This window comes from Neovison vison, chromosome 1 (genome assembly GCF_020171115.1).
Source record: "Neovison vison isolate M4711 chromosome 1, ASM_NN_V1, whole genome shotgun sequence".
In the NCBI taxonomy this organism is placed as follows: Eukaryota; Metazoa; Chordata; class Mammalia; order Carnivora; family Mustelidae; genus Neogale; species Neogale vison.
In genome coordinates this window covers 252576652-252717118 of record NC_058091.1, presented here as the reverse complement: position 1 = coordinate 252717118, position 140467 = coordinate 252576652, and the positions used below count along the sequence as shown (strand labels likewise).

At 49.1% G+C, this 140467-nt stretch overlaps 1 protein-coding gene across 2 annotated transcripts; it reads left to right on the top strand.

Moving 5' to 3' along the window:
- The first annotated feature begins 20055 nt into the window (after positions 1 to 20055).
- Positions 20056 to 101825, top strand: CPLX2 (complexin 2). 2 transcript variants are annotated; one of them, XM_044229239.1, is made up of 5 exons: positions 20056 to 20285; positions 31863 to 31940; positions 96357 to 96476; positions 96620 to 96795; positions 97559 to 101825. In XM_044229239.1, exons 3-5 carry the CDS (start codon positions 96446 to 96448, stop codon positions 97754 to 97756), a joined length of 405 nt encoding a protein of 134 aa, XP_044085174.1. In that variant the 5' UTR covers positions 20056 to 20285; positions 31863 to 31940; positions 96357 to 96445; the 3' UTR covers positions 97757 to 101825. The 2 variants fall into 2 exon arrangements, with proteins under 2 accessions (XP_044085174.1, XP_044085167.1); XM_044229232.1 differs by lacking the exons at positions 20056 to 20285; positions 31863 to 31940 and adding an exon at positions 89091 to 89226.
- The last annotated feature ends 38642 nt before the right edge of the window (positions 101826 to 140467 follow it).

Sequence of the window (140467 nt, the reverse complement as noted above, 5' to 3'; positions counted from 1 at the left end):
AGCCACCCCCACCCCCCATTCGCCCCGAGTGTCTCTGAGGATGTCTGCTTTACACGTGGGAGGCCCAGGAACAAGGCTCCTCCTGTTCCAAATCCAGAAAACCTTGTTTATCTCAGGAGCTGGTAGGAGTTTTGCAGGTCTGCGGGTTTCTGTTCACAAGGAAAAGCTCCTCCCTAAGAGAATAGCTGGGCTTGGGAAGAACAGCCTCGGGGACCAGCACTCCGTGGGTTTCCCCCACACAGAAAAGAGCACTGAGGTATGGTCCACAATCCCAGCTCTGGGATGTCCCTGGGCCGCGTCTCCTCTGAGCCCCAGTGGACGGACTGCTAGTGCTTCTGTGTTCTGGTGTGGAGCAGCCATGACGTCACCTAGCTAAGCTGCAGGTCATCACCAGTCCCCATGGCACCTGCCTGCTTCACCTCCTCACATTTTCCTCTGCATTGGCTCTGGCCATCTCTGCGCCCACTGTCAACCACTTTTCTCCTCCTCTGGCAAATTAGGAAATCGGAGCCCAGAGCGCTTAAGAAGGCTTTCAGGGGTCACGCAGCAGGACAGAAGCACGGCTGGACTCAAACCCTGGGAAATCTCAGCCCCTTCCCAGCCCCTGCGTCCCCTGTGCCTGGTCCCGTCCCCATCCCCTACCACACTGCCCCAGGCTCCAGCTTTGTTGTGGGAGCTGTAGGCAGTTATTTAGTTCCTTCCGTTATTTATGCACAGCACGTTTGGAACAGGGCCCTTGGTGATTAAAGCGCCTGGGGACAGAAAAGCGGAGCTGAAACATCGTGAAAATACAGAAAGGAAAACAAAGCAACAGCATCAACAGGGACATCCAGGCGGGAGCGCAGGAGTGCCGCTGAGGACACAAACTCATCCCAGTGCCCAGGCGGTGACTACTTCCTCATGGGCCCTGCTGTATTCCGCGTACCCCGGGACTAGCCCATTCGCCGTGGTTATCAACAGTAGAAGCATCATCCCTAGAGTTTGGGGGTCAAGCGCACCTGGTTTACATGCCTGCGCTGTGAGTTCTGGCTATGTGACCTTGGGCAGGTAACTAGCCTCTCTGGGCTGCCGTGTGCTGGGCACTGGTTTCCTGGGCAGCTGGGGAATATATGGAATGATGTGTGTGAAGCCACAGCGGGAGACCTGGCACCTTATAGTCCTAATAAGCAATAGATTTCTGTTCTTCCATAACATTCTACAAAGCCTTTCTATACACATTTTATGGTCGGGGTGAGCGTTCGGAGTCTGGAGCAGACTGTTGGCAACACAGCCCAGCTCTAACCGTGACTACCTGTGATTGGGGAGAGAGTTATAGTACATCCTAAAGCCTCACTTCCACATCTTTCAGAGGGGGCTAAACATAATTCCAACCCCTAGGTGGGCATGAAGTTTAAATGGGGTATTACATGCAGGGACCTATCACAGTAACTAACACAGGACGAGTGCTCCCTAACTGTCATTATTAATATTTGTCATCTTCCCAACAATGCCTCCTTGGTAGTTAGGATATGTGTCATTGTCTGGTTGTACAGATGCTGGAAGTGAGTCTCAGGAGGTAAAATGGCTTGATCAAGGTCACTCAGCCAAGCAATGGCAGGGCTGGGACCTCTGTGCCGGGCTCCTGACTCAGGACTTTTTTCATCCCAAGAGTCCTAAGGTTGTTCATTCAACAGGACCCTGTGGTCTTGGTAGCTCTGCCCCAAAAGAAGGGACTGGAGGACTTCTCGTGAAAAAGCTTCGGGCTGATCTGGTTTCCAATCCAACCCTCTTCCTAGCTGTGTGACCTTGGCTGGAATTCAGCCTCTCTGGGCTTCAGTTTCTCATACATAACCTGGCAGCACATCACTGGCTTCCTGCTCCAGATCATCGCAAGCAGGAAATGAGGATGGGTGTGAAAGTGCCCAGCACCGAGCCCAAAACACGGCAAGTGCTCAGAAAATGCCACCGTTCCCTCCCCTGCCCAGTCAGTGCATCTGTCATTGCCTCCCCTAGGGATCCTGGCACCAGCTTCCTTCCCAGCCAGAGAGAGCTGAGTGACTGATGGCCCCTGACATTCTGGCTGACAGAGCAGCTTTGTCTCCATCAGCCTGCCCCAGCCTCCCAGGCACCTGACACTGAGAGCTAATAAGGCCACCAGAGGGTGGGACAGGCCCAGGCCACTCCCGCCAGTTCCTGCCTTTGTTCCTCGCTCTCCCCCAACCTTCTTCCAACTTTGCCTCCTACTCTCTCCTTCCCCTCGTCACCCCTGGCACTTTCAAGGAAGCAACCCCAAGGCCTCTGACCATGATCTGAAAAGTACCAACATCAGAAAAGTACAAGAACTCCTCGTGCATTCTTATACACAGTTGAACAAGATGTGGTCCTGCCCTGGAGGCTCTCCAAGGGATAATGAGGCATCAACAGAAATGTACCAAATAAAGGATGTTTCATAGTAAATAAGAATGACAACAGCTGCCATTTATTTGTTAGGCACTTTACATGTGCTCCTGTTGAAGGTCATAGCTCAGGTTCAGAGAGGTCATGCGTCTTGCCCAAGGTCACACAGTCAAAACAGGAGATAGCAGGGTGCCTGGGTGACTCAGTGGGTTAAAGCCTCTGCCTTCAGCACAGGTCGTGGTCCCAGGGTCCTGGGATCGAGCCCCACGTCGGGCTCTCTGCTAAGCGGGGAGCCTGCTTCCCTTCCTCTCTCTCTCTGCCTGCCTCTCTGACTACTTGTGATCTCTGTCTGTCAAATAAATAAATAAAGAGGGAAAAAAAAACAGGAGATAGCTGAGCTTCAAACCCAAGGCTGTCTGGTCTCAACACTTGGGCTCCTTCTATTTCATCAAGTTTATCTCTATTGGGAAAGTCCAAAACTTAAAAAAAAAAAAAATTTACTACACAATGTGAAAAGTGAAATAAAAAACACAAATAAATGATAGAGTGAATGACTTTGCCTGTGGAAGGGGCGGAAAAATTTCACAGAGAATTCTCATGAGCAGGATAGGGAAGGATAGTGATTATGTATGTAGTGACCCATACCTATACTTCTACTTCTCACTCTGTCTCTGCATACCTATGTCTGTGACCTTCTCTTGGTCTCCCCACTCCCAGACTCCCCAAACAAAACTGTCGCCCACTCTGCACTATGTACGGTGATTATAATGGAATGCATACTGTTGGGGTTGACAGTTAATCAAAAAAGTCAGGGGGCACCTGGTGGCTCAGTCGGTTAAGTGTCTGCCTTCAGCTCAGGTTATGACCCCAGAATCCTGGGATTGAGCCCGGCATCAGGCTCCCTGCTCAGTGGGACATCTGCTTCTCCCTCTCCCTCTGCAGCTCCACACCACTTGTGCTCTCGCTCTCTCTCTCTCAAATAAATAAATAAAATCTTAAAAAAAAAAAAAAGTCAGTTAAAGTAGGAAGTGATTTCAATAATGAAATTTATACAGGCTGTCTTAGTCCATCCGGGCTACTAAAACAAAATACCACAGACTGGGTAGCTTATAAAGAACAGAAATTTATTCATTACAGTCTGGATGCTGGAAAGTCCAAGATCAGGGTGCCAGTGAGGTCAGCTCCACGAGGCCCTCCCCGTGAGGGCCCACTTCCTGATTCAGAGCCAGTGCCCTTTTTCCTGTGTCCTCATGGTGGAAGGGGGCAAAGGAGCTCTCCAGATCTCTCTCTTTTTTTAAAAAGCATTTTTTATTTATTAATTTGTTAGACAGAGATCACAAGTAGGCAGAGAGGCAGGCAGAGAGAGAGGGAGAAGCAGGCTCCCCACTGAACAGAGAGCCCGATGTGGGGCTTGATCCCAGGACCCTGGAATCATGACCTGAGCCGAAGGCACGGGCTTTAACCCACTGAGCCACCCAGGCGCTACTCAGATCTCTTTTATAAGAACACAGGTCCCATTCACGAAGACTCACTTCCATGCACTAACATTCCCCCAAATGCCCCATCTTCTAACACCATCACCTTGGGTATGAGGATTTGGTGGGGACACAGATGTTCAGAACATAGCATTGCCTAAACATTGTACTCTAACATAAAGCACATAAAGGTTCATGTATCTGATTAATATTTAGACGGAGGCCTCCAAGGCCTTTAAGAATGGGTCTGTTGATGGAATTCTGCCTTCTCTTTTTTCTATAAACCATAGCCCTAAGATGTCTAACATTTACACTTCAGGCATCCTCAAAGTAGAGCAAGAAAATGCAGCCAGAGTGCAGAATCCTTCTGGATTTTTATGCTAATTTTCCTAATACTTCACAGGTCTTTTATCCACACATAATTGGACAGAATTTTTTAACATTGACCTTTATGGAGTGTCTTCAAAGCATTCAACTCGGTTCTTATAGAAACAGAACTTTCTTTCCTGTATGTCACTTGTATTGAACTCATTGTAATTACATTATTTAGTTAAATACAACGTGAACTGTTGAAACACGGGCATTAAAAAAAGAGAAGGTGGGTTTTTCTGCTGAAAGCTCAGTTGAGTTCTTTGGAAATATTCCATACAAAGGAGTTCTTGCAAGGTAACAAACATAACAAACATAACTGACAGCTGTCAACCGCAGCCCAGGTGACAGGACTCAACCAGAGAGTTACCTGCCAGCCATTGTCTTCCACTGGCTCCCAGCAGCAGGAAATATCAGGACAGGAAGGTAAGTGGAGGCCACACAGAGACAATCTAATCCTTCTGAGCCCCCTCCCACAGTGTGCATGAGGGGTGGGGACCTGTCCATGTTCTAGCCCCTTCTTGTTCTCCCTAAAAGCAGGAAGGAATTAGCAAGATCCTAGGACACCAAACAGCCTGTTTTTACTAGTGGGCAGTGTCGCTGTGCCAGAAAGGGACAGCTCGTTTTCACAGCCCCTGGCTCTCTTCTCTTGTGTCCAGTGCTCTGAGCTCTTGTCTCGTATCTCATACCGGTGGCAGGAGGTTGTAAGAACATTCGCTATGAGCGAATGGCAAGAGAGGAGAGCCCCATAGGCGATGTGGCTGGGCAGGCGTCAGTGTGTGAAGATCCTGGGCACCGGGCTATGGCAATCAGACTTTATCCTACAGGCAAGGAGGAGAGGTTGAAGTTGGATCTGTGCTACGGAAAGCTCACTCGGACAGCTGACATCAAGAACAGATGCAGGGAGACCACAGAGAGGCTGCTGCGGTCACCTGCGCACCAAGGTGGGGAGGGGGTGAGGACCAGACCTCACAGTGGAGTAGACACGAAGAGGGAGGAAGAAGGGGTCTTTCATGACGCTTAGTTTCCAGGGAAGACTGGAGTGCGAGCAGGCTGGAGGCCAGGAAGCTGATGTCCTCGGTGCTGGCCATTTGAGTTTGTCATCTGAGAGGCAGCCAGAAGGAGAATTCCAGGAGCCCAGAGACATTCAGACCTACGCAGGGAATGGCATCTTGGAAACGGAGCTGTTCCCACTGCTTGGATCAGGTGAAAGGCACCCTCTGCCCTGAGGATGTGAGGTGGCTCTTGATCGATTCAAGAACTGGCAGCAGAACAGGTCGAGTGGAAAAAGCCAGGGCTTTGAGATCATCCCAGTCTGGGCAGAAATTCCTAACTCTGCTGGGATGCGTTCTGTGTGGCTCTGGATGTGTGACTTAACGTCTGAGAGCCTCTGTTTCTTTACCCGTGAAGTGGAAATACATAAAAACACATTCCTCGTGCACTACACCAAGAATCCAAAGAGACAGGTGCCCGGCACATAGTAGGTGCTCAGTAAACAGTACTAACCAGAAGGAGCCGTGGTGTCTGCTGTGTAATTTATATAATACCAGATAGTATTTTATTAATCCTACAGAAATCAAAGAATTATAATTCGAGAGTGGAAAGCTCTTGTGATCTGAGAGACAGATAGTTCCTGATCTCACATCGACAAGAGCGTTCTGGGCTCTCCTGGGTGCCCAGGCCTGTGACAAGTGCTGGGAATTTAGAAGGAGCTACCACTTTGCCATCCTTTTCCCCTCCCCAACCTCAAGCAGAGAGTCACGATCACCAAGTGGGGGTGGTTCCCCCCAATTGCGTAGGAACTCTGAAGAGCCGACTTAAACAGACATTCCACGCTGGGCTCTGGGCACATAGGGAAAAGTCGCGCCAACTCTGCACCCTGGGGGCTTAGAGCCCAGTGCTGAGCATCAGTGAGTCTTGAATGAGCTTTTGCTCCAGGAACCAGTGTCCACCCCCGCCTCAGGCTCCCTGCCCAGGCCCAAGGCTGCCAGCCCATCTGTGTCCTTGAGAACATGCTGGGCTCCTGACCCAGGCAGCAGCTGGTCCACTACCCGCTACCCCCAAACCGGCACCTGTCCAACTGTGGGGCAGGGAGGACAGAGAGAATCTGAGAGCTGGGAAGGAACGTGGCCCTCAGCCAGGACATGGAATGTGCAACTCGCTGAACCTGGAGCCAGAGCAAGGTTTGATTTTCCGCGAGCTTGGCCCTCCGCCAGCTGTCCGTGTTGCAGCCGCTTTTCCCTCTGAACCTCAGTTTCCTGATGTGTACAACCTCGACACTTAATGTCTGCTTCAAGGGTTTATTGTAAGGATCCAGTAGGAGATACATGATTAGGACCCTTTGGATTGAAAATGACAGACATTCTCTGAATGCCAGCTTAATGGGAAAAAATTTAGGGGCCATTTATTGGTTCAAGGTGTGACTGAAAAGTTATGAGTGGACCTACCTTCAGAAACCAGGGGCTCAAACATTGTCAGAAATCTGCCCCCCTTCCTTCTCCCTCTCCCGCTGTCCCACTCTCTTCCGCTGTCTTCCAAAATTGCTTGATTTTCAGGTAAACCTTTCTCCGAAGCAGCCCTCAGTTTATGTTCTACCTCTGCAGAAAGAGAAGCCTTCTTTACCAATGGTCTGCCTCAAACACTGCCTCGAAGTGGCCTTTGCTTGGCCCCCTTTAAGTTAAACGTCCGCTCCTCAGCCAGTCACTACGGTCAGGGAGATACCGCATTCCACTGGCCAAGCTGGACTACGTGTCCGTGTTTAGAATCCTGTGATTCCAGTTGGCTCACCCCCACCCAGATAACAAGGACTGACTGGGGAGAAAGAAGTATCCAAAGGAAAACACAGATGCTAGTACAGATAAAAAGGGGCATGGGTACCGGGCATGTCGAAACAATACCCAGAGCACTATCCACACCACTGTCATGGCCGTCATCCTCACAGGCAAGGAATAAATTTCACCTGTGTGTTCCTGTGAGTCATGGTTCCCGTGTGGCCCCTTCTACAACCACTGTTGGCACTCAGATGGGGTCTCCAAGAGCCTGAGGCTCCCCTGCTTACCTGCCCCCAGAAATTGTCCAGCCCCTGCCTTCATCCTCTCCCTGTGTCGCAAAATGAACCTCCCCCAGTCATGGTCTCTACTCTCACCCAGCATCAGACCCAGCCTTGACTCTCCTCATCCTTCAGAGTTGAGACGCCCTGACCAGCACTCTCTGGACCCAACTCTGCACCCACTCTGGACAAAATCAGGAAATCTGAAACAACTCTAGACCCATTCTTTAAAGCCCATCATAAAGTACAAAGCTTCTGCCCCCAAACTTAAGGACCTGTTTTCATCTCTGGAATTTATCCATGGCCCTAGAGCCTGAGTTCCTAGCTGGCTTTCTGCATTGGATGAGTAGATCAGCAAACTTTGGGTTGCAAATAACACAGAACATCACTCAAACTGACTTTTAAAAACAAAAGAAATGTATTGGCTGATGGATGCAGAAAAAAAAAGAAGAAGAAGTATTTCAGCTTCAGGCAAAGCTAGATCTAGCAGCTCAATGACATCTCCAAGGATCTGGTTTCTTCCCCGTCAACTCTGTCTTCTCAATGTTGACCTCATCCCAAGGCTGTTTCCCTAGTGTCCCCAAGATAGATCCAAGTAGCTCCCAGGCTATATGTTTCCACTTCTATAGCCAGCAGGAAAGACTAGCTCCTTGTCCCAGAATTCCTAGCATAATTCTAACAGATTAATTCTGATTGAACCAGCTTAAGTTTTGGAGTGGTCTATTATGAACCAAAAGTAACTGGAACACCATGCAAATGGATGCAAAGGCACTTCAAAAGAGAATGATTTTGATATCAAAGTATTAAGATATACCCTTGGGGAAAATTTTTTAATCCATGGATATTTGTTCAAAAGAAGCCTCTTGATAAATGTACTGCAAAAGTCAAATGAAAAATAACAAATGTTGTAATGAGCTGTCCAATTTTACTGGGGAAAAAATATACCCTTAAAGAATTAAATACTTCATTCAATTCCTGTTTGTCCTTAAAATCAGTACATAGTTTCAATTATGACCTATGTTTTGTTAAATATAGGTTATCAACTTTATTTCATTTTAAAACTCTGGACAAAGTCCAAATCAAAGCTATTAACTTGTATTTATGACAAAATTATAGTCCCTCCTTGAAGTGGTTCATATCGAGTGGGTTTCTTTTTTTTCCTGATCCCCAATTAGTCTTAGGAAACTAAGATTCTCTTCTGTATGTCTGAACCATAACATGTCAACGTTGTATCCTTTGGCTGCCTGTATGGCTTTTTCTTCAGCACCAGAAGAAAGAATGTTCCCCAACCTTGGAGAATCTCCCCCCACCCCATTCTGCCCCTCCTACAGTAAATTCCCATCGTCTCCCTGCACCCACTGAGAAAGGGCATCAAGGGCCACTGCCTCTTTCCACTGCCCCAGCAGGCCTGGACCACCTCATTCTCCCTCCAACTGTGCTTTTCCAGTCTCTCCACCTCCTCGCTTTTCATCTTTATCTTCTTCCCTTTGCTGTCCTCAGCTCTCCTCTTCTTTCCAGATGAATACTTGGATTATCTCAGCCTCTTCTGGGAAATAACCCAAACCAATTCTTTTTTTTTTTAATATTTTATTTATTTATTTGATAGAGAGAGAGAGAGAGCACAAACAGAGGGAGAAGCAGGCACCCCCACTAAGCAAGGGACCTCGATGCAGGGCTCAATCCCAGAACCCTGAGACCATGATCTGAGCCGAAGACAGATGCTTAATGACTGAGCCACCCAGGCGCCCCTCCCAGACCAATTCTATTCAGTCCCCGACACCAGCTCATAATGCTGACATTTCTGCCAGACTGGCCTCATTTGTCACCAAGAGAACGAAGCAGCAGCTAACCATCCATCTCAAAGAAAACTGAGACTGGCAAACTTCACATGGCTTTGGGGCGGCATCTCAGGGAAGAAAGCTTGGGGATGGGATTTCACATCAGGAAATTTCAAATCCAACCTTTTTTTCATCAAACTTTGGGCCTTAGAAACCACTCTATAGTGGTTAGAATTCCTTATGCTGAAAGTATCAGAACATAACTCAAACCGGTTTAAGCACTAAAGGGAATTTGTTACCTCACATAACTGAAAAGGGCAGAGGCAGGCCTCGCTTCAGGTAAATTTTGGTCCAGACACTCAACGATGCCACCAAGAATCCAATTTCATTCCATCCCCCTCTCTGTCTACCTCTCCTCATTCTAAAGCTGGCTCCTCTCTTGGTCTCAGGACATCTGTCAGAATCTCCAAACGTTACTGGAGCCCCCTCACCAACAGCTCAATGTAAGTCTCATCAATGAGTCATTATCATTATATTGGTCTTGTCAGAGGAACCATGATCCTTCCCCTAATACTCTCTGCTCCCCTGCCCTGGCCCCCAGCATAAGTGCACACATTCCCTGAAAAGCAAAATATAAGCATTTGTCCCACCCTTCAGACAATCCTGACATATTGGTATGTTTTTTCAGTCGTTTAAACAAGAATCTACCTGTGTATATCTATATGTGCTAGATCTGGAGAAAGACTGATTATATGTATATATGTTTATACGTAAAGACGTCATTTGTAGTTTATACTTTTATAATTGAAGTATAGTTGGCACACAATGTTACATTAGTTTCGAGTGTATACATAGTTTGCACTTGACAAAATGGTGACCACACACACTCTCTTTGAACTTTTCCCCATATGAATTAACATTCTTTTACAATATAATTTCTAATGGTAGCATGGAAGAACAACCTAAGACTACATCAGCATTTCTTTATAGGCTTCCCAAACGCCAGTGTTTTTATTTAAAATTCCTAGCCAACACTTCAGTCTGCTATTGTCAAAAAAAAAAAACTTTATAAAATTATTATTAATTTAATAAGTTGTAATAATGGCATTATGGTTTTATTTAAAAGGAAGAAAAAGCCCTTATTGGTTAAGATGTACTTACTGACAAGTCAAATGTGAAGATATTTGGGACTTGCTTTAAAATATTCAAGGAATGGGGCGCCTGGGTGGCTCAGTCAGTGAAGTGTCTGCCTGGAGCTCAGTCATGACCCAAGGGTCCTGGATCGAGCCCCACATCGGGCTCCCTGCTCAGCAGAGAGCCTTACTTCTCCCTCTACCCTCTACTTACTTCTCCCCCTGCTCATGCTCTCTCTATCTCTGTCAAATAAATAAGTAAAAATAAATCTAAAAATTTTAAATAAAATATTCCAGGAATAAATAAAAGTAGGGAGCCGGGGGGGGGGGGGTGAATGCTGAACAAGAAAAACAAAAAAAAATTGAGTCTAGGGGTGGCGCCCGGCTGGCTCAGTTGGTGAAGTGTGCGACTCCTGATCTCGGGGCTGTGAATTCAAGCCCCAGGTCACATTGTGGAGATTACTTAAAAATAAAATAGCTTAAAAAAAACCAAAAAACCAACAACTGAGTCTAATTGGCCCTGATTAGCTGGCTTGGATTGCATCATTGACTGAGCCTCATGTAATCTCTGTGGCGGGAGAAATGAGAGACACTATCTGGTTTAAGCTAGTAGGGCCCACTCTTAGGGGTTGAGGTCAGTGTCAACTAAGACACACAGAGGAGAAATGCAAGCACCTTAGGAAGGCAGACATGGATGTTGAAAGTCTAAAAATTAACTCATAAGTCCCACATCTGTGGTGGATGGAGGGCATGCTGAAGTACTTAATTGTCCCCAAGCCGGCAATAATATTATGTACCTGCACAGCTTTTCACAATCTGCCAAGTTCCTTTCCATCCATTACCTCTTTCAAGCCTCATATTTTCTCTGAAAGATAAATACTAGTAACCCTGATGTTCAGATAAGCAAACTGAGATTCAGGCCAAGAACACGTGACTGGTCAGTGGCAGAGATGTGACTTGAACTCCTAAACTCTGTATTTCTTCATAATAATGCCACTGACTTCTTGAGTGATGATTTCCTAGAATACCACATTCAAAGATGCACCCAAATGACAAAACATGGTTTGAGCCCCAGCTCTTGATCCCCGGCTCAGTACACAAATAGGCTCACCAGGACAGCCTGTTTTATGATGTTCCTGGTTGTGGAAATCCGGAATTCCACCATCTGTGAGCCTAAGGGATGACACACTCCACCCTCGGGCCCTGTGACGGCACTACTGTTTCCCATAGGGCAGAGTCCCGGGTTGTAGCCAAGCCACTTCCATGGGACTCAAAGTCCTTTCCTCTTGGACTCTCTTCATCCGATATGTATCAAATATCTACTAAAGCCCAAAGTCCTCACCATAGCAGTCAAGCTTCCCTACCTATTTCTCTGACCTCCCCCTCTAACCACTCTCCCCTCCCTCACTCTGCCTCCTTCAAATATCTGCTTAAATATCACCTTATTCTGAGGTCTTTGCTGACCCTTCAGAAAAAAATATCAGCGTCCCCAGCACTTGTCAGTTCCATCTCTGCTTCAGCTGTTTCCATAATAAGTATCACAACAAATGTCTTACACATTTACATCTGTATCATGTGTCTCCCTTTCCACGAGAAGGTGAGCGCCTCACTTAACTGGTTTTGTTCACTGATGAATTCTGAGTATCTGGTACTGTTCTTGGCACATAGCAGGTGTTCAGTAAATCTTCGCGACATAAGGAATGCTAGCAACGCAGCCAACTAGCCATACTCTCTTGCCTTTAGTGTTTTCCAAACATGGGTAACACCAGCGTAAATGCCCCCCAATATCAGAAGACTCAGATGAGGTTTTCCAGGGGAATGTCCTCGGAGCCCTTTTCATTCTTAAAGTGTTCCTCTCCCCCGACCCACCATGACAGTGGGATGCTGGGTGATGACCAGAACACCAGGAACTTCAAAGAAATTCTCTCCCCTTCTCTTTAACTTTGACCACTTAGGCCCTCAGGGCTAGCCAAACTTACTTCAAAATTGATTAGTATATCCTTCATGGATGGAATGGAGCCTCACTTGGCACCCATATTTGATTTCTGGCTTCTGTGACCGTAGCCGACACTGAGATAGAAACGATCCATTTGAACACTCGGCTACACATAGGTCATATCACTGAGTGCTCACCATGCCCTTGCAACACAGATGTCTTTATCTCCATCGTGCAGATAGGGAAACTAAGTCTCAGAGAGTCCTTCCTCTCCGGCCTCTGAGACTGGAGAAAGGCTCATGGAGTACTTGTCTCTCAGGTGCCCCAGAGAGCTATGGGTATTGCTGTTCTCTGCCCTCAGAAGCCACCCCTAGGTACCGAGTCAGGGTCCAGTCATCTGGTGTTTGCTCTGTAGGACTCTGCTTCCCACCCAGTTGTTAGAACACACTCTACTGGCAACCAGGCGGCGCCCGGAGAAGCTGCTGACCCTGATCAGCCCGACCTCTGGTCTCCCGCTGTGATAAGCAGCTTGGTGGGGAGATAAATGGACATGATGATTAGCCTCAAATGAGGTTTAGGGATTATCTGTGGATTTTCTCTATCCTTGTGGCAGACACAATGGAGAAGGGAGGGGCTATGGTTTCAGAACCCGGGGAAAGGAACCAAGCACATCCGTGACTTGCATGGCACCAAATCTAAAAAGAGTCAAATGGGTTCCGGTTTGCATCTATGCTCTGTGACCTTAGACAAGTCACTTCACCTCTCTGAACCTGTTACTGCTCTCTGTACAAGGAACTGGACACATGCTAAGAATGTTCTTCCACTTCAAAAGAGGATCACTCTCCAAAGTTCTGGTTTGAAGGATTCTACGTACAACTGCAAGGCTCTAAGTCAATTCCCTCTAAGCACCTTATCTCCTGTTGCATCTCCTCAGCAACGTCTTAAAGGAGCAAACTGAATTGCCGTCTGAAACAACACGGATCCTAGCCACCAACATTTGCCGAGCTTCTTCTCTGCAAGCACTTCAATGGCATGGGATGATTTAATCCTCTTGAGAATCCCAAAAAATAGGTCCTACTTCCTTCTCACTTTCCAGATGAGTGAATTGGGCCTCATGCGGCTTGCCCCGTGTCACAAAGTCGGTGAGGGCTAAGACCTGGCCCAGAACCCAAGTTCTATTCCCCAAAGCCAGTACAAACCCTCACTAAATGCCTCAATTGCATGTGCCGAGATTTCTGCAGACTCTTCTGCTAGAGGCTCGAACTGGCTTCATGAGAGTGATATTTCTGCAATGTTTGAACCACTTGGATGAACCCATACCATCCTTGCCTCTCTGCATTCCTGTTTTTTCACCTGTAACCTGGGGATGATAACACTCCCTTCAAAAGGCTGTTTTGAGGCTTGAATGAGATATCATGAAAGTTCAAGAACTATCAGTTTTCCTTCTCTTCCCCTCCAAAATTAATATAAATCGATTTTTGCTGAAATAATGACAGCTGGGATTTGAAGAATATCAAAAAAATAAAAACAGGAAAATAACTCAGGTATGAAATTGATAGTGCTGGAGTTATGTACCTACCTATCCAGCATGTCACCTAATGCTGCAAGTCTTGAGATAATGTGCACATGGATGCGAGAGCTGGATGACACAGAAAACAGGGTGGAGGTGTCATTTTCGCTGATTCCCTTCCTTTTCTCAGCCCTGCCATTTCAGAGAAAAACACAGTCGACATAGTCCTTGCTTTCATGGAGATTACATTCTGGTGAGAGAAGCAGAGAATAAGAAGTAAATAAGATGTTTTGAAGAGCACCGGGGTTATCAGAAATAAAGCAAAGTAATCGTGTAGAGTGCAACTTGGGAAGAGAAGGGGCCAAATTGGCCTTCTGTGAGAACACGTTTGCACAAAAGCCTGAAAGCACAGAGCTAAGACTTGTGCTTTCATTTAAGGAATGAAAAGAAACTTTGTGGCTGGTGTGGAAGGAGCAAAAAGTTAAGTGGTAGAATAAGACCATCAGATGGATAGGTGGGGGGCAGCCCAGGCAAAACTTTAAGGAAATTTGACTTTTTTTCTGAATTCTGTGGAAAAGATGCCATGATTGATAAATTGATCTATTTTATACTTTGACAAGTCGAATTGGACCCAAATAGGGACACTTGGTTTATAACAAAAATAGCGTGCAGAACAGTGCAGGGGGTGGGGGAGATGGCTTTTCTTTCAATAAATGATGCTGTGTCCATATGGCCAAAAATTATTTAATTTTAACCCCTGTTTCACACCATACGCTGAAATCAATTCTATGTGGAATGTAAGTCTAAATATAAAAGGCAAAACAATACAGATTCTGAGAGATAACAAGAAGGATGTTTTCTTGAACTTGGATGGACACACATTTCTCAAACAGAGCACAAAAGCATTAACTGTAAAGGAAAAAAAATGGTAAATTGAACGATGATAAAATCAGCAACTTTTGTCCATCAAATGACACTAACAACAAAGGAAAAGGGCAAGCCCAGGCTGGGGAAGATATTTACAACATATATGGTTACACGGGGCCTGCGTGGTTCAGTCAGCTAAGTGTCTGACTTTTGTTTTCACCTCAGTTCATGATCTCAGGGTCGTGGAATCAAGCCCCACACACTGGGCTCCCCACTTAGCAAGGAGTTTGCTTGAGATTCTCTCCCTCTCTCCCTCCCCATGCTTGGCCACCTGTGCACACTTTCTCTCTATATATAGAAGATATCTATCTATCTATCTATCTATCTAGGCACCTGCATGGCTCAGTCGTTAGGCATCTGCCTTCGGCTCAGGTCATGATCCCAGGGTCCTGGAATCAAGCCCCGCATCAGGCTCCCTGCTTGGCAGGAAGCCTGCTTCTCCCTCTCCTACCCTCCCTGGTTGTGTTCGTCTCTCACTGTCTCTCCCTCTGTCAAATAAATAAATAAAATCTTAAAATATATATATTATATGCATATGTTATATGCATATATAACATATAAGGGATGTTATATATAAGGGATATATAAGGGATTCCTACTTAGAATATATAAAGAACTCCCACAAATCAATAAGAAGGTAACAGTCATCAAAATAAAAAAATTGATAAAATGCATCAACAGACACTTCACAAAAGAAGTTTTCCAAATAGTCATTAGACCTGTGGAAAAGTATTTCATTAGCCATCAGTTAAAACCAGTATATACTCATTACATATGTAGAGTGGCTAGAAGTAAAAACTGACAATACCAAGTGTTGATGAGGCCATAGAGCAACGAGAACTCTCATACCCAGCTGATGAGTTTGCAAACTGAAGAATTGATTGAAAGTGTCTCCTAAAGCTGGATGTATGCCCACCTTGCCCATTTATTCCACTCCCAGGAATGCACCCAACACAAATCCTTATATATATGTACCAAAAGATCGATACAAAATTTAGAAACAACCCCAAAACCCATCAGTAAATTGAGGGATAGTCATAGAGTAGAATACTAGACAGTGATGAAAAGTAAGACACCACAAACACCGGCAATAGCATGACTGAATCTCACCAACATGATATCAAGCAAAAGAAGCTAAACACAAAAGAATATACCATATGATTTCATAAGTCAGTAGCATTTCTCTATAGTGGCTGAAGTCAGAGCCGCATTTGCCTTTGGGGAGCAGTAAGGGGCTAAAAACTGGGATGCCATGGGAACTCATAACGTTCCGTTTCACTATCTGGGTGCTGATTGCATAGTCGTGCTCACTTTGTGATCATTAATTGAACTGTTTACATGATTTGTGTTCTTTTCTGTGTAAGATACATATTTTAAAAATCACCTTGGAGAGCAAGAATGGAAGCAAAGAGATCTTTTAAGAAATTGTAGTAGTTCAGATAGGAGATAATGATGGCATGGAGGAGAGGGATGTGGTGAAGAGGGAGAGAAGTAGACTAAATTGGCATGTATTTTGGTGGAAGAGCTTAAATGATTTGTTGATGTATTGGATGCAGAAAGAAAGGAAGAATTCTACACTGGCCCCTAGGTTTGTGGCCCAAGCATCTGGGCAGATGTAGAACCACTGGTCCAGATGAGGAAGACCAGGAAAAGAAGCAACACCAGATAGACACATTCACATGTGACCCCATCTATTTCCCCCAGCAACATTCCTGGGTAGCTATTTTTATCTCATTTTACAGAAAAAGAAACAGAGGCTCTCAGAGATTAAGTTATTTCTCCAGGCTTACACAGGTCTGAGAGGAAACAGAATGGGAAGATTTTATCCAGGTGGTAGTCAGGGATAGTACTGGAGCCTGCAGCCTCAAGTTGAACAGTCAAGGTTTAAACCTGCCTCTGTCAGCATGCAACCTTGGGCAAGTCTCTTCTTTTGTCTTTATTTGTAAAGCAGGGATAAGAGTCATACCCTCTTCATAAAGTTAATATATATCAAGAGCTTTAAAAGAGCCTGATGCAAGTCAGGCATCTGTAAGTTATCCATATCAGGGTCCATGTGGACTTCCCAGAGGGGTGGAGAAACAGAAGGTGGATTTTGGTTCTTGAGCCAAGACTGAGTTTCATTAACATGGTGATTGCCCCCTAAAAACACTGAAACAAATGATGGCATATAATGTTATTGCCACATAATAGAGACCATTGGGACAAAAATCCAGGAGCCAAAAGACATGAAGTGCATACAACAGAGGAAAGCTTGGCTTGGCTGGGTGTTGGCCACCTGGGTGCCAAAATGCTTTCCTGTATGTTAGAGAGAAAAATTGTTGCAATTTTTCAGGACCATTTTGGAGGGCTAAAATCCAGCTTCCCCAAGGTGCTCCAACATAGAGGGCCATAGGTATTGACTTTCCAGAGTCAGGAGTCAAAGAATTCTGCACTCTTGGCTTCAGTGATGCTTCTCATCACTTCTCTCTTATTTGAATTATTGAAGCAGGCTTTAAACCAAGCTCTAAACTCCTCCAACTTGTCCCCCAACAACAAATACTTACTGAGCACCCACATTGTTCCAGGGCCATTACTAGGTGCTAGGGAACAATACCAATGAGCACACAGGTATGATGCCCTCATGAAGTTTTGGGTCCACATGACTCCAGAATGATACTTCTGTGAGTAGAAAGCACTTTACAAATTGTAAAGAACTGATCCAATGGTGCTACTGGAGGAAGATCAAGATAATGATGGCAAGTTTGATGCATAGCTCTAGCCTGTCGATGTGGCTCTCTGCTGCCTACAGGATAAAGGCATAAGCCAAGGCCAGCCTGGATTCCAGCCTCTCTTCCCAGGCCCTCTCCCTTCTATCAGCCTTAAACTCCATCCACATCCAAAACACTAGCATTCCCCTTATTTCCACAACCCAAAGCCCTTGAATATTCCTCTGTCTGAAACATTCTTCACCTACTGTCTGCCTGGAAACTCCCACTTTCTCCTTCAAGAGCCAATCTCGACTTCCCATAACTCTACCCCACAGGTAGGTTCATCCCTCCCTCATCTCCTTTTGCAGCATTCTCTATATGGTTGTTTCTCAGTAGGCCTTAAGATGTAACTGAATAGCCTAAGAATCATCTTTGAATCTTGGGCCAACCCTGTTCACCAGTCATGGCGATTCAGCATGTCTGGTGTGCATAATTGCTAAGAACTCAGGGCTCAAGTCAAGCAAACTCAGGTTAAGTCCAAGCTTCACTCTTTACCCACCTCATGACCTTGGCCATGTTACTTAAGCTTCTTAAGGTTTTGTTAACTGCATAAAGCTAGATAGAAATAGGCAGGAATGATCCATTGTGACAAAGTACATAAAACAGTACAGTACCTGGCACCTAGGCAGTGTTGAACAAATTGTAATGGTCATTGAAAGAATTTTGGTTCATTCTGCCCCAGGAAACAAACCCATTTCTTCCCCATCCCCACCCCCATCTCTGAGTTGGAGAATCAAATTGTATTATGAAGCATTGTTTATGGGCCTGTGTCTCTCACTAATGTGAAACCCTGGAAGGCAGGAGGCATGTCTTAGTTTAGATGCTCTGCACATTGCACAGTTCTGGGAAAAGCATCATCATTTGCAATCTGTGCGGTCTTGGTCAAGTCTGTCTGCCTCATGCGGCCTCAGATTTTCAGTGTTGGGGAGAATAGTTCTTACCAGACAAGGCTGTTATGAATACCAAATGAGATTATGGATATGAAAGTGTTCTGTGTGCTGTGAGCGGAGTTGTCATTACAGTTATGTCATCCAGGACAAGAAGGGGCTCTCATCTCACAGTAAAAGTGTCTGTGGCCCTCCATTTCCTCTTCTTTTTCATCCCGTAGAATATCAGTGTGATCCTTTCTCCTGAAACATTCTAACTCAATTTATACTGAACAACGACCTGCACAGTAGCTCCAGTCTTTCCAAGGAGAGAGGGACTATGGATCCCCTGGTGGGAGGTGAGTTCCTCCCAGAGTGCCAGCCACTGAGAACACTGCAGCAAGCCGGACGGATGTGATCCTTACCCCAGTAGAGTTCTAATGCTAGTTGAGGGAAAGCTGATGATAAACAAGTAAATCTATAAATAAAAATCATTTCAGAGAATAATAATTACTAAGAAAAATGAAATAGAAATTGTTATAGAGCATTTGGGGGAGTGAACACTGTATGAAGTGGCCGAAGGTCTTTTGCAGAGGTGATATTTGAGCCCAAATCCCAAAGACAAGAAGGATTCAGTCATGTGAAGATCAAGATTAAACGAGTTCCAAGCAGAGAAACAGAAAAAAAAAATGTTTAAAGCAACTTGGTACAAAATGGAGGTTACTATAGGTGGAATTATTGAGTTAGGAGAGAGTTGGTGGTGTGAGGCAGGAGGGGTAGAAAGGGAAGCCACCATGTGAGGCTTTACAGGCTGTGATTAAACGAGAGAGAGAATGACAGAAATGATCAAGGGAAAGAAGTTACTTTGAATTGTACTTCTCATATGTGCATACATTCAGCAGACACAATTCAACAGTTCTTGTGAGGAGACACCTGGGTGGCTCAGTAGGTCAAATGCCTGCCTTCAGCTCTGGTCATGATCCCAGGATCCCAGAGTCTGGCATCAGGCTCTTTGCTCAGTAGGGAAACGTGCTTCTCCCTCTGCCTGCTGCTTTCCCTACTTGTGCACTCTCTCTTGCTCTCTCTAGCTTTCTCTGCAAATAAATAAATAAAAGCTTAAAAAACAAACAAAAAAAAACCTCTTGTGTGTCAGTCATTGTGCTATGAGATGGAGATACAAAGAAAAATAAAATATGGAACCAGTTTTTATAAGCTTGGTAACTGAGAATATAGATGCATAAGCAATTATAATACAATATGAGAAAAAGTCTAGAGGGATGTAAAGGCTGAGGGAGCTTAAGGAGGGAGTGATTGACTGTGCCTTAGGGATCAGGAAGTTCTCACTGAGAATGAGGACACTTTAACTTGCAAATAAAGTGTAAATAGTAAAGGGAAAGAATGTTCCAGCCAAAGGGAGCAGCAGATGCTAAGGCACTGGGGTGAACTTGTTCAGAATGAGTGGTTATCTATTCCCGTGGGAACACACCCAGAAAGGAGACCCTGAGTCTTGCTGGTGAAGGACCTTCAGTGCCACACACAAGAGTTTGCATTTTATTATGGATACACTGTATATATGGAAGGGTTGGAAAGCTCTCTTTAGGGCATAGTAGATAATAGACTTGAATGAGATTTTAGAGGCACTCAACAGTGCAAGTCAAAGACCTGCATGTAGTTGTTGGTCATGGAATTGAGGGTTAGGGTGAGAGAGTAGACTTCCAAGGCAGGCTGCCCTTTGTCCTCTAAGTAACAGGACACTGTGTTCCCAAACTTCAGGGCAGAACTGACTCTACGGATAGCTCCCCCCTTGTCTCCTCTTGGTTTCACTGCTGGCGCCCTCTCCCGTCCCCGTTGCCAGCCCCCGCCTCCTATCTCAGGAAGCTTGGGTCTCCCTGGGAGCGGGTCTGCCCTTGGGGGAGGCCTCTCAGCTTTGTGCCCTGGAGCTTGGCTGACACTCGGGGCGGACCAAAGAGGGGCTAGGCGCCCCCTGCGCGCACGTGTGCTAGCCCAGGCAGGAGGGAGCGCCTCCGCGGAGGAGCGCAGAAAGGGGGAAGGAGACGCGCGCCAGAATCTCGGTCCCGGGCGCCCTGGTCGGCCGCGGAGGAGCTGCAGCCTCCAACAGGTTCGTAGAACGCACGCTCGCTCGCTGTTGCTGAGCCGCCACCTCCTCCGCTGGAGCAGGTTCGCCGGAGAGACCCTAGCCATAGGCCCCGCGCCGCCGAGCTCCCCGAGGGTGGCTTCCTCCGGCCCTCCTTCCTTCTCCCGGTAGCTCTCGGCCGCCACCGGCTCTTCCGGGGAGAGGCGGAGGGCGGCACGGGCTCCTGCTCTCTTCAGCACCACCTCGGGGACAGCTCCCGCGCCCGGCAGGCTCCTCTCTCCCGGTCAGCACTGCACTGGCAGACAGCGGCCGTCCGCTGGCTCCTCTCCTCGTTGGGTCCGGGTTCAGTGCCACGGCCTCCGAGGACAGTCCCTCGTCCCCGCGGACTCCGCTCCCGGCGTCAACACCGCGGCGGCAGGCAGCTGTTGCCTGCCGCCTGCTTTCTGGCGAGCCGCGAACAAAGCCGAGGGGCTGGGGCCTCCCGCGTTCTTCGGGGGTGGGTGGTTGCATCGATCGGGAATTTCGGCTTCCCCAGAGCAGTGTCTGGGGCGAGCTGGGGAGGGGAGCCCAGTCACAGTCGCGCGTCTCTGGCTTGGGTCTGCAGTTTACCAAGGCCTGGCCATGCAATGGCGGGTCCCAGCTGGAAGTCAGAAAGAGAAAGGAAGGGGAGACAGGCACAGAAGGGTCTTGGAGTCCAGTGGGGCGGGCTGGGCCTAGGCTAGAAGGGAAGAGTGCTCTGCCCCCTCTTCCCTCCAGGCCCCCACTTCCACCCCAGCTCAGGACCACGGACTTCCTTCGGAGAGCCTAACACAGATGCCCGAGGCTGACAGCTGCAATCACTGACTCAGGCTGTCCCTGGAACATCCCTAGAAAGTGTGAGGCTGAGTTTCCGTGGGGGGAGGGGGCCGAGAAATCGCCGGGAAGCCTCAGGAACCGGGCAGCTACTTGCTTTCCCCTCCCTCCCGCCCAGGGTTCCGCCCCCACCTCCGGAGCGTTGCCGGAGAGGAAGGAAGGAGGAAGGGAGGAACCCCGGCAGCAGGTTGTGAAAGGCGACTTGGCTGGGGAGGCTGCAATTAGTAAGAAAAGAGGTTGAAGGAGCATGAGAAGCTGGGAGGTTCCCAAATTGGGAAGCCAGCTCCGCGGCAGAAAACCAAATGTGTAAGAGGAAGCCTTTTCTCTTCCAGAGCCAAAGCTGGGAGGGCCCTTGCCTCACGTGACCCTCTCAATCACTGGTAGTCTCTACCCGGGAGTTGGCATAGGGGGCAGAGATGATTTGCCCAAGGTCACTCAGCAATTTAGTAGCAGAAACGGTCCTGAAGCTCAGGCACCCCAAAGCCTGGGCCTGTTACGGTATTCACAGAGAAGTGTTTTAAAACCCCAGATGCAGGGAGAATAGCAGAGTTGTTTCCATTCTGAAGCCAAATCTCAGTTCTGTCACTTACTAGCATGTAACCTTGGGAGAGTGATGAGAAGACAGGTTAATAGTACCCACTTGTGGTGAGGATTTAATGAAATGCCTATATAATGAGCTTAGGGCAGGGTCTGGCACACAATAAGTGCTCAAAACAACGAGCTATCATTTCTGCTATTATTCCCTCTGTAAACATGCACTGAAGATCTCTTATGTGCACTGGCTGTGCACTGGGGAGACAGAGAAGTGTCCTGGGGAGGGCACAGGCCAGCAGAGGAAGCAGAAAAGAGATCGTTGTGATACGATGTGATAAGTGCTATAATCAAGGTGAGTACACAAGGTGATGGGACCGCAGAGGCAGGAGTGGTGAGCCGTGGGGGAAGAAGGGGAAAGGTACCTCAAACAGATGGAGCTGTGTGAAAAGGCCAAAAAGTGTGAGATCAGAGCCACCAGGGTGATGTCACTATGCTGGAGAGTCTGCAAGATGCGGGCTGTGAAATGAGAGTAGAGGGAAAAGCTGGAGCCAGTCTCCAAAGGGCCTTCTATGATGAAATATTTCAACCCTATTTAAAAAAAAAATAGAAAGAATAGTATAATAAACCCCCCACATACCCATCATCAAGCTTCAACAGTTGGCCAATTTTGTTTCATCTATACCCACACCCACTCTCCTCACTCTCTCTCTCACACACACACACACACACACACACACACACACACAGACTTATTTTGAAGCAAACCCAAGGCATCATATCATTTAGTGCAGAAAGATTTTAACATCAACAACAACACCCTGCCATTCAAATGCTGTTCTACCTTAGAAGTCTTTAACTCAAACTATGACTTTCCTTCCACAATCTGTTCTGAACATTCCTGTCCTTAGCGGAAAGTTTTGAGAGAGTTTGACTCTATGGTGATGAGCCATGTGCATTATTAGAGAATCGGGAAAAATGGAGGATACATCAGCCTCAACAGATTTTATCAAGCCAGAATTGTTTATCTCCACAACCTACACTGTGGCCAGAGGCCAGTAACTATTTGCAAGGCTGACCAAAACACAAATTGAGCCCTCATGAAGAAAAAGACAAAAGTAAGAGCTTCCCTTTCAAACTAATCTGAACCATTAGCTTATACAGTCAGAAGGCTTGAAGTCATGGAAATCCTTGAACTGGAAATCGCCAAACCCAACAGCCACATTTTACAGATGAGGAAGAGAAAGGTCAGAACAGAGGAATTTACACAGAGTGCCACAGTGCTGAGACCAGAGCCATGACCTTTGAACTCATAATCAAGAGTTCTTGTCAGTTCACCATTCTGCCTGATAGATTAGATCTCAGAGTTTCTCAGCCCATAAACTTGGGATGTCATTTCCTTCCCAAACTCAAAGAGCTAGAAGGAGAGGGGGGAAAGTAGGGCAAGAAATGTCCTTTCTGGTTCTCAAGAGGATGACAATGTATAGTAGTTGGTCTTTGAGATACCTTGACACATTTCCCTTCCATTTCATTCTGAAGAAAGTCTATGATGTGGGGTACCTATATTCTGACCACTGTGTGTATCTCCTGCCTTGTCCCTTGGTTCTCATTAGCAAATATCTGTGATCAAACACCCAGACCTCATTTTGGCCACTTTTGCCCTCTCTGTTCATCTTAACCAGATGCATGTGAAGCCTCGCTTTTTCCATTTGCTCCAAATTGGACTGCACATCCCTCTCGGCTACGGACTGCCATTCCTCAGAGATACGAGCTGTGTCTGGCCCAGGTCCTGGAAGGACTCAGAGCTCTTGTCCCTTTCTGGAGCATGAAGTCTCTCCCATTAACTGATGAAATGCGATGTATGTAATGGGTATGTGTGCTCCCATTAGGCTCTAGGCACTTCACAAGTCAGCATTTTGCTTTTCAAGAACATCCCTGCTGCAACATAGGGAAGGCAGAATCTCACAAGTTTCCCTGAGTCTTGGGTGGACAAATTAAAGCATGTGTCAGGGGTTCTAGGCATCACTGGTAAAGAGAAGTCAGCAGAGAATGGTTAATAAAATTGCCTCACTTCTGGGAGTATGACTGCAGGCGAGACATAGAAGGATGATAAAGATAGTGAATTCCAGCTTTCATTCCAGTGAAATCATCCCAGCTTTTATCCTGAGATGAGACCAATTCAGATATATTATAATACATATATTACATTATTATATTATATTTTATTATGATGATACAGGTTTTCCCCACTATATAAAAGTTTGCTTTTTGTCACATCACTTTTACGGAAGACCTACATTAGTAGGTCATTCCACTAACCAAAAGAAATTTTAAGAGGATTTCACTTTTACCAAATGGTAATTGCTTCTTTGCTTTGCACCATCTTGGTTTACAAAAGGTTTCACAAGAACACTCTACTTTTAGAGATAAGGGGAAAGCTGTATTATGTTATACTACCCAGGCTTTAGTTGAATTGCAATAGGTAGGACTGAATCTGAAGGGACCTTGGTGAGCTTTTATTCTTCCTCCAACATTTACTCACTGAGTGGCCATTCTGTGTCAGGTATGTTCCCAGCTACAGAATTAAGAAATCTCAGATTCCTGATCCCTGCTCCCTGCTTACATACTTGCAGGAGACACAGTCATTAATAACAACTAAAAAGTAAATACGAAAACATGTAGGCAGACAGACAGACAGACAGACAAATAAGGGGAGTCTGTCTGAAATGGCAACGTGACACTCAGACCCCAATAACAAGAAGTCAGTCGTGGGAGGATGTGGGGTCACACGTTCCAGACAAAGGAAAAAGCTCGGGAGAAGGCCCTAAATGTGAGCCTGGTCTCTTTGGGGATAGACAGGAGGCCGGTGTGGCTGGAGCAGGGATCAAAGGGAAAAGTAGCAGCAGAGGAGGGTGGAGAGGGTGCAGGGACCAGTTCCTCACGCAGAGCCTTCTAAGCCACAGTCAAGATTTGGGATTTTATTCTAAATGCAATAGATTGTCACTGGATGATTTTAAGCAGGAGAGTGATACAAACTGATTTTGCTTTAAAAACATGCCTCTGGTCGTTGCATGGAGAATGGATTCTAGGAACACACTGGACCGGGTACAGAGCAGAAAGAGAAGGCCCCTGCATCCAGTAGAGGTGACAGGACATGAAACTGTGGGAAGAGCTGCCATGGGGAGGGATGTGCAAGGCATTGTGGGGACACAGAGCTAAGAAGAACCCATTCAGCCTGGGAGGCATCAGGGAGGGTTTTGTGAAAGTGGGCAACGGCTGTTGGAGTGCACCTAGGGAAGGAGAGAGTAGGACTGGTGGTGAGGACAGAGGAAGGTCACCTAGCAGCAGTGGAGTGCACGAGCTGGGAGCCAGGCTGCCCGGGTTCCAATCCCAGCCACACCATTTAGTAGCTCTGTGGACACACTCAACTTAACTACTCTGTGTCCCGGGGTCCTCATCTTGAAAATGGCGATGGCAAAAATCACAAAGGAGTTCTGTGAGGATAGAGCAAGTTGAATGCTGTGAAGCGTTTAGACAGTGCCTGCAAAGCACCTAGAAAGTGACATATGAGTGTTGGTTAAATAAAAACAGAGCAAATGGAAGCTGGCGAGCGGGAGCCTGTGCTGGAAAAGGTCAAGTAGAGCCCAGCTCTCAGGGACCTTGAAGGCTGGGCCAGAGATGCCCACCTTCTCTGTAAGCAACAGGGGACCATCAGAAGCCTTTAAGCAGGGGTCCAGCGGGGAGAGAAAGCTAAACCCAATGGTCTTGAGAGGGAGAGAGACCTATCCACAGTCACACAGCCAGTTACGGGCCAGACACTGCCTTTGGTCTCCCCTGCCTACGGTCTCAGTACCGTAGAAGGGTAAGGGCAGTATATATTTTGTCCCCCTGTTGCACGCTCAGGGTGAGAAGGATACCTAGGAAACTCAGTAAGGATTTGTGGAAAATGCTGCTAAATCAACAGCCAAATCACGCAGAGAAAGTCAGAATCCTTGAATCCTCAAGAAGGTCAGTGCATTTCCAACACTGGAGAAACTGCTCTCGGGAAAATCGACCAAACTCCTAGAGATGTTGACTGGGGGCCTTGAGCCCTCTAAACCCCAGCTCCTCCTATGACAGAAGACACTGCCACCCGCACTGTCCCAGACACCCACTCAAGTTGCAACAAGCATTGCTGCATAGGTTCAGAAGTTAATCTTGGTGAAGTGCCTGGAAGATGAAAAACGTTCCCCAGACATCCAGTATTGTAATTGCCAATGCAGAGAAAATGTATCTCCACATTTGCAAGAGGCAGGCCTTTGTGTTCCGCAAGAAAACAGCCATTAGAATTCCTGTCTCTGACTCTTCAGGAAGCTGTGACAGCCTGGCCGGCAAGGCGGGTCTTGCAGTTCAAGCAGCAGATGGCAAGAGACTCTGAGGAACTCAGATCCAGCCATCCCGTTTCTGAATGCCTGCTCCAGGTGGGGCTTGCGGCCAGGCGCTTCTCCAAACTGGAGAGAGCCCCAGCCCACGCATTTCCTGGCCAGTGATTTGGGACAAGTCCCATCTTTCTCTGAGCTTCAAGTTCATCAGCTAAACAACAGGGATAGTATCACTGGCCCCAAACTGGGTCATTTTGCTTTTGATCCTGACCAGGGGGGTTCGGGTTAGCATCCCATTTCTCAAGTGTGGAAACTCCAGCCCAGGGTATGGCTCACCGAACACCTACAACAAGCCAATAACTGTTTGAGATCTGGAAAGACAATGAAGAATAAGACAGACAAGACAAGGTCCATGCTCTCCCGGAGCTCACATTCTAGTGGGGAAAAAGCAAGTAAACACTAAAATAATTTCACCAAGTTATGTAAGTGTTAGCAACGAAATAAAAGAAGGGTGTGTCAAGGAGGTTGGGGCTGTTTGTGTAAGACAGGTAGGACTTAAAGGAACAGGCACTGAAGCTGACATCTGGACTGGGAGAAGCAGCTGGCCATGGGACAAGTATGCAGGTAGAAAGTGCAAAGGTCCTGAGGAAGAAACCTGACAAAGTTGCATGACAAGAGCTGCAGCGAAGGAAGCAGGGAAGGAGGGAGAGAATGGTAGAGATAAGGACAGACTGGTTAACAGGAGCCAGAGCAGGCAAGGCCTTGAATACTGGGTGAAGCAGACAGATGGCATAATTTAAATTGCAGTAAAGTCCCTTCTCTCCCTCTCCTCACTGGTAAGGACAAAGCCCACATCAGAGTGATCACCCAGGCCCACAGTTCCTGCTGCCATCGCTAGAGCAGGTCAGCCAAAAGGCAAGCCAAGTGATGGATTCCCCTGCTGGGAAATAAATGCATTGGCTGGCCGGCTGCTGGGTGGGCACCGCAGTGCCTTGCAGGCACCATCCTAATGCCATGAGGCAGGAGGGGCAGAAGACATAGGGCTGGGCCAAGACTGGGGCAAGGTGAGGGCAAGAAGCACCCTTCTCAGGTGCAAAATGTAAAGGGAGGCTAAAAATCTCAGGCATCAAAGTCAATAACATGTTGTGCAATATTTTAAAAAAACAAAATTAGTGTCCCCAAGATCCATGATGAATAAGGACAGGATTCCAAAAGAGCCAGGCCAAGGGTAGGACCAATAGGTGAGTCACACATATGCAGGATCTCATCCTGAGCCTGATATGTCCACTCAATGGCAAAGACACACCCTGGGCCAGGGCCCTGTTCCCACTGGAAGGCAGCACCCAAAACTGGTCTACTTGCGACAAACTGAAAATAAGAAACGGGTCCTAGTAGGCACCTCAGGGACTCTCTGCCTTGGCTGAGGAGACAGAAGCCCAAGCAGGGACCACACAACCAGGAAGTAGGGCTTGGCACATAACCCCTGGCACTGCATACTCCCAGGCAGACCGAAGTTCAAAGTCATCCCTTATATGCGCTGGGACCCTGAGTTAGGTACATTGCATCCCGAGCCTCAGTTGCCCCATCTGTGACTCTGGGCTAAAAAGACTTAGTCCCCAGGATTCAAGAAGATAATATTTGAAATCCTCTAGCACCTGGCTACTCACAGTGTGGTCTCTGGGCCAGCAACATCAGCATCTCCTAGGAATACATTAGAAATGTCCAGTCTCAAATGCATCTCAGACCCACAGAATCAGAATCTGCATTTTAATGAGACATGTCCCATTCCCCCCCACAACACTTCCGCACCATCTCCCTGCAAGGGACTGACATGCAGGGAAAAGCCCGAGAAGCTGGTCAATTCTTGGCACTTTGAAGAGATGCTCAATAAATGAGAGAGCTGCCCCTTTGCCCACCAAACCCTGAGTGAGAGCCTGACTTTGGGCAAGAGGAAAAACCTGAGACACAGAGAGGAGATCTGAGGAGGCCACCTCATTAAATTTTAAACGGTCAAGTTTTAAAGCCAGGGAATCTGGCTGAGCTCCTTCTATACAAAAGCATATCGGCCCTCCTTTGTTCATCTGGAAAATGGGAATAATTGTAGCAAATACCTTACGTGGTTGCGGTGAAAATAAAATAACGTGAGTAAAACCTCAGTACAATGCTTGGCACATAGTAAGTGTTCAATAAAGGTTTGCTGCTGCTGTTTCTGGTGAGAAGGGAAGAGCACATTCAGTAAATGGTTACTGAGCACAGCCCCTGTGATGAAATAGGTTACGCTCACATAGCTCTTTGCCACTTATAAAGCACTTTCATGTATACCATTTCAACTGACTGTTCTCATACTCCCTGGGTGAGATGGCATGAAATACATTCATTTTACAAAGAGGAAAAAAAAAACCCTAGGCTCTGAGAGGTAGAGTGATTTGGCCAAGCAAAGCAGGACTTTTTAAAATTAATTTGAGAGAGAGAGAGAAAACATGAGTGGGAGTAGGGAGGAGCAGAAGGAGAGGGAGAGAGGGGGAGTGAAGCAGACTTCCCATTGAGCGCAGAGCCCCATGCAAAGCTCGATCTCATGACCCTGAGATCACGACCTGAGCAGAAACCAAGAGTTTCTTGGATGCTTACCTGACTTACCCAGGCGCCCTGCAAACTAGGATTTAAATTCCTAGAGTCTGACACTAAAATCCATACCAGCAACAGAGCATCCAACCAATAACCACGGGAAAAGGTCAAAAATTGGAATAAGGTAATATTAGACTCCAGAGATGGTGTTGTGCAACCTCCCTATTTTACAAAAGGGAAGACCTGAGGCCCAGGGAGGGGAAGAGACTTGTCCAAGGTCACTCAGACAAAGCCTCAGCCCTGGGTCAGAACCCAGCTCACAAGGCTGCGAGTCCAGACTCCTGTCCTGCATCCAGACCCATGTTCTGCATCTGATTGGCCAGACTCCACCTGATGAACCCAGGGCTGCAGGCTGCGGGTGGCCCAGGCTGGTTCTCTGAGCAGGTCTAGTAGACAGGAGGCATTCTAGCTCCACCTTCTTTTCCAGCCCAATCAGGAAGAGAGTGCAGAAGCTGGCGTTGCCAAGGTGAGGGCTGTGAGGTTGCTAGGACACAGTTTGGGAGCAGCCAGGTGGCAGAGGAGGGCTTTGCTGGGGCTGGAGCTGGGGCAGAGACTAGGACCTGCCACAGTGATCTTCTTGGCTGGGGGAGAACTCCAGCTCCACAGGGTGGCTCAGCCAATGGCTGAGCTGACCCTCAGGGACTCTCCATCGCCACGCATCACCCAGGTCAGGAGGCAGAGTCCGAATATCCCTCTACCCCCAACCTCATCAAGCACAGGTCCTGCTACCTAGCCTCCCACTTACCCCAGTCCTGCCCCTGCCCCTGGAAGGAGCTCAAAGCCAAGCCCTGCAATGGCTCTCCGTCATCCTCCAGCCTCAATGAAGCTCCTTATAACTGGCCCCAACAACCTCCCAGCTTCATCTTTCTGGTCAAGGGTCTGGCCCAACCACATTCCTCCAAGTGGGATCACGCTCCGTCCACAGCTTTGCAGATGCTGCTCCCTCTGCCTGCATAGCCCTTCCTTCTCCTCTGTCCTCTAAGCCTCAGCTCAAGGCTCATCTTCTCAGGGAAGCCCTCCCTGATGCCTCCGGGCAGAGAGGCATCTCTGACAAACATGCATTTCTGGGGGTGTCACACTGGATTTTAATTATCCTCTTTACTGTTGGGGTTCCCATTCGACTATGAGCTTTGTACATCTCACTCCTAGAGAGAGACTTAGTTTCCAACTGTGCAAAATCAAGCCTCCTCTGAGCATCCGTGCTGTCCTGTGTGTGATGGGGATGGTGACGCTGGCCTTGCCAGGCAGTGTGGACATGAGGGGCCCAGCACATCACAGATACCCCGGAAGTGCTGCTGTTGCCCCATAGCTTATATGAATGCCGCTGGTGCCCAGCCTAGCATACTCACTAACACGTGTGTGTGCGGTGTCCTCACGGCATGGGGGGAATAGTAACAGCCATGTAAGTGGGCTCCGAGTACTGTGGAGCCCCATTCAAGTGCATGTCATAATAATTCTGAGAGTTAGCACTCTGGAGTCCCGCCAGCCCCTAGACCTGAGTCATCCCAACACACTTGGCCCACCCATTGAACAAATGGCTTCCTTCACTGAACAAAAGTTTAAGTATCCGCTCCGTGCCGGGCAGCGTGCTAGCTGTGGACCCAGCAGTAGGTAGACGTTAAATACATAATTGCACCGGTGTTCTTCCCTGGCCTTCTTAAAGGTCAGCTTCCCCACTTGGGGCACAGATGGCCCTGCCTAAGGCCAGAGAGGCCACCTTTGGCTCCAAGGTACTCCCCGGGCAGTCAGCGGGCTTGCCAACTCTCCATCCCCACTTCCCCACGTAGACTGTCAGGGAACGGTAACATCTGCCCTCTTTCCAATCCAGTTGTTGGTTTTAAATTCAAATACTGTCAGCTCCCTGAGAGCTGGAGCAGGCTTGCCCTCTTCCCTGCGGCGTCCCCAGCATTTAGAACACGGCCGACACAGTTATTCAGCCACTGTTTACTTGTTCATTCACTCACCCAACAGAGATACTTATCAAGTCTTGCTAAGTGCCAGGCTCTGGGGAATTGGCCTATGCCTCGCTCAGCTCCGAGTCCAGTGGCAGGCCTGGGGTGGGAGGAGGTTGCAGGAGGAGTTAAGAGTGCCTTGGAGGCTCAGAGGCTGAGGGGTGAGGTGCCGTGATCCCAGGATGGTCCCAGAAGACTGCCAGTCCTAGGAAGGCGCTTAAGTCAGCAGATCGATTGGAAACGGTGTCTATCATCCAGGGCACTTCCTCCGTTCTCATCTCTGGAAAGGGGACACCAGAATGTCCCCTTCCTTGAGTGACAGCAGGACGGTGGTTACAGGGAAGAAAAACATGGAAGAGGTGGCACCAGCTTGGACGCGGGCGTGTGAGGTTGTGGGGCTTTGGTGTCCAGCCAGGAGAGGCCCTGACTACAGGGCTGGGGGGGGGGAGGCAGAGTGGGGACTGTGGGTTTTCATCTGGTTCACACTTGCCCCTGTGGGAAGCAGAGCAAATGACCTACCCTGTCTGCACCTGTGCTCTCCTCTGTTAAATGGGAGAAAATCAACCTCACTAACCCTAACTTTGTGAAGGCAAACCCAACAAACTTGTGGAGCATTGTTTAGTCAATAGAGGTTTACTGGGCAGCCACTTTCTTTCAGGACTTGTGCATGGCTCCAGAGACAAAGTCATAGAATGAGCCCTTGCCTTTTCAGGAATGCCTTGCACTTGCTAGGAGAAAGCAGGAGAAGGTAACTAAAATTTGAGGGGCCACAAGATAATAGACATCATCACAAATAGTCAACACAAACAACAACGGTTATAACAAGGCTTGTTATCATTAATCAGGGCTGAGATCGGGGCTGTTAGTAGCCTCATGTTACACATAAGGAAACTGAGGCTTGGGGAGACGACATGGATTTTCCCAAAGTCAGAATTCAAATCCAGGTATGAGTGACAGTAAACCATGCCCATCGATATGGGTCAGAAATCACATTTAAGCCAGAAAGCAGTATGGTCAGTGGTACCACACGAGCTTTGCCCACGCCAGCGGCCAAGAAGGTAGCTGGTATCAGGGGAGTGGGTGAGGTGGGGCTAGGGGTTGGGTCTGATGCAGGTAGGGTCCCTTGCTGCCCAGTCCCTTGCTAGAACCCCGAGGATCTGTGGTGGCCTCAGGAGAAGCAAGGGCATGTCCTCAGGTCCAGTGCCCTTTCAGGCCACTCCACTGAACTACCCCAGAAGTTGTCTCTCCTCACCTCCTGAACACCCTGTCTCCTCCTCCAGGAAGCTGTACATCCCTGGCGTACCTGCTCTGCTCATTGACTGAAGCTCCCTACATCTCAGCTCAGCCAAGAAGCAAAGGTAAGGGTACTGCCCAGGGTCATTCCCATGGGTGATGTTCTAGGCCCCCTCTGTTGGGGCCCTGTTGAAGGGGGTCATGAGGACAATCCCCCTCCGTGGGTCCCCAGAACACTCCTAAGTGGAGAGGAGGTGGATCAACTGGGCAATGTGGTGGAGTAGGTCCAGCTTGCATTGTCGGAGCCATTTACAGCAGAGAATCACTTTCTTGTGCATTAAACCTTAGGGGGTATTATGCCCAGTTTACAGATAAGGAAGCTGAAGCACAGAGTTGGGGAAGCACTTATAGCTGGCAGGTGGCTACGCCTGAATTCCAACCTACATTTTCTTGTCTATATCCCCATGTGGCTTGTGCATATTGTCTGTGCTTGGTACATACTTGATGAATGAATGTGTGAATTAATGAACTGTCCAAGATCAATGGCAGGGCAGAGCAGGGCTGGAACCCGGCTCTCCTGTCACCCCAGTTCCTATGTTCTTTCTGCTAACTGTGGTTTCCTGCACCGATGAGCTCAAGAGTACCCCCTCCCTGTAGCCCGACCCCAGGATCTCAAGCATCTCATGTGTGGTGTCCATTACCCCTCCTGCTGCAGACAGAAGGCTGAAGGTGGAGTGGTCGGCCTCAGTGGCCCACAAGCTTGGATCACACCCAGCGTCCCTTCATCCACATCGCCTTTTCCCCACCACCCACTACCAGTAATCCAATGTGCATAGTTGTAAACTTGTTTCTTTAAATAAACAGTCTCGAGTTTCATACCAAATAGTCTTTTAAGAGGAGGAACGTCTCCAGGCCACCTCGTATTTAGCATACAGTGAGCCACATATTTGCACAGAGAGAGTGTGTGTGGATATAGAGATCGCTCGATCGCTATAGATATCGTTGCTCATCCAGATGGGAGCTATTTATGACGCTGAGTCACTCGCAATGAATGCCACTGAGGGATTCCAGGCTGGGCTCTGCGCCCCGGCATCACAGACCTCATGGCTCTCTGCCTCATCCTCACTGTGCACAAATAAGAGAGACAGAAGGAGAGTGGTCCCCCATCTCAGTACAGGCACAGAAGGAGACATTTTGGCCACAGGAAATAGAGACTTTCTCATAATCAGGTTCTATTTGAAATCCTTATCCACCATCCAGAACACCACACCCTTACAAGACATCTAGTCCAATGCTTTCCTTGTACAGGAGGGAAAACTGGGACCCAGAGAGGGAAGGACCTTGCCCAGTGTCACACAGCAAATGAGTAACAGATGGGTCCTAGAGCTCAGATCTTTTGCTTGCTGCTTGGGGCTCTTTCCCCTTTCCTGGCCACTCTCTTCTGGTTTATCTCCAATGTCTTTGCATTTCGGCCCCTCCAGAGCTGCCTGTCCTCTGAGAACTTGGAGGTGTCGCTGAGCACTTCTTTCTCTGGGCTTCTCCAGGAGGGGAGCTGAGTCTGGTTTGGGTGTGTAATACCCCCTGTACTTACTGCAGGAAATGCACACATTGGACACTCAATGCTTGTGCCTTGGGTGTTACATAAGACCAAACTCAGCACCAATTCCTGGGGAACCCTAGTTCTTCATTTGAAAAAGCACCCATTTATCCCTACCCTCTCTTTTTTGTCTCTAAGCCAGTTCTCTATCCATGCAAAAATAGACTCCCTCCCACTCACCACCCACCTCTGCCCAATTCTATAATGAACCAATTTTATTAATAGGCTTTGGGATGGAAATTTGACAAAGACTTTTTGTGAAAGTCACCCTTTATCTCCCTATATAGTTCACTTCTCAAGAATTCTAATAAACTGGTCAGGTGAGATTTTGCTTTACATAAAATATTCATTAATCCACTCTTTCCTTCCATATGGAATGTATTTGTTTAAATATCCTTTATTATGGATTCTATCCAATTGTTCTAAGAGACAGTGGGATAAGATGGAAAGAACATGGGCTTTGGAATTAGGGTTGGGTTAAATTTTAACTGACCAGGTACTGGTTCTGTATCCCCACTGGTTGCTGGGGAAATTAAATGAGGTAATGTCTGTAAAGTGTCTAGCACATAGTAAGTGCTCAGTGCAAGTCTGTGAATACATGAATGACTCAGGACCCATATGAATCATATCCTAAAGGGTAAGGGACCAACTGACTTTGCATTCTGCAGTCTTAAAGTCATACAATCCCAGGAAGGCAGTTTAAGAAGTCTAGGGGAGTGGACCCCAGAAATTACACTGCTGGTTGGAATGTCTCCAGGCCAGAAAAGGAAGCTCTTTTCTCTAAGAGAAAGAGGTGGCTTTTTCTCCAAGAGAAAACTCCTTGAGAGTAAACATTATGTCTTATTAACTGTTGGATTCCCTCTCTCCTAGAACTAGAGCCTAGGTCAGGGTAAGCAAAAAGATACACAAGAAGTATGGATTGAGTTGAAATGAGTTGAGTTAAGCTGAGTAGAGTTGAGCTGAGTTGACTTGACTTGAGTTGACTCATTTTGAGTTTGCTAATAGACCCAGTTCTAGGACCTACCAAGGGAGAAGCTTCCGAGAACTCAAGGGGTTCTTGGGGAACCCCCAAGAGTGATATTCTGGAGACACTCAGATCAGTGATGTTCTGGAGAACTCAGTGCACTCCAAAGATGGGGGCATCTTGGAGAGAACCAAGGCTGTAGCCAGGGCTGAGGAAAAAGGGTAGAAATCTTGGCTTTTTTTGCGGGGGGGGGGTGGTACATCACAAGGTTGAATGTCTTTTAGAAATCTTTAAAACTTATTGGAACTCTCACAGGATCTTCCCATAATTTCAGAGTGACATATTTCTTCTCTTCATGGCAGAGAGGCTCCTTTTGGTGTACCCATTTCAGTGGGAGATCTCTAGGTTGGGGCAGGGGGCAGCCATAGGCAGCCTTGAGGGGGAGAAGGCAGGCTGAGGTCAGGAGCCAGTCAGAGGTCCATACTGCAGGTGGCAGCACAACTGTAAATTGGTCCTCCCGTTGGAGTGAGGGTTGGGAGGTCTCAGTAAGGTATGATTCCAAGTCCAGACTTAAATCAGACATTGGTTTTTGAAGGGAACAGTGACCCAGGAACCACAGTGGGGAGTCAGAGAAGACCTCTGTCACCCCTGGGGTCCCTTCACTGGTTCCATCTCAGGAGTTGCTCCATACAGGATGCAACCAGCCACCTAAAAGAGGCAGGAACTGAGGCGACAATGAGACTCGGGTGAACAGGGGCTCCTCCCACACTTACTGTATTTGGCTGTGTCTATCTGTCTTCCACACGGGCTTGGGAAGCCATCAAAGATACTACATCTATTCCTCTTGTGTCATCAAAAAATCTGGGTACAGGTTAGACATCAGTGTTTGATGAATGAATAATTAGGTCAGAGGAAGGCTTACAATGCCAGTGGAAGATTTCAAGATAGTAAGATGGAAAATTTCAAGATTTCAAAATGGCAAAGGTCCAAGGTAGAGATGCCCAGCCAGGAAAGATAACATAGACCCAGATGTTGCCCCTCAGGAGTTTGGCTCATGGGGAAAATGGAACTAAATGAACTTGAGAGATAGGGTCATTCAGATTAACATTCCTCAGAGTCCTGGGCTTCTGAGACAGGTTCTCAGGGGCCATCGTAGGATAGCTTGGGGCAAGAGAAGTTTCAAAAAAAAAATAAAAATAAAAGAACCTCTGCACCCAACAATCTCATTTAAATAATTTGTAAAAGCTCCAACTTTATCTGCTTTTTATATTGGATTTCCAAACACATATTCATTTTTAACAAATTCTTTGGATTTAAAAAAAAATCCATTTGGAAAGCACTAGTGTTGAAAGCCTTGGCATTTGGAGTTAGACTGTCTGGATTCAAATCTCGGCCCCAAGCCTTTCCGCCTGTGGGACTTCAGGAACGGAATCCTTTGAGCCTCCACGTTCTTACCTATAAACCATCCTCCCAGAAATGTGTGAGAATTAACTAAGGAGTTACAGTATCTCCCAAGGGCTGGTACATGGGTGATTGATGGTGTGCGCAGGATGATTTTAGGTGGTAGATGGATGAACACGTATTACTTTAATACCTCACAATCGATGCATGATAGAAAAATGTAACTGGCACACCAAACTCTCTGATTTATGGAGAAAATATGGCATTTCCTTTTAAAATAAAATGCTGAGCTTTTTAAAAGACAAATCAATTTGAAGAAAACTGCAAGGTAAATGAATAGCACTGATATGGCAGAAATCATGAAGGTGGTAGATGAATGACTAAAATGTGGGGAAAACTCAGATAATCTGAGTAAAATACCTATCATGTCTGTCACTTAAGAAGGGCTCTAAGGACTTCATTCTTGTATTCTCTCAATTCCCTGAGATGGCTGGACCTAGAACCAAGCTCATCCACCGGGACAAGCTAGGCCCCCAGGCCTGGTCAGCCTGGAATACGGTGAGGTCCGTACAAGTGGGGAGCCGTGGTCAAGGGCAAGTGGGCAGCCAGGTCAAGTCAGGACAGGCAGCTAGCCACAGGATCTGGAAACAGGTCAAGGCTACGGAAGCAATGCTTTCCCCAGAGTGGGCACCAACCATCACTAGTCCATGAGGCCATGTTAAGAATAATGCAGGCACAAGTTAAGTAGAACTGGGAGAGAGTTACCTCTTTTCCTGTTGATTATATTAAGGAAGAATTCTCAACTGGAAGTCAGCATCTTCTTAACGCCTCTGTAACACTTTCTGATCTTCCTTTTGGACAAAGAGCTTTCCAGCAACAGTATCTAGTTGAAATTAAATAACAATGTTGTATTTTCCATGTCCTTATTTTTACCATTACTTTCATTTATAGAATACGATGCAGGTTTCTTGCTTATGGGAATGATCTCATGTTCCCTTTAGAAATATACATATTAAAGATTAAAAAGTGAGTGTGTTCTTTTTGTTTGGTGTAAAGTACTGAGGAATAGTACAGGAGGATATATGCATGGGAAAAGATAAAGGTGGTCTTTACTGAGAGAAAAGCCAGTCTGGCAGAAGTACCACAAGGACTGCCACGCCCCAAAGCCCGTGCTGGGCCCACAGGCAAGATGTCTCCAAACTCATCCACAGCTTAGGTCAAGTCTCATCCTGGGGAGGCAAAGGAGTCCCCAACCTAAGGAGCCAGACTACTTGGACAGGTGACCCCAAGCCTCCAGGCTAAGCGAGGAGTCCAGGGATCACGACTGGCCCAGCAGCAGTCGGGATGGTCAAGGCTACCCCCAGAGGGTGTGTCTGGAAGAAATTCCAGTGCTCTGGTTTCTGGCGACGCTGGAACTGCAAAGGGTGACCCAGTGGCTCCAGAAGAGGGGAAGGAAGGAACTGAGGGTGAGGAAAAGGCAAAGCCTGTCTCTGCTGCCCGTGCAAGCTTGGCTCGGCATTCAGAGAAATCCAGTGTGAACCCAAATAGTTCACACCTCCCTTTGAGGAGGGCTGTGTATGGGTGTAGGTAGCAAACAACAGAAACCAAATCTGCCCCAATCAAACAGAAACAGAAGTTACTGAGAGGTTACCAGCCCCTAGAAGCCAAAGGAAGGCTGATGATCAAGCCCAGGAAAGGGCAAGAGCCACAACAGACCAGGGGACTGGTAGCAGAAACTGAGGGCAATTTTTCCAAGATCCCCCTGTGGGATGTATCAGCCACAACGTCTGTTCCTCCTTGTATCACTCTGCTTATGACCCACAGCCCCAGGAGGGGCATCAGCTGGCCTGGCTTGGGGCCTGTGTCCTCCTCTCAGCCAGCAGAGAGCATGAAGCTTCATCAGACTACCTCCAAGATTTGAATACTGAGGAAGGGGTGATTCTCAAAAAGAAAATCAAGGGACTGTTGCTAAAGCCAGGAGAAGTGGATTCTGGGCAACCAAAAGCAGTGAATGTCTACCACAAGGAGCCAAGGCAGGAGCAGGCAACATGGTCTGCTGGGGGACCTGGGGACCATGTCATCCCTGGGGCTTCCTTTCTCCCATACTGGCTGGACCAGAGTCACTGTCCTGATATAGGGACAGTAGTCAGCCATAGTCAAGACAGGAGGCCCTCAGACTTCCAGCAAGGGGCTCCCAGATTCTCTAATGAGCTGAGGGAGGGAGAAAGCTGGATAAGCCTGTTCCTTGGCCCCATATCTGAAAAGGATCTCTGGGTGGAGGAAGTCTACTAAGGATTACTCACTCAAGGGCTGCAAATCCCAACTGTCTGCAGGGCTGGCCAGAATCAAGCCCACAAAAGGGACTATGGTGATCTGTTTAAGGGAGCAGCCACTGCCGGCTCCAGACCATTGTTGCTACACAGACTCATGGTCTCAGTGTTTGTTGATCAATATCCTGATATTTTTTTTTTTAAGTAAATCCCCACATCCAGATTTTTTGTGAGACTCCTCCATTTTAAGTATGGTTAACTACCAGAAAAACAGTTCAGATATTCTGTTGACCAAATAATACAAACCACCAGTTTGTGACCCCTGAACTAACTTCTCTTCATCCACCACAACCCAGCAAAGAAATCACCTCCTCTGAGAAGCCTTCTGTGACTTGTCCCTCCTTCTGCCTTGCCACCCTTTCTTTGGATTCCCACAGACCCTCTCTTTCCTCCCATCATAGCACTGACACTCTGCATTATAAAAACTCAGCTGTTTCCATCTGCTCTTTAACTGTGCTTCCTAGAGGGTAAGGGTGCCCACCACGCCTTCCACCAATGCCCCGCCTAGAGCCTGACACATTCAAGGCACCCTGGCATCGATGGAAGGGGAGCTTAGGGGCTGCTGTTGTCAAGATGGCCAGGAATTAATCCAGAAACCTCTGACTTAATACAACAAAGGGGTGTGCCTCCCTCCCATGACATCTGCTGCGAAGCCAAGCAGTTCTTCTGGTAGCTTCCTTCCAAGTGGTGACTCAGAGACCCAGGTTGGCTGCACCATTAGGTGGCCAGGGAGGAGAGCGAGCAGAGGCCCCAACCACTCCAACACTTCAGCCTACACGTGGCATTTGTCAAGTCCCTTCACAGTGCCTTGGTCAGACCTGGTCCCGCGAGCTGTCTTCCTATAAGAGGCTAGAAACCTAGCTGGGGCCTATGGGAATCCCTGAGTCCATGTCTCTGCAGCACAGACCCTGGGCTGCAGCTAGTCGTACAGAGGAGCCCCGGGGTCCAAAAGATAGATAGACTCCAGCTGCTGGAGGAAGAAGCAGACAGGGCCCATCATTCATGGGAAGCCATGGGACTCTCCATGGTCAGCGCATGGAATCACCTCTTAATTTGTACATTTAACTCAAGACATCTGGGAAAATGGGAAGGGAGTGAGGAGAGATTTCCATTCACTTGAGCTTTCCACCTCTCCTTATTTTTCCAATCAGTAAACATTAGGAAATGAAAATCAAGTTGATGGAAAATAGAGGTCAAATGCCAATGAGCAAACCATTTAGAGTGAAATCGCCACCTGGCCTTTTAGCATCTCATCTGAGGTCCGTGATGACCTGGGAGGGACTGCAGCTGTTCACAGGGCCTGTCTCTTCTGTGATCAAATGCCAGTGCACTCAGAGATCCTGACCCTTGCTGTCAGGCTGGCCCAGAGCCTCAGCCAATGGCACATCCACGGTCCCCCACCCAAACCCTAATGCCTGGGCTGGGGGTGGGGGTGGCTCTGGGGCATTTGCCAGGACTTCATCATGAGTCCATGTTGCATGTTGCCATGCAACAGCAGATGTTCCCTCGGAATGGAATCACAGAATCTTAGAGATGCTCTAGAAAGAGCGCCATCTTGGAAGCCAGGAAGACCTGGGTTCAATTTTCTGTTCTTTCCTACTAACTCAAATTCCTAGCCAGACCCTTCACTCCTCTGAGCCTCAGTGTCCTCATCTCTAAAATAGACACAATGATAACACCTTCCTCCCAGACTGTGCAAAGTCTAGGAGATTACATATGTAAAGGGCCTGGTAACCTTTACATATGAGCCAGAACCTCAGCTGATGTCCTTTTCCTTCTTTTTCCCCATTGGGCTGGAAGGAGTAAGTCTAAACTCCCACCAGCAGCACCTCCAACTGTAGTCAGCCAGTTTCCACTTGCATGCTTCTGGTGACAAGAATCTCACCACTGCACACTCACCCCCCCAGCCCCAAGCATCCCACTCCACTTTCAGACCACTCCCATGGTGTTTGTGGTGAGAGGATCTGACATCCCCAGGGTCTAAGGTTTGAGGGAAAACTGCCTGGCCCACTTCTTCCCTCTGGCTGAGCAGTCACTGCCTTGGCCCCCAGGAGTTGTCTGGGGAACTGTGTGCAGTAAGAATGAAGAAATGAGGCATTCAGGGTAAGAGAAAATGTGTCCAGTTCTGGTTCTCAGAGAGAAGACAGAGAAACCCATCCCAGGGGAGATAGGATCACAACTGGAGACATTTATCCTGGAGAAGAGAAATCTCTGAGAGACTGTCACAAAACAGTGATGGAGGTCCAGCCTGATTAAATGAGGGGAGCACCAGAGAGGCACATAAGACCCCCAAGTGAGAATGTCTGTCCCTTCATTCATTCAGCAAACATTCAGTTTGTCTCCATGCCAGGCCCCATGCTGAGCACTGGGCACAGAGGGATTAATGAGCCACAGGCCCTCATCTTGCAGGAGTGGGGATGTAGGTCCATCTTTAGGGGATACTGTCAAATTTTTTTCCCCAAAATGGGAGTCCTGATTCACACTCTCTCTGGTACTATATGAAAGTTCTAGTACTTCCTTAGCCTCACCAATATTTGGCATTTTCTGTCCTTTCCACATTAGCCATTCTGGTGAGTACATACTGGTAAGAGTTATAATCTGCATTTCCCTGATGCCTAGTGAGGTTGCCCACGTTTTCATATGTTTACTGGAAATTTGGGCATCCTCTTTCCTAAAGTGCTTGTTCATGTCCCTGGAATTTGAGGAACAAGGTCTATGCTTCATTTTAGAAAGTCATCTTAGGCAGCCATATAAGGTGCTGGGGAGTATAGAAGCAGATTTTCTGGAACCCCTGGCTAACACCGATGGCAGCTCACTTAGGCACTGAGCTTTAGCTACTTTCTCTTTAAATTCTTACAGCCTCCTTGAGAGGTCACAATTGTTATCAACATCTCAAAGATGAGGTGATCAGGCTGAGAGGGGGAAATGACTTGCCCAAGGTCTCATAGTTAGAACAAATTGTAGAGCCCTAGCATGGAGCTATGTTCATTTCCTCAACAATCTTGGGCAGGAGCAGGAAGCCTAGTCCTGGAAAGGAAGAAAAGAGAAAGGAACAGATAGAAAGGTAGAGGGGTGCCTTGGTGGCTCAGTTGGTTAAGTGTCTGACTCTTGACTTGGGCTCAGGTCATGATCTCAGGGATTGAACCCCATGTCAGTCTCCACACTCAGTGCAGAATCTGCTCGAGATTCTCTCTCCTTCCCCTCCCTCTTCCTCTGCCCTGCCCATATTCTATCTTTCTCTCTCAAGTAAAATAAATCTTTAGAAAGAAAGAAAGGGAGGGAGGAAGAAATAGGGCGCCTGGGAGGCTCAGTTGGTTAAGCAATTGCCTTCAGCTCAGGTCATGATCCCAGAGTCCCTGGATCAAGTTCCACATGGGGTTCCCAGCTCGGCAGGGAGTCTGCTTCTCCCTCTGACGTTCTTACTTGAGCTTCTCTCAAATAAATAAATAAAATCTTAAAAAAAAAAAGGAATAGTTATAAGGACATCTATCTCACTATTTTACACAAGAGGAAACTTCCCCTCCCTTTCCTCTCTTCCTCCCTCCTCTTTCCCCTTTCCCTGCATCTCACCAAAAGCCTCAGCGGAGGTGAGCAGCCATCAGAAGCCTAGTGACCCCCAATTCCATTACCGTGTTGGATGCCCAATGATGTGAAGGGAGGAATTGGGCCAACCTGAGTTGCCTGACCTTGCCACCACTCACTCTGTGGCCCAGTAACAGTCACTTTACCTCCCTGGCCCTCGGCCTCTTCATCTGCCTCAACAGCCCCCTCCTCAGAGCCTTATGGAGAAAAGCCCACGAGCCAGCCTGGTGCCTGGCCCAAAGCCGCCCCTCGTGCAGTGAGCACGTGCTCCTTCCTTCCCTGGCTGCTTCCAGGACGGCTGCAGCTCCACATCCTGCCCCCAGCCCGGTACTTAGACTCTCGTCTCCCTGAGTGGCCTTCTGTCTCATGCAGCTACAGCAGCACCCCCTCCCCCTGCCCCATGGTCTCCTCCCCACCAGAGAGCAGGTGTGGCAGGGGCAGGAAGAGCCCCCTCCCCGGGGACCTCCCCGAAGCTGCCTGCGTGCTGGTAGCAAGCCAGGCAATTAGCCCCAGAAGGGCCTTTCTCTTCTCAAGAGCTCTCATCTCAGAGCCCAGACGCCTTTATTTTGGGAGCCTTGCCTGGTAAAGTGCTTTGTCAAGGCTACCTCCAAGCAACAGCCCCACCCCCACCGCACACACACCCCCCCTCCACTGCCATCCTGCCCGTTCTTCCATTCACTAATCCCTACAGCCTTTGGTGAGCCTTCCAGCAACCCTGCTAGGTGCCAGAAGACCCACAAGGTCCCTGTCCTCTTGGTGATCCCCATGAAGGGGGAGAGATGGATGAGAAGAAAGCAGATGGATAGAACACATCAGATCACTTCTGGGTGAGGCTCAGGACCATGGATGGTGAAGGCCAGAGCTGTGAGGGAGAGAGGGGCAGCTGGAGGACCACCCAGTCCCAAAACAGAGTGGAGCAACTCACAGGCCTGCTGCCTATAGGGCTGGGTCCAGAGAAGGACTCAGTCCTGACTTTGGGGTCCAAAGTCAGCTCCTGGAAGGAAGAGTCACAGCATGGCCACCACTGGTGGGGAGGTCCCAGGAGGTGGTATGAGAAGGTTCTAGGTGCCCCTGACCCCCAGCTAGCTTGTCCCCTCCCCCCCCCATTGTGGAACCCTGTCAGCTCCTTCAGGTCCAGCAGCTCTCACAACTGGCTTGTCTCTCCCACCTCCTGTGGCAAGGCGAGGGGTCACAGGGACTCATCCTTGACTCACCAGCGACTCTCCACCCATCCCATAGGGTTTATCCCTCCAACCCTCCCGGAATCTGGGCCAACCAAGTCCTTTCCAGATGGTTCCCTTACAAAAGACCAGAAGTAAGGTCATCTGCATCCCAGTCAAGGCTGGCAGGCCCTCCCAGATCTTCACACCCAGAACACTCTCTCCGACTCTCCTTCTCAGGCCTCCCCCGTCCCTCTGTCTTTCACTTCCTCACTGACTCATTCTCCCTTTCTCTGTGTGTCTCTCTCTGTCTCTGTGTCTCATCTCAACTTCCCTCTGTCTCCCTGTCACTCTGATTCACATCCTAAATGTACGTCTTATCGGGACATCAATTTACTTCAAATACTTATTTTTTTTTAAATGCATTGAACCCCTACTGGGTGGCAGGCAAGGGGCAAGGAGCTTGGGTCTAATCAAAGATGAGTAAAGCACATACCTCCCTGAAAGGGAGATGACTCATGCACTGACAGAAGTGAAATGGAGAGCTGAAAGTGACTGACGCTGTAAAACAGACATCGACAGGGCTGAAGGGCATCAAGGAGGGGCATTCCTGGGGGCTTCATGGAGGAGGTGACTTTTCAATCAGACCTTGAAACATGGTCATGTAATGGAACGTGCGTGGGCTGACTGTGGGGAGGAAGGTCCTCTCCTGTAGACCAGTTCTTCAGTGCCCGCTCCGCTCAAAGCTAAATCCTACTCTCTAGCATCCTTCTTGTTTAATCTCCAAAGTATTCTTAATAAAACATGGGCTTTGGTGTCTGACAGACCCGGGCTGCATCCCACTGACTCAACTCTCTGAGCTTTCATTTCACCATCTGTAAACAGACTCCTAGGGCTGTTGTGAAAATCAAATAAGACAAAGGATGTGCAAATGCTTTCCTATGGTTAATGAGACTCTTTACTGTTAATGAGGGTGCTTTCAACTGCAAGTGACAGAAACCTAACACAAAATGACTTAAAATAAAAAGAAAAGCCTGACGTTGCTGGCATCATGCACACCTGGATCCAGGGGTTCCAATGACGGCCTCAAGACTCTCTGTGTCTCTCGATTCTGCTCTCCATGACATTGGCATTGCTCTCAGGCAGGATCTACCCCTCAGGGAAGCAACACAGCAACTACCCTTCCCCAAGCTGAGCAAATCCAGTGGAAATTGGATTCCCCAACTCCAACGGTTCTAGCAAAGTTCTGGGGTTGAATTTTAGGAGACAGATCCCTAATCCATCCCTATAGCCAGGCCTGGGTCACGCGCCCACCCCTGGAGGTGGTAATAACGTGACCCTCCCACCCAATCCATAAGAACCATGAGTAGGAAAGAGGTAGGTGCTCCCGGAGAACTGCTGTTACACTGTTACAAAAAGGAACTGCCACTGGGTGTCAATCCCCTTGGGTAATGAAGAAAAGGAACACAGAGAAGAAGATTCTCTTTTTTACATTTCAGGTCCAAAAACATCTCCAATTTCTCTTCCAAAAAAAGTCTCTGATCCACCAAGGCTGGGTCGGGTACCCCCTTTTGCGCTTCTGCAGCATCTTACACTTCCCTTATCATCATTCTCATCACCTTTATTATCATCTTCTGTTTACCTGTCTGTCTCATTCAGTATTGGGAGGGCAAACACGGTGCCAGCTTGTGTGTTACTGTGCCTCCAAAGTTGAAAAATGCTAGACACTTAGGAAATGATGGATGGAAGGATGGATGAATGGATGGATGGATGGATGACTGGGTTGAATGGATGGATAATGAATGGATGATTAGATCGCTAGATGGATGGATGGATGAATGAATGAGTGGATGGATGGATGGATGGATAGATAATGGACAGATGGGTGGATAGACACTCTTGGAGAAAACTGATGAGATCAGTTTGAGACACGCTGAGCCTAGGCTGCCTGTGAACACACAAACAGAGCGAAGCCATAGAGAGGTGGACCTGGAGTTCAGGAGAGAGGTCTGGGCTGGAAACAGAGGTTTGGGAGCTATTAGCACAGAGACTGTAATGGAGGCCAGGGGAGAGAATCACGATCACCAAGGAGGGGGCCAAGTTGTATACCCAAGGTCACACATCATGGAAGTGACCCTTGAACCCTGTGCAGGGTCAAAGTCTGATCTCATTCCTTCATTCCAAGGCAACCTGGCCACTACCTGAGGTGGCAGAACACAGTTAAGGTCTCTCCCTTCTCTCCACCCTCCCCCTCCTCAAACCACTCAGCCAGAAGGGAGCAGCTGTCTGGGAGGACAGAGAGACAGATTATGTAAACTGTGATTGCCACCCACAGGAGGAGGAGGAGAGTGAATAGGTATTGAAATGCGTTTTCAATAATGCATGTCCTCCCCCGCAGAGGCCTGGGGCTTGGTTGCAGGGAGAAGAGCCTTAAAGGGACCAAGCTTCCCATCCCTAGTGGCAACACCCACAGTCCCCTGGTCACACAGGTCTTTTGTCCACAACTGGAAGGCTCCAAGGACATTGACCATGTGGCGGGGTGGGGGGGCGAAGTCAGGGGGCTGGTCTCCAACCTCTCTCCATCAAGGACATCTTTTTTTTCCCCCTCCTGGTCCCAGTGGATTTGAGTTTTTAAAGATTCTGTTTCCCAAACACACTGCATTTAAGTCATGATTAATTCATTTTCCCCATTTTTTATTAATCAAAGACACTTAACTGCCAGTCAGAGCTTTGATCAGCAAAAGGTAAGCCATGAGGTAATATCACTCCAACCCAAAGCTAAAAAATGTGACAACACCGTTAGCCAGGCCCATCTTGCTACTGGAAAACACCCTCTCTCCCTATCTCCCCACACATTACTGTCTTTGGAAGACTCCAGGTTGGGGAAGAGTGATCCTGCCCCCAATCTCATTTCCCAGAGAAGAAAACTGAGACCCAGAAAGGTGAATGGACCTGCCTGGGGTCACAGGATCAGTGGGATCTGAAGGGTGAGACCTGACCTCTCCAGTTTCAACAAACTTACAACTTGACACTGTGCTAAGTCATCCAAGGGATCGGAAAGTCCAGAACAGGGCAGGGAAAAAGTCATGGCAGCCAGTACCTTCACCGCAACCCAACTATGAGCCAGATGCAGTAGACGTGTTCTCCCGCTTCGTTCTCACACGAGGGCCATGACAGCTGGGACTGTCATTCCCTCAGAGCATATGAGGAAACTGAGCATCAGAGAGCCTTCATGGTTTACATAATCCCCTGGGCCAGAAAGTGGAGGATCAGGATTCCAGCAGGTTCTCATAGACTGACTTGTTTCACCATACTGGTCTGGCTAGAATTAAGGGAACATGGTCATTTAGACCAGATTTGAGGTTCTGCTCACCTCTTATGAGCTCTGTGAATTTGGCTAATGACCTCACCCCACAGAGCCTCCAGTCGCTCACCTGGGAAATGGGGATAGCACCTTGCTCCTTGAGTGGTCGTGGAACACAAGAAGAGAGAATGGGGTTCAAGCCCGCAGCCTAGAGCATGGCGATGGTATCCTTTCCCTCCCTTCACCCACTGCCTCGTTAAAAAGCCTATAAGCTGACAGGAGCCAGGCTAAGAGATTTGATGGCTTATGTTTGGGGAGATCTCCTGGGCTGGGGATTAGGAAAATATTGCCCTGTTCTCCCTCTGTTATTAATTATAGGGACTGTCCTCTTCTGGTCCAGTAATTCTAAGACAAGAGCCAAGGGTGGGATGAGGCTCCCTCCCTCCAGCAGGAAAGTGCTCTTGGTCATCACCATCTGCTTCCACATCTGTTTCTGTTGGCACTGGGACCAGGATACCTTGAAAATTCCCATCCCCCTCCTGGAAACCCCACTGATTTCTTCAAGGCAGCCTATGAAGGTGGAGTAGAAATCTCAGCTCCCAGCAGCAAGAGAGGGTGACCTCCTGGACTTGCCACAAGGTAGAGGTTGAATAGCTAACTGACTCTCTGCACACACAACCCCCAAGTGGTTTTAAAGGAATGAGTGCAAAACAAAAACAAAACAAAAACCCCATGGCAAGTGGGCAACTCCCTAGACAATGTATGATGTATTGGAGGTCCGTGAGGCACTTCCCCGAGTCAGGCACTAGGAACTCAGAATGACTGGGGTCTGGCTCTGCCCTCAAGCAGCTTCCAGCGCCTGGGGTAGAAATGGACACTAAAACAGCTTAGGACCACTGAGCAAGGTGGAGACTGTGGTGGAGAGATGTGCAGGGGGGCTGTGGGGCTCCAGGGGCAGGTGGGACTGATTGAGTGGGGAGAGAAGCATGAGGAAGCTTCACAGAAGAAGGACTTTTACTCTGAACCTGGTGAGAAAAGGTCTTTTCTGATAGTGGGACAGATGGAAAGACGGGCCCCTGCGATAGCACTTTAAGGAGGGTGAATGGACTGAATTTGGTGGCGGATTGGATATGTGGATGAGAGACTGTTAGGAATCTTCCAGGGATGGCACCTTGTTTTGGGGGGGGGGGGCCTTATCGGCCCCTCTACTCTCCATGGGTGAGAAGAGAGAAGGCACAGGTGTGAACCCTACCCTGGTGCCCAGAGAAGCCTGGAAGAGGGCGGGCTTCCTATTAGCGCTCTCTCGCGCTCTCAGAACCAAAGAGGAACTTTGCCTCTTGTACTCCGCTACCAGTTAACATACTTTCAGTCGCAAGTGAAAGAAACTCGACCCATGTAGCAAAAGGGACAATTTATTGGCATACATGATGAGTGGCTCAAGAATGACAGGTTTCCGCCACAGCTCAAGTGATGAGAGCAGATCTCAGTTTCTCTCCATGTCTTAGCTTTGCTTTCCCATGTTGGCTTCAGGTACAGGCAAGTTCTCTTCTCACTGTAACCCCTGAGGCGCCAGACTTAGATCCCACACGCTTAGCGACCTGCCACAAAAGGAGGCTTCCCCACAGCTCCCGCACAAGTTCCAGAACGAGTCTCCTTGGCCTCATTTGGGTTACCCACCCATCCCTGAGCCAATCACCGTAGCCAGAGGAATGGACTGCACTGATTGGTAAAAACGCTGGTCACGTGCCCCCTGTTGGAGCCCTGGGCTGGGGGTTCAGTACCACCTAAACCGCTTGAAAGGAGACAGGGAAGGAGCAGTTCTCCCAAAGGAAATTGGATGCTCTTGTTAAAAGAAAGGGAAATGGATGCTTGGAAGGCAAAACCACCAGCTATCCTCTCAACTTCTTTCCACAGCAGCTTGGGGCAGTCCAGAGCGGCCGCCATTGCTTCCAGCATTAGGCATCCCTGTCACGGTCCTAAACCCAATACTGCTCAGGGCGCCTGGGTGGCTCAGTCCTGAAGTGTCTGCCTTTGGTTCAGGTCATGATCCCAGGGTCATGGGATCCAGCCCCCCTGCAGAGAGTCTGCTTCTCCCTCTCCCACTCCCCCTGCTTGTGTTTCTTCTTTCATTGTCTCTCTCTCTTTCTCTCTCTCAAATAAATATATAAAATCTTAAAAAACAAACAAACAAACAAACAAACAAAAAAAAAACAGGATGGCTCAACACAGCTCTAAGGTCCAGGAGATGAATGAGCTCAGAGATGCACTTGACCTTTTGCACATTCAAAATAACAACCCAACTGACTAAACCAATTCATTTCTGTACTCATTCGCCTCCTGTGTGTCTTAGCCAGCTCTGGCTGCTGTGGGTGATAGAAAGACCCAGACTCTGCCCCAAGGGGTTCACAGTCAGTAGAATCTATTTTAGGTATAATTCTCTGATAATTTAGTAGAGTCAGACTTACGCTCAAAAAAAAAAAATACATTTCACTGCATCTTTTTTTCTGGCACTCAGACGCTTTTATTTGCTTTTAGATTAACTGCCTCACATGAAAATCACAAATTGAAAAGGCCGTTAAAATTCCCCTTCTACCTCCGAGTCAATTTTGCCTTCACTAATAAAAATTCCTAATTGTTATTAGAGATATTGAACACCCTCAATGAGGCAGTCTCTGGTGTTTTCATGATTTAGTCTTTGGAAGTCGATCTGAGTCCTGAGAAGGTATGGTGGTCCCTTCACCAACCAAGAGGGTGAGGCTCTGGGATCCATCATGTTAGCACAGGAAGCTGCAAAATTGGGGCTCCCGACAACGGATGACCGGGGGCATGTGACTGTATTGATGACTAGCTATCTGGGGAAGCAAGGCATATTGACCTGAGGAGCCGGAGGTTGGAGGAGGTTGGAGCAATTGGGGATAGATTTGCAATTCAGTGTGAAAAAGAAATATCCAAGAACCAGAGCTATTACACATGAATAACCTGCCACAGTAGGTGGTGAGCTCCTTTTCCCAGCAGGTGTGTAAGCAGGCACTCTTGGGTGGGAGATTGGGCCAAATGATTTCAGCCTCTTCCATCCAAGAGATACTTGAACTATAGGTTGTAATTCTGGCTCAGTTGCTCTCCTGCTGGGAGAACAAGTCACTGTCTTGCTTGGGTAAGCCCTGTCCCTCTCTGAGCCTCAGTGACCTAGATAACCCCAGAGCTCCCACCTTTTCTAAATGCCTCTCCTCGGACATTCACGCCCACCTCTGCACACTCAGACGATTTCTGTCCCATGCACATGTCAAGACTTCCATGCCTGAGTACAGCAGCCCAGCCAACCCTGAGGTGTGAGGCACCTTCTGTTCCTAGAGACACTGTGATTCATAGCCATGGGGATGCCTCCCCCATCTGACAGGTGGAGACAGTGAGTTCTAGGGAAAGAAACCAGCCGCGAAGACAAGATGCACCCACACGCACCTGACAGGGCCTCTCGGCCTGCGTCATCTCCCAGCCCTGGGAGGGGCCCTCAGTCCACAGATGATCTTGCGAACTGACTTTGCCTCGCCGGGTCAGGTGAAGGGCAGCAAAGGTGGATGCAGACACTGAGATCCAGAAGGTGGAATGTTTGCATCTTGCAGGTCCTTCATGAGTGGCCTTAAGACTTCTCTCGTCTGATTTCTACAACAGCCCTGCAAGGGGAGCATTCCCATCCCCAGCTTGTCAGGGATCTGAAGCTCAGAGAGACCTGAGGCCAGCCAGCAAATAAACAGCGGAGAGGACACTGGACCAGGCCCATCTGCCCACCCTGTGGGCCCTTGCCATGATGCTCAGAAGCCCATCTTCTGGAAGGTGGCATCAGCTCCTTCTAGGAAGTTCCCCTATTGCCAGGACAGTTGGCCAGAGCCAGACCAGACTCTCAAGTCCCTCTGTCAGTGTTTGCTGAAGGACAAAGAGGATGAGCTGGGCCTGGAGCTCCACCTGCCTTCTGAACCCTGCTGGGGCTTTCAGAGACAGACCACAGCACCTCCACTTTCATCTGGGCAGGGATGATGCCTTTAGGCCCTACCCAGGCTGACAAAGCACCTCCCACCACCTGTCCCCCCGAGACAGGAAAAACAGTGGTCCAACTCTACAGTTGAAGAAATGAGAGGCCACATCTTATGCCCAAAGGTACACAGTCAGTAAGTCACAGAACCAGGGACGAGGCTCAGACCTTTAACAACCTGAGGGGAACTGTCCAGAACACCCAGAGACTTAGCCCAGGGTCCGAGGCGACAGGCTTCACAGATGTAAGGTTCAGCCAGTGATGCTTATCAGCCCTGGATCCCACCAGCTGCCAGCTCCCCCATCCCAGAGCTGTCCCGACCATGAGAGCTGCTAAGCTAGTACCATGTCACTGCCTATGACCTCTCTTCCAACATACACACACACACACACACACACACACACACACACACACACCTGTATTGTGCTTTCTGGGGTTCTGAATGCAGAAATACAGAAGAGAGGCAATGTGGGCAGTGGAGGCCAAGAAAGAAGGACAATAAGGCAGAGCAGGCATGGCAATGCCTATGTAAACCAGGGCCCTCCTTACTCAGGGGGCCATGGGGGCTGGAGGAGGCCCACAGCCCAGCAGGAAAGAGATATATGTGCCTACCTTGTGTGGCTTAATTTTCACAACTCAAGAGAGAGAGGTAATTAGCCCCATTCTTCAGTTGAAAACACTGATGCTCAGAGACATTAAGCAACCTGTCCCAGGTTCCAAAGCCAGGGAGTGGCACAGCCCATGTATAAACCACTAAGTAGGTCATGCTGCCTCCAAAAGGTATGTGAGGCTCCCACCCAGGGCCGCTGAGCCAGCAGCGTTCCTCTGGGAGGGGAAGATTCAGCCATGAAGCAACCCCTGCCCACCGCCCACTTCCACCATCCAGCCACCTTAGGGACCATCCCCCAGCCGCAGGTGACATGGCCCAACCAGGGAGTCAGGGTGGCGCCCTTGGCCCCTTGGGGGGACCTGTGCACACAGCTCCACGGGCAGGCAAGGAACAAGTAAAACCCAATCTCTGGAGCCCTCATTCCCCAGAGCTTTCCTGGAAGCAGCAGGAAGCTATTTTTAAAAAGCAGCATCTGTGGGCAGGAAGCTGGAAGATGTGTTCCCAGCCCCATCCTCACCCCTGCAAGACCCAGGGTGGGCTTCACCCTGCTGAGCTCTCAGCCAAGAGGCCAAACAGCTACTCTGCCCAGCCCCAGCCTGGGAGAGAGGCCAGAGAGACAAGTCACTTGCCGGAGCAGGGATCTAGGTCTGCTTCAAATGCCCCCTACCACGGTGGCAGCTCCGCTCCCCAAAGGGAACGTGTGTGCTTGTGCTCACATGCCTGCAGTTATCCATGAGACTGTGTATCTACATGAGTACTGAGAAGTCCAGTCCTGTGTATCTATGGGGATGTGTGTACACAGTGCCCCGAGTGTCTCCATATCCTGTGCAGGTGTGACATGTGGGCACATGTGTTTTTCTGTGTCTCTGAAAGTCCGTATGTTGATGTGAATCCATGTGTGTGTGCAAGTGTATCTTGGTAAGCTGTGTGTGGGTGTGTGTACACAGGAGAGTTTACGTGTGTCTGTCGGTCTCTAAGAAATCCTGGAAATCAATGGATAGAACTTGAGAAGTAGGAGGAGCACCAGCCATCTCTTTTCTCCCCCAGCCTCGAGTCACAGAGAAGTCAAAGCTCAGAGAGGGAGGGGACTTCCCCAAGGCTAGGCAGTGGCTGAGAGAACTGGAAGCTAGTGTGCATCTTGGCTGTCCGAGCCCCTGTCTACCCACTCACCCCACACCAGCTCACTGCCAAGGTCAGCAGCTACAGCCTCCCTGCCACCCTTCCAGGAAGACCAACTGGGCGCATCATCTCCCAAGGGCTTTGAATTGGCTGTGGAGAAGGAAGAATTATCCAGGCACAAGCGCATCTGTTCTGGGCTGTGAGTCGAACATTCATTAGTTCAACAAACCTTTACTGCAGGGAAGAGCATGAGCAGGGCCTGCTAGTTGAGCCATGGAGATCTCAAGAGAGGCCAGACATGGTCCATGCCCTCAGGGAACCCACAGTCTGGTGGGAGGTCAGTCAGATAAACCAAAAACTCTGACATGAGGTTAAAAGTGCACAACAGAGGCATGAACTGCACGATCCTGAAGGGCACCTGCTTCTTCCCAAGACTAGTGAGAAGGTGACATTTGAATTGAGATTTAAGAGACAAGTAAGTATGTCAGACATTGACGTGAAAGAGAATTCCAAGCTGGGGCATGGCTTTCTCGTAAGGCACCTTATCCACTTCCTGATACCTTGTTCTAAAGAAATCCAGTCTTCCCTGGTCTTCCCATAACATGCTACTTAGTCTGCCTTTCATATCTGTTGTCTGTACTCCTGTTCTTTCCACTGTCTGGAATTTACTCATTCCTTCAGCAAATGTGTCTTAGAGGCCAAAATGGCACCTTGCCCCAAAAGTAGTACAGGAGGTACAGATGGCAATTGGGCACAGGCTCTGTCTGAGGGCTCGGGAGGGTAGGGTGTAATAGTCAGCCACCCACAGCTTCTGGTATTTCATGGGCCTGGCCCTGTGCTCAGTGCAGTGAGGAACAAGAAGACTGTGGGGAGGAGGAGGGAGCTCTTCAGCGCCTTGCTGTGCAGGTACCAGTCCTCACAATACAGAAAGGTGGGTCCTGATGGCCCTGTTTCTGGAAAAGAAAGTTGAGGCTCAGACAGGTGTGTAGGCCTCCAGAGTCTGGGTCTTACTGCAGGGCCAGGCTGCCGATCTGCGTGATCAGAAACATGGACTCAGAAACTGCCATTTTAGCTGTTCATTTGCCCATGGCTGAGTATTTACTGGGGTCCTAAGCATTGGGTTATGGTCCTTCTGGAAATGTCAGCTAAGCTGGGGGGCCCTAGGCAGCCGAAAGGCTCAAAGAAAGTAGGGTCCAACCTCCCCTCTCTAAGGAGCCAGTGTGGACCCAGCAGGTTTGAGTCTGACTGTGGGGGGATTAAGGGGACATGGCTAGACCCCTCAGTCTTCCACATTTTCCAGGTAAGCTTCTCTGTCCAGAACTCCTCGCCACTTGGATATGTACTGAGAGGATCCAGTGAGGTCACACACAGGAAACCTTTGGCACTCCTTAACATTAGCTAAGAAAAAATGTCTAGACTACATTGCACATCAGCTGTAACATTTTAGAGATTTTTGAAATCTGTACTTAAGACTGAATCTTCACAATCCAGCCTGTGATTAGAAATTGCCACATCCAGTTTACAGATGAGAAGCACTGCCTGCTAGAGATGTGGAGATGAATGAAATGGTCCTTGTTCTCAAAGAGTCAGAGTCAAGAAATATGAACACACGTTAAGCCTCTAGGGCACTCAAGTCTGTGATAAAAAGAAGCATGGAGAGGAAGGTGGGACTCCCTTTCTGATGTAGAATCAGGGAAGGCTTCCTGGAGGAGGGGACATCTAAGCTGAGACCTGAAAATGAGTCAAAGTTAGGCAGGCAAATGGAAAGAGGAAGGATTGGAAAGCAACATAGCAAAGCTTTGAGCCCAAAGCCCAGATCTCTTTTGGTGGGTTCTTAGAGGTCTTGGTTTAACACATGCATTCAATCAGTATGGTTGGGAAAGGTTTGGCAACAAGGATTTGGGGTGGGGATGGGAGGGCTGGAGAGGGAGAGCTTAACCCACATCCAAAGTCAGTTGGTCCCCAGACTGGAGGGGCCTCTCTCCACTCCTCCCTGCCATAGTCAGCTCCTGTTTTGGAAACCCCACCCAGACCTTGGGCAGGGCTATCATCTGCCTTCTGTTGCCTTCCACTGCCCGGTCCAGTTCCCCTGCCTCCTGTCTCCTTTCCTGGTAAGATGTAAACCCATCTAACCTGGAAGCCCAGGCTTCAGCGGGGCACTTGGCTCTAGCCCCCATCACGGCCCAGCCCTCCTCCCTAGAACACAGTTTAGGCACCAGAATTCACTGAGGGGTTAATCCTAAAATGTTTTTCAGATAGTATCCTGGCATGTAACTGGGCAGGAGGGGAGTCGCCGGATTTGGAGTCAGGAAGACTCGCCTTTGCATGTCAGCTCTGCCGTTTGTATAGCTTGGCAAGTCACTATGCTCTTCCACGCCCCAGCGTCCACACAAATAGATAATCAGGTGATGACAGCAACTACACAGAATTGTTGCGAAGGCTCAGATGAGACGAAGCACGTGACAATGCGCATAAACCATTCTGAGGCGTGTGTACGCGCAGGTGCTTATTGTTGCTGTGGCTGTGGGCATTAACAGCAATAGATGTCCATTCACTCAATGAGGGTCTGTCAAGGGGCCCACGGGCCAGACTGTGTGCTCAGATCTGGAATCTAATGATGAACAGAGTAGATCCGGCATGTGTCCCCAAGAACTCCACAGTGTGGGACAGAGGCAAACACAGACAAGTTCACTATAGGATGACTCAAACGTGGGTTGGGGGAAGCCCAGGTGGGATGAGTTAGGAAAGTCAACTAGGCCAGCCTGGGAAGCCAGGGAAGTTTAGTAGAAGTGGTATCCCAGTGGAGTAAGCCAGGGCAGGGCCAGGGAAGAAGGCTCTGAGTAGAGCAAAAGTAAGGACGAGCCTGGAAGGTGGGATTGAGGTGGGATTTGAGAGATGAAGCTGAAAATTAAACAGGGCACATCAGCTTGAAGATTAGATAAATATTAACTGTATTACATCTATTTTTAAAAATATTGCAAACAACTTGATTTTTTTTTAAAGTAAGAACCACAAAACCATGATACATTAATTTAAATCGGATGGTAGTTATCAGAGGCTGGAGCAGCTCAAAACAAGAATTCAGGTCACAAAATGTTGGGAAATAGTCCAGTCAACACATAAGACAGAAATCGTGAACAAAACAGATCTTCGGTTTTTAAAGGTAATTTATGGCATCACAAATCTGTGTCGTGCTTCCCTAGCGAATGCCACCAAGCATTTAAGGAAGAAATAATACAAACTCTGCACAAAATCTTTCCAAAAACAGGAACAAACCTTCCCAAGTCATTTTACACAGCCAACATTAGCTTGATCCCAAAACAAAACAAGGCACCACAAGACCCATACGCCTCATGACAACACAGAAATTTTCACAAAATATTAGCAGATTAAATCTAAATAAACATCCTCAGCTTATTCCCAGATGCTCAAGTCTGTGATATCCCCATTGTCAAAATCAAAGGTTGTGTTAAGATCAAATTATTTATTGAAGGTGAGTCAGTAAAAAAAAAAAAAGAGAGAGAGAGAGAAAAGTTGCCAGTGGGTTTTGGTTTTTTTAAAAGCTCAAACGGGGGACGCCTGGGTGGCTCAGTTGGTTAAGCAGCTGCCTTGGGCTCAGGTCATGATCCCAGCATTCTGGAATCGAGTCCCACATCGGGCTCCTTGCTCGGCAGGGAGTCTGCTTCTCCCTCTTGTCTCTGCCTGCCATTCTGTCTGCCTGTGCTGCTCTCGCTCCCTCTCTCTCTCTGACAAATAAATAAAATCTTAAAAATAAAATAAAATAAAAGCTCAAACTGAGTTTAGGTAAAAAGAAAAAGGTAATGTAGTTGTTTAGGCCGCCGACAGCACATGCGCAGCTGGGGCCCAGTTCTTCATAACACCGTCAGAAAGCTAGTTCTCTCTCTCTCTCTCTCTCAGCCTTACCCGCCCTCCTCTGGGTCGTCCCATTCTCAGGCCAGCTCTGCCCACAGGGTGGCAAGATGTTTCCATTAACACCGGTTGTTTGTCCACCTGCTCCCAGACACCTGAAAAGGCAGGATCTCTCTTCTGGGAGCACCCCAGAGGTCTTAGGTTTCACTCTGATTGGTTTGGTTTAGGTCATGTGGCCTCCCTAAACTAGAAGAGGGCCCTGATCCCCACCCGGCCGAGTGACAGTGGTTCCCCAAACAATAGAACAGATATAGATGATCCACCAAATGGGTAGTCATTTCACTTTTTATTCTCCTTTGAGAAAGTTCAAAGTCATCCCTGGAGGCCCAGGCGCATTACAGCTTTGGGTTCAAAATTTTCTCTCATCTAATTTGATCCTGGCTATGGCCCTTCTAGAAGGGTATTATCATTCCCATTTTTACAGATGAGAAAACTGAGGCTTAGAGAGGCAAAGCCCTGTGCCCAGGATCCCATAGATGAAAAGGGTCAGGTTCCAGATCTGAGCCCAAGTCAGCCTGACTCCAAAGCCCATTCTCTGCAGGTCACCCTCCTGTCCCATTGGTCCCTCTGCTCCCCGCGGTCTTTCTGGCATCTGAGGCCTTTTCCCAGCCCCACGGTAAGTTTGAGTGGTACAGCCTTATTGGCTGCACTCCTCTTGCCAGCTCAGGCTAACTTCTTGTTCCTTAGAATCCAGAGCCCACTGGAATGTTTGTGTTCTGGGTTCTGGTCCCCTAACTGAATGCGGGCAGGAGGAGAGACATGGATGGAGCCCAGAATGGGGATAAGGCCAGACTGGGTTACACGTGGATTTTGTCCCAGCCTCCTACCATCTCCATGCTACCCCACACCCCACCCCATCCACAGCCCAAAAGACACTGTGGGGCAGCAAAAGGAAGGAAACAGAAGCAGTCATTCCCGTGTGTACCGCCCTCTACAGTTTCCAAAGCCAATCTCCACCCCACAAGGCGGGCAGAGTGGATGCCACTACTGTCATGCCCATTTTGCAGATAAGAAACATGAAAAGTGAAGGAGATCATGCCAGTGGTGGAGCCATGGCTGTGTTCAAATCTGCCAGATTCCACCTCCCAGCGTGTTTTCAGTTCTCAGACGGCCTCTCCAGAGGAAACCAGACCCAATATTGGGTGTCTTAAAGGACTCAGGGGTTAGGAGTCATGTTCACTGAGCACTGACCATCGCCAAGACACCGGGCCCAGTGCTTTGTCCATTGGGTCTCGCGTCCTCCTCACTCCAACCTGCAGGGCAGATCTCCTTGAGCTAAGACTTTGAGAGGAGCCATGCCCTGCTCAAGGTCACACAGCCAGGAAGGGGTATTCAGCCCCCAAGCTGTGCTTTCCCCTGACCTTCACTTGGCTTTTAGGAGAAAGACTTCTCTCCATAGTCCCACAGCGCCTGGCCCTGGGCTCCGACATCAGGCAGGGGCTAATTGGAAGCCAGAGTGCTGAAAACTTCCTGCTGGCGCGGAGTGCCCCGCCCTCCCCTTCTCCACCTGGAGCCAGGGCCATCTGTTCCCTTTTGTTGGGATGCAGGGGAAGATGAAACTAAATTTAAATACTAATAATACTTAACATTTGTCTGGAAAGTGTTTTGCACACTAATTGCTGATTAATCCTCCCCAGGCCCCAGAGAGATCCTGTCTTTGTATCCCCATTCTGCAGACAGACTGATGGGGCCTGGATGGGCTGGAGTGGATTTGAGGCTTACTGGGCAAGAGTCTGGACCATCTCCATCTCCACTCGGCAGGATTGGGGTGGGTGAATAAATGCATCCAATTCATTGCTGCTGCTCCACAGCTAATAACAAAGCCAGAAGCTAGATCTGAATTGTGGCTTGGCTGTCTACCAGCTGCTTAATAGTGCTCAGCCTCACGTCTGTGAGCCTGGGTTTCCTGATCTGTAAAATGGGAATGATGTCCCCTTTTGTTCTGGTCAGTCACTTGCCAGTGTATACTGAGCACCCACCTTGTGTCTGCCTCTGAGCCAGGCCTGGGGAACCCTGCACTGAATATGACAGTCAAGGTTCCTGCTCCCTCGGGGCCCACAGTCTAAGTTGGGAAAACGACCGGTCAGACAAGACAATTGCAGCTGGTGATCATGAGGTTGTTGGCAAACAATTTGTAAGCATAGTTTTTTTGGGTTTGTTTTTTTTTTTTTTTTTTTTTTAGATTTTATTTGTTTATTTGAGAAAGAGAGCGAGAGAGAGCATGAGAGGGGAGAGGGTCAGAGGGAGAAGCAGACTCCCCACTGAGCAGGGAGCCTGATGCCGGGACTCCATCCTGGGATTCCAGGATATGACCTGAGCCAAAGGCGGTCGTTCAACCAACTAAGTCACCCAAGCGCCCTAAACATATTTTTTAAACCACAGTACCCTTTCAAAAATACTTCTGGGTAATAGAGTGACTCTTAACTTTCTTGCAGTGCTCATCTAGAAATCAGAGATATATTCCCAAAGTGGAGGGAATGGCTGCAGCCCACAGAATCCCAGGTCCTGGAATTTTGTTGGGGAGGGGGCACTCTCCCTCTCCCATGCAGGAGTGAGCTACTTCTCACCCCTTTCTTATCCCCCTCTTCTCAGTCCTTTCAGCTTCCCCAGGGCTTCCAGGGCCATCCACCCACTCCCACCCCCAGGCCGCAGAGGTGGGCCTCTCCTGTGGAGTCGGAGGCTGGGGCCGTGTGCTGTGAAGCCCCGAGGTTCCCCCTCAGGGGTGAAAGGGGCCACAATCAGGGGTCTCCAGGCCCAGCACCCCTATGCCAGCCAGCACAGCTACCTTCCAACCTTCTTAGATACCATTTCTTTAAAGGGTGGGAAAACAGCGGTCTTGGTGGAGGTGACCTGTGGTTAGAAGGACAAGATTCAAATCCGTCTCCGTCACGAGTGGCCCTGAGCGGGCTGGATGCCTAGTCTGTAACATGGGGCTGCCGTCCAACCAGATGAAGTGAGTCCACACGGGGACAAACCCAGTGCCACTCTTGAGTGGCAGGAAGCACTGGGGCATTTTTTTTTTTTAAAGATTTTATTTATTTATTTGACAGAGAGAAATCACAAGTAGGCAGAGAGGCAGAGAGAGAGAGAGGAGGAAGCAGGGTCCCTGCTAAGCAGAGGGCCTGATGTGGGACTCGATCCCAGGACCCCGAGTTCATGACCTGAGCCGAAGGCAGCGGCTTAACCCACTGAGCCACCCAGGCGCCCCTGGGGCATTTTTTAAAAATCTGAATCTTCTCCGGGGTGTTCAACAAAATAGAGCTGGGTTGCAATGTCCAACTTCACCACCAGGTGGACCCTGCCCAGGAAGGCCGTAAGATGTGCAAAACAAACTCATACCTTCCTTCAGAAAGCCCACCCCTTCAAGAAATTCTGTGCCTTCCATTCATTTTAAAATAGGAGATGCCTCCCTTTTTAGTTTAAGAGCTTAATGTCTAGCCTTCTGCAGAGGGTGAAAAATCAGCACAATTCATCTCAAGGCAAAGTCTAGAAAGCCCACACAAGCCACTCTGTCCCGATGCCAAGGTGGGCAGTTACTCTGAGTCACGCAGCAGGTCTGAGAGGATCTCGCCTCTTCGGCATTAGCTGGTGCCAGAGAAGAGGATACACATGGCCAGGAAGGAACGAGACAGTCTTGCAATGATGTCAAGGAGCTATTCCCTGCCTGCAGCCATGGCTTGACAAGTCTGTAGCACGTTCAGCTCAGAGGACCTCCCGTGCGCAGGGGGCACAGATGTCATCTCCGGTCATTACAATAGTCTGACAGAGGAACCCTGGGAAAGTGGGTAACTCACCAGCCTCCCGCACAGCAGATGGCAAAGCTAGGATCCGAGTTGAGAACTCTCTAACGACGAAGTCTGTGCCAGAAATGTTTTTAAGGTAGAGACAAGGAAAGCACTGAATTTCCTTACATGAATGATTCTGGAAGCAGAGATCTCGAGGGGGACGGTGAGGCTCAGTGGCTGCTGGAGCCCCCTGTCCCCATATGTCCCCTCTGGCAGCTTCTCACCTTACACCCCACCCCCCACCCCCACACAGCCGCACACCACCCCCCCCCAAGCTGCAAACTTGTGCACAGATACAAACATTGAGATGTGTAGCCAGGACTCACGGCGGCACAGGTGCGCACTATGTGAAAGCCCCAGCAGGTGCACACGTAGGCTTATACACGTGCCTCAGTGGGTACACACACGGTGACGCACAGAGCCCTCCACCCTGGGAGCAGTTACACACGTGGCATCTGCACACTCCTGATGCAGTGGGAAAACACAAGCTAACCCTGCTGGAGGGGACAATCTCAACAGAGAGCTGCGGTGGTCCTGCTCCGTGCTCCGGGCTCTGCAGGCCCAGGCTCCTGCTGCTGACCAAAATCCCATTTCTGATCCTTAGATTCTAGGGCTCCCCAAGCCACCTCCACACTGCAGGCTCCAGAGAATCAAGGTCCTGCCCCATAGGGACTCAAGGGTACTTCTATGCAAAGGTGTCCTCTGAAGTATCTCTCAGACATGTGGGAGCTCCTTGGGGTTCAGGCCTGGGGGCCAGGGCAGTGGTCTCCCTTCTTTGCCTCAGACTAGAATGGGACAGTGACTAGAAATACAGCCTAGGTGGGACTGTGAGTGAGTGCGAACCAGTCCCTCTTCTCTCTGAGCCTCAGTTTTCTCATCAGCAAAACGGGGCTATGATGCCTACCTTGCCAGGTTTTATTTAGTGAGACCTGAGATAGAGTATGTAGAACGTCTAGTAAGAGTTAAGTATTAGTTCCCCTTGACCTTGACCTTCCACTGCTCACTGCTCCGTGCAGCAGACAGACTGACTGATAGCATTCAATCAGACCCGATCATTCCTTCCTGGGTCCCTCCCCTCCAGGAACTCTTGAGAATTATGGAGCAGACAGAGGTAAGGATAGATGATTGTCTAGCAGACAGCTCTGTGAAAGAAGGCACAGGGGCACTTTGAGAGCCCGGAGCAAAAGTGGCAGAGCAGGCTGCCCAAGCTGGGGGTTGGGCTGGAGCTGGCCTTGCTGGATGGGGCCATGAGGCCACATTTCCTTGCAGAAGTGCAGTCTCTTAGCACCCTTCATTATCACGTCCTCAACCACGCCCAATGTTGATGCTTTCTGAACACCCACTATGTGCCAGACACTTCTTGTAGCCGTTTCTGTGGGATGAATCACTGCTCCCAACAACACAGCCCAGAAGTGCGTACTATCTCACCTACAGAAAAGGAAGCTCGGAGAAGGGGCACGACCTGCTCAAGGTCACAGAGATCAGAGTCGAGTCCGACTCCAAACTCCATGTTCTTCCCCCATGTTCCCAGCTCTCGGCCACGGCAACAAACAGCCCCCAGGACCTGACTGTGCTTCCTCCCCCAGTTCACTGAGAGCCACCCTGTATCCCCCCCAACAGACATCTCTTCAGACTCTCAATGCCTGGAGAAGGATGGCAGTAGTCAGTGTTCCCCTCCCTTCCAAGCCCTCACCCTCTGGCCCTGCCTGGCCTCAGGGGCCCTGCTTCTCTCCTGCAACTGCAAGATGGCTCTGTGCCAGCCCCAGGCTTGCATCTCCGGGTGCTGAAGTTGCCTTTCCAGAGTCTAAGCACCTGCTAGCCCCATCCTTCTATCTCATCTCATCTCATCTTCAGTGTTCCAAGATTCATTGTTTATGCGCCACACCCAGTGCTCCATGCAATGCCCTCCTTAATAAGCCCTGTCCTCCTTAAAATCACACTGCTCATTGGCCCTAGGACAACCATTTCATGGAAGGACAGAGAAAGTAAGACCAGAGGCCCCCCAAGAGGAAGGTCAGAGGCTCTGAGGAGGCAGGGAGTCTGAAGCCCGGAGATCCTTCCCACTGCATATAGGAAATCAGGAGTCTTGGTTCTCTCCAGCTAATAGCCCCCAGGCTGAGCGAGCATTTAGGCAGGCTCTCCAGAGAACAGGGAGAGAGATGAGTCACCCAGCCTCAAGGGGTCAGCCGGCCAAGGATGGGGAGGGTCAGCCAGCCGGGAAGACATCATTAGCTACCCAGTGTCCAGCGGGCAGCCTGAGTCAGCAAGGCAGGGTCAGTTGGTCAGACTATGAGCTGGCCCTGGCTCACACCCTTCTCCAGGGCTCTCCCCAACACCACCGCTGCCCACCTCTGCCTCCCTGGGAGCCTCGGGGGAACACACCCAGCTCATAGGCATCACTGTGAGGGCCTGCCCTTCCGCAACACACATGGGCGCTCAAAGAAGTGGCCAGAAAGCCCTGAGATGGAAACAGTGAAACAGTGAAACAGAAGCCCCTCAGAGCACACACCTTGTTCTCCCTCTCTCTCACTTTGTCTCTCTCTCTCTCTCTCTCTCTCTCACACACACACACACACACACACACACGTGTGCTTATTACCTAATGTCGAACACATGCACATACTCAGACTCACCATTTCCTGCACAGGAGTCCCTGTTCTACTGTGTTGGTTTTACTCTAAGGCTGTCCCTGTGTGGCACAGATTTGAGGGCGGTGGACCTGTGTGCCCTCCGCCTTGAAACGACTCTCACCAGCCTCCTGACCTCAGACGCACTCAGCATGTCTCTTGACCTTGGTTTCCACGTCTACAGGACAAGGTTAAGGAGTCTTCTTAAAAGGAGGTGTGGGGTTATAAAGCTGTCTAGGGAGAAGTTTGCAGGTTTCTCACGAAGCCACCAGCCAGGGAAAGAAAAAGAACAACCCAGGCATAGCAAATGCAAAGGCCCTGAGGCGGAATGAACTTGTCATCCCCAGAGCAAGAGAACAAACCCTCCCCCACCCCCACAGAGCTGAAAGAACAGGAAATAATGAAAAAGGAGGGAGAAAGTAGAAAAGTGCCTTTGCAGAGGGAAGAAGTGAGCAGATTAGGTAGGACATTTAAAGAGGACTGAATGGTTGTTTGCCCCTGCGGGGGCTGGGAAGATGAGCCTCTTTTGGGGGGCTGGACTGTACTTTAGGAAAGCATGTTTCAGTCAGGAGCCCCTAGGAAGGAGGGAAGAAACAGAACCCTGGAGACTTGTGTCGGTGGGCTTCCAGCCCCTACTCTGCCGAGAGCATCCCCTGACAAGGATCAGCTCTTAGGGATGCCCCGGGCAGAGCCAAATGGCAACTCTAGGGTATGTCTGCATACCCAATGCCCCTGGCAGGGTACATCTGCAGTTCCACAGCCAACAGCCCGCTCTCCTGTAGGTTTTCCCACTTGATCCTCACAACCATCTGGTGTGAGAGCCCACAGAGGACCCCTTTTCCAGAACACAGAGTTTAACCTCCAAGATGTTAAGAGGCCGAACACTTCTTGATGTCTCTATTGTCTGGTCCACAACAGCACCTCTCATTGGGGAGATGCTACAGCCTTCTAGCCCATGCCCTGCTTTCAGCCCTCTCCCCTAATCAGTCCTCCATACAGCAGCTGGAGAAGTCTCCTTAAAAGACAACTGAACTTTCTCCTTGGCTGCTTATAGAGATCTACTGTTCTCACACTGAGATCCAGAGTCTGCTCTGGGAACCTCAAGGCCCTGGGTAACTTGGCCCCCACTAGCCTCTCCCAGCTCATTTCCCCAACTTTCCCCAAGCTCTCCCAGCTCCAACCACAAAGGCCTTCTCACTACTGCTTCAAACCACCAAGCTCATTCCTGCCCCACGGCCTTTGCACCTGCCTCTCCCTCTCCTTGGCAGATTGTACCATCATGCCAACTCCACCTACCTGTGGGGCTGCTCCCTCTAGAGTAACCTCTCCCCATGTCTCCTCCTCCAAACACCTCCCCCTGTGTTATGTTCTTTGGCATATTTACTGACATCTGAAACTATTTTGTCTTTTGCTTGCTTAAGTATTGTCTGTAGCCCATTCTAGACTGAAAGCTTCCTAAGGGCAGGGTCCTTAGGGCCCAGCACACTGCCTGGCACAGAGTGAGAGCCCAGAGGATATTTGTGGAATGAATGGACAGGTGATGTGCCCAAGGTCATGTGACTGTTAGATAACAGAGGCCCGATTTCCACCCAGGCCTTAAGCCTTCTAGAGCTGGAGAGCGTGGGACTCCCATCATGCAAGGGAACCCAGGATGGTGGTCTTGGTACCAGGAGAAGGGAGTCACTTGTGAGTTCATCCTCAGCAGCCTGACTAGTAGGATGGCCTGTCTCCTCACCCACCTATCTCCCTCTTGAAATCAGGGGGCCAGACTGAGACAATCACTCCTGCCACATGGCCCTCATGGCTCTTTCCTTCCCTTATTCTGATGCTCGGCTTGCAGCCATTCACCACTGACCACGCACACACACACACCAACATCCGGATGGGTGCCTGGCCTATCCTCCTTGGGGGTAAGCACAGGGCCACTGGAATTCCAGCCTATGACTCCTTGGGACAAGTACAACACACCAGCTGGCCATGTCCATTGGTGTCTAGGACCTAAAGGGCACATGTGGTCAATGGGCCTGCAGCGGAGTGAAGACCCTGAGAGCAGGATGAGGAAGCCCGAGACACAGGCCCCAGGCCTCTCCACCTGCCTCAAGCAGTATGACCTTGCGCCCCGCGTCCCCCTCTAAGGCTCAGTTCCTCATCTGCAAACAGAAAGCAGGGTGGATTTAATGATCTCTGAGGACTCTTCCAGCTCTGAAGAGAAAGAAGAAGACTTTGTAGATGCTAGACATTTATTAAACACCTGCTGCATACCACCATCATGTTTTATTCTCACACAAACTGATGGCCACACTCAGGCATGTAACAGAGCCAGAGGCCTGCCCTCACAGCCCATGGCTAGCACAGCTGGGGCCAGGGTCCCACAATCCCCTTTACCAGCCACTCTAAGAGCCTCCTCAGCCTCAGGCCCCCCTGGATGCCTGTAAACTGGGTCTTCTGCCTTCTCCCTCTGAAAGGTTCACTTCTGTGCTGAATTCCTCCAGGGCTGCTGGGGGTCCTCCAAGCAGCAAGCCAATTCCATCCTGCAGGCCTAGCTGAGCTCAGGGGCCCCCAAAGTTCAGGGGTCTCTGGGTGCAGTTAGACTCCACCTGGGTGACCTTGGGCAAGTCGGTCAACCTCTCTGAACCCCGTCTTCATCACACGTAACACACAAAGCCTACTTCTTATCTATGGGTGACACTGAGATGACTCAGTGAGGTGCTAGAGCCAACAAGACAAAAGGGACACTCTGGACTGGACCCTGAGCATGTAAACAGACAGATGTGGGGTGTGGGAGGGCTTGGGGGCCAGCAAAGGAGCCAGGCTCATCCCAGGCAATGTGAGGTCACTGCAGGAAGTTTCTGAGCAGGGGAGTGGTATGATGTGAGGAGTATTTTAGGAAGATTCTTCTGGCAGTGCAGTACAGGTTGGCTGGGAGGAGCTGTGTGGAGGAGTGTGGGCAGCATTTATGCCTGGAAAACACTTGCAAATGAGGCCCCCTCTCCCAGCCCTCCAGCATCTGAGACAATCTGAGAAGCGGGAGCTGCATCTTGAGGTCCCACTCACCCTACTCAGATTGCATCCACCACCCCAGGCCCATCAGCAGGCTCCAGGGCCACGAAAGCTTACTTCCTCCCCCGAGCTGCACAGCCCCTTTGCCGTCAGAAAGTGCCTTCTTGCATGTCCCATTTTGCTACACCCATCCAGCTCAAAGCGGCAGTGAGAACAGGAAGCTGGGACTTCAACAAGGTCTGCAGGGACACCAAATCCAGTGCCCCTCCACTTGGAGGCACAGATACACTGGGAGGTAACAGGCTGTCACCAGGAACCCTGTTTGAGCCTCAGGGGGCACCTTCTGCCCCACCTCGGTCGAGGGCAGGATCAGAGAGAGGCTCAGCCTTGCTCAGCCTGAGCCCTCTACCCCAGGAGGAACCTGAGAAGGAGCTACAGAACTTTCCATACACAGATAGGGCCCAGTACTTGGTACCAGTCACAAAGGAGTCAACCTTCACCAGGTCTCATGAGACAGCAGAGGGAAGAGAAGGCCATAGGCAACCACCTCTTGGGCAGAGGATTCCACTAGCCCCATGTAGTCCCTGATCCCCACCAGGTCCCTGCCTGTGAGGCTCAAGGTGTCTCACTGGCAGAGAGCTTTCTGGCCACTGGTACTAGCAACATCACTCTAGTCCCCATCTGACAGCTGCCTTGCAGGGTTGATCATCACTTCCCCTTCCTTCCACAAATTCTCTTCCATGCTTGCTTTTTGCCAGGCCTGGACCTTCACACATGGCCCTGCCCTCAAACAGCCCATAAGCCTGGTGGTGGAGGCCAGGACCTTGTAGGGCAGTAAATCCTGCATGCAATGCAGGCAAAGCTAGCCAGATGCAGGAGATGGAGGGGTCGGGGGGGCCCAGTTGGGATAGGCAAGGACAAGACAATAACAGGGACAGACAAGGACGAGACAATAACAGATGGACAGGTTGCTATTAATTGGGCCAACATAGCTGCTAGGGTCAGGATATGCATGAACCAAGTGGTGCTGAGCTGAGTCTTGCCAGGGATGTAGGAGTTAGCCAGGTGACAAGAGTAAGTCAAGGTGCTCTAGGCCAAGGGGGTGGGAGGGTGCAGGTGCACAGGCACAGACTCAAGAAATAATAGGCTACCTCCAGGAAATTGCAGGTAGTTCAGTATGTCTAAAGGAAAGGGCTGGAAGGTGGCTTAGAGGTGGTAACAGAGATCCTTGTCCATTATGTTGAGGAAGTAGGGTTTGTGAGTACTTTGTGTCCCATTGGGTGACCTTGGGCAGGTTTACTCCACCTCCTGGTGCTCAGTTCTTTCATCTGTGAAGTGGAATGTCATTCACCAATAAGCAGAAGGGTTGGGATCTAAACCCTGGCCATCAGCTCGAGTGTGCATTTTAAAGCGCCTCCATGTTTTTCCACTCAAGAGCAAGTCCCCTGATTGTCCTCTTTGGGTCACAGTGGGTGTCAGAGGCAGCAGGACAAGCCAGTAAATAGGGCAGATGAGGTTCTCCTCTTCACGGAGATTTTCTTCTACTCTAGAGACAAGCCACAAACACATAAGCAAATATATTTAAACAAATAAAATAATTTCAGACACTGCCAGTGTTATGAAGCCCATTAAACAGAGTAATGACATAAGATGGGACATCCTCACTTAAAGAGAATTTAGATAAAAGAGGGACAGTCTCTTTGAGGAGGGGACATTCAAGCCCACAAGTAAACACCAAGAAGGAACCAGGCAAGTAAGGATGTGGGGGGAAAGTCTTCTAGATGGAGGCAATAGCCAGTGCAAATGTCCTGAGGCAGGAAGAAGGTTGGCAGCTTGAGAAAGACAAAGAGTCCTTTTGGCTGGAGGAGAGCAAGGGCGGGGAGGAAGGAGGGCCAAGGGAAAAGAGGGCTCAGCTCATGTGGAGACTTGGAGACCAAGGAAATGACTGGATTTCATTCTAAGTGTGGTGGTTTTATTCTAAACTAATAGAGGGTTTTGAACAGAGGTGTGACATGATCTACTTTGCATTTTTTCAGGATTCCTCTGCATACCGCAGGGAAACTGTGTTGGTGTGTGTTTAATGCCAACTAGTATTGCTCTGCAGCTATAATGACGTACACATTGCAACAGTTAGTGAGTTTGCTTGTTTGGGTAGTGCTGACCGGTCCATTGTCACCAGCCACCTCCTGTTGGGTGTTTGTGGCTCAAAATAATGCTTAGTCATCTAACAGACCATTCACCCTTGAACAAGAAGAGAAGGAGAGGATTTATTGATTCCATAGGAATGCATTACAGTGGGTTTCAAAGCCCTGGATCACATTCCATATCTTCCTAGGGCTGCTCCCACAAGGACCTAGAATCTCACTCATGCTAAGAAACATTTATGCCTCACCTCATACACACAGCCTGACGAATACAGACAAACTCCATGCTAGATACTCTGGGTGCAAAGACAAATAAATAAGATTTGATCTTGAGGTCAAATCTTGAGGCCTGATGGGGACGATAATTCACAAGCAGAGTGTGATTTGCTTGGGAGTGCCACACTGGATGGGGGCAAGGCTTCACAGGCAAGGCCTGTGCAGAGGTGAAGAGAACTCCCAGAGGAGAAGTCCTCTGACCTGGGTCCTGACTGGGGTTTAGTAGGAGAGGTGGACTTTGGCACAACACTCAGCTGAGTTCCTGTCTTGGTGTTACCACTTTCCAGCTGTGTGAGTTTGAGCAGGTGCCTTGAGCCCTCCAAGACTCCAACTATTCCCTGGAGCTCCCATCTTTCGGGCCATCAGGTGGCATGAAATGTGCAAAAAGGATCAAATACAGCGTCCTGCACCTAGTGGGTACTCAGCAAATGACATCTTTTTTTTTTTTTTTCAAATTAGAGAGTATCCAAAGATTTCTGTATAATAATATCACATTCAGAATGACCTAACATTGGCCAGACTGGGACCCAAGGGGCAAAAGGAAGGCAAGAGGTCTCCCATGCTATCCCTTGGGGAGGCTTGAGGAAGGGTGATACTGGGGTGGGACCTGGAAGGAAAGGCGGCTTTGGATGGAGGGAAAGAGTGGGTCTGGCAGGAGGATGAGTGGGCGGCAGACAGAGGCAGGAAAGCCACAGCAGGCACAGGGAGCAACCAGAGGTTCCTTTTGTCAGACCTTTCTGAATGTTAGCAGACTGGCCAGACCAGCCGTTGGAAAGGTAGGCTCGACCATGCTGTAAAGGACCTTGTCACCAACCAAGGTAAGGAGTTTAGGCTCTGGCCAACATGCCAGCATTTCCCAAAGTGCGCTCTTCAGAACACCCCTGCCCTTGATGCTCTACATTGAAAGGCTCCCTGATCAGGTAAGTTCTAGAACAGCCACATGCTGTGTCACCTCTCTGAGAATCATCATCCAATAGCACATTAAAGGCCCCAAAAATTCCTGAAGAGAAAAATCCATTTGACTTCATTTAGCCTAGCAATCCCCACTACCTGACCAAGGGCCCCCCTATTCACAGCGCACCGTTATAGCTACACAATCCACTTTGAACAATGCCAGCAAAGAAAGGGGCGAGCTGCCGATTGTTTCTTGTTTCGAGCAGGGTCAGAGCTGGTGGTCAGAGCTGAGCTCACAAAGGATCTATGAGTCAGCCCCATACGAAGCATGAGAATAGAGATGGGGCCCAGGGCGCAGGTGGAGGTGGGGAGATACAATGAGGAGGCTGGGCCTCGGTACAGGGATGAACTGGTAAGGCCTGAGGAACCCACAGGCAGTGGGGAGGGAGGCAGCAGGAGATGGTTGGGGCAAGTAGTCTGAACTTGGACCTGGACATCCACACTGACCAGGGCTTTGGACTTGAGCAACCAGGGAGAGAGCAGAGCCCACCTGTGACAGCTCTGGTGGGAGATGAGTCGGCTTCAGGGCATCTTGTGTGAAAGAGGCCTGGGAGCAGATGGTTGTACCACTTGAGAGCCACGAGCCTGTTTTCTGGCCTCCCTGGGGCTGCCCTCCAGTTAGGGAGCCTGAAAGAGGCCTTATATCCTCTCTTCCCTGACTGAGCGCTGAAACAATCCCTGCGGTTTGAGCTGGGGAACCCCTCCATGAAACACCCCAGTGCCACTCACCCCTTTAGTAAACATTTGTCAGGTCCTCACCAGGTGGGCCCACACTTGGCCTTGCACTAAGAGATGACTCTGCCCTCTCTGACCAGCAGCTGTGCCAGTTTACTGGGCAGGCAAATAAGGGCCATCATGAAGTCCACACAAAGTCCCAATGAGGCCAGGACTGACTCTGCCCAGAGGAAGAGACATGTGTCCTGGGTTGGGAATAATTAGAAAAGGAACGAAGAACATCCCAGGCAGAGGCCACAGGAGCTCAAAGATGCAGAGGAGGGCTTGGGGAAGAGAAACATGTGGCTGGGATGAGATCTCATCAGCAGAGATCACTTCATGGACTGGGCCTCCGCTTTCCCACCTGTGAAATGGGTATCACAACCCCCACTGGAGCCTCCTCTGCAAGTTCCCCAGATAAAGGGCTGTGGACACACCCCCTTCCACTTGTTAGACCCTGCCAGGCCCTGGGCCAGCCCTGGGGGACCACAGAGAAGGTGGCTCCTTTGTGCCACCAACACAGGACATCTATTTTTCGCCCTCTAGTGCTTGGAAGGTGGTTATTGTTAGAATCCAAGCCAGGGCGGTCCTCAGCTCCCAGGGGCCAGGCTCCAGATGTGCACATCTGGCAGCCAGCCTCTGGTCCTGGCGAGAGTCGGAGAATCTGTGGGCCGCTCAAAAAGAGGCAGATGTATTTTGACAAGGCTGCCACGGCTTCTGCAGCTTCCTGAGTCAAAATAAGCCCTTCTCTTGGGCAGCCCCTGGGACGGGCTATTTCTGCATCACATTCCTTTTTTCCACATGGGGGGCTGAGCTGCAATGATTCCAGCTAAAAACAGAAGCTGCCTCAGCTGGAGCCCACGACATCCCCCTCAACGACAGAGACACCAGTATGCAGCCTGTCGTGAACTCGGGAAGCCTTTTCTGTGGACTCAAACTCAGATAATTTCCCTTGGGGGCATAGGCGGTCCAACCAAGGAACTCTCCCATCACCCTCCCGTCCCAGAGGATTACAAATCAAGAAAATAAGTCCATACATGTGTACAAAACTTCAGTAATGACAAAGTATCTCCTTGTCCGGACGGGAACTTGTGGAGGTGGCTGCTATAGTTTCCATTTTAAAGATGAGCAAACTGAGGCTCAGAGACGTGATTTGACCCTGGAGGGGATGGAGGAGAGAAGATTGGAGGCCAAGGCTGTCAGACTCTCTAGGTGAAAAAAATGAGCCTGCAAGAATGCGGCCATGAGAGGAATTTCTAAATTTGAGCAGATCAGTATCAAAGGGCAGGAAGGCTTGCGGCCGAGTGCTGCTCCCTGAGCCAGACACCATGCAAAGTCCCTTTGACACATAGCGTCTCATTCTAATTTTCCAAACAGCCCTGGCAAGAGGACTCATAATCCTTGTTTTCTAGGTGGGAAAACTGAGGATCAGAGAGACGAAGGCTTTTTGCTTCCCTGGTGCTGGTGGAGCTGAGGCCCAGGAGAGTTCAGGCAGGAGGATAAGTGAGGCTGGCCCGAGAGAGAGCAGGATGGGTAGGACAGGTGTGTACCGGCATTTTCCAGAGCACGGAAGCCTTGGTACCTCAGCGACCAACGAGAGGTGGTTTGGCAAGTGCTGCTTTCAATGGCAAGTTCAACACTGACCCACATAGCCCTCTTTCCCAGTCCTTCTACAGCGCCCCAGGGCACCCATAAGAAAGTCTTGGGCTGCTGCCAGGAGGTCCTTCTCCCCTCTCAAATATTAGCCCCCTCCCTTTCCATGACCAGAGGGCTAGCCTCGGACACAGGGCAGGAGCCAGGCCCCAGAGCGCTGAGCTCCTTTTCACCACGTTTATGTGCATTGTCACCCTCCGTTCTAGCAAATGACACTGGTTTTCTGGTGTGAAGTGGCAAGATGAGGTTTCCTTTTTAAGTAAACGCAATGAAGGGTTTTATCTTTGCAAGTGAGTGAAATTAGAGGGCAATGTTAAGTAAATAGCAGAGGTGGTATGTAGATGTGGCAAAAACGGCGGAGGAGCGACTTCAGTCCCTGCAGCGGGCCCCAGCGGGCCTCCCTCTCCCCCAGGCCAGGTCTGGCACCAGCCCCCTGCACTGCACCACCACAGTGAAACCTGAGGTCTCCTGACGGCCAGGCTGCACCCCACGGCCAGCCCGGGCCACCACAGGCTTGCTGACACAGGTCTGTCCAGTGTCCCCTGAGATAGGTTAGGGCAAAGGGGAATTGTCCCTCAAAGGTAAAACCATGGGTACAGAGACTTGCCAAAAGAGGCAGGAGTACAAAGTGAGCATCTGCCTCCCCCAGCACCTTCTCACTGATATTCAAGTTCAAACTTTGAGAAGACCAGAATGACAAGGCAGAAGTTCTGGAACCGCAGGGCCAGGACTCAGACCCAGCTGCCTTGCACGTGCTGAGTGACCCTGAGCAAATGGCTGCCTGGCTTACCCAGGCTCCTCCTTCTAAGAATGGAATCATCCCGGGGCCCTCTTCCTCAGGCAGCCAAGAGGATGAGCCAAGATCATGCAGCTGAGGCACGACAGCAGCCTTGCCTGTAGCCTCCACCACATACACAGTTCCTGTTACTCTCTGTCAGGCACTGGTGAGACAGTTGCCCGGTGTTATGTCAAGCCTCACCTCAGTGCTGCAGTGGGCTCAGAGAGGCACAGTGCCTTGCCGCAGGTCACACAGCAAGGAAGTACTAAAGCCAGGGTAGGAGCTCAGACTCTCCAGCTTCATGCCTGGGGCCCTTTCTCCAACACCCCGGGCTCTCTCCTCTCTCCCTCCTCGCTCCCTATTCTGAAGACTCCCCTTGGTCCTAACTACTTGTCCCTCCTTTGACCCTCACCACAAAGACTCTTCCTCTCAGCAGGGCACAGCCAGGCCTCCACCAGTTGGGTCAACCTTTTAGCTCCCCTTCAGCCTTTATGCTATTCTTGCTGCATTCCAACCTGGCCTGGCAGTCCCCCATTAAAGTCACTGGAAAAACAAGTTCTCTTTGATTGCATAAAAGCAGACCCCCTTTGAAGCAAAAGAAACCACAGAACCTCTCTGAGCCTTAGTTTGCCTGTAAGTATAATGGGGTCATAACAGTCCATTTCCACACAGTTGAGATCAAGATTCACTAAGGTAATACATGTAAAGCCCTCAGGGCTGTTCCTGGAAGATGGTAAGTGCTCCTAATTAGTATTATTAGTAGTAGTTGTATCATTGTTTTTGGTATTATTACTGCTATCAAGGGATGATGGTCAGAGACCCTGGCCCAGTCTTCAAAGAACTCACTGCCTAGTTGGGAAGACCATCTGTCCATATTTCCACAAAGATGAGAAGCATCCAAAATCACAATACAGCAGAACACAAGTGAATTCTGCAGTGTCAGAATGACACAACACTGCAGTCACACAGGTGTACAAAGATGCAGGCTGCGATGGGAGAGAAAAATCTGCACACTTCATTTATTCAGCAAACATTTACCAGGTGCCCACCATGGTCCAGGCACTGTGCCAGGCTCCAATGCTGCAACAATGGGCAAACAGACGTCATCTTTGCCCCTGTGGGACTCCCACCCGGCGGAAGGGATAAACCTGGAACAAATCATTATTGAAGTTCAGTCGAGCTAAGAAGAAAAGTACCTTGTGCCATAAAAATGTTTACCAGGAAACAGAGCTTAGCCTGAGGGTATAGCCAGGGAAGGTTTCCGAGGAAGGGGGATTAAAAGGGATGAGAGCAGAAGCAGGGGGTGGAGTTGCATATGGCCTGGAGAAAAGATATACAAGAGGTACTGGGGAGGGGGAAGGGAATAAAACCACCCTCCTACCATACAGCAGAGTGATTCAGCTGTAGTCTAAAGTCAAAGTGCCTGGGGTCTAATCCTCGCTCTGTCATGTACTAGCTGTCACACCTTAACCAAGAGAAGTCTTTCAGAACCGCAGTTCCCTCATCTGCCTAGTGGGCACTATATCAGCTACCTCATTGGATTAAATGTAATAACATACATGGAGTAGTTAGCTCGATGCCAGCCAACCCTATTTTAGAAGCAGATGATAGGAAAAGCAATCAAAATGCCTTAAGGGCAAAAGAGGGTTGTATTAATTAGTATAACTAAAAAGTTCAAGGGCAGATTGTGGATTTCAGGAAGAGCTTGATCCAGGAGTCAGGCAATATCCTCAGGAATCAGCGTCTATCAGTTCTGTTTCTGTCTGGCTTGGCTTCCCCCTTATACAGATTCCTTTCACACTGTGACCTTGCAGCTTCAGGCTCACACCTTCTTAGCGCAGTAACTCCAACAGAAGAAGAATTTTTCTAAAATTTCCAGAACAATTTCCAGGCTGAGTCTTACTGGACCATCTCAAGTCACATGTCCATACCCTCATCTTGGGTCTGGGTTTTGCACCAATTCCTAGAGTCTGAACAAAAGAGGATTGGAAACTCCATCCAAACCACATGGCCAGAGAATAAGGGAAGGGTAGATTGCCAAAGGAATATGAAGCTGCTGTACAGAAGAGAGGCTATAGGGCAAGCTAAGATAATGCATGTCCACCATGGCAAGTACATAGGGACCCAGGGTGGCCATGCCACATCAGTTGGTGACACACTGAGAGTGCTGAATGATCACTTAGAGTCTCCTTAGCCTACACCCAGCCGAGGAGTGAGCCCCATTCCCATTCTGACCTCCTAGTCCCAGAAGATCAGAGAGGCAAGTGCAGACCCCAGCCCAGACAAATCCTCAATGGCACCTTCTAGCTGAGTGACCTTGACAAGATTCCTTGTCCTCTCTCTAACTCTTTCCTCATCTGTGAAATGGGCATAATACTAATTCCTCACCTCATAAAGTTGTTGGGCAGTTTAAACAAGCTGATATATAGAAAGCACATAGCACAAAGTAGCTCAGTGAAATGAGCTCCTGTTACTATCATCATTCCACAGGCTCTGGACATCAGGGGTCACATTGATTCACCTCACCCCACAGGTAAAGCCCTTTCCCATTCCTTCCAGAAGATCTACCAAAAGCCAGGGAAAGGCATTTGACTTCTCCCTTCCTTTTGTGAAATGAAATGTAAATATGAAAGTCAGGTTCAACAGGATATCTAAGTAAGTGGGTCCTGCAATCTGGGGGAGCTCTTAGGAGGAGGCATCAGAGACCCCTGGACAACCCAGGCCACATCCTCCCTGGGACCGGCCTCCCCCAGTTTACAGGCTCTGTGAAGGTCTTCTCTGAAACCTGGCTTCTTCCCCATGCCCTTACCAAAGATCCAGCAGCGACACCTCTCTGTCACCTGCCTGACCCTGCAGACAACCCAGTGTGTGGACCCCAACCTCCCCTCAAAACATTTAGGAAGCAGAATAGATTAGGGAAGGAAAAGAGGGAAAGGAGAACAAGAGAAGGAAGAAAAGAGGAATCATTTTCATTAGGCACTGAGAGCGCTTCACACTCAGCCAGGCACCTGTGTACAAGTCCTCATGGAATCTCCATCACGGAAGTGAGCTACTATCTCCCTGCACTTCCGGGGAGGAAAATGAGGCTCAGGTTGGTGAAGTGACCTACCAAAGGTCACCCAGCTAGTGAACGAAGGCGCCTGCCCGCCCAGGCCTTCAGAGGAACGTTGCCGCCAGGCTCCTCACTGAGCCAAGCGGGGAATCTCACAGCCCTGCAGCCGGAGTCCAAAGAGAAAGCAGGTTTCCAAGGAGAAGGAGGAGAGGTGTTGGGAACATGCAGTTATTTACAGGGTGCCGTGTGGGCTGCTGCGGGAGGAGGGAGCCACGTCCTGAGGTGAGCAGGGAGTGGGAGATGCTGGGTCCTCAGTTTCCTCATCTACAGAACCGAGATGCTAACAGCAGCCTGGGGGAGATGGAGCCCGGGAAAGAAGACAGCGCATGCGCAGAGCCCAAGGCGCCAGGAGCACAACAGGTTGTCAGGGTGGGAGGGGGCGGCTGTGGTCCCCTCGGGTGGATCAGGGTGGGACCCCTGGGGCAGTGGGCCCCGGTTTCCCTAAAAACGATGGAAGAACATGCCTGGGTCTTTGAAAGAGGCCCTTAGTTCTCCAAAAACAGTAATTTTTAAAAGAAATTGCTGGGGAGCCTGGGTGGCTCATTTAAGTGTCCCACTCTTGATCTCAGCTCAGGTTATGATCTCAAGGTGGTGAGTTCAGGCTCCATGTTGGGCTCCAGTGTGGAGCCTACTTAAAAGGAAAAAACAAAAACAAAAACAAAAACAAAAAAAAAGGAAGAAAAGCAAGGGGGGAAAAAGAGAGAAAAGACAGGAGAAGAAAAGAAAAGAAAAAAGAAAAGAAGTTGTTTAGGCAAATGAGGTCAGAGGAAGAGGACTTGGGACTGGAGACAGGAGAATTCAACCAGAGACTCACTTGTGGCAGGGTGCACCTGCTCCTTAAAACCTCCTGATGAATGACCCCCATTCCAGTTCAATAACATCCAGCCCCCTCCCCTTGTCAGACAGGACCTAGACAGCCACCTCTCTGTTCTCAGGTACTACCATTACCACTCCCTCATCACTTCCCACACTCCCCCATCCTGGGCTCCGTTCTGTCCCAGGAATGGGCCAAGTTCTCATCCAGCTTTGGGGAGAGTCCTTGGGGCCAAACCTTCTGCCCCAGCTCTTCCCACAGTCCTCTTCCACTCTTTCAGGTCAAGCTCAAATGTCATCTCCACGAGGCTTTCCCAGATACCCTACCCCATCTTTCTTTCTCACATCCCCCAGTTTTATTTCTTCAGAGCACTTGCCACTAAATGATCTCTCAATTTGTTTGTTGCCTGTCCATTCCCACCAGAAACACGGCACGAGGCAGGGACCTCCTGTCTTGTCCACTCTGTCTTCCAGCACCGAGACATGCCTGGCCCAGAGCTGGTGCTCAGGGAACCGTGTTAAATGAGTGTATGAATGCTGATCTGTCCAAGGCATGGCATAATGGTTCATTCTAGCTGCCATTTCCTGTAAGCCTCCTGTGTGCCAGGGCCTGTCCGCACCATCTAAGCCCTGCAGGGTGCCTGCCACAGAAGTGCAATATCCTTTTGCAAATGAGGAAACATAGGCTCAGAGAGGGAGGTTGGCTTGCCCAAAGTCACACAATGAAAACCCAGCCAAGCCGGTGCAGGAGCTCCTTGCCTTCTGCCATGCCCCGGGAGAGTTCTGAAGAGCAGTATGCCATGGGGAAGAACTTCGCGGGTCCCCAGAGGGCTCCATGCCCATGAATGGGAGCTGTCTGCCAGACAGGGAGATGGCCAGGGCACGCCCACACCTATCCTAACTCTCTCCCTGAGCACAAGCAGCTCCGCACTCCCCAGCCCCTTGTCATCAGCTGGCCCGAGGCACTAGATCTGGCCAGTGAATGGTGAGCAGAAGTGTCAAGATCAGTGTGACTCCTGGCTGGAAACATGGAATATTCCATGTGGGCCATTTGGGCAGAACTTCATGAAGGGGTGGGCAGAACAGGCAGATTTCACAAGCTATGGTATAGTTCTCCAGGGCCAGCCTTAGTGCGGAACCATCACTACCTATAGGCCTGAAGGACAAGGAGGGAGTGGTTGCCAGCCGGCAGAGGGGACCTATGCAGGATGGACCACTGCCAGGAGCAGTGGCCTTCAGCCGAGAGACATTCTGATCCTGTTGTCCTCCTGCCTCCAAACGCTGCCAGGACCTCCCATTGATAGAACCCAACCAGAAGCCAACCAGAGGACAAAGGGAACCTGCTGAGTGGTCCACACAGGCCAGCCTCCGGGGCACAGATATGGTAGGGGGAGTGGATCTGGAGGAGCAAACAGAGGCAAGCCAGCAAGATCACCTCCCAGCTAGGGCTGTGGGGACCTCTGTGACACTCCAACAATCCCTTCCTACCATAGTGACCCTGAAATTTCCATGTTGAGATGGTGGCATCCCACAATAGCACAGAACCTCCTCTCTCCAACCTCAGCCCAACAGAGTCTAACCAGAGGAGTGAGAAACAAAACAAAACAACAAGCTAAGGAGAGGCCATTGCAAAGAGAGAGGAATCTTTTGGGAAATGTTTAAAAAGTGACGACAGAATCAGAAAGCCTACCTGGAGCTGTGAGGCCTTGAAAGGATGCAGTCCCAAGACACCCTGAAAAGTTACCTTGAGGTGGACTCTAGGGCCCAGGATTAGAGATCCCTCAAATCCATCACATGGAAAGCCAGTCAGATAAAGGACCGTCGAGATGCTTGATGATCACAGCTCTGGGAGAGAGCTCCAAGATGAGGGAAAAAAAAAAGATATCCGGAACATCTGAGAACCTCGGCCTCAGCCTCCACCGTGATTGAGGAGGACCTCAGGGCAATTCCTGCTCCCAAACTGACTTTTGGAAGTAGAGGCGCCAAAGGCACTGCTCTGGCCGGCAAATGTTCCAACTCCAATTGACAAACAAGATGCAGACAAATTGCCAGAAATGGATGGCACCCGCCCAAGAATGCTGATGCCACTCAAGGGTGAAACTGCAGAGCTGCTGGCAAAAAAAAAAAAAAAAGCATGCATTTTTATGGGACTATGGATACATGAACTGGGATCTGTGGATATGAAATTTGAACTTGGGCAAAGTTTTGAGTAGGGACCCACAGTGTGAGCCCTCTGTCCCCCTTAAATCAGCACCACTGTGGGACTGTGCTGTGCAATGAGGAGGCAGCTTTGAGACAGAGAACCGGGACCAGGAGGATCGGCTCCTTCTTGGAACGTGAGAATGTTCAATGAAGGATCCTTCTGGAGTCAGGTCCTGCTTGATGAGAAGTTTTCTGCAGGAAGGGACACAGAGATTCCAGGAGGTTTCTCTGAGGTGGCAGAGACAGAAACCTCATTCAAAACAACTTAAGTAGAAAGGCAACCTTTATTGATCACACAACGGAAAAGTACAGGAGAAGATGACGCTTAAAGGCACATTAGAAACTGGGCACTCACACACGCTGTCATCAGAAATTTGTCTCCTCTCCTCCCCTTGGCTCTGTTCTTCTCTGTGTTGGCATCACCCTCTGGCAGGCGGTCCCTGGGTGATGGCAACACAGCCCAGCTGCTCAGGCCCACATTCTGCCAGCTCTGCAAATCCTTATAGAAATAGAAAGCCTCTTTCCCACTGGTTCTAGCTAAAATCCCAGGGCTGGCTCTCATTGGCTTGGCTGTGTTGCTTATCATCCCTGAGTCAAGCCCTGTGGCCACAGCTAATACTGTTCCAATTGGCTGTCATAGATCTAATGCTCACCTGTGGAAGCGGGATGTGAAGTGAGGTCCACCCAGACCATAAAGCCTTAAGAGTAGGGAAGGACAGGGGCTCCAAAGAGAGAGCAAACAGGCCAAAAATGTATGTCAACACAGCAAAGGACACCAAAAACGTCCCAATGACAAAATGCCACAGTGTTGAGGCCAAAACACAGAAGGAAATCATGGGGCTATGTGTATGGACTAAGAATGCAAGGGTTGGGAGGGACAAGTACAAGATTTAAACAAGGATGCCTGAAATACTACTGTGGCCTATAGCCCAATAGGGGACTAAGTCTGCCCCGGAGAGGGGGACCGCAAGACTGATGGGGCAGGGCAAGCCATTTCAACCTCCAGGAGGTGGAGCCATGCCAGACACACAGATTTTACCTCCTGCAAGGTTCATGGAGCGTTCACAGTGGGCAAGGCTTTGAGTTTGATGCTGAAGACTTGGGAATGAGCAGGACATGATCTTTGCCCTCAAACAGCTTACGATCCAGTGCGTGGAAAAAACCAAGGATGTGTAAATTAATAGAGGAATAAAATGAACATCAGAGGTGCTGAGTGCTCTGTAGCAATGAGCACCATGTAGGAGAGCAGTCGTGGTAAACAGGCTGCCAGGGAGGCGGAAGTCAGATCAAGGGAAGCCCTCGCAGGTCTGGACTTGATGCTGTAGGCAATAGTGAGTCATCAAAAGCTTTTGAGCATGGGAGTGACACAAGCAGGAGGAAGCTTCATCATCTTAATGGAGCCAGATAAAGCTCAGAAGAGAGTCACAGAGATGATCAAAGGGCTGGCAACAGGCCTGTGGAGGAGACAGACGAGTGAGGACTGGAAAGATGAAGGCCAGTGGGAGGCTTGATCAAAGTGAGGCAGAGGAGCATAGAGCTTCCCGAGGCTGGACCAAGGCAAGGATGGAGCCGCACCATGAAGTCAAAGAGAATGTGGCTCTTATTCAACTCCCATCAGGAAAGGTGAGTGTTGCACACATTTAAAAAAATGTCATTTATATAACTACACCCCAAGAGGGGGTGCAGACAGCAAACAGGGAATAAATGACTATCAAAGAGGTTCTGATTGAGTGTGGAGTTACTGGTAGAGTCATAAAGGAAAGCTGAGGGCCACCAGCGGTGTCTGGGGATGTTTCTTATTCATTCATTAAATGGTCAGTTCCTGAGGACCTCTTTTGAGTCTGACCCTCCTTGAGGCTCCAGGACCACAGACAGGAAGCATGCATCCCCTTGTCTCATTATGTCACAGGCCTACCACCCTCTGAAATGACCCATATCCCATGTGATTTCTTCAATCAGCATCTGCTCCCCCTGCCAGAAAAGAGATGGAAATTTGTGTATTTTTTTCACTGCTGTATCCCCAGCACCTAGAGAGGTCTCTGGCATGTAGTAGATGCTCACTACGTATTTTCTGAATAAATGTACACCTCGTACTCAAGGAGTCTCCATCCTCAAAGAGTCCATAACCTAGGGAAGAAGGCAGACAAGGAAACCAACCTTAAGTGTCACGCTGAGTTTTCTTGGTGCTACAAGGTAAAGGGCCACGTGGGAACACACAGGAAACTTATGTTCCAATCCTGTGTCCCAGGAGGGATTTCTTTATGCTTTTGCTGAACCATGATGGTCATGGTTACCAAATGTAGTAGAGGCTAACTACATTTGGTAAAAGGAGAGCAGACAAGGCCATTCCTCCAGGAGCAAACAGCGTGGGTAAAAGTTCAGAAACACCAGGTGGCAGCATGTCCAGGAGCGATGTGGAACACAGGTGGCTAGAGACATAGGTCAGGGTCAGATCATAGATGACCTTAAAAGCCAATTTAAAGGACCTGAACTTTCTCCTGAAGGCAACAGGAAGACATCGAAGAATTTTTTCATCAAAAATAGTTAAGATCCTTCTGGTTGCATGTAAAGAAAAAAGCAAGGTAGCTTTTAAAAAGAACAAAGAGGAAAAGGTAGTTATCAGCTCATAAAAATGACTAGACCTAGGAGAGTGGCAGGGACGGCCTGATCCGGGGTGTAAACCATGCCACCTGGCTAAAGTTCCCCACCCTCCTTTTCTGGACTCTGCTGGCTCTAGGCTGGTCCCCATCCTGAGGCTCCACGTGGTGGCTCCTGAGAACTTCAGGTCTCTCAAGGAGAGTCCATTTCCCTTAGCTCAAACAAAGTCCCAGAATTGAGTCTCTCTGGCTCTGACTGATCTGACTCTGGTCCTGCACCTATCGCTGAACTGATCTGGGGGATTTGGGGGACCATCTGTGCTGACTGTCTTGGTCCAGGTCATGTGATCCACCCACGGGTTCAAATGAAATACACACCTTGGCTCTTCCAAAGCTGATGCCACATGAGGGAGGAGTGGGTGTTAGGTAGCAAGATAAGCTGTGACCATCATGTGTTTGAAGCATGGGAATGATACAGTCAGACCCCTGTTTTGACAGCTATGATTCTCCTCCAGATCTGCAAGCCAACTAGAAATTCCATCAGAAGGCAGGAGCAGAGGCAGGAGCAGTGGTTATACGGCCCGTGTTACCAGCTACATGGCACTGAACTGAGAAGTGAGCAAAGGGCTGACACAGAAGGAGATTTCTTATATAAATCCACACAGTGTAATTTAGGGGTCCTGAGCTAGATCCCCATCACTTTTGATCAACTTCAGACCTGGAACACTCAGTCCCATTAAGGACCAGCCTGTGGCAAGGTCCCCATATAGGTGTCCTAGCAGGGTCATCTAAACTCTGGGATCAGTAGCCTGGAAACTGCAGACCTAGGCTCAGCTTCCAGAAACCCATTTAATCACCCTCCGGAAACTCGGCCAGCTGTGGAGACACACCAAGTTCAAACGCTGATGCCCCTACTTCTCCGCCGTGTTACCCCAAACAAGGTGCCTAACCTCTCTGAGTCTGAATATCCCTATACGAATATGAAGTGGAGGTGATGACATTTCAGGTAATGGAGGCATGGGTGTGGGGATTAAATCAGATAAAGGTTATGAATCACCTAGCGCGGTTAGAAGCTCGGTGAATGAAAATTTCTTCCTTTTCATACCTTTCCTCTTTTCCCTGGCTGCATCTGCCCAAGACCTCTCCAACTCTTTGTTTGTTTGCCAAATAAAAGGTGGTTTGGTTTTATTTTGTTTTCCTGCCAGAAAAAAAACAACTGGAGGTTGAGTGGCACAGAGCTGCTGTTTTCAGATCTGTGGGTGGAAAATTCCTCCTGTTCTTAGGCCTGAAGTCAAAGCCCCCTCTGGACTTCCTTCAGGTGGTTCCTATTTGGGAATACCTTATCCTAGTCCCTGGTGTGCCGCACAAGAGGGGAAGAATCTCAGAGAAGGGGTGAAGAGGTAGAAGAAACATCTCCCCGATTTTCCTCTAAGCTTCAAATTCTGTTCTTTCTCATTGCAACTTAAACTCAAGGAAATCGTGAGGCAGAGTTCTCTGACCAAGATCAGAAAAGGGAGGTTTTGTCTAATGGTCCCACTGCCCCAAACGCCAGAGGTAAACCCCACCTTACTAAGGTTCCAGAGGGGAAGAGAATCAATGCTTGCTGAGGCTCAGCTGATGTTTCATAATCCGTGTCTTTATGTGAGCCCTGGGAGGGCGGGATCATCCTCCCACTTTCACAGAGGAGAAAACTGAGTCTCAAAGAAAAGTCACACCATCTGGCTTAGGGGGTGGGGCAGGGCAGAGGGCTGCTGAGCTTGAACCCCATCTCTGTGTGGCTGGAGCCTGAGATGACTTGCCCACCACCCCCACCCAGGAGGCAGCCACCTTGTCCTTTCCCTGCTTTGGGCTTCCAATCCCATCTGCCTTGCAAGCTGTGTATTTCATTCTGCTCCCCAGAGCTGCCTGTTCCCTAAGACAGCACTTAGCGTGTTGTATTGTCGTCAACTGTTTACGGCCATGTCTCTCCTGCGTCTGCTTCTGAGCGCTTCCCATCGGAGGCTCCAATCTGAAAGGCTCTTGAGTATGTGAACGGTCTGCACGATATCCCTCTATGGAGTAGATGCATCCCGCGCTGTGGACTGACGAGGGGAAGAGAAACTCTGAAACGTCCTATACATCTTTGTCTGCCTGGGAGAGTGCGTGGCGTGGGCTCTCCACACATATTTGATGAATGAATGAATGAGCAAAAAATACCTGCTGTGCGGGGCCGTGGTGCAGCTGGAAGGGCTGACGTCCCTAACATCCCTACAACAATGCTTGGCACGCGCACATGTTGTAAGAAGTGTGGAGCTGTTTTCTGAGTTGTGACTAAGAAGGAATACTTGCCTCAGAGTTAGGAGTTTCCTTAACCAGCTGTGTGGCATTAAAAAAAGTACTCTCCTTTTTCTAGGTCTCTGTTTCCCGCTTATAAATTAGGAACGCTGGGGTAGATGCATGGAAAGGTACCTTCCATTGCTGATTTCTTATGCATGTTTCATTTCCTCCCTTCACTCCACTCCCCGAGACACACACACACACACACACACACACACACACACACACGCCCATCAATCTCCAAATAGCTTTCTGCTATCTTTCGGCGTTCTCTCTCTCTCTTTCATTTCCTTGACCAGAAGCTCCATGAGCTTATTAACCTCTGTTGTCTTGTCCACGTTCCTCAAATATGAAACAGTAATAATGTCCCCTCCGATTCATTTTATCAAAGAGCAAGATCTGTTTTGTGGGCCAGGGTGTGCTGGTCCTAAATGGAAAGCAGAAGTCATTTCCAACTCACTTGCTCCATAAATGCAGGGGTTCTGCCAGCTGCCTTTGCACCAAGATGGAAAGAACATTTATCTTCACAAATGTAGGCGACACCGTGGAGGCAGCCCTGCAAGGGACAGGGGAAAAAGCCTTGCATTCCAAAAGGAGTGATGAGGCTGAAAAGGAAAAGTTCCTCCTAGAACAGAACAAAATCACACTCCAGGGTCACTTCCAACTCCCTGATTTCTAGGTGTTAAGATTCATGGAATTTAAAATCCTAGAGTTGTGAGTGAATGTGTGTAATTATTTGAATCTAAGCTTCTGTGAATCCTAAAATATTCTATGATTTCATGATTCAGTATTTTTTTTTCTATAAGACCACGGCCCAGAATCACATGAGTCTCAGATTTCAGTGGCCCAAAGGGTTTTTCAACTAGCAAGTGTATCCTAATCACCTGGGGGCTTTACTGATGCAAAGCCCTGGGATCCCATCTCAAAGATTTCGGTTCAATTCACATGGGAAGAGGCCCCCAAAATCTTTTTTAACAAATCTCCCACCCTAGAGGCTCTGAGCAAGAGTAGGCCACTCTTGGCTATACAGTGTTTAGAGAGCTTGTCATTCTAGAGCCTGTGTTTCTAAATGTTATCCTAGAAAGGTCTTTGCTTATGATTCTAGTATTCTGGCACTCTGTTATTCTGTTTTCATGTGCCTAAGAAAAGGATTCTAAGATATAAAAACTATCTTTCTGAGCATGGGCTTCACATGCGGAAGGGGAAAAGGGACCAAGTGTCACAAGGATGGAGGGACATTCTGGAAGGGGGACTTCCTGAGCATGGGGCAAACTCTGATGCTCCCCCTATTGTCCCTGAGCAAGTCCAGGGCTAGGACTCAGATGAGGAGGCTTGATGGGAGGCACTGTCTGGATCTGGGTTGACATAAGCATCTAGGATCATCAGGAAGAATTCCTGATGGAAAGGGTGATCCAACCACATCCTAGAGCAACAGAAGGGCTTAGAGGAGGGGAGGCAGAAGTCCCAGCAGAGAGTTAGAAAAAGAACTAGGCAAAAGAGGAATGATTTATCCCCAAAGCATCCTCCCTGGTGCCGGATGGTAGGGGAACCACAGACTGGTGTGGCAGACATGAAAATGTAAGGTTTCAGGAAATCTCAAGATGAGAGGGAGCTAACTGTGTGGGGATATCCCAGGGTACACCGCGTGGGCTGCAAGAGGACTGCTTTGACATGCTAATGAGTGCCTGGATCTGGGAGGGTGGGGATGGGATGAAGGGTGGCAGAGGACCTCTGCAGAGCTGGCAGGAGGATGCTGGGCTGGGGAGGGGCTCCAAGTTGGGGGCAGGGCTCTGGGATAGAGAGGGGCTCCTAAAGGGATTCCCACACACACACTCTGTGCCACACCAGTGAGTCAGGGTTCAGATGGGGAGCCGGGAACTCTCTTTCTGGGAAACAAAAGTGGATAACAGAGAATCCCAAAGTTTATACAGCTTCCCAGGTGGGGCTGAGCTAGCAGGTTGGGTTGCCAAGGGCCTTTCTAGTAGGAGGGAAAAAATGGAAAAGGAGGGATCAGTCACACTCAGTGACACATTTATGCCTGTGCAGTGGTGATGACACTCCTGGCTGCACACACACATACATCCCTTCTGTCCCAGCAATGACAGTGACACATGTGCCAGTCCACTGTGACACACACCTGCACCCTTGGCGCCAATGATGGCCCCATGTCATACTGATGGTAATACCCTATCCCCTCTGTCATCTCTCATTGACAGTGACACTTAGACATACACCATTGCACAGAAATGGTGACATGACTCGAGCCTTGGCAGCTGCCATAGTTAATGCCACTCTGCGTGCTTGTACCCTGCACAAGATGCCCAGCTGCCGGCGATAACTATGCCAGACACCCAACCCACCATACCATGCCAGTAACACATTCCACCATACGGACAGCCTGATTGGCTTTACACCTGGTGATACACCCATGTCAGGGATGCTCTGCATCGGGAGGGAGACATCCCGCATGCTGAGAATCACACGGCAACAGACTTACACCTGCCCAATGAGCACCTGCGTCCCTCCACGTGGACCCGACTGCCCCCTGCATGGCCCTGCCCCGGTGGGCACACATGCACACGCCCCACTGCACACCGATGGGTTTACCGTCACACTGCCACTCATGGTGAAGGAGACAGACTCACATCCTGACCATGGCACCCTAGCCATTATCAGTGACAAGAAGGGAGGCACTCATCCGATGAGCAAGGTAGCCAGAAGCCCTTTCCTGTGCACCACCCCCACAGTTCTGTTTCTGCCTCTGGCACACAGGCCACCACTTCAAACCAAGACCAACTCTGCCCCTCCAGGCTCAAGGTAGAATGGCAGGTTGTGGAGTCCGTGTCAGGAGCATTCTGAGGCGTCCCTGCGTCCCCCAGCGTCACTCCCAGCTGAGGTCAGCCCAGCCAGCAGGCTCTTCTTCACATCCCGCATTGCATCCACAGTGCCCTCTGGACCAAGGCAACTGCAGCGCAGAAATGGTCTGACCTTTGGACAAACGCCATTCTCACTGATCACCACATTTATGGGCTCTGACAGTTGTCATTCTTCACACACTGTTCCTCGATCCTCACACAAAGTATTGACATTAGCTCTCTTGATTGGTTTCCTAGTGAACATTCAAGGCATGTACATATAATTTTAAAAATCTGTTCAAATCTGGCCCCCGGTCCCAGACCACAGAGCTTATAAATAAAAGTGGAGATTCAGCCCGAGCCAGGGTAAGACATCTTTAGCAGAGCCACATCTATATTTTACCAGGTGACTCTTACAAGCTGTCTACAGAGCAGGCTGGCTAGGGGAGGGGGGACTCACAGCCACTGGATTAGAGATGCAGGAGATGAAGGAGATGCTGACAACCCACATGACATGAGGACCCCAATCTGGGTGTGAATTCAAGGCAGGCTTTTGGTTTTGTTTTTTTTTTTTTTTTTAGAATCTGGAGAACAGGGAAGATGATAAATGTCAACGTAGGAAAAAAAAAATCTGCAGAGCAAAAGTTACATTTTCATAGGCTGTGGGATGTGTCAGAAGAGAAGCAGCCCAGGGGGGTGAAAGGACCCCAGAGCTCAGCATCAGGCAGGCCTGGGCTGGAATTCTGGCTATGCCAAAGACTCACTGTATCTCCCAGGGGTTCGACTTCCCCATCTTGGAAACAGGTTTGTGTGAACTAAAGGAGAGAATGTAATTTATGCAAAGCACCAAACTAAGCACCTTAGACATAATGGGGGCCTAATGGTTGCTATGATTAGTAGTGTTATAATCACTAGGAAATGGCTAAAATATTTAGTGACTTTTCTACATGGACATTATTTAGGAACCATGTCTAGGCTGGCAAGAGTGAACAGGGAGCAAGTACTCAGGTCTCTACCATCTTTCTTCAAAGGAAAGCATCAGTGGCTACAGTGCCCTGATTTACCCCTAATCATTCAACAGGATGAAGTCAACAAGGCTTGACAGAGTTGTCCTTTTATTCACCAGTAAGATTTTCTGCAGCTAGACATGATTCATGTCAGCTCATACAATTTTTTATAGACTCACAGAAGGTTGAGTTCAAAGGGGGCATTAGCTGTCACCTGCCACCCAGCTGTCATTTTTCCAGGGGATGGGGAACTCACTACCTAATATGAGGCAGTCCATTCTATGGCTGGACAACTCCAATTGAGAGAAGATTCTTTCTCATAGAGTTTCTGTCTGCCTCCCTTTACCTTTCCCCTGTTGCTCCAATTCTATCTTCAGGGCTGGTAAAAACAAGAGTACTCCTCTTTCCTTGCAGCAGTCATTCATTCATCCAACAAGCATTTCCTTAGCACCAGCTCTTTCAGGCATCATGCTAAGTGCTGGAATTACAAACTGAGCAAGGCCTGCCCCTTCAGCATCTTCTCCTCCAGATGAAACATCTTCAAATCCTTCAACTCTCCCTCATTTGACCTGATTTTCAGACACCCACCGTCAAACCACCCTTTTCTTCTAAACATACACAAGCTTATCAAATCCATCTTAAAGTACGTTATCCAGAACTGAGCTCAGTATTTTTCTGAAAGATGGCTGGATTTTTAGCCCAGCTTGGTTGATGTTCATGTTAAAGATAATGCCCATTGTGGAAAAACCCCAATTGTAACTAGAGTGCTGCCAGCCAGGTCCCATTCACTGAGCTTCTGTTCTAGAAGAACAGGGAGAAAGGAGGGAGAAGGAGAGAGAGGAGGAGGACTGTGAGTCTTGAAATGGCATGATGTCAGATCTCCCTGCCCAGATCTCCCCTCAGGCATTAGTGGCAAGTCTAAGTCACTCTAATCAAACAGCCTCCCCTCTGCCCCTCCTCCATGAGTGTCTGCCTCAGGAAAGGGAAGAAAAATTAAAAATAAGCATGCTCATGGCCCAACACAGTGTTAAACAGAACTCAGCCACAAATAAAGGGTCTCCCCTATACCAAGCCCCATAGCCTGTAAGGGGAGAACAGAGATGAGCCATAGAAGAGGACAGGCAAGGAGGGTGGTTCTACCAATGGCCTCTGACCTGTGGAGGTCCCTCACTTTGAGGTCTCTGCTGTGAACTTGTGCAAAGGAACAGTCCCCTCCTTTTGGAACAAAATCATACCTCCTTCCTCTCCCAATCCTGTCCCTCTGCAGCTCTTGCAGCTCCCTCCTGGAAGGAAGCCATCCCCTTACAGAAGAAGAAGTCATCTTCACTCTGACATAACCTTGACTGATGCATAAACTCCTGCAAATCTTTCAAAGGCCCCTCCTTTCCTAAGCCATTTTCTTACACATTGGTCTGGATTAAAGGAAGTGTTTTAGAGCCAAAAGATGGCAGGCAGAATAGAGAGGTTCATTAGGAGACAGTAATAAAGTGAGAAATGAATGTGAAAGGAGGAGGAAGGTCCTGGGGGGTGGGGATAGATGTTGCCCTGCCTCTTGGAGGACCCTTTTCTTACCTGGCCATACAAAAGAAAAACATAGGCTTCTAGAATAAAGTTGGCCAAAGGATTCCTAATTCTTCACAGGATATCAGATCTACAAGGCATTGGCAAGTGAATTTTACACTGAATTCTGCAGCAGCCTTCTTCCTCTGGGTCCACATGAAGGATTCCTTATCCCCTTTTGGGGCTTTACCCACATGATCCATCAGTGTTTCTTGAGTACTCCTGTGCCAGGACATGGTGCTAAGGGGCTGTAAAGATGTTCTGAGGGTGGACCTGTCCTACAGGAGCTCACAGGCAAAGACAAGCAAATAGAGGAAGAAAAGCCTCTGAAACAGGAGTGTGTTTAGGGGTGACAAAAGTCCTGAGAAGAGAGTGACGAATTCTTTCTCCAAATCAGGAGGGCTTTACTGAGCAGGTGATCTTTGAGCTTTGCTTTAAAGAACCCTCCATCCTCCCCTCAGCGCATTGATCAAGAAGCTTGTGGTCTTAAGAGCTCTGGCCAGGACAGGTGGCTGCAGGGGGTGTGGGGGGGGTAGTGGCAGAGGGATGTCTTGGGGGGGCGGGGACAGCGAAAGGTGGAGGGGGAAGGGGACTGGAGAGAGAAAAGAGATGGGCTAAGAAGGAAGAATGGGAAAGGGAGAGGGGAAGGGGGAGGAGGAAGAGAGAAGAGAAAGGGAGGAGGTAGGGGGGAGAAGAAAAGAAGAGGGAAGAAGAGGGAGAGGCAGAGGAAAGAGGGAGAGCGAGAGGGAGAGAGAGAGAGAGAGAGAGAGAGATTTGAATTTCCCATCTGGAAGGGGAGCGGTAGCACGTCAGGGCCTGGCTGAGGGGTGTGATTGGAGGGCGCCTCCGGCAGCCGCCCGCGGCAGGAGCCGCGGCCCCAGCTCGCCTGGTGGAGTTGCACGAGGCGGCGGCGGGAGCTGGAATAGCAGAAGAACTGCCTCGCTGAGTACGCCCGGAGCCCTGCAGTGGCTCAGACGGTTTCGTGGACCGCCAGGTCGGTGCTGACCACGGGCCGGGAGGGCGGAGCCGGGCTGTGGGCAACAGGGTCCCTGCTGTCCCGGCTCTGCAGCTGTGAGGCTGCAGGGCAGCCTGGGAGGCTGGGGAGTACGGCTTTCGAGGGGACAGCTCCCCAAGACTGGCCGGGAGCCGGAAAGGGCGGCTGCACGGCAGCATTTGAGACCCTCCTGGGCGCGCTCGCCGTGGTGCTGAAAGGACAGCTCCCCGCGAGGGTGAAAGCGAGCAGGCAGAGGAATGGGAGTGAAGCCGGAGCAAACTGGGAAGGAGGAGTGGGCCCCGACCCGGAGACCTCCCGGCAGAAGCCCGAAACAGCCTGGCTCGCGGGGAGCCAGGACCGCCTCGAGGGCGGCGGGAGACTCAAGTCTGAACCTAGAGAACAACTTCGAGTTCATGGGGTTGAGGGTGGGGGTACGTCGATCTAAGCTACTTCAGGCTGTGCTTAACCTGGAACCCTCCAGAGCCCTCTTCGCTCGGGAGGAGGGAGCCTCCCCCGAAGGGGTTCCGGCTCCCCGAGTGAGTCAGAGGGCGCCGGCAAGGGGGAGGGCAGCCGAAGGTGGAGGGGAGGAAAGCCTCAAACGTCGATTGGAGGTGAGGGACCAAGGGGACCATTTGTCCTCGGAGGAGGAGGAGCCGAGGTCTGGCTAGCGCACGTTCTCTGCCCGGGGTCATTAGTTACCGTCCCATCTGAGGCCCTCGCGGGCCCCACTCTGCCCCCTACCCCATCAAAGTTTGATACCAGGCTGGGTCTTGGGGTTGGAGCTTTGTGTGTTGGGGGAGGGGCGCTCTCAGTGGCCAACCGCGAGCTCCAGGGCAGAGCTGCTGGCTGTGCTGGTCTCCCCAGGAGACCGGGAGAGGGGTGCCTGGACTCCTATCCTTTACTGCGGGGGAACCAAGAAGCCCCCGCCACTTCTGCTTTTCTGAGGAAGCCGATTCCCTACCCCCTCCCATCCCCCACTGCTCCTTCCCCTCCCCCAGGGCTTCTCCTTTCCAGGGCGTAGAGTGGGGGTGGGGTGGGGGATAAAGGGACATCCCCTGTCTGTGCCACCGCCATTAGCGTTAGGGTCCCCTGTGAAAAGGAAATGAGTGTTGGGCTGAGTTGCGGTGAATATAGCCTGGACTTGAGCCATAAGAACAGAAAAACAGCTACAAGGACAAACACTGCAGGTGCCCGAATCTGCTTGTCGGATGGCGGGGCCCAGTCCCGAAACCGCTTGGGGCTCAGAAGGCCAAGCCTGAAGGAGGTACCTCCGCTGCCTTCAGGTTGGGACAGGCTGGAGGAAGTCGGGGAGGGAAAGCTGAAGATGTATCCTAGGTTCTGGATGCGCTAATGGCAGAGAAACGTGCTGCAGCAGCACCCCTCTCTCTTCCCCTCTTTGTCTCCCCTCCCCCAGCCCAGCATCACAACCACCACCACCCCACAACCATCACCACCACCACCACCACCCTTCCCGCGCAGGAATAGACCAAGGTTTCCCGCAGAACCGCTGAGGAGCGCCTCCTGGCGGTCTGGCCCAAATCCTCAACAGCATGCAACCTGCCCGACCTCAGCACTCCTACAGGCATATGGCAAAATATCTACACACACGCCTGCACACACGCTCACGCAGACTCACACGATGCCGAAGTTCAGAGCTAGACACGCAGGATCACACTCTGAATGCATATACTCACATACTCGCTGGCACACATTAAATTCAACACAGCAAATATGTCATGAGGCTCTACCATGAGCCAGGAGACGTTATGGACTCTGGGATAAGGGAAATGAACAAGATATAAGCCCTGCCCTGAAAGGAACTCAGAGTGATCAGGAAGGGAAAGACAGAAGGGAAAGACATAGCTGGAGAGAGTGCATGAGCTGCAGGCAGGCCAGGCTGCTCTAGAAAGTACCGTGGGTCTCAGAAAAGGAAGACACCAGCACATCTCACCCAGGAGATCTGGGATGTTTTACAGAGGGAGTAATGTTTGAGAGGGAGCTTTGAAAATTAATATTGCTGTTGCTGCTTTAACAGTGATGATGACGATGATGATGATGACAGCTAATATGTACTGTGCACCTACTGTGTGCCAAGCACTCAGCAGAGCACTTTATTTGTTTATCTCATTTAATGCTCACAACATGCCTTGGGTATTATCGTCTCCATTTTACAGATGAGAAAAGATTAAACAACTTGCTCAAGGTCGCTTAGTAAGTAGTGAAGCTAGGATTTGAACTGGCAGAGAGGAGGTTAAGAGGCTCCCAGGCTGTAAAAACAGCAGGAACAAATGCCCAGTGGTTTTCAAATAGAATATGTGTTCAGGTATAGCTGAAGCAGAGTCACATGCAAGGGATGGGAAAGGAACAGCAAAGCAGGCAGGTGCTAGACTGTGCAGGACTTGAAGGTCAGCACAAGGACTGTGGTCAGTTTAACAAGGCCGTGGCAAACCACTGCAGGGTGTGTTTGATGAGCAGATCTGCCCGTCAGGAAGACTAATTGGACAGCCATGTGGAGGACGGATGAGAGCTGAGGGAGGTACAGACGTAGAGATTATGCACCAATCCAGAACCTCGAGGCCCTGAAGTAGCCGTAGCAGAAGCCGTAGCAGAAGCCATAGCAGTAGCCGTAGCAGAAGAGGGTACAGATGCAGAAGGCCTCCAGACTTTTTTCTCAGCACTCCATCCCAGTTTTAATTCACCAATTCCTTGTGTAGTTTTTTGTCCAGTGTCTACCTCCCCAGCTCACTGAATACTGTGAGAGCAACCATGACTCCCATTTTCCCTACCACAGCCCAGCCTCCAGAACAGCACCTGGCAGAGTAGATGCTCAGAGACTCACTCAGATGAGTGAGTGAGTGAGTGAATAAAGAAATCACTGACTCCAGAGTTTTCAGCTGAGGCAACTGGAACAAGGCACACTAGAAGAAAAAATGGTTGAATAAGGGAAATAAGGGTGAGATTGATCTTTGGACAGATTGAATCTGAGATTATCCTTGTGACAATATCCAGCAGAGATTTAAAAGTGCAAGTGGTGGAGAAGAGTGTCTGTGAATAAAGAAGGGCACAAATCAATAGGGTTAGGTGATATTCCCAAGGGAAACAGTGGGGGAAGGAGGCACAGCAGGAGAAGGAAGAGGGAGAGAGATAACTTGGGGAACATCTACATTTTAAAGGAAAGAGAGAGAAGACTTGTCTGAGAAGGAGGCTTGAAGACCACAGGAGTGCTCTGTCATAGAATTCAGGAGATCCAAGAAGAGGGCTGAAAAATAGAGGGATGGGGAAAGAATAGAGGTCATCATCAACATCTGATGCTACAGAGGGATGGGAAAACGCTCCAGGAGGAGCATCTGGGAGGCCTCTGGTGGCTCTGATGAGGGCAATTTTGGTGGCAGTGAACAGGCAGTGGATCTCTGCTCTCACAGAGCTGCAGGGCTGACCCGGAGGTGAAGGAGTGGAGAAACCAAGTGGAGACCCCTTCATCACAAAGGTAGAGGGCAGAGAGGAAGGGAAAAGTGGTTCAGAGCAGAAGCTGGAGAAGCAAAGGGATAAAGAGACCCATAGAGAAGAGACTGAGGATGTGAAGAAGAGGGAACATGAAAGCCTGAAGGAGAGAAGATCTGCAGCTCAGGCAGATAGATTAACTTCAGGAGGAAGGAGGGGGACCTCATCTTCAGAAACTAGGAAGGAAGGTTGCAGGAGCTCATACCACCTGGGATCAATCATTTTGATAACAGTCACCATTTACCAAGCCCCCCCCCACCATGTGCCAAAGGCATAGTATACACTATTTCAACCTTTCAAAGGGGTATTGTATTCCTCATTGCATGAGGGAGGGAGGTTAAGACAATTACTCACCATCACAGAGCTAAAAAGTAGCAGATTCAGGATCAGAGTCAGGTATGCCTGACCCAGAGCCCACCAGCCTTCCAATGCACCACATGAAGTGGGAGCGAAGTCATCTGTTGAAGGGGATAGGGGAGGAGGACATTGGGCATTGAGAAATTGGTTAAGGAAGCCTCAACAAGATGAACAAGAAATTACTTGAGAGCTAAGAGAGCCATGCTGGGAGTGGGCAGCAGGACTCTGGGGTGGACCCAAGAAGCTACTAAATCCCAGCAGGCTACAAGGGGGGGCACCTCGAGCGACAGGGATATAAGTATCCAGAAGACTCAGCCCTCACTGAGTAGATGTACTTTGCATATTGCGGGGTGGGGAGGGGTGGTAATCAAAGTTCCTTGAATGGATGCTTAGAAGCAGAAGAGTCCAAAGAAGGAGATGATGTTGTGATAGACAGATGGCATGTTGACTTTGAATGGTGCCATGGGATATCCAGAGGGAGGTGTTCAAGAGGAAGGCAAGTGTACTTCTTGACTCATTTATTGCCTATTTCCCTACACACACACACACACACACACACACACACACACTCACTCACTGAGTTCACATACTCCAAAATGTAATCTGCATGGGGGCAGGACTTTGTCTGTCTTGTTCACTCTTAAAACCCCAGTACCTAACACACTGCCTAGTACATAGTAGATGCGTAACTGAAACTTGTTGGATAAATGAATATAGGGGTCTGAGAGCCCATAGATGTCTAGGTATCATTAAAGGATGAGTCCTCCTAGGGAAACTTTAGAGAGGAAAAAGAGGCACAGGCTAAAGTCAGGGTCCTAGAGAAAACACTTACTGAAAAAAGGAAAGGAACAACAGGAGGCTGCAAAACTGGGGTGGGGAGGGAAGAGGGAGCAGTAGGAGAGGAGGGAGTATGGTAGCAGATGGAGGAGAGGAAAGAACTAAGTCACAGAACCAAGACAGAAGAAGGATTTGAGGACACAGTTGGGTGGTTGGCAGTTCAATTGTTGCAGAATTGCTCCAACAGAACCACTGGGAAGGAGGCCCAGACGATCATCTGGTCCAGGAGAGAGACTTGCCAGAGCCACAAGTTAGGGATGAAGCTGGACCTAAAGCCCAGGTGCCCTGTGGACCAATTTGAGGCATCTCAAATTAGAGTCCCGTGTCCTCCAGCACCACCTGCCAATTCCTTAAGCTGCATGGAAACAGAGAGGAGGAACCCAGTAGTTCCTGAAATCATTTGATTATTAAATTGTTCATTTCCTGTTGTTAGAAATGTAGTCTCTTCGAAATGTTTTTGAATCAAGTGAAAACATCTTAATTGACTGAGCTGAGCTGCCTTTCAAACTCAGAATTCTGGGTCAGGGTGGGTTCTTTGCATTTCCTAGAAATCCCACTCCTTTTTTGCATGTCCTTATAAACATGCAGTCAGCAACGGCCCACACTAACTAGCAGCTGCTACACACCAGGCACTTGACCAGGATCTCCTCTTCTTCAAATATCAGTACAAGGGTAGGCTTAATACTCCTGTCACTGGTAGGGAGCACACTGCTTTCCCAGGGGGCAACAGCCCGGGAATGGTCAGAGCCTGGACTTCTAACCAGGTGTGTCTGATGCTAAAGCCCCTGGCAATGTTTTTCTACTCCATCATGACTTGCCCTCCTCCAAACAACCTGTCGGGTGGTATGATCATGTAGAAGTCCTCAAATAAACTCTCGGGCCCCATTTGATGGAAAGATCTCAGTCTGCTGATATATTTTCTCATTTTGAAAGAAATGAGGAAAATCCATCATCAACAAAAAGCCAGTGACCTTGAACTCAACCTGGTTGTGATATCCAGGCTGCTTCTCCGCCACTGTTTCCCTTTTTTCTCCTAGCAAATCATAAAGACCCCAAGGCTGTGCAGGCTCCCAGGCCCGGGGGAGGAGGCCTGGCCCCAGGTGACTACATCACACTTTGGATAGCTCAGGGATGCTCCCCTCCACACCAAAAAGGGATTTGTGGTGGCTTTGTCTATGGAAAAAAAACCATGAAACTGAATGGTGGAACTAGAAAGGAAACCTGAGTTACATCAGGGTTGAAATTTTCAGGGATTTGAAGGGAACAAAGTAGAAGGAGGTCAGTGGAGGAGGGAAGCTCCACCCCTACCCACTAACATTTGAATAGTTCCACTTCTATGTATTTTGCATATTGAGATTCCCACTATGATTTTATTTGGAGGAGGCACCTAGGGGCTCAGTGGGTTAAGCCTCTGCCTTCGGCTCAGGTCATGATCTCAGGGTCCTGGGATCGAGCCCCACATCGGGCTCTCTGTTCGGCTGGGAGCCTGTTTCTCCCTCTCTCTCTGCCTGCCTCTTTGCCTACTTGTGATCTCTCTCTCTCTCTCTCTGTCAAATAAATACATAAAATCTTAAAAAAAAAAAAAGATTTTATTTGGAGAAAAACTTCTCATGCCAAAAAAAAAGAACAATTAAAAATATAATAAAAACTGAAAATTGGTAATTGAGAGAGAAGGGGAGGACTAACATAAGCTGAGTGCTTATAAGGCCGGTGCTTGGTACTTTAAAGGTCCTAAGCCCCAAGATTATCATGTCTCCAACCTACCATGTGTAATTCAAAATAAAAATCAATATTAAGCTATAAAACACAAAAACTTACATGTTTGTTGCAATAAAAGTAACTTATTTCTCCATTTGTCTAATTTCAGAAGTCTGGATATGCTCATCCAAGCTGACTATTCTTTTTTTAACTGGCCTCTGATTTGCTGGGGCCCTAAGTGTGCTCATTCCATCTAGGGGTTGATCCAGTGGGCCAGGCAGAAATTTTCTCCAGTCTCCACAGTAGCGCTGGGAAAAGAGGCACCACCATTCTTTCATATAGTCAAGGAAACTGGGATTCAGGGGGTTCAGTAACTGGCTGAATGTCACATGGCAAACAAGAAATGAGGGAGGTATAAGAACCGAGCTCTGTCTGTCTGACTCCAAATTCCAGGTTCTTTCTAGCATTCCTGGGTTCCTTCTAGCACTCTTGGCTTCAACCAAATTAAAGCAATATGGTCAAGATGAAGGGTTTAGAATCCGAAGACATGTGACCACACATATGTGCCTGGCCTGCAGCAAGTACTCAGGAAATAGCCCCTTTCCATCTCCTTCCCATGGGTGCCAGGGCATCGGGTCCTGGCCTCAGCTGATGGAGCCTGGGGCCTGAACCAGGGCGAGGCTGCCATTTGTGTGAGCTGAGGCCTCTCCCATCTGATCCCCGACTCTACTCTACAGGTTGACACATCTCCCTGAGCCAGGCCTTGCCAGAAGCACTGCATGCAAACTTGACTGCGCACTAGGGCACACTAACTGGAACTGGCGTCATGGACTTCGTCATGAAGCAGGCCCTTGGAGGTGAGGCCCCAAGCCCATCACTCCTCACTCCCCGACCTGAGTCCCAACCCAGCTGGGAGGGACCCGCAGAGCACTAGGCCCCTCCATCCCCAGCCCTGACCCCCCTGACCCTACTTTCTCCCTCACCAACCCATCCACTCTAGGGGCCACCAAGGATATGGGGAAGATGCTGGGGGGAGAGGAGGAGAAGGACCCAGATGCACAGAAGAAGGAGGAGGAGCGACAGGAGGCTCTGCGACAGCAGGAAGAGGAGCGTAAGGCCAAGCATGCACGCATGGAGGCTGAGCGGGAGAAGGTCCGGCAGCAGATCCGAGACAAGGTCAGCACCTCCCAACTGCCTGGAGAGTAGAAGGCATGAAGGTCAAGCCGCCCCCCCTGCACTACCCCACCCTCCCCCAACTCTCCGCAAACCGCAGCTCCAACTTTAGACCTAGCTCCGAGCGCTGCTCTCCTAAGAGGGTAAAGTGAGTGTCACAGGCACAGCTCCCTGGAAGGAGTGTTTTGGGGCTTGAATAAGATAATGCCCTTGAGACGTGCTCCTAATGTTTGCGGCTGTGGTCCACAATCTTGTACCTGAGACATTGGAGACCGAATGTTTGCAATCCAGAATTTGGGAATTTTAGGAAAATACCGTAGTGCCTGAGGACCTGTTACCTTTGCACCTCACTCTCAGTGGGTTTGCAGCTGTCACCCTCGGCCAAACAGTTCAGTATATGAGTCTAGTCTCACCACTGCAAAAAATCAAGGCTGTAAGTAGCCTCCCATGAGCTCAGATCAAGTTTTGTCATGCAAACATAAGGAAGGACATTCATATGTCAAATCTTGGGGGATTTCAGAAGAGCAGAGAAGTTACTAGGGGCAGGTATTAATTTTAAAGGAAACCCCATGCACGGACGCTTACGGAGCACCTGTTAAAAACAGGCACAACCCCATAAGGAAGGCATCCTTATCCCTTTTATAGATGAGAGGACTGAGGTTTGGGGAGTCTCCAGGAGTGGCCCAGCTGAGCCTGCATGACCTTGAGACCCACCCAGCCCTCTTCTTGCCCCATTCATGCTCATGTCTGCCCTCCTCCTCCCCAGTATGGGCTGAAGAAGAAGGAAGAGAAGGAGGCAGAGGAGAAGGCCGCCCTGGAGCAGCCCTGTGAGGGGAGCCTGACCCGGCCCAAGAAGGCTATCCCTGCAGGCTGTGGGGATGAAGAGGAGGAAGAGGAGGAGAGCATCCTGGACACGGTGCTCAAATATCTCCCGGGGCCACTGCAGGACATGTTCAAGAAGTAACCGGCCCTCCTGCCCTGTTCCCACTCCACTTGTTCCTTTTTTTGTTTTGGTTTTGGTTTTGGTTTTTTTTTTTGGTTCTTTCTTTTCTTTTTACTCAGTTAAGTCTCAGTTCTGAAGGGGAAAACCTCAATTGACCTCTGCCCCCCTTCCCCGGCCAGGGACTCCTCCCTCTCAGCACTCCCTCACACCCCCTTCATCCCGGGGTATCCAGCCCCCACCTCACTTCAAGTTGCTTGAAAAAGGGAACACAGCTTCCCCCCCCCCCAAGAAGGGGGCATTGAACCCAGTGTCAGAGGTACTGAGGGCCCCCTCCGGAAGGAAGCCTAAGGTCTATGCTAGTGTGGTAACCCCCATACATTCCTTCATGCACCCCACTGCCAGGAGGACCATTGTCCCCAGCCAGCCAAAGTAATAACACATTCCAACCCTGCCCAGCATGCTGACCTTTGGCCTCTGACCCACAGTGGGCCTCCAGGTCAGGGCAGGGGTGTTGAGTGGCCTGGCTCTGAGGAAGGGAGTCAGGATAAGCCTGCCCTGTGAGGGCCCAGCCTGAGAGGCCCTGCTGTATTCTGGCCAGGCCTAGGTCTTGGCAGAAGGCTGGGGCTCTCCTCTCCTTCCCCTGAGATGGCACCCAACCCAGGATCACTCCTCTCCCAACCCCACCTGAAGAGGCATAGCCCCTGCCAAGCCAGTCCCTCCAAATGGATCCTCTTTGGACTTTAACTGATCTGTGGAGAGGACCCAGGGTAGAGCAGCCCCTTGTTTCCCCCTCTTCCACTTGGGTCCTGGGGCCCCACTGCCAGGCTGGGTCCAGTTTGCCCAGCCAAGGGGCTACCCAGGCCCCCCCAGAAAATACTTGGAGCCATTGGGCAGCGGTGGCCCATGCCATGGGACCCCACCATTGGTACAGCCAAGCTGCCCCCAGTCCTATTCACCCCTCTTCCCACCCTATCCTGTCCATGTGCTTCCAGGGCCCCATGGTCCCCAGGAGGACCTTTCCTGGCCAAAGCCCCAAGGCTTTGGGGAGATGCCAGTTCCCACTTGACAGAGGCATCTGTCCATTCATTTCATTGGCCAAGAACAAACTCTCCTCTGGGATGTGTGAAAATGACATTTGTTCCCCCTCCAACCCCAAACTGTCAAGGCCTCCTGCTCAGTCAGTTGTGTAAGAATGGGGGGGCCAAGGAGCAAATGAAAGAGGAAAGTGTGTGTCCATGCACACATGAGTGTGTGTGGCAGAGACTGCATCAGCAACTGTGTGTCCTAAGATTGTACCTATAGGTGTGTTGTTACAGTGTATGTATGTCTTGAGATTGTGTGTGTATGTTAATCACATCCCTGTGTTAGATAAGGATCGTGTGTGGGAGGCAGCCTTGTGTACGTGGGCTCATTTGAGGGGGTGTGTATGGATGGAGACTGTGTCGTATCTGTTTTCTAGCCATCTTGTATGTGTGGTAGGGTTTGCACATGTCAGCTTGGCATGTGTTTGGGGAGAAGGGTATGTGTTAGATGTGGTGGAAGTATGTGTTTGAGAGAATGTCAGATGTGCTGATACTGTCGTGTGCACGTGTGTGGCTCTGAATAGGCAGTTGGATGCAGAATGCATGCTGGGGGAGAAAAAACATAGGTAAGATGCTCCCCTCTTGGCCCCAAAACCATTGGTCACAGGTGGCCACATCCAACAGGAGACCTTGTCCTTGGCCTAGAGTCCTCCCACCCTTGGGGGGCTCCTGCCTGAGGTCCTCAGAAGCCCACTGGGACTGACCCTGGCAGAGCCCCAAGAAGCCATGCTGGGCCCCCACCAGGGCCAACCCCAAAAGCAGGGCCCAGGGAGGGGGCGACTTGCCTGCCCCTGAAGCTCCTGCCCCATTGACCCCAGTTTGCATTCTGCAGGTTTTCCATGTTAGTGGATTTATGCTTTTATTTCAGAGAGAGACACGTGTCTTCTCTGTCCGTTTCCAATAGTTAAAGCCATATCAGTTAGACTGCAATACTTTAAAGACGAGACAAAACAATCCGTATGTTTAGGGAACCAGAAAAATTCCCTGGTCTGTCCCTTCTCCATGGAGCAGGGCTCCAGCAGCTCCAGCTCCCTGGATTTGCCCTTCTTCCCCGCCCCCGGCCCCTCCCCTGTGCCCCTGTGTCCTGCCCCCCATCCAGGGGGCCTGTGTCTGTGCCTGTGTCTGTGATGGGGAGCCACCTCGCACCCCTATTGTCTGCTTGTCTGTGTCTCTTTTCCTGGGCAGGATGGTCATTCTCTAGAGCCCTCGGGGTCCTGGGACAGACATAGGCAGGGCCCAGTCCAGGGGCCCCAGGCCTCCCCAGACCCTGTCTGTGAGCCCCACCTAGACACAGATGTGGATCCCAAGTGTTCAAAAACGTCCCCTCCTTGACAGGGGCCCATAGATCTCAAAGGTAGTGCCAGGACACAGAGAGTGCCACATGGGCAGCAGAGACCAAGGCCCAGGAAGCTTCAGGTAAGGACAGGAACCCAGCCATGTCAGATATCCTGGGACCCTCAGAGGATGTCCCTGGTGGTCTCCACAGCCCCTCTGTACCTCCAGAGCTGGCTCAGGGTTTTCTCCATATAAGAGTACCCTCCAGGGTGGCTGGATTAGTCTGAGGTATGGCCTAGACTCCTCCAGACTCCTCAGGCCTACTCCTGAGAAGCAGGACTAGAGGACTTCCTGGAGGTGATAGCAAGGGAGGAGTTCAGCGTGGGGCAAACCTGCCTCCAACCACTGCCAGGGGATCACTGTCAGATCCAGGGGGACATGATGACTATCATTCCTCATAGAGACCTAACTGTGGGAAGAAGCTAACGTGTGACCCAGTGAAGATGTTGTGTGCAACACACACATGTGGAGGGAGAGGGGGAACAAGACATGTGTGGGGTGTGCTCTGGCAGGGAAGGGATGTTCACAAGAGGTACCTGGGGTGGGAGGTGTGTGTGATCCACCGGATGGGAGGGGGATGGGTGTGCCACACATAAGTGGGACAGTGGTGCCTGTGATACACTTAGGAGGCTGGGATGGGGAGGGAGAAGTCCCAGAATTCAGTGCACACTTAAAACATATCAGGGAGACACTCTCCAGCTAGGAAACTAAGAAGGAGCGATCATTTGTATATGGTGAAAACAATGAGATGCAAGGGAGTGGGCAGCACCTGCGGTGGGCATGCGTGGTTGCCAGGGAAGACCACGGCCAGACTTGCGTGCCTGGGAGCTCACCAGCAGAGATGAGGGAGAATTCTTCTCTGGATCACCCATGCTGGGTGCGGGCAGTGAGCCAGGACTTGCACACATGGGCAGCCTCGGCTCCTGGAAGGTATCTTTACCAGCAAAACCGTGTTGGGTCCCCCCAAAGGCAAGCAGGAAGTCAATAGACCCTCTTAAGTAGGGGTATGTGTGTGTGTGAGAGAGACAGACAGAGAGGGAGGTAAGCAGCAGGGGAAGAGGGAGAGAGAAACAGGGAACAGAAGTATTTCAGAAACCCAGGTCGCTCTCAGGTGGGACAGCTGGTGGGCAAAGAAGCTGTCTTACAGGCTCTGGCTAGAGGATATGGGCAGAACCCCAGCCCTGAGAACCCCCAGCACCTAGCTGGCAGAGTTTCCCGCCCTACCACCCAGCTGCTCCAACCTAGGGTCCTGCATGCCCTTGATGGGACAGGCAGCTGGGGATCAGATGGCTCAGGTGATATATGTCTCCCAGGCCTGAGGACATACCTTCCACACGTGTCCCCTACTCCCCTCCCTGCTCCGGCTGCCCTACTTCTTCCCTGGGGAGAGAATGGGAGGTGTTTGTGCTGGTCCTGGGGTGGGGGTTCTAGCGAGACTCCGGTGAGGACGACCATCCTGCTCTCACGGGGGAATCCCTTTCCCACATCTGTGCTGTGTCCTTGTTGCTCTGCTTTTTTTAAATGTGTCAGTGCCTGGGGGGAGGGGAGGGGCACCCCCTCATGCCCCCTGAATCTGACCAAAAGCCATGGCTGTTGCTCCCCCCTTTGTATGACGCAGATGCTAAGATGTACCAAACCAACCACGACAACAAAGAAAAGACCTTGTACAGCAACTCTTGGTCTGTCTGTCTTCTTCTGTCTGTTGGCATCACCAGGGCGACATAGGGCACCAGCTGAGGTGAGAGGGAGCTGAGCCACAGTGCTCAAGAGGCCCCAGAAACCCTTCCATTTTACCCACACTGCTAGCCGGGACACTGGAAATGACCCCAGAAATCAACTGAGGCTGGAGTCAAGGCTGACCCCAGAGATTCAGGGCCACTCACCTCTTGCCCTTCAAAGTCAGCTGTTCAACAAAGCCCTGGAGCTGGTGTCCCAACCTGGTCACAGCACCCCACAGCCTATCTCTGGCCATCCCTCTCCAAATGCTCCTCGGGAACTGGCATACCAACATGAAGCCAAGTCCCACAGATGGGCAAAGGTCTGACACTGTTCATCCCACCAACACTGAGGGAGTTCCTCATGTCTGCCAGGCCATGCGTGGGAGCTGGGGACATACAGTATTGCTCCTGGACACAGACACATCCCAGGCCTTGTTGAGTCAGCACAAGACCAGAACCCCTTTTCAGCCTTGGCTGCCTCCACCATTGTCTTGCCTTAAGGTGGACTCATTTTTTCTCTACTTGGCTAGGCACCTCCCATTCCTCACACACTGGTCTCCCAGCTTCCACATCTTCCCTCTGTCCATCCTCTCCCCACCACCCAACTCCACCTGGAAGACTCATCAAAACACAAACTTAACCATGTCATTCTCTTAGACAACACCCTTCAGTGGTCTGTAGGAAAGCACCCACCTATAGGATAACATCAAAATCGTCAAAATGGCCCTGTATGACATGACCCCAACCTGCTAGGTCAGACCTAACCAACTCAGAGCCAAGTCCCCCTACCCTCACACATACCCTGCCATTCCGTGTTTATAGATTCTATCCCCTCTGCCTGAAATGAACAGTACCCTCCTCCCCACTCAGTATACTTGAACTTCTCAAGATCCAGCTAAGATGTCATCTCCTGGGTGAGGCCCACCCTGACACAGCCCCCAGGCCCCTTCCCCCAGCAGCTGGTTGCTGTGCTCACAACACAGAGCATCACAGTTCTGTGCCCAGATAGCACTGGGTTTGCTGGTGGGTTCTGTCATCCAGCAGAGTGATCTGGAACAAGCCACTTAACCCCCCTGAGTGTTTGCTCACAAGTAAAATGGGATAATAATTGTTCTGACCTCCACAGTTGTGAGGAGTAAATGGGGTCACACACTCACACTCTCAGCACTGTGTGCCAAGCATTCAATGAATGGGACCTTGCAAATTCTACTGTAATTTATGTTGCCGCAGTGTCTCCCTCTGACTTTGGAGCTCTGTAGGTGCTGTCCTGACTGGTGTCCCGATGCCTCCCAGCACCCACTGCAGAGTCTAGCCTGCAGTGGGTCCTCAGGAGCCCCAGTGCTGACTCAGGGTCCAAGTGACCAATCTCCATCTCTTCTTGGTGGCCACAGTCACTTCTTCTTTTGCTCTCTGCACCCACTGGACGGTAGGGGGAGGGGAGGCAGCACCTGACTCCTCTCTCTGCTATGCCCTAACATCACTCATCCTGCCTTTCTCCCAGATCTGGCCATCACTCTGGGCTAGCACCCCCAGGGTAGTCTCCTAGACTCTTAGAGTCAGGGGAGCTCTGTGCGCAACAGGATGCTGCATTAGTTATCCACCACTGCTTAACAAATTACACCAACTTGGTGCCTTAAAGCAACACATGTTTATTATCTCAGTTTCTCACGGGAGGCCAGGCACGACTGGGCTGGCCCCTCTGCTTCAGAGCCTCTCACCAAGCTGCAGTCAAGGTGCAGGCCAGGGCTGGGGTCTCAACGGACGGTAAGGACCACTTCCAAGGTTATGTGATTGTTGCCAAGATTTAAGTCCTGTTGAATTGAGGGCCTCAATCCCTGGCTGGCTATTGGCCAGGGGCTGCCCTTTGTTTGTCACTATATGGGGCCATCCATTAGGGCAGCCCGCAACAGGGGAGCTTTCTCCATCAAAGCACACAAGCGAAGTAGGCAAAGAGCTGGTAAGATGGAAACCTCAGTGTTATGTAACCTGACTGAGGACGTGACGTTCTACCACCTCGGCCATATTCCATTGGTTAGAAGTCACAGGCCCTGCCATGCCTATAGGAAGAGGGTTACACAAGGATGTAAATAGCAGGGCAGGGATCACTGGGGGACATCTTAGGGTCAGCCCTCTCAGAGGCTGAAGCAACCCCCACCCCTTCCCTACAAAGAAGCAGCAGTTGAGCAGGGCCTCCAAAGAGCCAGAACCAAATCTCATCTACCATAGGGTCCCAAGTGATGGAGGAAGAGTGTTGGAGCAGAGTAAGGGCCAACAGTGGGCTCCCCCCAGGTTTCTGTGAGACTGAGACCATTCCCAGAGCCAGGGGCTGGGCTCTGAGGGCCTTCCACGGCTGGAGATTGGAGAGAAATGGAACATGAGGGATTTGGGCTTCCCTGGAAGTCCATGTATGTTTTTTCAGTACGCCACCAGGCACTGTCTTCCCAAGACCCAGGTCCCTGGTAAATAATCCAGCCCTAGACACTCAGATGCTTCTCCTCTGTCTGCCTTGCCCCTCCTTTCCACTCAGTGGCACCCCAAAGTGCCCTGTTGCCTAGTTGGGAAATGCTAGCATCTTCTCATTTTCAGTCCTGAAGGTCTTCTCCTCACAGACCTAATCCCCTCTTAAATAGCACTTACTGAGTTCTCACAACTTGCTAGCACTGTACTAGGCACCAAGAACATCAATCACACAGCCCCTTCCACCAGGAACCTACCTGCTAATGGAAGAAACAGGCCAATCAGCCACTATAACATGTGCAGTGATGCAGGTAAATTGGGGTGCTTGGGGAAGGCTCCCTGGAGAAGGCAACGTCTGAAATGAGTCTTAAATGAGAAGTCAACTTGGTGGGAAAGGAGGGCACTCTGAGCAGAGGGCCTGGCATAAGCAAAGGATAAAGGAGACAAAAGTAGTCCAACGCGGTGGTGGGTGTCAGGGAGGGAGAAGCAGGGGACGTCTGCAGGAGCTTATTACATTCTTGGTAAAAAGCTGAAAGCCTGAAACATCAACCAGGGTGCAAGAAGATGGAGCTTGCACTCTCCCTGCATGCCATAGGGAGCCATGAGAGGATCCTAAGCAGAGGTTATGATCAGATGTGTTGATTGAGGAAGATCATTAGGGCTGTGAGGAGGAGGAACTAGTCTCCAGGAAGGAGCTAGTACAATGCCAAGGTTGGAGATGGTGAGGACTGGATTTAAGCAATGGCAAAGGGCCTGGAAGAAGCAGCCAAATGGGTGGGGCAGGGTGGGTGGGGGAGCTACACAGAAGGCCAAATTGGCAGGACTTGAGGATTGGATATGTGAGGCACAGAGGAGGAAGAGGTTGAGGCCAAAGTCTGTCTCTACATTGGGAGGCTCCATTCTCCAGGATCTAGAAAGCTGGTGGAGACCAGTTTGGTGGAAGATAATGAGTTTGCTTTGGGGCTTCTGGATTTGAGGCACCTGGAGGTGAGGCGAAGTCTAGTGGCCAGTCTATGTCTATGCCAGAGAAAGAAAAAACCAAAAACTGTACTTTGCATGCCCCCAATGGAGCAATGTCTTGACCATTTTCTTTCTTTACCACAAGCTCCAAAGCAGAGGAAGTCAAGAATCCATCCTGCTATGCAACCCAAGAGTCCCTCTAGTGCCATCTTTAGTAGAGGACACTCTCTGTTTGCATTCCCCACAGTGTGGGAGAGCTCATTACAGTCAGACATGGGCCTTCTTTCTCCTAAACCAAAAGTTGCCAGGAGCTAGGGCTTAATGAAGCTTCCTCCAGCATCCCTTTAATGGACTGCAAAACTCTGCTTCCAGGTCACTCACTTAGCACTCGTAATTAATTGGGGCTTCTTGCCTGATCTAAGAGACATTTCAATACCCCTCACCACCCCCAGACAATGTTTTCTCAGCTGGGATCCTCCAGCTGGAGCCATCTCTACACGACAGCCTCTTCACAGGCTCTGACCCGGGTTTGAATGCAGGTTCCAGCCCCTCCTTCATCTCTGTGTGAGCTGGGTGATCGCTTCTCTGCCCCAGGCACAGGGCTAGCACAAGGGAGCCTCAGTGGGTAGGCCCAGACCTGCTGGTGCTACCATTTCTTTGGACTCCAAGTTCTGGCATCCACCCCATCCTGGGGCAGGCCCACTGATCTCCTCAACTCCCTGCTTCTCTCACAATGACCATGATTCTGTCTATATGAGGGTTAAGGTAGCCCATCTTAATATACGTAAGGGGGGAGGGAAGAAAAGGGAAGAAGAGCGAGGAAGCCTCCATTCACTAAGCCCCCGCGCCATGCCATAACAGGGTTGGCAGGGTTGGTGCTCTAAGGCACCACCTCTGCTCATCCTGACCAGAATCCGTGAGGTCAGGATTATGCCCATTTTACAGAAGACAACACTGGGGCTCAGAAGTAGAGGCATATGATGGGCATGAGTATAGGCTTTGGTTTTCAGACAACCCTGGTTCGGAATCTTGATTCCTTCTGTCTGGTCTTGAATGTATGAGTCTCTGGATCTTGGTTTCCTTATCTATTTAAAACAAATGAGTATATACTGTATGTTATATATACTGGAATAAAAATAAAAATAAAATAAAAGACTATAATAATACCTAATCCCCCCCATCACCACCCCTGGGGGCATTAAGGGAACAAAATAAAGTAAGTCTGTAGGTCTCCTAGCACAGTGCCTGGCACATAACAGTTACTTAAACAATGATAGCCATTGCAACAAAATGCTACTATTACTATGGCAAGACTGAAGAAGACAAACAAGAAGAGGATAATAGGAAAGGAGAGAGAAGGACCAAAAAAGATAAGGAGAAGAGTTAATTTCAATAAAAATTGACAATCATCCTGAGACGGCAGGGTGACTCAGTCAGTTGAGCATCCAACTCCTGATTTCAGCTCAGGTCATGAGATCAAGCCCCCTGTTGAGTTCCATGATCAGTAAGGAGTTCACTTGAGATTCTCTCTCTCCCTCTCCTTCTGCCCCACCCCTGCTCTCTCTCTCTCTCTCTCAAATAAGCCTTTTAAGAGATGTAATCTGAGGGCTTTGGAGGGGAGGGGGCTGGGGGGTTGGGTGAGCCTGGTGGTGGGTGTTAAGGAGGGCACATATTGCATGGAGTACTGGGTGTGGTGCATAAATAATGAATCTTGGAACACTGAAAAAATAAAATAAAGTTTAAATTGTAAAAAATCTTCAAGTCATTCAAATAGTAAACTGATAACCTGGATTTAAAACAAACTCTCATGTCATTTCACATAATACATAGAAAAGCTGAGAGACAGGAGTCACAGGTGAGAAGCTGGGACAGCAGGGAACAACTGCCTCTTCCAGGAAGCCCTCATCAGCTGAAAAGAGACTTAGCAATGTGTATTAGTTATCTGTTGCTGCATAACAAATTACCCCAAAACTTAGTGGCTCGGAAAAATAAACATTTATGTTTCTCTCAAAGTTTCTGAGGGTCAAAAATTCTGAGTGGCTTCATTGGGTAGTTCCCGATTGGGGTCTCCCACGAAATTGCAATTAAGATGTCAGCTGGGGCTATGGTCTCATCTGAAGGTATAACTGGGGCTGGAAGACCCACCTCCAAGATGGCCCAGTCACACCGTTGGCAAACTGGTGCCAGCTGTGTGGCAGAAGGCTCCCTCTCCAAAGGGCTTCTTAAGTGTCCTCACAAAAAGGCAGCTGGTCTTCTCCCAAAGTGAGTAGTCCAAGAGAGCGAAGTGGAAGATGCACTGTCTTTTATGACCTAGCCTGAAAAGTCACACCACCATTTTTGCAGTATTCTGTTGGTCACACAGACCAGCTCTGATTCCATGCAGGGGTATACCTCACAGGGCATGGACAGCAGGAGGGAAGGTCGCTGGAGGCTGGGGGCCATCCAGGAGGCTGCCTGACTTGCAGTGCATACCTCAGCCCACCTTCAGCCCCTAGTCAGCAAATACTCCTTGATTCATCCATCCACTCAGCAAACCTGACCTCATTCCTTTCTGCCTTCAGCAAACTCCTCCCAGGCAACATCCCCATGGCTAAACACTGGGCTAGGTGCTGCCTTGTAAATCTGAACCTGATATGGTCATGGGAGCTCGGAGTCCAGACACACACACTGACATACAACAGAGCATCATGAGAAAACACTGGTTTTTTTCCAAACAGACCTGGCTACAAGTCTGACTGGTTATGTTGAAGCCATTTGATCTTGGGCACATTATTTTACCCCTCAGGGCCTCCATACAAAGGGATTATAATACTTGCACTGCCCAGCTTTGCCACAAATGCATTAAAGCGCCCAGCACATAGCAAATTCTCAGTAAACGATGACTAACACTATTACATTAATATTGCTGCCCTAATAAATGGAGATTGCACTTCCAAACTGGACAGCAGCCCCAACCAGTTTTCCCAGACCCCCCAAGAGAAGGCTGGGCTCTTGGACCCCACGGCTGGCCCCCAGCTCCTGCCTTCCACGTCCTCTCAAAGGCCTGGCTGAGTCCTGCTGTGGCTCTGACAGCCAGAGGGCTCCCTGGCTGCCAGCCCTAATCAGCAGCTCCAGCCGAGACCTCAAATTGATCTGCCATCATTTAGCTGGGAAGCGAAAGCTCTTCTTGACTCGCAGCCAAAATCCATTTTGAGAGCAAAGTAATCACCTCCGTGGCGGGTGTCCGGAGAATGTGATAGAGATCTAGGACAAAAAGTCTCCATCCTACCACCCAGAACCGGTGTGTGTCCTCACGAGGCAGCAGGCCCCCCACGCCCCATGCTTCACGCAGTCTAATACAGTGAGTGCCTCTCAAACTTTGCAGCAAGAGGGACGTTCTGGGGATTTTTTAGGAATGCCAATGCCTGGCTTGGGCCCCCAGACATTCTGACTCAATCGGTAAGGGCTGTACCCTGGGGATTGGGGTTCTTACAAGCTCTCCAGGGGGATTGAATGGGTGTCAAGATGGGTGAACTGGTAATCCAATGCACATAGCATTGGCCTCACCTGCATGCACCTATCTCTGCATCAATCAGATGATTGTTTATTGAGCACCTACGATGTGCCAAGCACTGTTCTAGGAGCTTAAGGTAACAAAGAGAAAGTGGCTGTCCTCATGGAATTGACATCCTAGTCCAAGGAAGCAGACACGAAACAAAAGAATAAGTGAACTACATAATTTGTTAGACGAGAATAATTGAGAAGTCATGTGTGGCCAGTCCCCCGTTCACCAGCTGATGGCATCTGCCCCGTCTATTGCTGACCAGCTTCTGATCCCCAGCCTGGACCACAGCCAGCTCACACAATCATCCCAACCATGGACACACGCTAAGCCCAATACAAGCAGAGTGATGTTTGACCCCGGTGACAGACAAGCCTTAAATCTCAATAGTCCCTGGCCATTTGCTCAGGCCCCCAATTCTCCCATGAAGTCAGCACTTCATGTGCTCTTGCCCACCTCCCTGGCCCTGCCTCAGATCCCAAACTTGGCTTTACTCTGTACAATTTGCCCTACAAAAAAACCACCGGTTTTCTAAGGATCTTTACTACTAGTATAGAGACGCCCAAGAAAACAGATGGGCTAAACAGATGGGAAAGGCCTCTGCGTGCTAAGGAACCTTGGAGGGCATGCCACTTCACCCCCTCATTCTACAGCCAGGCCCAGAGAGGTTAATAAGTAACTCGCCTCCAAGTCACACAGCAGCAAGTTAGCAGTGGAACTAGAATTGGGACCCAGGTCTCTTCTTAATTCAGTGCTCTCTCTGCTACCCCATCCCTCCTCCCTCAGAGATCATAGGGAGCATCACCCGGATGGGAAAACAGCCCCCAGAATTTCCTCTAGGAACACACTCTTCCTCTGTTCTTTACTCAGGATTTGGGTGAAATCCGATCCCCTGGCCTCACGATTGGTTGGAGGCTAGACACAAGACCCAGGCAAGGCAAGGAGGGGCAGGGAGGCCTACTGAGATGTGACAGGAGCTCTGGTTAACTTACACCTGGAGGACCAGGAGTGGCCATGGCTGCTGTCATGTTGTCATCTCCTGTGGGCTGAAGATGCCAGGATGGAGGGGAGCCTTGAGAGGATAATGGAGGTGTGGCACATCCTCTGACCCTCAACCCAGCCATACCTGGAGGAATTCTCACCTGTGACATTTTAGTCTCATGGGTCAGTAAATCACATTTTGCTCAAAGCCAGTTTTGTTGGGTTTCTGTCACTTGCAGGACTGACCATTAGAGACAGGAATCCCTTTCTGGCTCTCCCTAAAACTCTCTTACCTGCATCAAATCATCCTCTGACCCTGACTGTCCTTTTGCCCTTGGTCCTCCTCCATTCTTAGACTCTTACAAATGGGTACCTCTCCTCATGTGGCACTGGCTTCTCCAGCTCCTTCCTTAGTGTGATGGGCAGGACGGTGGCCACCCAAAGATGTCCATATCCTACCCTGGAACCCATGAATGTGTTGTTATCTAACACAGCAGAGAGGAACTAAGACTGCAAATGAAATGAAGGTTGCTAATTTAGCTGACCTTAAAAAAGGGAGATTATTCTGGATTTTCCAGGTGGGCTCAATGTAATCACCAGGGTCCTTAAAACTTCAAGAGGGAGGCAGAAGAGAGAACCCCAGAGATGGTAGCATGAGAAGGACTCAGCCCAACCCTACTGGCTTCAAAGAGGGAGAAAGAGCCCAGAAACCAAAGAAAAGAGAAAAGGCCCCAGGAACTGGAAAAGGCAACAAAACAGATTCTCCCCTAGAGCCTTCAGAAGGAATGCAGACCCACCCACAGTTTGATGATGGCACAGTGACATTGAGCCCCATCAGATTTCTGATCTTTAGAATTGTAGAAAGCTAAATTTCCATTGTTACTGAGTTTGTAGCAATTTGTTACAGCACCGATAGGAAACTAATACACACATCAAAAAACCCTGATGTTGGCTTGAGAGTATGGTTGACATTTTATTTCTTCTGAAGCCCTGCTTAAGCATTTACCATATGCCTCACTCTGGGCTGGATGTTAGAAAGAGCAAGACCAATAAGACACCCATCCCTGGCCCTCCAGGCTCCCACAGTTAGCTGAGGCCAGGAAACAGATCTGCAGTCAACTCTGATGAAGAGTGCTAATTGTGTGGGATGCTATGAGAGCCCACAGTAGAAATACACAGACCTGCTGAAGGTGGGCCGGTATTCAGGGAGCAACTCCTGAAGGAGTCAAAAGCTGAGCTAACAATCAAAAGTGGGGCGAGGCATTCCTGGGAGAGGGAACAGCATGAGCAAAGGCTCAGAGTGGGAGGGAACATGACACATTGTGAGAACTGGAGCATGCAAAGGGTTGGAGGGGGGTGTGGAAGCAGAGGCTGCAGTAGGGGCCAGGCCACGTGGAGCCTAGAATGCCAAGACAAGGAATACAGATTTCATGCACGGGTGCTGGGGAGCTGCTGAGAATTTTAAGCTGAAAGAGATATGGACAGGCAGCATGGAGGGTCAACCAAGGGCTCAGAGGAAAAGAGGAGACTCCAGGAAAAAAGGAAAGCTGTGTGAGCCAGAGCACAGACATGAGAAGGGAGTGGAAGGAAACCATGGAAGGCTAGGGAAGGTTTGGCTTGCCTGTGCCAAGTCAGGGAGGAATGGGGTTGGGAATGACTCTGTGCTCTGGTCTGCACCAGCGGGCAGGTAGCAGAGCCCTTCTCTGGGGTGCCACAGTGGCAGAGCAGGGTAGGGAGATGAGAAAAGGAAGAGTCTGTGGAGCCTGGGAGTCATCCCCATCCTGCCCTGCTCTGGGAGATGTCCAGGAGACAGCTGCACAGCAGGGAGTCTGAGACGGAGGGAGGGCTTGGGTCCTCCCTGCTGACCTTTAAGGCTCTACAAGCTGATGGCCCAAGGGGCTGGTGGGAAAGAAGAAAAGTCTGGGGGGAACTTAACACATTACTCTCTGCATGAAAAAAGGGAAAATGATATGGGAGATGGGTCTGTAGTATGGGAACAACAGTATGCGTCCTCAAGACTACAAGTCTGAGGATGAACTGGTGGCCTTCTAAGAAACAGGATGGGGGTGAGGGTCCAATAGACACCACAGCCCCAGCCCAGCCACCATAGTAGCCAAGAAGCTACTTGAAGAAGGTTGGGGGCTTGGAGGGGCCCTAGGGTTAGTCTAGCTCCCAGTCTACACCCAAAGGTGCCCATGACACTAGCCCTGCTGCCAAAGAGGGGCTTACACACTGCTGACAGGTTTAGGCCCTGGAGAACCCCCAACCTCAGCCCTCCTCTCATATGATGAAAGGAAGGGATCCTCTGGTCCAGAAGAGGCAGAACCAACCCCAGCCTAACCCCCACGACTCCCACGGTTGTTTTCTTCCCTCGCCCGCCAAGCTCACCATCCCAGGGAGCGCCTAATAACTGGCTGCCAAGTCCCCTGGGGACAGACTAATGAAGCTGCCTCCCTGCCTCCCGCCTCCTCTGAGGCCTTGGCTCTGAGCCCCACCCCTCCCCACCTACTCCCACCCCTCGTGTCCTTCTCTGAAGCCTCCCATCCTCCCCACTGAAGCGCTCAGACCTAAGGGTCTCCATCTTGGCCCCAAATGGCCAGGCTTTAGATGAGAAAAGGAGCTCTGGGCTCTGGGAGAGGCTGCAAGGGAACTATCTAGGGCAGGAGACCCTGGTGCCAGAAGGAGAAGCCCCTTTCTGTGCCTAATTTTTGAGTATCCTCTGAACATCTGCTGCACAGCTGTGGGAGACAAGCAGCTCAGCCCACCCTCCATGTTTCTGGGGGTGTCGGGCTGCAACTGGGTCTCTGGCCCCCAGCATCAAAGGAGCCCCAGTTCAGAAGAACCAGGATTTGGACGCCAAATGGGCATCATTCCCTCCTAGTATGTGACCTTGGGACAAGTTTCCTAACTTCCTGGCGCCTTGGTTCCTTTGTTTGTAAAATGGGAACAATGATACTGCCTCTCACAGGGAAGAAGAAATTAAATCATACATGTAAAGCCCTTGACACAGGGCCTGGGCCACACAATGTTTGCAATAAATTACATGCCAGAATGTTTCAAATTGCCCTCCTTGGCAAGGTGAGGTGTCCAGTCAGGATGTAGTGTCTGCCCCAGGAAGCTGAGGTTTCTCTGTACAAAGGGTTAGTGGCCATTGTGGGAACTGGATTCCCCTCTCTGGGTTTCCCTGGACTGGTTCTGTCCCTCGAGGTGTTGGTTGGTACTAATTTGTAAAACTCGTTTCCTCCTCTTGCTTAACCCTGAGAATCCCTGGAGGGCCCCATCAGGTGGAGTTGATGGCTACCCCATGAAGCATGGAAGCTCAGATGCTTCCATCACAACCCCTTACTCCAAAGAGCAATCAGCACAGTGTGAGGAGGGCACAGGACACTGCCCACCCCACCCAAGGAGTTGACAGTGACCAAACCAGTTCACTGGCATAGCTCCTCCACTGTCAGAGACTATAGTACTGTCATGCGTGCTGCTGCCTGGGGCCAGATGCCTTTCCCTCCAGAAAGGCTTCAGGTGCCCCAGGCTTCCCTCACCCCAATTCATAAGAGACCAAGGGGCGGGTCTGTCTCCACACCCCAGGTTGTGGAAATCCTCTCAGGCTCTGTGAGGAACACCCATGGAGTCTGCTAGCCAGCTATCCCCCCTTTTCCTGGGTACAGGACCCCAATATCACTTTGAGGGATCACCCTTCCTCCACTCTAGGCTCCTGTAGTTCAGCTCCCCTGGCTGCAGGTATGGTCATATGAGACGCCCTATCAATGAGAGGACCACATTCCCCTGGCCTCTGGATTGTTAGTGGATGGTCCCAGGTGTGACCAAGGAGAGGGCCACATCCTCCTGGACACTGGATTGGTTCAGGGAAAGTCACATGACCCAGGTGTAACCAAAAAGAGGGTCACATCCTCTTAGCTACTTGACTGGTTCAGGGATGGTCACATAACCTAGGTGTGATGATTGAGAAGACCACATTCTCCTAACCATTGTCTGGCCTGGTGATGGTCTCGTGACCCAAGCCTGACCAGTGAGAACCCTCCCTAGGACTTTAGCTGGAACCACTGGGAAAGAGATACTCTCTCTCTTCTTTGCAATGGCTCTCCGGGCCCAGTGAGGACGTGGAACTGCTAGGAGTTATCTTGTCACGTCATGGGGAAAACCCACCTGGGAGGGGAGCTCACAGAGGAAAAGAGAGCTGAGTGATGGTACCCTGGTTTGTGCCCCTGGACACCAGGCAGTTTTTCTTCCTTCAGATGCCGATGCTGCCCCACAAGCCACAGCAACCCAGCTCATCAGCCCTGAGCTGCAACACAAATGAGTCTGGAGTGTTCTAGCACTCACATTCTGAGGTGAGCGTTAACCACTGGGCTCAAAGTCAGACAGAACTGGTTATGGAGCTCTGTATTCCTGCATGCTTGGTTTTGGGCAGGCCACATCTTCTGTATGAGATTTGGTTACATTCTCTTTGAAATGGAGTGCACACCTGAAGGCAAGCTGGGAGACCCACACTATTTCCTGTGTTAAAATGTGCTAATCCCACTTTCTATCCTGGGAACTCCTACTTAGTCTTCAAAGCCCCACTCACAGTCACCTCCAAGCAACCTTATTCCTTCCACTGTGCCTCCACAGAGATAACACATATTGGGTGTTTACTATATGCCAGGCATCGTGCTGTTGCATTTAACCTGCACAATAGTCCTAAAAGACAGAAACTAAAATAGCCCTGTTTTTGCATATGAGATATCAGAAACCCAAAGAGATTAATTAAACTGCCCCAAAACAAAGATAATACCCTCCACTCTGGTTTTAGAATTATCCATTTGCTTCATTTTTCTCTCTTGCTGCCACAAACAAGACTCTGAAGTCTTGGACCTTGTTCATCCCTGCATCCCTATCTACTCACCTGAGAGCTTTTAAGCCAGACCAAAGCATCCATGCACATGCTGGAAACCAAGCGCACAAGTACTACCTCCTCTTCATCTCGCCCCCTCTTACCCCCAACCTGCTTGCCCCCCATCTTAGGCCTTGGCATTTGCTGAGTGTCTGCAGGATAGACAAGGAAGACTGAAGTCTAATGCCTCCAGGGGCCCACTGTGCATGCAAGGAAGAAAGCAGGTATAGGGAGACTTCAGTTAATGGGGAACCTGTCCCCTCTGGAGCACCAGCATCTCTCTAGAGATTTGGAAATATCTGCTAGACACATCATTAAGTGATCAAAACAAAGGCAGAACCTATTATAAATGAAAGAGAGTTGAGGGTATACCTATTCATATTTGTTTGTATCTGTATTTTTTTTTTAAATGCAAGGATACAGGAGAATCTAATGCAGGGCTTTATCTGTGGTGAGGGGCTGAGAACAGAGTGGATGACAACAGGTGTGGGAGTCAGACTTTTCATTCTATACTGTCTCGTATTGTTTGATTTTGAACTCTAAGAATGTATTATTGTCTATTTAAAACAGATAAAAAATTAAATCACAAAAAGAGTAAGTCCCACTCATCTCCAGCTGACTGTTACCACGCAAAGGTGCAGGCCCTGGGTTGCAGGAATTTGTAATTATTCAGAAGAAACCAGACTACAGAAGTCTAATGTGAAACAGTCCCATTTTTAAATGTTGGCAATTACCATATTTCATCATTACTCAGCAGCACATTTTTTCGTATGTTAACAACATTAAAGTTTTGGGGGTTCATCTTACAATCACTGGCATATCAGAGTTTGTCAATGTTTTCCCCTTAATGGTACCTAAAATGGAGGCATACTTTGCAATAAGTCTCAGAGGTGATGAGACAATACAGTAATGGTAACATAAATAAATGTTTTTAAACATTTTTCAGCTGAAGAGAACATAGTTGAGAGCCTGATAGGTTTCAGGGCTGCTGGGCCTGGCCCCCCTTGGCCATCTAGCTTTCTGCTGCAGTGTCCCATAGCACACAATGTGGCCAGGTCCTCAGCCATCCTGGGACCTCACTCAGGAGAGGCTGTCAGACATTACCCCAGTGCTGGGGACAGCAAAGTAGTTGCTAATAATAGTGTATTGAATGGATGCAAGAGTGGCACATGGAATGATCTAGAAGACAAATTGGAGTTAGAATTTGCCTCTCAATCCACCTGGACTCAGTCTCAGTCCCTGGACCCAGCAGATGCACCTGAAAATCATGGCTAGTGGGCCATACAGCGTTTCCATGCAACCACATGTAGACATGTGAGACATATTCTTGAGCTTAGCAACTGCCCCCACAGGGGCTAAGGGATGATGCCCTTCCATCCTCTAGATGGAATAAAAGAGGTCTTCCAAGGTGGACAGGGTGTGGATATCTCTTTTTTTTTTGCGGGGGGGTGAGGGGTGGGCAGTATCTACTGCTTTGTCTTTTGCTCTCAGCATCTCAGTTTTCCTTTGAGACACCTCCTATCCCCAACTTCCCATCAAGAGGAGCAGACCTCATCCTCCCAGTTCTCAAGATGGCCACACAATCCAGGCCTGGTCAGTAAGTGTCAGCCCTGGGATTTACCCTAACTAGTCATCACTGTGGGAGGAGGGGGGAGCGGTGAGGGTGGCCCCCTCTTTCTGCCTGTGTTCCTGAGCGGGCAGGATGTGGGCCCGGAGCTGTTGGGGATGATCTTTAGGGCATCTGCCTCAGAATGCCTGAGAATGAAGCCAACACAGAGGAATTCAGGACTTAGAGATGGAAAGACAGGTGTGTGTGTGTGTGTGTGTGTGTGTGTGTGTGTGTGTGTGTATAAAGAGACTGAGATCCATCCTGATGAAATTCTTTGAGTCCCTGCATCCAGCCACTCCTGAAGTCAAGTGCATGTTGCCAATTATGTGAACATGTAAATTCCTGTCATTACTTGAATTATCTTGAGTCAAAGTTTTACCACTTATAAATATCCTCAAATAACTACCTGTAAAGTATGCAAGAGCTACCATTTATGGAGTCCTTATTATTCAGCCAGGCAGTAGCTAGGGCTTTTTTTTTATCCCTGTCTTCCAGACAAGTGGACTCACAGGTTTTGGGATAGACACTATGATAGGAATAAAAGCCCTATCACCCTCATGGCAGAAAGCACAGCAGTAGCCAGCCAGCTCTCAGCCATTAGTACCTTCAGCGACTGCCTCAGCAGCAGAAGACCACCTCACCCGAGGTGACACCCTGTCTCCAGGGCTTCTAGGGCCTTCTGCCCCAACCCAGAACAACTCTAAAAGATCATACTCACCTTCAGGACTAGCTGTAGGGCGGAAGCTGAGGCCTCAAACGGTGGATGTGGCAACCTAACTTCTCTCTCTGCTCAATCCTGTTTCTGTCTCTTCCCCTCCACAAGTGTTGATTCTAAGAATAATTCTTAATAAATACCCCCACGTGCTGAGTTCTGTCACAGTGTCTGCTTTCTGAGAACCCAACCTGTTATATACAGTTGGTACCAAAAGTAGCTCAGGAAAGCAGACACCAGGATGGGAGTTTAGAGCTGAATCACCTGCCGCCCAGCTGGCTGAGTGATGAACTAGGAGGGAAGACTGGTGACAGGAGATCCATTAACAGGTGTGATATATTTAAGAAACATGGAGGAATCGGTAACTATGAGGACAATCGAACTGCGTAGCTATCGCTAAACCTCATTGAACCAGAAAAATATAACCAAGAGCCGAGTGTGATTAATCAGCAATTTAAAGTTTAATGGGAAAGCCCTTCTGTTAGAGTTTAGAGAGGCTGTCATCTCCTGCCACGGAAGGGCAGAAAATGTGAAAACTCATCCTAGGCTCAACTGCCGCCAAGACAGGTCTGCCCTGCCAAGGGAGCCTGCACTCCCTCCTCAGCTGGGACTGCACAGGCCTCTCCCTACAGAAGATATGTCCTATACTATGTAAGGCCAGAGCTCCCTCCAGAGGCCTGTGTTGCACATAGGGGCCCAGAGGACATACTGCTTACTTACCAGGCTGTCAGGGGGGCAACTGGTGAATGGTCCCAGCATCACTTGGGGGTTCAAGGATGGCTCTTCTCTCTGTGCTGGGGCTGGCAGTAGAAGGTGCCATCACACACCAGCTCACTCATAGCGGTGGGGAAGATAGGGCCTTGAAAACATGGGAGCCACCTGAAGGCAGGAAGATCTAACTTCATGATGAGCAATCAGATGGAGGAACAGTCAGGAGAGCCTGACCTGTGGAGGGTCATGGAGTTACGACCATGGCATCCCTAGGAGCAACACAGATGGGCAGCCAACCTGTTGAAAACAGGTTGTAGCATGCTCCTGGCTCTGGCTGAGACAGAGTGCCCAAATGGGAGACACCGGGGGATCATGTGCCAGAACTGCCCATGAGTGGGGTCTGGCAGGCCCACGAAGTCAGAAAGTGGGCACATCCTGAGTTGAACAGGAGCAGGACTTGGGTTCACCAACAAGCTGTACAGCAGGGAGAAAGACCCGTGTCATCCACCATTGCTGACCTGGCCTCCCCAGCTCACATAAATGGCACCACCAGGGAGCCTGGGCCATTAGCTGCAGAGGGGGACAAAACCTTAAATTGGTTTGGGCCATTATGTGGCAGCCTTCTACCCTGGAAATACCAGGAATAGAGACATGTTCCAGACAGAGCTTGCCCTTCCATGCCCACAGCTTCCAACTCGAGGGCATACGAAGAGTTGGATCCACAGGCACTTGATTCCATATAACATCACGTCAGGCCAAACCACCCATCTTATGGCAATAGCCCAGGAGGTAGGAGAGAGGGCTGCCATCGTGCACCCCATTACCCAGAAGCTGCTGGCTGGATGGAGCAGTGTAACAGCCTGCTGAGAGAAGCTGAAAAGCCACCTCAGAAACAATACATCATGAGGTTTGGGTATTATCCTCCAAGATGTAGTATCACTTTAAATCAAATACATTCTGTCACTGTGTCCCCAGTGGGTGGGAAACACAGGCCTAAGAAACAAGGGGAGGAAGCGGAAGAGGCCTACCTTACCGTTATTCCCAGTGACCCATGTAGTCTCTCCATCCCTCAGCTCTGAGTTCTGTGGGCGCCCTGTTCCCAAAGGGAGGGTACTTTTGCCAGTGGACATAGGAAAAGTCCCTTGAACTCTAGGGTACAGGTGCCTCCTTGGCACTTCAGGCTCCTTGTGTCAGGAAACTGGCAAACAAGGAGAGTTGCCATCTTGGTCAGAGCAATTGAACCTGATGATCATCAGGAGGAAGTCACTCTTGGGTTGGACAGGGAAGAATATGGTGACATGTAGGTGATCCCCTTGCATGCCTCTTGGTGCTGCCTTGCTCATTTTGATGATAAATTGACAAATGCAGCCACTGGGCCTGAAATGGGCGTGGTGACCAGGGACTCAGTCCCCACAGAGATGTCACCTGAGAGTAACAGGGATCTCTCATGGCTAATGGAGGAGGAAGCTGAAGGACGTTGGTCACCACCCTGGTACCATAAAAGCTGCAGTGGGAAGGAAAAGGGGTGCTATAGTTCATTCACTAGCCTTCCTTCTCAAGTTCCCTCCAAGAGCAGCCTCTCCCAGGAGAAGCCCAAGGAGTAACCGTGAGGCTCCACCCAGGTGCCCCTGCAGGCACAAAGGACTTACTCCCCCTGCTGCTGGGTGTGCTGCTGGCAGATGGTCACCAGCCCCTCATGCTCCATTCTCGGAGTGGCCTACATACAATGACAGATCAACAGGGGGTGCAGAGGTCCAGCCATTTTGCCTCAACTCAGAACAGGCCCAAAGGGCCATCCTATCCTCGGAACTCGGTGCAGGGCCAGCCGAGCTTCTGTGAAGACAGCATCAGAGGTCAGCTATCTCCTCTGCCCAATCCTGTATCTGTCCCCAGTATCAAAGATATTCATCTCAAGATCATTTCCTAGTAACCCCCTACATACTGTGTCGCAGAGACCAGCCCCAGACCATACATGGCCCTTGAGTGGCAAAGACAAGCTGAGAACCCACTGCTGTCCTCATCCAAAGGCCAGCAATGCTCCTTCCTCTACAGCTTCACTGGCCCCTTTACTGAGAGGTCCCGAAAGTCAGCCCCAGAAGGGGAGACACAGAGCAAACCTCCTGATGGAATTCCCTGCTCTGGTCCTATTACCTAAGCTGCTCCAGAGGGACTGATGGCATTGCCCAGTCCCCACTCCTGGGATGGTGATGTTCAGCCTCAGTTTCCCCAACTCTGAAATGGGACCAATAAGGATGCACCTGTGCCAGTACACCAGTGCTGGATGACAGGGGTCTGTCTATCTGCCACGCAGCTTCACAGCGTGCACCTCTGCAAGGCTCCTGGTGCGCAGACACCTCTGCGGGAACACGACCATTAGTATTCAGGAGCCGCGGAGCTAATTAGCCTCGCTGCTGATGCAACAGGAATTCACAGCCGGCAACTGGCCTGTGAGGGGAGGATGAGGCTGGAACATCTCATTTTGACAAATGGCTTTTGTTTATCCACGACTGGCAAACAAACGCTCCACGACGTGTGGCTAATCACCTAAAAATAACAGCACATATGTTCCCTCTAAGGAGCGTTCCTTGCTAACAAGCGCAGTGGTGGTGGGGTGCTAGGGTATGGGGGGCACAAGCTCTGCTCTCCTTTCCCTGCCCCCACAGCCCCGTGAGAGGCCAAAGGCTCTGGACAAGCATCTTCTGACTCCCCATATCCAGCCTGGCACTCAGTCCCATCAGTCCCCCTCTCTTCTGGGGCCCCAGCTCCAGCCCCCAACTGCCGTCCTGGGGTCAGGACTACTTCTTGGCAAGACTGGCACCCCCGTGTCCTCACTGCCCTCCCAGCTCCACGCTGCTCCAGATTTAACTCACAGACCTGGCACAGAGCTCCCCTGCTTAGAACCCTCCCTGGCCTCTGGTCCTCAAGGCTGGGCCAACCTCATTTTCCACACCAATTTGGCCTTGCCATTGGCACTCAACCGTCCTGGCACCCTGAACACACCCCAAAATCTCAAGCCTCGGGCCTTTGCAGGTGGCTGGATTAGGGCTGCTCCCACTCCACTTCACCTTGGCACTCTCAGCCAGGCATACCCCTTTCCATGACATCAATATTGGCGACAAACAAGGGTCTTCTCCCAGAAGCCCAGGACCACGTGTCCAATCACATACTGGATGACCCCTCCTGGTTGCAGAGTTGGTGTCTTAACATGTCCAGACATAAACGTACACACTCACGCACATGCACATATCTCCTGCCACGATCTCAGTATTTCCAGTTGCTCAGGTCAAAAGCCAGTGAGTCTTCTTTGACTCCTCTCTTTCTCTGCCACCCTGCAGCCAACTTACTAGCAAATGGGGTCCCCTCCATCTTCCAAACATGTCTGGCGCCCCTCAGCACTTCCATACCGGCCCCCATCTCTTACCTCCCATGAGCCCCCCAGCTTCTGACCCTGCCTACTGCATCACAGCACAGCACCCAAAGGATCCCTTTAAAACTGGTCACATCCTGTCCCTGCTCTGCTCCAAATCCTCCAGCGCCTTCTATCTCAAAGTCAAGCCAAAGTCTTACAGAGAAAGCCCAACACTAGGGTGGCTAAATTTAGCAAATGAAAATACAGGACACCCAGTTAAACATGAATTTCAGAGAAACGCAGTTTTGCATGGTTCATATTTCTACTAAAAAAATTATTTGTTGATGTGAAATTCAAATTTAACTGGGCGTTCTGTATTTGTCCAGCAGCCAAATGCACAGGCCCGCCCCTGCTCCCCCCTACCTGCACGCCCACCACCCTCCCTGTAGTTCTGGTCTCCTGGCTTCTCGCAGGGCCCGGCAAGGTTCTTCCACCTCAGGGACTGTGCGCCGTGTTCCCTCTGCCTACAGTTTCCTCCAAACCTCCATCTGCTCACTCCCTTGCCTCCTCCAGGCTTCTACTCAAGTGACACCCATCACCAATCCCTAGCCTGAGCACTAGATACCAAACAGCAAGAACTGTCCCTGCTCTGCTTTGCCTTTCCCCCCAGCACTGTCACCCCCCACCAGAAAGTCATTCCCTTGAAAGCAGCAGTTGTCTGTTTTGTTCACAACTGTATCCCCACACTTAGAACACTGCCTGGCATGTAGTAGGTGTCAATAAAATGTTTTTCATTAATGATGTCCCCCCCCCCGTCCCACCCCCAGGCTACGTGGCAACATCTCTAACTGCAGGGATAGCTCCACATCCCCTCCTCTGAAAGGCTCTCCTTGATGACACACATGTGCCCCCAGGCAGAGGATGTTGCCCCTCACCAGACTCCCAGGGCTTAGGCTGCCCATGGCCACAGTATAACCTAGCCCATCCCGGCTGATACCACCCCCACAGCACCAGAGAACTGTAGGTGTGTGGCCACATTTCCTACATAAAAAGAAAAAAAAAAAAAACGTTTTTAATACAAAAACAACAAGGGCGCCTGGGTAGCTCAGTGGGTTAAAGCCTCTGCCTTCGGCTCAGGTTGTGGTCTCAGGGTCCTGGGATCGAGCCCCACATCGGGCCCTCTGCTCAGCGGGGAGCTTCCGCCTCCTGCTTCCTCCTCTCTCTGCCCGCTGTTCTGCCTACCTGTGATCTGTCTGTCATATAAATAAATGAAATCTTAAAAACAACAATAACACAGTGATGGAGATTAGCAATGTGTTAAGGAGAACCATAAGACAGGAGGTTTGAAATCAGAATGTCTGGACAAAATCCAAGCTGCAGGATCCCTGAAATCAACAGCCCTCCTTACCCAAGTTCATGGCCATGGTCTCTCCCTTTACTGGCACCCCCACTCAACTGGGGGACCCGCCAAGGTGGGAATCATGTCCCATTCACCATTTTATTCCCAGCACTGAATCAACAGCAGCCCAGGAGAAACGCTGGGTAAATGTATGAGTGAATGAATGAATGGAGTGAATATTTGAGTGAAGAAATGAACAACTTAGAAAACAGTTCTATTTCTCAGGCTCCCAGTGGAGGCTGGTTTGACTCCCATTGTCCCCAAAGGCACAGGGCATTGCTGTTTAGCATCGCTAATGAACAATCTTGAAAGAGAAGCAAAAGGAGATGATGAATATGGCATCCCTTCCCTCTGGTTCACAGTCCACAAAGCACATCCACGAGCCTCTCACCAGCCCTGAAGGATTGCTGTTACTACCTCCTGGTTCGGAAGAGGAGACAGGCCCAAAGAGATGGAGCAATTTACAGAAGGCCTCACCATGAGAGGTGAGAGACACAGCTGGGGCCCGGCCACCACACAGCGCTGCCTCTCCAACTGGCCTGTGGTTACAATGGCCCATTGGGGAAGAGGCATTATAGTCCCACTGAATTCTTTGTTGGACAGTCCAGGGCAAGAGGAGTCGGACAGCACAAGAGGACAGACCCTGCCCAAGTTAGAGTCAATTTGCTCCTCCCTTCCCACAAGGGATCTTGGGGACCTGGCCTAGCTCTCCTCCCTCCACATCGGCACTGTTCCCTCTCTTCCTCTTAGCACGGTTCCCTTGCCCACAGCAACTTCTAAGCCATCCCTACACAGGCGCCTGCCCTGAATCATTGCATTTGCCTCAAAAACTTTTTGGATATTAATGTCATTCTGCACTAATGAGTCCGGCTCACTTGGTCCCAGCTGGAGCCTCGGATGTCTGCTGATTAATTGGTACAGAGCTCTTGACAGAGAGAGAAAGAGCACAAGCAGGGGAACTGGAAGGCAGAGGGAGAAGCAGGCTCCCTGCTGAGCAAGCTGCCCAATTCGGGACCCGATCCCAGGACCCGGAGATCATGACCTGAGCCGAAGGCAGACGCTTAGCAACTGAGCCATCCAGGAGTCCTGAGAGTGAACACACTTCTACCTGAGTAGCAGTAAGGACTGAATGAGCTAATGAAGATGGGCTGCTTGGCCTGGCACCCAGGCAGGACCAAACCCTCAATAATGGTATATACTATCACCACGTCCAGCAACAGTCAACTGGTCAAGCCTGTGGGGTACCACACAGCCTCCGAAAAGGATGCACACGTGGCGCAGGGTATGCCTGTGTCAAAATGCCTCTGCACCATACCTCCTTGATGGATTCTTGTCTCCAATTTGCAGAAGGGGCGGCCAAGCCTCAGAGAAGGGGCTGGCTTTGTCCTAGGTCACAGAGGAAGTAAACAACCATGCTGGGAATTGAAGGCAAGGAAGACCTGCCTCAGAATGCAGACGCTTTCCTCTTTGCTACAATTCCAGCACATCGAATTTAAAAAATTAATTTATTAAAGTCTTGAGCCTGCAGGCATTTCACTGATTTCTGTCCATGTGATCATGATGTTCTACTGCCGCAGATAATCACTTTTAAGGCAGATATTAATGCCTCTCCTGCGCTTCCCACATGGCTGATGGGCAGATCAAAGGAACTAATGGCTACGTGAGGGCTTTGGGAACAGGAAAGTGCTGGCGCATGTGGGTATCCTGGGACATGCGTGGCTTGGCTTAACATTAAATAGTCATTCAAATGCTCTGGTTTCTCTTCAGATCGCATAAATCTTTCGCCTTTTACATTAAATAGTCATTCATTCATTCATTCATTCAGCATTCCTAAAACCACAAGTTCCAGGCTTAGAAGACACAGCGGTAAATGGAAGAGGTAATACCCTGCCTTTCTGCAGCTGACATCACCGTGGAGGAAACAGACAGTAGGCAAGCAGAAACAAGCATTACAGAAGAAAATAAAGCAGGATAAGGACACTGGGGAATGAGGCTCTTTTGCCTACGGTATCATGGAAGGTCTCTCTGGTGAGGAGGCATTGGAGGCTGAGATTTAAACAAAGTAAGGAGGTAAATCATGATTTCAAGGGGAAACTTTCCAGACAAAGGAAACAGCAAGTGCAGTGGCCCTGGGGCTGGAGCAGTCCTTTGGTGTTCGAGAAACAGTAAGGCCAGTGTGGCTGGGGTGAGAGGAAGGTGACAAAGGAAAGGGGTACAGTTGAGACAGCAAATGATGGGGGCCTTGCAGGCCATCATAAGAACTTCAGAATTTATACCTTTCAACTAGAAGAATCTAGCATATCACTTTCTCACTTGTATTATTTGCATGCCCTTTACCTTCCAACAATGTCCCGTTTCTGACTAGATAAAACCAAACTCCTTGGCATGGCATTCAAGGCCTTCCAGAGTCCCAGCCCCCATATAACTTTCCAGACTCCAGTCTCTTTGCTCCCTGCCCCATCCCTCAACCCTCCATCACTCAACCTCTGTGCCTTTGCCCATAGAGTTCCCCCACCACCCGGCTTCACTCAGGCCAACACTTAAATACTCGGTGAGTACCCACCAGGTGCCGGGCACTATGGAGGTGCTGGGCAAACTATTGGGAACAAAACTGTCTGTCTCCGCTCTTCCGGCATCTAGCAGAGAAGACAAACACTAATAGGGAAAGTGTGGGGACATGAGTAGGTGATTTCCATGAGCTCTGGAGCCATAGCTACAGCTAACAGGGCAGTTAGCTAGCTCCTCTAGGTTCTACCCAGCGTAGAGGAGGTGGTGGTCAGGGAGACCCAATAATGACTAGGAGTTAGCCCAGCAGAGGTGTGGAAAAGAATGACCCACCCCCGACACCTCCAGGGAGCAGCACATGGGACGTCTGCAAGAGGAGAGAGGAAAAGGCAGGTCTCACACTACCCTAGGGGCCCACTCAAGACTTTATACTGAGGCCTGTACAGGGCTTGGCTGCCAAGGACACACTCCCTACTTCCCACCTACCATATCCTCTGCTGCCCCAGCTTCCTCAGGGGCACCTGAGCCGGCCGGGAATAGAGCTCGGCAAACAGGCAGTGCCTGCCTGGTTCAGTGCTGGGTAAACAGGACTCTGCCCAGCACCTGCGGCCTCCACTCAGCCCGCAGCTGCACAGGGATAAATATTTGCCAACAGCCCCATCTCGCCTAATGAGTGTTTGGGCATCTGCCAGGCAGCCTGGCCCAAGGGGGCCTGGCAGGGAGGGGGCCAGCCCTGCAGGACCCCAGCACCTCACTCCCTCGGGCCCTGCAGTGCAGGACCCAGACCCAGAAGGCCCACAGCCAAGGTATCCCTGAAAGTCTTCACCAGCTTGTCAGTGGGATTTCCAGGGGGCCTGAGGCCTGGAAGCCAAAGAAAGTGAATGACCCTGAGAAGGGCATCCCAAGACCTGGCCACAGAGTAGCAGCCAAGGCCCTCCACCCTTCTTACTCATTCTCTTCCCCCTCCTCTGTCCAAATATAATAAATACATGCTAAGAATATATTACTTCTCTATCAGGTAGCTGGAGAGAGTAACTGTACAATTCCCTTTGTGCCTTTTGGATATTTTTGCCTCACGCATATTAATGGTAGTCAAATTAAAGGCAGTCAAATAAGGAAACAAAATTGTAAAGTAATGCATGTTCAGAATTTTTAAAAATCTAATTGTAAAGAAGAGTTACTACATTGACAGTAAATGTCCCTTGATTCTTTATTCCTACTTTCCAACTGAACTTCATTTTAATTTTGGTAAGATTTCATTTTTGTTTCAACACAAACAGCATCGTGCCACACATCCTGTTCTCCCCTACCAATATGGTATACCCCAGACACCTTTCCACACCCACATGTCCAGGGCCGCCTCATTCTTCTTAGCAGCAGCTGAAATTTATTCCATAGTTTGGATGTACTGTGATTCATTTAGACAGTACCCCTTTTTTAAAGAGTATTTATTTATGTAGAGAGCACGTGTGTGCTAGTGGGGGAGGGGCAGAAGGAGAGGGAAAGAATCTTAAGCACACTCTGTGCTTAGCACAGACCCTGATGTGGATCTCAATCCCACAACACTGAGATGGAAACCAAGAGTCGGACACTTAATTGAGCCACCCAGGCGCCACTGACAGTTCCCTTTTCAATGGGCATTTGTTTTCAGTTTTTGCTGTTACAATACTGCACTGAGCAAGTCTCTTACTTGCATCTTTGCATATTTGTTGGTGTCTACCTGTAGAATAAATTCCAAATAGAATAAATTTGTTGGTGTTTACCTGTGGAAGCGTGTGCATTTTCATATTCAACAGACATTGTCAACTTACCCTCCAAAGACACATGTGCCAGCTCATGAAAGTGTCTGTTTCCCCATCCCCAGGGGCTAGGCAACATTTAGCTCTTTGACAAACTCATGAGAGAGAAATAGATCTCTTTTTTATTTGTGTTTCTTAATTACTAGTGAGGTTGGGCGTCTTTCAGGTGTGCATTTGTTGTATTTCCTGTGAACTGCCTCTTCATATACTTTGTACACTTTTTTGTGGGGGTGTTCTGTCTTTGCTTCATTTCAATAATGTTTGAGCACCTACTCTGTGGTGGATATTGTGTTCAATAACCTCTCATGAACCTTAGAATAAAGTCTGTCCATACTTGAGTGGGCACTGGAGGCAATGAAGAGTTCCCCTATGGGGTATTCCCAAGAGAAAAGACAGTCACCAAACCTTGAATCTTCCTTACCAGTAAAATAGAAAAATATAGTAATTCTTGTCTGCTAATGAAAAAAAAAGCACAAAACAGTTTGTATAAGATAGAGTAATTTCAGGTGCAAGTGAAAGAAAATCAATCGAAAGTGGCCTAAACAGAAAAAAGGAAATGTATTGGCTCATGTGACTAAAAGCTCAGGTTTCAGGCATGGTTGGATCCCGGTGCTCAAACATTATGAAATGTCATCTGTATCTCTATATCTTTCAACTCTGTTTTCCCATGTTAATTCTCAAGCTAGATGTACTAAGATGGCCTTGGAAACGTGAGACATACCCTAGTGGTTCAACAACCCATGAAGAGTGACTATTTTCCAGTAGTTCCAGCAAAAATCCAGGGATTAGTTTTGATTGATCCTGACTGGGTCATATTTCCATCATCAAGCTAATCAATGAGGCCTGAGTAGATTACATAGATTAGCCCTGATGAGAAATGAGGATGAATCCCACATGAAACATATGGCCTGAGTATGATGGGGAAATTCAACAGCCATTACTAACAAGGCAGGCTAAAATTACAGATATCCCTACACCGGATTCTAGCCCTACTTTATCTGTGTGCTGTTGGACAAGTCACTGCTCCTCTCTGACTCATCTGTAGGATTCAGAGATCAAACTCAATCACCAACTTTTATATCTGTTATAGTAGCAGCAATTTTTACTTTTCAGTTAGTAATATATGGACCCCAATATAGAAGAGATAAGAGCTATGTTTTCTTAGAAACTTTGTTTAATCCTATATTAGGGTAGGCCAGGATTTGTTGTAATATCAACCCTCAACACCTCACTGGCTTAACACACAAAAGTCTTGCTTCTTATTCATGTAACCATTCCATGAAGTTCAGGAAGCTCTTCGTGGCAGATCCCTAGCTCCCCCAGTCAGTGACCCACTATCCCACTATCTTGGGATTCTGCAGTAATAATGTCCTCACACCCCTACAGAAGGACAAAAGAGCATACACCACTTCTGCCCACATCCTGGTGGCCCTCAGCACCCAGTCACGTGCCTCCATTCAAATGCAAGGGACTCACGGAAATATAATCTTCCTCTGGCAGTAAAAGACAAGAGTTTTGGTATTGCTTGTCACAAACTCTATACCATTGACTTATTATAAGGTCAGTCACTGAGAACAATAAGATTTTTTTTAGTGGATCAAAAAGAAAAGGAAGTTTTTTAAAAAAAGAGTAGGAAATTAGGTATTACGATGACAGATGCAATCATGTTTCAACCTCAGCAATGACTTTTTAAAGCCCAACTCTTTTTTTTAAAAAGATTTTATTTATTTATTTGAGAGAGAATGAGTGAGAGAGAGCATGGGAGAGGAGAAGGTCAGAGGGAGAAGCAGACTCCCCAAGGAGCTGAGACCCCGATGCAGGACTCAATCCTGGAAGTCCGGGATCATGACCTGAGCCCAAGGCAGTCACTCAACCAACTGAGCCACCCAGGCGCCCCCCTACTCTTTTTTAAGTGGTAACTATGAAGATAATCCCTGGTTACAATGAAAAGGAGTTGGACATCGCAGTGGTATTTAAAAATTTCCTTTGTAATTTCAGTATTCTTTTCAATTACAAACAGAAATAAAAGGAGAAACTTTAGGGTCAAGCCTATACATACCTCAGTTAACAGATAACTTAAGAAACTATACTGGTCATCTCCAAAATGTTAATATTAAGCATGCCTCATATCTGAGGCTCTTGCTGCATTTATTACAATGTTTAAACAGTTAAACTTATTTAAAATGTGAAGTTCAAGTGTGTTTGCAGAGGCCTCTGCTTTGGAGAGCACAGTGATGGGTGACTTCTGAGGGTTATAATCAGTCTGCTCGGGTGGTGCCCTGCTGGGTGTCCTCAGGCAAGACATTTTACTTCACTAGTTGTTGGTTTTTTCATCTGTTGGAAGGATAGCTTAGCAAACTCAATGGACCTGACCAGAGAAATAGAAATTAAAAAAAAAAAAAAAAGGACGGGGCGTCCGGGTTGCTCAGTCGGTTAAGTGTCTGCTTTCGGCTCAGGTCACGAGCCGGGGATCCTGGGATCAAGTCCCACATTGGGCTCCCTGTTCAGCAGGGAGTCTGCTTCCCCCTCTCCCTCTGCCTCTGTCCCTAGCTTGTGCTCTCTCTCTCACTCACTCTCTCTCTCTCTCAAATAAGTAAATAAAATCTTAGAAAGGAAGGAAGGTAGGTAGGGAGGAAGGAGGGACAAGATATACCACTGTAACACACAGACATCTGGGACTCGGTTGGTTGCCTATAATTTAGCAATGCATAAAGAGCATTCAGTTGAAGCATATGAAATTCCTGTTGTTGTTGTTTTTGTAAAGATTTATTTATTTATTTGACAGACAGAGATCACAACTAGGCAGAGAGAGAGAAGGACCAGGCTCTCCGCTGAGCAGAGAGCCCAACATGGGGCTCGATCCCAGGACCCCAAGATCATGACCTGAGCTGAAAGCAGAGGCTTTAACCCACTGAGCCACCCAGGTGAACCTGAAATTCCTGTTTTAAGAGATAAAAAACAGCCAAATATAAGCACCTATTTGCAATATAATTTTGCATATAATATAAACTAATGTATGAACACTGGTAGCCTGTGGTCCTTTTCTAGCCCATAGACATGTTATCTTTTAAAAACACAAACTAAGGGCGCCTGGGTGGCTCAGTGGGTTAAAGCGTCTGCCTTCAGCTCGGGTCGTGATCCCAGGGTCCTGGAATCGAGCCCCACATTGGGCTTTCTGCTCAGCAGGGAGCCTGCTCCCCGTCCCCCCACCCCGCCCCGCTCTGCTGGCCTCTCTGCCTGCTTGTGATCTCTGTCTGTCAAATAAATAAAATAAAATCTTTAAAAAAAACACACACACACACAAACTGAGATTTTTCACATGAAAAACACATTTCTGGTCTTTAGAAAAAAAAGTCTTGCTGAGCAAACATAGGAGAAAATCTTTACGATCATGGGCTAGGCAAAGATTTCTTAGCTATAACACTAAAACAATGACTCGAATAAAGTTGGTAAATTGGACATCATGAAAAAAATTCCTGCTCTTCAAAAGACACTTAAGAGAATTTAAAGACCACATGCTTGGGAGAGTTTGTTTGCAAATCTCGTAACTGACTTAGAACAATCTGTATCCAGACCATAGAGAGCACCCTCAAGTCTTTAAGGCCACATATTATATGATTCCATTTATATGAAATGTCCAGGAGGTGAGTCCATAGAGACAGAAAGTAAATTTGTGGCTGCTTAGGCCAGGGGGAAGGGGGATATTGTGGGGAGCTGTGGGGTGATAGCTAAAAGGTATATATAGTTTGAGGTGATGAAAATGTTTTAAAAATTGACTGTGGAGATGGTTGCATATTCTTTGGATATACTAAAAGTCGCTGAATTGTATACTTTAAATGAGTGAATTTATGGCATACCCTTCTTCCCCCTTTTCCTGGAATGCTCTCCCTCCTGATGGCCCTGATGGCCATGTGATGGTCCCCTTCATTCAGGTCTTGACCTGAATGACCTTCTCCTCATTCATACTCTCTCTCACTGTTTCTCTCTCAAATAAATAAATAAAATGTTTTTAAAAAATATTTGTTGAATAAATGAATCCCAATTTTACAAATAAGGAAATGAAGTCCCACAAAGAGTCAGTGGCAGAGCCAGGATATAGTCCCAAAGCTCATCACTTTGACTTTAAAGGATGTTCTTTTCACCTTTCACTTAGGATCAAATGGAGGAGGCCTCAGAGCACATGCTTTGGAATCAGAAAGACCTCAGGTTAAGTTAGTGCTTCTTTATCATTTTGGATCACTGATCTTTGAGGATCTGTTGAAAGTTTTAGGCCCTTCACTCTGAAGAAGGGACAGAAGTGCAAATGTAACCACTTTGCAGATGACTGCAAGGAGCTCTTGGATCCTCTGCAGTAGCCTTCCTGAGCTTCCTAGCTTGTGTCTCTGGACAAGTCCCCTCAGCCCTCTGAGCCCCAGTCACCGTACTGAGGTGGGGATGGGGAGGCTGACCTCACGGGGTTGACGGCGGATCCGAGGACATCAGCACGATCATCTGCTGATCAAGTACTGTCCATGTGCACTGACGCTAACCTACCCAAGCCGCTGTGTGACAAGCAGGGAAGACAGACTGGACTCAAGAGACCTTGTCCCAGCCTGTGCAACTCTGAGGTCCTTATTTTCTATGAGCCTTGGCTGTGCCCACCAGGAAAATGAGATTATTGCTCATTTAACAGACTGGATCAAATGAAATAGTGAAAGCCCTCAGGAAACGCTAAAGTCCTGGAAACATTTCCCAAGATATCCCCAGTGAGTGCCACAAATTGTTTTACTGTTTCAATTTCAGCTACAGAAAGCATTCTACAGACCCAGGCCTAAGGAGTTCGAGGATAATTCGGGCCAAATCCCATTATGCCAAATCCTCTCACAGTGCCACTTTCCCGTGTAGAAAGCTCCCCTCACCGAGGGATTACAGCCAGGTGGACTCACCTCTGCCTCCCACTGGCCTAGCACAGGCACACTGCAGGCACTCCTTACCAAAAACTTCCATCCACAATCCCAAGAAAAAGGTTTGGAGGAAGGAGATGTCCACAAGGGAGGTCTTGAGCTGGTTATCAGCCTGCATGTGCGGAGGGGTGGCCCGTATGTCAGATACCCGAAGACTGCCGTGTGTGGACCGGGACGCCCCAAAAGTGCTAGCCACTGTAATGTGCTTGTCCGAGGAACCACACAGAGCACACGTGACAATGAGGGGAAACAGGGCCACTGCAGTGCGCTGGCCCCTGCCACGGGCTGTTTGGCTGGCCACAGATGCCCAACTAGAGGCTGAAGCCCCAGTTAGAAAGTAGGAAGAAGAGCTGGATTCGGGAAGAGCTGGATTCGGGAAAGGCACGCGGTGTCCACTACTCTGCAAACTGCAGAGTTGGCAGACAAGACAGAGGCGCGGAGGTACTTGGTGCCTTTAATCCCAGAGCCTCGCTGGAGATGTACGGTGCTAACTGGCCAGCTTCTGGGTTTCCCCCACACGGATGGCCTAGCTTTCTGTTCCTTCTGGTCTGCTAAGACAGTTATCATCCAGCCAGCTTCTTTCCAGGACCCATAGTTTTGATGCTGTCATATCCTCTCCCATTCTCTAGTCATCGTGAGTGAATAGTCCTTAAAGCTTTCTTTGTCACTGCAGAGGCCTGTGGTGAGGGAGCAGAGGAACGTGCACCTGCTCAACCCACGTCAGACCAAAAGTTCACCTTTGCTCAAGCTCAAGTTTTGTGACTTATAACTAGAATTGTGACCAATACAATTATTATTTCCCTTGGCAGATAAAGAATCTGAGACCCAATTCATATGCCCAAAGTCGCATAGCTGGTATTGGGAGTGATGTCAAGATTGGATCTCTGCCTGACTCCACAGCCAGTAGTCCTCCCCAAGACCTTCTCCTTCCTTTCACCCAGTCTTACTGTGTCTAGCAATAAGACCTTTTAGTAGATCAAAGTTATTAAGATTTGGAGGAAGTGAAGCTCAGTGGGTTAAAGCCTCTGCCTTTAGCTCAGGTCATGATCCCAGGGTATTGGGATCGAGCCTCGAATTGGGCTCTCTGCTCAGCAGGGAGCCTGCTTCCCCCCCTCTCTCTGCCTGCCTCTGCCTACTTGTGATCTCTGTCAAAAAAAATAAATAAAAAATAAAATCTTTAAAAAAAAAAATTCCATCTGGGAGAGTGCTTTGTGCTCAACTGTGTGGTCTCCCAAAATTCGTATGTTGAAGACTTAACCCCAAGGACCTTGAAACGGGACTGTATTTGGAGACAGGGCCTTTAAAGAGGTGATTAAGGTAAAATGACTGGACAGCTTTGGTACTGCCTATCTCTGGCAATTTCTGTGGTGGGGTCGGGGAATGTGCTGCGCAGTCTCACCCAGGTCAAGTGGCCCTTCTGGAGTCAGAGGGCTGAGTGGAGTCAGTGTGTTCAGAGCTACACAGCCCTCTAAACAGAAATCAGGCCTTCAGAAGGGGGAAAGAGAAATGTCATTAGAACTTCCTATTTCCCTTTGCGTCTATCTGCATGTCTGCTTCATTCTTTCAAGTCAGTGTCTCCACGGGGTAAAGAATGTGTCTGTCAAATGATAGCTGTGCTGTGTTATGCTATCCTAAGGGGATAAACAACATGGTTGTCAGCTCCACTTAAAAAAATAAAAATCCTATGAAAGGATGTGATTGGCCTGGTTTAGGTCACATGCTCTCCCATGACCCCATACTGTGACCAAGGAGAGGGCACACCTGCCTGCCACAGCTAGGGCCAGACATGGACCCCACCTTGGACAGCAGCCGGTGCTGGGGTGTGTAGACAAAATAACAGGAAACCTCCATCATATCTATAAGGCAGAGTTGTTGCAAGAAAATACCTTAAGTTTTCTTTTTTCCTTTGGCATCCAATGTGTCTTCAGTTCCTTTTTTTTTCCTCCCAAGCCATTCCCACCCTCACCCAGCCCTCCAGCTCCAAATTTGCCAAGCTGAAGAGCAGGTCCTAGGAAAACAAAACAAAAAACCCACAGGTGAGTTCTAAGCAGGCTCTGGCTCCCCTGTGCATATCTCTCTTGTTTGAAAAAAGTAAATCAAAGCAGAAGGCGCTTGAGTGAGCCACCATGTCCCTGAGACTTGGATTCATCAGTTATCAGGTGGAGTCAGTAACCGCCCCTAACTCAGAAAGTCCTTGTGATATGAACTGAACTGACACATGTGAAATGGGCTCGGAACATACAGTAGCTACTTAGTAAGTGTCCATCTATAGTTTTAAAAGCCCAGTCAAAAGGCAATCTCGCTAAAAATAATTATCCAAGAACATGTAAAACTTCCCCAATAGCCAAGAAAAGACCACATCACCCTCTTCCCAGGGAGCACCTGTCCCTTGGTATCACCCTCCAGTACCCTCACCTGCAATTCTGCACACCCAGGCTGAGTCCCCTCCACCCCAGTTTCTGAGAGTTCAGATCTGCACACTCCCCTCCCAAACCACCCTCCCCACCCTCCAGTCATCTGTGCTGCCCAGGCCGGCAAGCTGTCTATCTCTCTAACACCTCACCTTCCTTATTATTTTATTTCCCCACTTTCCTCACTCAGAGAAGGGTGGGAGCAGGAAGAATCATACAAGGCAGGAGACCCTGAGAACCAGATGGACACAGCCCCTGCCCCCTGGTGCCATGCTCCTACCCACAGCTCCCACTAGCTCACCTCTGGCCTTCCAGTGTCCCCTTTGCCTCCCCACCCCCCTCCCATCACTCCCACACTGAGCAGTCAGTGCTTTCCAGTCCCCACTACTTTCCCCTCCCCCTCTGCCCAAGAAGGCTCACAAAGCCAGGCCAATTTCCAGACCTGCAGGTCCACAGCTCTGGCAAAAAGCCCAATTCTCCTGCGTGGCAGGAGTCGTTAGCTAGAAGATACTCTGAAGTGGGTTGAGGGGCAGTGTAGTAGGAAGACCACTCACTGAGATTCCTGACCCTCTGCAAGCTTCAGGCTCACTAGCTCTGTGACCTCGAAATTATGCCCTCTGAGCCCACCTATTTAGCTTCTCCCAATAAATACTTCTAAAGATACATAACACCAGCCCTTACTTCATGTGACTCTGTTTCCCCTCCTGGGAACTACAAGGGCAGCACAGTGAATGGGGATGAGACTTAATCCTTCTTAGACTGTGTGATGTTGGACAAGTCCCTTTGCCTTTCTGTGGCTAGGTGCCTTCATCTGTCAAATGGAATGATCTGACACCCGCCTCACAGGCTTGCTCGGAGAAGCAAAACAATCACAGGAAAACAGGAACATACTTTGTCAAGCTGTTGGTTGTCACAGAGGAAGGTTTCTTCGAAGATGGATTTTGAAAACAAAATAATGGAATAAAAAGGTAATGAACATTTCTGCTTCCAGCAAGTGGGAATAATGGAACAGATTTAACCTCCCATCTGACAGCAACAACAACAAAACAGTGAAAATATGAAACAACCATTTTCAAGACAGTGGATATAAAGCAACAAAGGATAATGACCCTTGTGAGAGCAAATGAATGAAGTGAGCCCTCCAGTTGCCTTACCTCACTGCCTGGAGGGCGAGTCTAGGCTGTGACTCAGGGAGCAGGGAGATACCGGTTGGCAGATGACTGCACTGAGGAGACAAAGCTGAGAGCTGGGAGACACTTGGGGTCCACAGGACGAAGCACAGATGCCAGAGAGGAGTGAGCCCATGAGGAAAACTCTGTGGCAGAGCACTGAGCCGTGCATGTGAGTGTGTGAGGAGACCTGCTGAGGCCGGAAAGCACTGGCTCTCTGACAGCGCTAGAGGGACAGCTGTGGGTCCTTGCACAGGCTGGGAACAGTGCCTGCTCCTACCATCCGGTCTGTAAAGCCTCAAGCTTCAGAGTCTGGGTAGAACACTCTCAGTCCTGCCTTCATAATGAGGAACGACTAGCCCTTCACTAACATGCACTCTGGTCCTGTGTAGTAATCTTGAAAGCAAGATACAAACAATAAACTGTTTTCAAGTAATTAAACTGCTTTCCAAAGTAAAGCTCGAGACTTTTTGTAAAAATATTAAAATAGCCAGCAACCAACAAAGTAAAATTCACAATGTTTGACATCCAATAAAAGATTTATAGGCGTGGAAAGAACCAGTAAAATATGACCCACAATGAGAAAAATCAATCAAAATCTGAACTAGACAATCTAGAACTGACACAAATGTTAGAATAAGCAAAGAAGGACATTAAAACAATTACTGTATTTTAATATATATTATATATATTACATTAGTACTTTATAATAGTCAATATTATGTTAAAATATATATGATTTATACTTATGTATTTATATATAATATAATAAACATAAAATATAACATATTATAATGTATTTGATATAGTATATTTATTTTCTTAATATTCCATATTTTTACAAAGTTAACTAGGGACATGGAAAACATATTTTTTAAATATATTTTTAAAAGGCCCTAATTTTTAAAAATGGAAACTATAATATCTAATGAAAAATACACTGTATGAGATTAAGAGAAAATCAGTCATTACAGAAGCAAATATTAGTGAACTTAAGGATACAGAAATAGAAACTATCCAAAAATAAAACATACAAAGAAAAAATAATATTTTGAAAGATTTTGATTTTAAGTAATCTCTACACCCAACATGAGGCTTGAACTCACAACATCAAGATCCAGAGTCACATGCTCCTCTGATTGAGCCAGCCAGGTGCCCCAAAAAACTAATTTTAAATAATGAAATAGTGTCAGTGAACTATGGAACAATTTTAAATGATGATATATATACATCTATATACATATGTACATATTTATATGTGCAACTGGAATTCCTAAAGAAGACAAGGATGGACAGAAAACTATTTGAAGAAACAACAACCAAAATATTCTAAATTTGAAGAAAACACATAGATTCAAGAAGCTCAACAAACTCCCAAGAACAAGAAACATCAAGAAAACTATACCAGGACACATTGTAATAAAACTGCTCAAAATCAGTAAGTGAGAAAATCTGAATACAGAGAAAAAAAGCACATCACCTATAGGAAACCAAAGATAAGAACAGACTTCTCATCAGAAACAATGCAATCAAGAGGACAGACAATGGACAACATATTTAAAGTACTAAAGGAAAAACTATAAACCTAGGGATATATCACCATGTTACTGGGTTGGACTACTCAATATTATTAACGGTCAATTCTCCCCAAATGGATGCATATAGTCAACACAGTCCAAATCAAAATATCAGGAAGATTTTATATAAATTGACAAGCTAATTCCAAAATTCATACAGAATTGCAAAGGAGCTAGAATTCTCACACACACAACTCTGAAAAAGAAAGTTGAAGGGCTAAGACCACCTGATTTCAAGAATTATTGCATTAATCAAGACAGCATGGTACTGGCATCAAAGTAGCCACAAAGATGAGTAGAACAGAAAAGAGTCAAGAAATACACCCACATGCACAGCAAAGGAAACAGTTAACAGAATCAAAAGACAGCTAACAGAATGAGAGAAAATATTTGCAAACGACATATCAGATAAAGGACTAGTGTCCAAAATCTATAAAGAACTTAGCAAACTCAACACCCAAAGAACAAATAATCCAATCAAGAAATGGGCAGAGGACATGAACAGACATTTCTGCAAAGAAGACATCCAGATGGCCAACAGACACATGAAAAAGTGCTCCATATCACTCGGCATCAGGGAAATACAAATCAAAACCACAATGAGATATCACCTCACACCAGTCAGAATGGCTAAAATCAACAAGTCAGGAAATGACAGATGCTGGCGAGGATGCGGAGAAAGGGGAACCCTCCTACACTGCTGGTGGGAATGCAAGCTGGTGCAACCAATCTGGAAAACAGCATGGAGGTTCCTCAAAATGTTGAAAACAGAACTGCCCTATGACCCAGCAATTGCACTACTGGTATTTACCCTAAAGATACAAACGTAGTGATCCGAAGGGGCACGTGCACCCGAATGTTTATAGCAGCAATGTCCACAATAGCCAAACTATGGAAAGAACCTAGATGTCCATCAACAGATGAATGGATAAAGAAGATGTGGTATATATACACAATGGAATACTATGCAGCCATCAAAAGAAATGAAATCTTGCCATTTGCGACAACGTGGATGGAACTAGAGCGTATCATGCTTAGCGAAATAAGTCAAGCAGAGAAAGACAACTATCATATGATCTCCCTGATATGAGGAAGTGGTGATGCAACATGAGGGCTTAAGTGGGTAGGAGAAGAATAAATGAAACAAGATGGGATTGGGAGGGAGACAAACCATAAGTGACTCTTTTTTTTTTTAAATTTTTATTTATTTTTTTTTAAGATTTTCTTTATTTATTTGACAGAGAGAGGTCACAAGTAGGCAGAGAGGCAAGCAGAGAGAGAGGAGGAAGCAGGCTCCCCGCTGAGCAGAGAGCCCGATGCGGGACTCGATCCCAGGACCCTGAGATCATGACCCAAGCCGAAGGCAGCGGCTCAACCCACTGAGCCACCCAGGCACCCCCATAAGTGACTCTTAATCTCACAAAACAAACTGAGGGTTGCTGGGGGGAGGGGGGGTTGGGAGAAAGGGGTTGGGGTTATGGACATTGGGGAGGGTATGTGCTTTGGTGAGTGCTGTGAAGTGTGTAAACCTGGCGATTCACAGACCTGTACCCCTGGGGATAAAAATATATGTTTATAAAAAATAAAAAATTTTTAAATAAATAAATAAATAAATACACCCACACATACACGGGTTTTTGACCAAGGTACAAAGGGAATACAGTAAAGATAGCCTTCTTGACAAATGATCCTGGAACAACCGGATATTCATATGTTAAAAAAAATTGTCAATCCATACTTGTTATCATCTACAAAAATAACTCACAAATGGATTACACAGAGAAAAACAAATACTATATGATCTTCCTTGTATGTCCAATCTAAAAAAAAAACAAAAACAAAAACAAAAAAACTGAGCCTGGGTGACTCAGTCAGTTGAGCATCTGCCTTCAGCTCAGGTCAAGCCCCACATCAGGCTCCTTGCTCAGCGGGCAGTCTGTTTCTCCCTCTCCCTCTACCCCTCCCCCGAGTGTGCATGCTCTCTCTCTCCCTCGTAATTAAAATCTAAAAAAAACCTAAAATACACAGACACACAAAAAGGATTGGTAGCTGCCAGAGACAGGGTAGGGTGGACTAAGAGGGCAAATGGAGTCAAAAGATACAAACTTCCAGTTATAAGATACCTACGTCATTAGAATGTAACGTACAGCATGGTGACCAGAGTTAATAATTTTATATTGCATATGTGAAAGTTGCTAAGAGAGTAAATCTTAAAAGTTTTCAACACATACAAAAAAATGTTGTTGTAACTATGGTGAGGGATGTTAACCAGACTTACTGTAGTGAACATGTCATAACACATACGGATATCAAGTCATTATGTTGCACACATGGGGCCAATGTAATCTTGTATGTCAGTTTTATCTCAGTTTTTAAAAAATGGGTCATAGATCTAAAGGTAAAACCCAAAACTACACAGTATCTAGAAGAAAACATAGGAAAAAGTCTTCATGGCCCTCGGTAGCACAGCATATCAAAGAGTCCTTAGATCTAACACCAGAAGCGTGACCATTAAGATCAAATACATAAATTGGACTCCATCAAAATGAAGCACTTCTGTTCTTTGAAAGACACTTTTAAGAAAATAAAACAAGCTACACACCGGGAGAAAATACTTGTGAAGCATATGTCTTTTATCCAGAATAAATAAAGAACTCTCAAAACTCAGCAGTAAGAAAACAAACAACCCAATCTTTAAAAATATGAGCAAAACATTTGAACAGACTCTTAACGAAAGAAGATATACAGATGGCAAATAAGTACTTTAAGAGATGCTCTACATCATTAGTCATTACAGAAATGCTAATTATAATCACAGTGAGATATTATTACATGTCCATTAGAATGGCTTAAATTAAAAAGACTGACCACAGCAAGTGTTGGCGGAGAGGTGGAAGAACCAGAACTCTCATGCTGGTGAAATTAAACATAAACTGATCATATGATCCAGTCATTCCATTCTTAAGTGTTTACCCAAGAGAAAAGGAGAAAAGGAAATAAATATTCATACAAAGAGTTATGCACATATATTCATAGCAGCTTTGCTTGTAATAGCCAAAAACTGGAAACAAAGCAAATGACCATCAATAAGTGAATGGATAAACAAAGTGTGCTACATCTATCCAATGGACTACTATTTAGCAACAAAAAGGAATGTTGTTTATACAAAGATCACCATGCTCAATCTCAAAATAACTATGCTCTTTGAATGAAGCAAAACAAGAGCTACATAATGCTATTTACCTACAACTTTAGAAAATTCAAACTGTGGGGCACCTGGGTGGCTCAGTCAGTTCAATGTCTGACTCCAGCTCGGGTCATGATCCCAGGGTCCTGGGATAGAGTGCAGTATCAGGCTCCCTGGGAGTCTGCTCCTCACTCTCTTCTGCCCCTCCTCACTGCTGGTGTGCTCATTCTCTTTCTCTCTCTCTGTTTCTCTCTCTCAAATAAATAAAAATCTTTAAAAAAAAAAAAAAAGGAAGGAAGGAAAGAAAGAAAAGAAAAGAAGGGTGCCTGGGTGGCTCAGTCGATTAAGCATCTGCCTTCAGCTAAGGTCATGATCCCAGGGTCCTGGGATCAA

Coding starts and splice junctions, on each gene's coding strand:
- CPLX2 (XM_044229239.1), top strand. CDS start 96,446: ATGGACTTCGTCATGAAGCAGGCCCTTGGAG. Junction 96,477..96,619: donor CATGAAGCAGGCCCTTGGAG/GTGAGGCCCCAA, acceptor CATCCACTCTAG/GGGCCACCAAGGATATGGGG. Junction 96,796..97,558: donor GGCAGCAGATCCGAGACAAG/GTCAGCACCTCC, acceptor CCTCCTCCCCAG/TATGGGCTGAAGAAGAAGGA.